This window comes from Hyla sarda, chromosome 2, assembly GCF_029499605.1.
Source record: "Hyla sarda isolate aHylSar1 chromosome 2, aHylSar1.hap1, whole genome shotgun sequence".
Classification (NCBI taxonomy): Eukaryota; Metazoa; Chordata; class Amphibia; order Anura; family Hylidae; genus Hyla; species Hyla sarda.
Genome location: NC_079190.1, coordinates 226,916,363 through 227,050,146, shown reverse-complemented (window position 1 = coordinate 227,050,146; position 133,784 = coordinate 226,916,363). Strand labels below are relative to the sequence as shown.

The 133,784-nt window shown below is 43.8% G+C and overlaps 2 protein-coding genes across 8 annotated transcripts; both read left to right on the top strand.

Moving 5' to 3' along the window:
• The first annotated feature begins 448 nt into the window (after nt 1-448).
• Nucleotides 449-28,279, top strand: CHCHD2 (coiled-coil-helix-coiled-coil-helix domain containing 2). The gene is made up of 4 exons (XM_056556514.1): nt 449-607; nt 13,586-13,832; nt 27,545-27,701; nt 28,027-28,279. Exons 1-4 carry the CDS (start codon nt 558-560, stop codon nt 28,032-28,034), a joined length of 462 nt encoding a protein of 153 aa, XP_056412489.1. The 5' UTR covers nt 449-557; the 3' UTR covers nt 28,035-28,279.
• Nucleotides 28,280-37,130: 8,851 nt separating this feature from the next.
• Nucleotides 37,131-113,189, top strand: PHKG1 (phosphorylase kinase catalytic subunit gamma 1). 7 transcript variants are annotated; one of them, XM_056556503.1, is made up of 11 exons: nt 60,257-60,581; nt 61,899-62,044; nt 90,284-90,382; nt 91,854-92,029; nt 92,970-93,024; nt 103,752-103,817; nt 109,221-109,384; nt 110,229-110,319; nt 110,459-110,612; nt 111,145-111,270; nt 111,519-113,189. In XM_056556503.1, the coding sequence occupies exons 3-11, from the start codon at nt 90,300-90,302 to the stop codon at nt 111,768-111,770; spliced, it is 1,167 nt and encodes a 388-aa protein (XP_056412478.1). In that variant the 5' UTR covers nt 60,257-60,581; nt 61,899-62,044; nt 90,284-90,299; the 3' UTR covers nt 111,771-113,189. The 7 variants fall into 7 exon arrangements, with proteins under 7 accessions (XP_056412480.1, XP_056412481.1, XP_056412479.1 ...); XM_056556505.1 differs by lacking the exons at nt 60,257-60,581; nt 61,899-62,044 and adding an exon at nt 37,131-37,230; XM_056556506.1 differs by lacking the exons at nt 60,257-60,581; nt 61,899-62,044 and adding an exon at nt 47,965-48,008.
• Nucleotides 113,190-133,784: the final 20,595 nt, after the last annotated feature.

The window sequence follows — 133,784 nt, the reverse complement described above, 5'->3', positions numbered from 1 at the left end:
TGATTTTTAGAAGGCGAGGAGGAAAAAACGAAAATACAAAATGAAAATTGGTCCGGTCCTTAAGGCCAAAATGGGCCTGGTCTTTAAGGGGTTAATTCATGATCTGTTATATATAACGGGTGGAGAACAGGCAGGATCAGGACAGTAGTGTGAAGGTAGCATGGCACTGGCATGTGCTTTTGTCCTGCCAAAGACATCACTAATAGTCATGTTGTGCCCCCATTCTTCTCAGTATATTCTTCCCAATACCATGTTGGAATATACTGTGGCACAGAAATGTCTGTCATTGTGTAATGTATGGTGTCACACGTACACGTCACGGCTGGTATCTAGGTCACACGTCTTTGCTGCGTCACGCTTTGACCTTCACATCAGAAACAGATTCGTTCTAGAACCTTGTACTCCACTTAATGGGCGGAGTCTCTCGCACGTTACGCAATGAGGCGGCGTGTCTACGCTTTACGTCGGAGGTGATATAAGCGCCCGGCAAGCTTCTTGACGCAATCACATTGAAAGAACTGCAGTGAAGGACGTGAGGAGAACCAGCGGTCGTAGTCATGCCCAGAGGGAGTCGCAGCCGAACTTCTCGGATGGCACCGCCAGCCAGGTACAGTGTGCTGCGGGAGCTGTGGGCAGCAGGGCTCGGCCCCTCGGAGCTGTATGTTAGTTCCAGGGCCGCCATGTCTGTCAGAGCCGGCTTCTCTGTGTGTCACGTGTGCCGGTCTTTCCGACATCGCTTGCTTTATTATGTGTTTACTCTGTAGTACGTGTATGTGCAGGGAGCAGACTGACACTGGTATACAAGAGCCCCACACCACGTGATGGGCAGTAAACATTCACGGCATATAGATCAGTGACTGAGCATAACACAAGTGGATGCTTTACCTTCCTAGATACTGCCCCTTCTCCCCTCTGGGACCCCCACTTGTATCATAGAGCAGTGGTCTCCAACCTGCGGACCTCCAGATGTTGCAAAACTGTTGCCAACGGCTGTCCGGGCCTGCTGGGAGTTGTAGTTTTGCAACATCTGGAGGTCCTCATGTTGGAGACCACTGTCATAGATGGTTCCCCTTCCGCACTTTAGGTAAACAGCTTAATGTGCCTGCGCAGGTTATGCAACTCCCATTAGGTAAGGACATAGGTGGGTCTACCCACAGGAGACTGGTGTGGGACCCCTTTATTCCAGTTGGGGGATGGATTATATTTCTGGTTGATTTCACACATTCTATAAAAAATGATCTCCATGTGATCTTACAGCAGGGTCCACCCATTACTCATACATCACTTTCTGTTGCAGATTCTATATGCAGAATTTCTTACATGAAAACTCCGCAATATAAAAATTGTCCCCCATACTGCCAGCAGTAAAAAAAAATAAAGATGTACATACTAGGGATCGACCGATTATCGGTTTGGCCGATAATCACGATTTTGGGCATTATCGGTATCTGCAATTACCTTGCCGATAATGCACCGCCCGCACCGCAACCAAATATCTCTCTCTCCTGTGGCCGGTGATTGGCTGAGCGCAGTAGGACTCATCTGACCACCAGGAAGAGGATCGTGGCGGAGACCGAAGCCGGTTACCGGAGGCCCCGGGGGAGCAGAGGAAGGTATGTCCATCTTTATTTTTTTTACTGCCGGCAGTATGGGGGACATTTTTTATATTCTGGAGTTCTCCTTTAATAGTCTTTATTGCAATTTGAATTTCCACATTGAAATCTGCAACAAAAATCTGTATGTAAAACCCTGTACACTTGTGATGTAAAAAGACTGAGGCCCAGGTTTCCCTGACATCCCAATGCTCTGGAATATGTGCAGCAACGCTTGTCTCCTGTCATCTGGATGTTTACCGTTTCCACCATGGACCATGAGGAATAAAGGGACGAACATAAGAAAGTTAACCCCTTAGGGTCCTAGCCCATTTTCATCTTAAGGACTGAGCCCTTTTTTTGCAATTCTGACCACTGTCACTTCAAGCATTAATAACTCTGGGATACTTTTACCTTTTATTCTGATTCCGAGATTGTTCTTTCATGACATTGTGGTGTCCCGGTACCGTATTGCATACCGTACCTTGATTAGGGGTCCCCAAAGTCAGAGTTCCTAGTAACTGTGGGGTTCCGCTTCTTTAGTCATCCCCTAGTCACCACTCATATAGTTAATATATTGCTAAAATAAATGTAAATACTGTATAGAAAGTGTATACTTACCTTGCATAGCGTCGCAGGGCCTGCGGGTCATGTGACTGTGGTTTAGTCTCTATGGTAGGTAAAAGGACCTTTGGAGGTTCTGGTTCATGTGATACCCACAATGCCCTGTAAAGCTGATTGACAGATGGTCTGGACCAATCCTAAAACGGCCAGCCCCTGCCTATATAAGGGAGCTGCAGCCAATAGACGCTCTTCTTGTTCCTGCGCTGCAAAGCAAGCAGCATCTCTTTGCTCTTGGGTTGCTGACACTTCGTGAGGAAAGACCTCCACAACTTACAACTGCTACTAGGCCACAGCCTGCCTGCCTCTGCCTAAAACGAAACATTGAGTTCTTACAAACTTCCCCGCTACTTCTAGCAAGACCCTGGACCTAAACAACCCTAAATCCAGCGGATCTGCGCATACTAAATCCTACTAATCTAAAGAACTTACTAAAGTCCCAACCATACGTCAATCTCAGCTGAACTGTACATAGACTTTGTTATAAAGACTGTTCCTGTATTTGCATGTTACAGAAAATCTTCAGTAAAGTTTACGCAAGTTTTCAGCAAAGCTCTGGTTGTGGACAATATTTTATTCTGCATCTTCCTATCGCTCTTGGGAAGGGTGGCGATAGGCCAAGCCATACAGCATTTAACCCTCACCCTGGCGTCACGACTGACAAGAGTTAATTATAACCATGATATACCTCACAGCAACACCCCAACTGCCATACACCCCCCCCCCCAAGCACCACAACATATTCTAACATAGTGGTAAATTTTTGTCGTTACTTGCATCTTTTCTTTGTAAAAAAAAATCCCAAAAATGTCATACATTTAGCAATTTTTTATTTATTTTGAAACTCTGCTTGTAAGGAAAATAGACATTCCAAATAAATGACATATTGATTCACATATACAATAGGTCTACTTTGTTGGCATCAGAAAGTTTACATGTTGTTACTTTAAGACATTAGAGGGCTTCAAAGTAGGGATCGAACAATATTGATTTATTTTTTTTGGGCCGATACTGATAATCTGTGACCTTTCAGGCCGATACCCGATAACTTATACCGATATTCCGGTATAAGTTATCGGCTATAGGGTGTATATCGGTGTATAGGGGTGAAGGGGAGATTTGGAACAGACGGGTGTTCCCTAAATGTATTTTCCAAGAATGGATGAAGTGTAGTATTGGCAGAATGAAGATTGCAATTATAGGACTGATGTGCCAATTATATTCCCAGAATGATGACCTAGACTATAGCCAAAAGTAAAAATTATGCCTGCCCCAAACCCTATGCTTTGAATCATCATTCTGGGAATGTGATGTGTGTGGCCATCCCTATTGTTACCTCAAATGTGCAGTCAGGTCAGGTGGGGAGAGAGCGCTGCACATTTGAGGCAACTGTTGGGGGGGGGGGGGGGGTGGTTTTAAATTTGGAAGACCATGTAGTCTGGACTGGTACATTGGAGTTGAATTCTGGGGAATTAAAATCAGGGAAAAGGATTAACCTGTTAAGGACCCATGACGAACCGGTACGTGATGAGTCCGCTCCCGTTCTATAACGCGGGTCAGGCCCGGCCTCTAACAACGGCCGGGACCCGTGGCTAATAGCGTGAGGCACTGATCGCGGTGCAGCGCGCTATTAACCCTTTAGTTGCTGCGTTCAAAGTTGAATGTCGCGTCTAAAATTAAAGTAAACTAATGCCGGTTAGCTCAGGGAGCTGTTCGGGATCACTGCGATGAAATCGCGGCATTCCCAAACAGCTTAGAGGACAGCCGGAGGGTCCCTACCTGCCTCAATGCTGTCCGATCGCCGAATGACTGCTCAGTGCCTGAGATCCAGGCATGAGCAGTCAAGCGGCAGAATCATTGATCAGTTGTTTCCTATGAGAAACCAGTGATAAATGTAAAAGATCAATGTGTGCAGTGTTATAGGTCCCTATGGGAGCTATAACACTGCAAAAAAAAAGTAAAAAAAAAGTGAATAAAGATCATTTAACCCCTTCCCTAATAAAAGTTTGAATCATCCCCCTTTTCCCATAAAAAAAAAAAAAAAACTGTGTAAATAAAAATAAACATGTGGTATCGTGTGCGGGAATGTCCGAATTATAAAAATATATCGTTAACCCCTTCATGACCCAGCCCATTTTCACCTTCATGACCTGGGCATTTTTTGAAAATCTGACCACTGTCACTTTAAACATTAATAACTTTGGAATGCTTTTACTTATCATTCTGATTCCGAGATTGTTTTTTCGTGACATATTCTACTTTATTTTATCGGTAAAATTTCACTGATATTTGTATCCTTTCTTGGTAAAAAATCTAAAAATTTCATGAAAATTTTTAAAATTTAGCATTTTTCTAACTTTGAAAGTCTCTGCTTGAAAGGAAAATGGATATTCCAAATAAATTACATATTGATTCACATATACAATATGTCTACTTTGTGTTTGCATTAAAAAATTGACAAGTTTTTACTTTTGGAAGACATCAGAGGGCTTCAAAGTTCCGCAGCAATTTTCCAATTTTTCTCAAGATTTTCAAAATCTTAATTTTTCAGGGCCCAGTTCAGGTTGGAAGTGGATTTTAAGGATCTTCATATTAGAAATACCCCATAAATGACCCCATTATAAAAACTGCACCCCCCAAAGTATTCAAAATGACATTCAGTAAGTGTTTTAACCCTTTAGGTGTTTCACAGGAATAGCAGCAAAGTGAAGGAGAAAATTCTAAATCTTCATTTTTTACACTCGCATTTTCTTGTAGACCCAATTTTTTCATTTTTACAAGGGGTAAAAGGAGAGAAATCACCCTAAAATTTGTAACCCAATTTCTCTCGAGTAAGGAAATACCTCATATGCGTATGTAAAGTGTTCGGCGGGCGCAGTAGAGGGCTCAGAAGGGAAGGAGCGACAATGGGATTTTGGAGAGTGAGTTTTTCTGAAAGGGTTTTTGGGGGGGCATGTCACATTTAGGAAGCCCCTATGGTGCCAGAACAGTGGACCCCCCCACATGTGACCCCATTTTGGAAACTATACCCCTCATGGAATGTAATAAGGGGTGCAGTGAGCATTTACACCCCACTGGCGTTTGACAGATATTTGAAACGGTGGACTGTGCAAATCAAAAATTTTATTTTTCATTTTCACAGACCACTGTTCCAAAAATCTGTCATACACCAGTGGGGTGTAAATGCTCACTGCACCCCTTATTACATTCCGTGAGGGGTGTAGTTTCCAAAATGGGGTCACATATGGATATTTATTGTTTTGCGTTTGTCAGAACTGCTGTAACAATCAGCCACCCCTGTGCAAATCGCCTCAAATGTACATGGTGCACTCTCCCTTCTGGGCCTTGTTGTGCGCCCTCAGAGCACTTTGCACCCACAAATGGGGTATCTCCGTACTCAGGAGAAATTGCGTTACAAATTTAGAGGGTCTTTTTTCCCTTTTACCTCTTGTGAAAATGAAAAGTATAGGGCAACACCAGCATGTCAGTGTAAAAAATTTATTTTTTTACACTAACATGCTGGTGTAGACCCCAACTTCACCTTTTCATAAGGGGTTAAAGAAGAAAAAGCCCCCCAAAATTTGTAAGGCAATTTCTCCCGAGTACGGCGATACCCCATATGTGTCCCAAAACTGTTGCCCTGAAATACGACAGGGCTCCAAAGTGAGAGAGCGCCATGCGCATTTGAGGCCTGAATTAGGGATTTGCATAGGGGTGGACATAGGGGTATTCTACGCCAGTGATTCCCAAACAGGGTGCCTCCAGCTGTTGCAAAACTCCCAGCATGCCTGGACAGTCAATGGCTGTCCGGCAATACTGGGAGTTATTATTTTGCAACAGCTGGAGGCTCCGTTTTGGAAACAGTAGCGTACCAGACGTTTTTCATTTTTTGGGGGGAGGGGGGCTGTGTAGGGGTATGTGTATATGTAGTGTTTTTTACTTTTTATTTTAGGTTAGTGTCAGTGTAGTGTAGTGTTTTTAGGGTACAGTCACATGGGCAGAGGTTCACAGCAAGTTTGCCGCTGGAAGTTTGAGCTGCAGCGCAAAATTTGCGCCATCTCAAACTTGCAGCACTCACTGTAAACCTCCGCCCATGTGAGTGTACCCTGTACATTCACATTGGGGGGAGGGGGCAAACATCCAGCTGTTGCAAACTCCGAGCATGCCCTTTGGCTGTCCGTGCATGCTGGGAGTTGTAGTTTTGCAACAGCTGGAGGAACACTGGTTTGGAAACACTAAGTTAAGTAATAAACTTTCAAGTGTTTTGCAACCAAACTTAGTGTTTCCAAACCAGTGTGCCTCCAGCTGTTGCAAAACTACAACTCCCAGCATGCATGGTCTGTCAGTGCATGCTGGGAGTTATAGTTTTGCAACAATTGCAACAGCTGGAGGCACTGAGGTAGGAAACGGACAATGTTTCCCAACTAGTGTGCCTCCAGATGTTGCAAAACTACAACTCCCAGCATGCCCAGACTGCCAAGGCATGCTGGAAGTTGTAGTTCGGCAATATCTGAAGGATCAGATGTTGCTGAACTACAACTTCCAGCATGCCTGGGCAGTCTGGGCATGCTGGGAGTTGTAGTTTTGCAACATCTGGAGGTCCACAGTTTGGAGACCACTGTATAATGGTCTCCAATCTGTGCTCTTCCAGATGTTAGAGAACTACAACTCCCAGCATGCCTGGACAGACTGAGCATGCTGAGATTTGTAGTTTTGCAACATCTGGAAGAGCACAGATTGGAGACCATTATACAGTGGTCTCCAAACTGTGGACCTCCAGATGTTGCAAAACTACAACTCCCAGCATGCCCAGAAAGCCAAAGGCTGTCTGGGCATGCTGGGAGTTGCAGTTTTGAAACTCTCAGAGGCAGCAGTGAGATCGCTTTACGGCGATCTCACTGCTGCCAATGAAGATGCTGCACTGCTGCCGGAAACTCACCTCCGGGACGCAGCGCCGCCGGGACCGCATGGAGGACGTCGGGACCGCACGGAGGACGCCGGGACCGCTCGGGACACCGCTCCGACGGGTAAGTGACGCCGGGGGACGGGACAGGGACACTTAGCAGAGCGGTGTGTGTCCCGATCCCCGTGATCGGGACTCACACACCGCGCTGCTAAGTATTTTCATAGCGAAACGCTGCTATCAGCTAGTCAGATTTGACCAGCTGATAGCAGCGATCGCTGGGGGGGGTGGGGGACGAAACCCCCCGTGGTCGCACGGTAAGATGGCTGGCTATCAGTGATAGCCACCATCTTTCCGGGCGCTGCGGGATGCCGCGAGTAGCGGCAGTAATATCCATGACGTACCTGTATGTCATGGGTCGGGAACACCTTGCCACCCATGACGTACAGGTATGTCATAGGTCGGGAAGGGGTTAATATGGCGGTCAATGGCGTACGTGCAAAAAAATTCCAAAATAGCGTATTTTTGGTCACTTTTTATATCATGAAAAAAATGAATAAAAGTCCGATCAATTCAAAAATAGTACCGCTAAAAACTTCAGATCACGACACAAAAAATGAGCCCTCATACCGCCCCATACGCGGAAAAATAAAAAAGTTATAGGGATCAGAAGATGACAATTTTAAACGTATACATTTTCCTGCATGTAGTTATGATTTTTTTCCACAAGTATGACTAAATCAAACCTATATAAGTAGGGTATCATTTTAATCATATAGACCTACAGAATAAAGATAAGGTGTCATTGTTTCCGAAAAATGTACTACGTAGAAACGGAAGCCCCCAAAAGTTACAAAATGGCGTTTTTTTTTTCCAATTTTGTCTCACAATGATTATTTTTTCCGTTTCGCCGTCGATTTTTGGGTAAAATGACTGACGTCATTACAAAGTAGAATTGGTGGCGCAAAAAAATAAGCCATCATATGGATTTTTAGGTGCAAAATTGAGAGTTATGATTTTTTAAAGGTAAGGAGGAAAAAGCAAAAATGCAGAAATGGAAAACCCCCCGGGTCCTTAAAGGGGTATTCCGCCCCAAAGGATAGGGGATAAGATGTTAGATCACCGCGTTCCCGCTGCTGGGGACCCCGGGGATCCCCGCTGCAGCACCCCGCCATCATTACTGCACAGAGCGAGTTCGCTCTGTGCGTAATGACGGGCGATACAGGGGCCGGAGCAGCGTGACGTCATGGCTCCGCCCCTCATGACATCACGGCCCGTCCCCTTAATGCAAGTCTATGGCAGGGGGCGTGACGACCGCCACGCCCCCTTCCCATAGACTTGTATTGACGGGGGCGGGCCGTGACGTCACGAGACGCGGAGCCGTGATGCTCCGGCCCCTGTATTGCCCGTCATTACGAGCAGAGCGATCTCGCTCTGTGCAATAATGATAGCGGGGTGCTGCAGCAGCGATCCCCGGGGTCCCCAGCAGCGGGACCCCGGTGATCTGACATCTTATCCCCTATCCTTTGGATAGGGGATAAGATGTCTAGGGGCGGAATACCCCTTTAAGGGGTTAAAATGTAGTACTCCTTGGAAGTGTGATACTCCCTGAAGCAATCCTTAATGCAGAGGCCCGGATGATCGGGGCAAGTGTTGTCAAATTGAGTGGTGGTGTCCTTCCGTATCCCCCTCTTGCGACACACTCTGCATTTTTTCTGGGATCGTCCTATATTTCCAGTGTGGGGGACCTCACCTGGAAAGTTTTGGCCGGGGACGATCCGGGGAACCAAAGTTCCAGAGGTGCTCTGACCTGCTCCTTGTCGGTCACCAAAGATGAGGGTCTTTAGAACTTCCTCTTGGAACTTCAGGAATGTCTGTGTTGCCAGCGTACTGGGACAGTACAAAAGTTATACATGGCAACCTGTACCATGTAGACCACAACTTTTTTGTACCATGCCTGTGTTTTGCGCATTACATTACATGGCTTGAGGACTTGATCAGAAAGATCAACTCCCCCCATATACAAATTGTAATCCAGAATACAATCGGGCTTAACCCCTTAACGACCACGGACGTAACAGACTTCCCGCAATTACCTTGCCGATAATGCAGCAAACCCACCGCCGCTGCCCCACTGCCTCCCCCATCCCCGGTTTTATAATTACCTGTTCCCGGGGTCCGCACTACTTGTGGCTCCTGCGCTGTCCTGCGTTACGCTGTGCTATGACGAGCGACGTCACCGTCAGGGCGCACAGTTACAACTCAGGACGGGAGCCAGAAGAAGCGCATGCCCCGGCAACAGGTTATTATATATGGGGCAGCGGCAGTGGTTAAACTAAGGATGGGTGGGGGGAGAGAAGCGGGCGGTGGCAGTCTCTGGGAAGGGGGGGGCAGCGGCGGTGGTAGCGCGGACCCCGGGCCCGGGGAACAGGTAATTATAAAACCGGGGATGGGGGAGGCAATGGGGCAGCGGCAGTGGTTAAACTCAGGACCGGCAGGGGGAGAGAAGCGGGTGGCGGCAGTCTCTGGCTCTGAAAAAGCCACTGCAGTTTATTGATTTAAAGCGCCCACTTTAAATCATTGATCTGCAGTGGCTTCTGTAGGGCTGGGGAGGGGGGAAGAGTGGTGAAATAGCCGATAACTTATACCGGAATATCAGTATAAGTTATTGTCTATCGGCCGGAAAGTCCACAGCGTATCGGTATCATCCCTAAAAAATCAATATCAGTCGATCGCCGGTAATGGGCGACATCCGCGATCGTGCGGATGTCCGCCATTAACCCCTCAGATGCCATGATCAATACAGATCGCGGCAGTGCGGTACTTTGGATGATCGGATCGCCCACAGCGCTGCCGCGGCGATCCGATCATCCAGCATGGCGGCCGGAGGTCCCCTCACCTGGCTCCGGCCATCTCCTGGGGTCTTCTGCTCTGGTCTGAGATCGAGCAGACCAGAGCAGAAGATCACCGATAATACTGAGCAATGCTGTGTCCTATACATAGCACTGAACAGTATTAGCAATCAAAGGATTGCTATGAATAGTCCCCTATGGGGACATAAAAAGGTGTAAAAAAGTTGAAAAATGTGAAAATAAAAAGTGAAAAATCCCCTCCCCCAATAAAAATGAAAATGGTCAGTTTTTCCCATTTTAGCCCCAAAAAGCATAATTTTTTTTTAAAATAAACATATTTGGTCCCAAGGTACCTTGCACAGACAGGGGTGCTGCCGTTCCCATGAATTGTGGACAGCATAAGCACATCCCGCTAGGGCTGGGCGGTATACCGATTCATACCGAATACCGAAATTTGCTGCGCTGTCCCCATCGGGGTAAATACTCACATATCACCTGCAAGCCCTGCCCTCCTCGTTCTCCTGTTTATTGCGGGCCGCTGGAAATCTATATTGTACGCTGTATCCCTATGCTCGGGCTGCAAAAGATAAACTTTAACTCGCCTCCCGTTGGTCCGGTACCGGCCTCACCTGCTTCCTGGGGACTGAAACATCGGACAGCTGTCAGCCTATCACCGGCCGCAGTGATGTTCCGCCTCGGCCGGTGATAGGTTGAGCGCACTGTCATGTAAGAAGCCGGCTGGCCCGGGCATAGGGATACAGCGTACAGTATAGTGTTAACTCCGGCGGCCAGCAACAAACACGCCGACAAGGAGGGCAGCGCTTGCTGATAAAAACATTTAGGGGGTTGGGGAATACAGTTATATACCGTGGAACCGCCATAATAGGGCTGGGCGGTATGACCAAAAATGCATATTACTGTATTTTTGTAAGTTGTGACTGTTCCACGGTCCCATGGGGACTATTAAAGTGTAAAAAATAAAAGTAAAAAAAATGTGAAAAATCCCCTCTCCCAAAATGTGAATTGTCTGTTTTTTCCCATTTTACCCCCGAAAAGTGTAAAAAATAAATCAATAAATAAATAATTATTTTATATATTTGGTATCGCTGTGTGCGCATATATCCGAACTATTAAAATATATTTATTATCCCGTACGATGAACGGCCAAAAAAGTCCAAAATTGCTGCTTTTTTATAACCTTTTATTCCAAATAAAATTGATAAAAAAATAAATTAAAAGTTTTATATATGCAAATGTGGTGTAAAAAAGTACAGATCATGGTGCAAAAAATGAGCCCTCATACCGCCGCTTATACTGAAAAATGAAAAAGTTATAGGGCAGCTGTAAGCTGTATAATAGAAAAGTATGTAATCATGGGTATCATTTTAATTGTATTGACCCACAGAATAAAGAAAACATGTCTATTTTACTGTAAAGTGTACTGAATGAAAATGAAACCTTCCAAAATTAGCAAACTTGCGGTTTTCTTATCAATTTCCCCAAACAAATAGTATTTTTTTTGGTTGCGCCATACATTTTATGGTAAAATGAGTGATGTCATTACAAAGGACAACTGGTCGCGCAAAAAACAAGCCCTCATACTAGTCTGTGGAAATTGAGTCCTTAAGGCCCAAAATTGCTGAGTCCTTAATTGATTAACATTATATTTTGAAATTTTGGACATTTATGCACGCGGTGATACCAAATAAGGTGCTCTTTAACCCCTTAAAGAGCACCTGTCATTAATAAAAACTTTTAATATGTTGTTCCTAATCATTAATGAAGACATATTGTAATATATCCATTAAAAAATATTATTTATAGCTTTAGTTTTTTCATTTTATACTTTTGGCCACTAGACGTCACTCTTCTATGCCTGGTCTGCAGGCAGCATCCTATGCTTTGCATAGTAAATGTACAGCTCTTAGGACTAAATGCTGAAGGGCACTGGTCCTTCCACAGGAAGTTCAGTGCCTGTCAATCATGCATGAGCAGCACTGTGAGCTAGAAGCCTGCGCGTGCCTCTCAGAGCCCAGTCACCTCCCCCGTCCCTCGTCACCTGTTATCTTATACATTGTATCCTCTCACTGCACTCCCTGCTCTGTGTTCCCGTGTCATCTTAGGCCTCTTTCACACTATGAAATTTTTCCGTTTAGGAACTTCCGTCAGAAGTTCCATCACTATATCGGGGAAAAGCGGCCGAGACTAAATCGCATTGCAGCCTATGGGGTTTTGTAACTGCCCGTTTGCACCCGTATATGCCCGTAATTCATTACGGACGTTATACAGTGACGGGACATCGTGGCGAAAAAATTACTGCATGCAGTAACTTTTGAGGGCTTCTGATTCTACGCAGTGCACTTTTCTGTAAAACTACATGCACCAAAATTAGTATTGGCATTAGTTTAAATTGTCATGTTCTATGACTTTTTTATTTTATTTTTCCATATACGGGGATGTATGAGGACTAATTTTTTTGTGCCGTGATCTGAAGTTTTTATTGGTACCATGTTTGTTCTAATTAAACTTTTTTATCGCTTTTTATAAAAAAAAAAAATTAAGGGTATACAAAGTGACCAAAAATATGCAATTTTGGACTTTGGTATTTTTTTTACCTAAAAAAGCTATTGACCGTGTGGTTTAATTAGTTATACTTTTATAGTTCTGACATTTACGCACATACCACTTATGTTTATTTTTAGTATGTTTTTTTATATTGAATTTGGGAAAAGGGGGGGTGACTCAAACTTTTAATATGGAATGGGTTAATGGGTGTTTTTTTTTTTTTTTTTTTTCAACTTTATTTTTTTATTATTTTTTTACACTTTTAGTCCCCCTAGGGGACTTCTAGGAGGAAGCATTAAATTCCTCATACAGATCAATGGAATTCCATAGAATTCCATTGAGCTGTGTGCTCAGTGCTTGATTGATAAAGCCTGGTTCAGCCAGGTTCTATCAATCTCAGATCCGCAGCAGACGGGGGATCAGAGGTAACCCCTCCGGCTACCTCTACAGTGGATAGGAAATAATCCATTCTTACCTAGCCCCGGTCCCTCACAGCTCCCCTGTTTGCTGTAATAGATAGGATGGAAATGTTCATCCCATCCACAGCAATTGTTTCAAATAAACAAGTGTTCGGTAACCTACACGTGAAAGGGTTTATCACCAAACCCTCCTAAACTAGTCAATGGCAGACTTCTAGGGGCCGTCCCATATTTCTCTCTCCTGGATTTTAAAAGATGAATCTACTTAGGTATGTTGTGATTTAATAATAAAGTGTTTTTTTAAGGTGAAATTCAGAGAAACCAAATCAGGAGAAAGCTAAACTCTGATCAAATACACAAGTGTGATTGAGGCCATACTAGACTTTTAGTCAGGGATGTGGGACCTGTTATGTCTGTGGCAGCATTTCTATAAAAAGTTAATATTGAACATAAGATTTAGTAGCTTTGCTTGAAAGGAAACCCAAGAGCATATAATGCTAGTGCAGTAGCCATTTCGGATGTTTTATACTTTATACAGCGTGTGTTAGATGATGCAATGAGGTTGCAGCACCAAGTAGTAGGTACTACACCTGCTATACCTAGTTTTATCTATTATTTCTGTTTTTCCTTTAGCCGTCCACCTATGATGAGACCTGCTCCGCCTCCTGCGGCCCGCCCGCCTGTCCCAGCAGCACCTGCTCCTTCTGCTCTTGGTCCAGCAGCAGCCCCTAGACAACCAGGTCTGATGGCACAGATGGCAACCACAGCAGCTGGTGTAGCAGTTGGTTCTGCAGTCGGGCACACCTTAGGACATGCCATCACTGGAGGCTTTGGTGGTGGAAGCAGTTCTGAGCCTGCAAGAGCAGACATCACTTACCAGGTAAAACTTTGGGGCTTTGGATGGTATGGGTTAGGCTGTGATCACGTGTCTTGGTGGTTCCATTAGGAGCCTACATCGTGGATTCCTTTAAAAATGCTGAGCAATATATAGTGCTGTTTAGTCCGTTAAAGGGTTACTGTCATCATAAAAATAAAAAATGACATGTCCACACGTCTGCCTCACTCCCAAGATCTCTGGCTATTGGTAGTTATCAGCCAGGAAAGCAAGTGGCAGCACGTTGCTCACAAGCAGATCCAACTTTTCTCATGTGCGGATCTGCTGGCCGGGGAGCAGCAGGTCTCCGGAGTCACACCTGGTGCAATCAAAAGACTTGTGTGGGAAACATGTCAAGTTTTTTCTAATGACATTAACCCTTTAAACTCAGTGGTGTCTGTCTGTCTTAGGGTGCATTCACACCATGTTTTTGCTATAAAGTTCCCGTATACGGTTTCAAGTTCAAGCCGTATCTGCGTACGATTCCATACAGTTTGCATCATACGGTTTTTGACTTTGCACAGTTTTTTTTTTCTTGGAAAGTGAAACTTTATTCAAAATGGAGTGAAAAGTTAAAAACGTATACTTTTTTTTCTTAATAAAACAGATGCAACCGTAGACAGGTTGAAATGTATACACACGTTTTGATACAGTTTAGTCAGGTTTTGAGGAATCTGTTTTTCATCAAAACCTGACACGGGAACTGTATTGCAAAAAAGTGGTGTGCATGCACCCGTATGGAGAGGATTGAATCCTGCTGTTATTGTTTTTCTGCTCTTAGCAATGCAAACAACACAGATGCGAACATGGCCTCAAATTAATTTGGATTTTGGAAATGTATTTTATTTAACCACTTAAGGACCAAGGGCAGACAGGACTGGGATGACTACTGATGCCTGATATCGATCAGCAGGCATCCCGTGCCAATGCCCAGGGGGGTCCTGGGACACCAATAGGAAATCGGTGGCGGGGGGTTAGCGACCGACACTGTACTGATCGCCGAAGGACATGCTGGGAGATGTAGTTATGCAGCAGTTGGAGGTACGCAACTACAACTCCAAGCGTGGTGAGACAGCTGTTTGCTGTCTGGGCATGCTGGGATTTGTAGTTTTGCAACATCTGAAGGGCCACAGTTTGGAGAGCACTGTGCAGTGGTCTCTAAACTGTGGCCCTTCAGATCTTGCAAAACTACAACTCCCAGCATGCCCAAACAGCAAACTGCTGTCTCGGTATGCTGGGAGTTGTAGTTGCGTACCTCCAACTGCTGCATAACTACATCTCCCAGCATGTCCTTCGCCGATCAGTACATGCTGGGTTGTAGTTTTGCAACAGCCGGATGCACACTGGTTGGAAAATACTGCGTTAGGTAACAGAACCTTACTGAAGGTCTTCCAACCAGTGTGCCTCCAGCTGTTGCAAAAGATGAGTGTACAGGGTACATTCACACGGGCGGGTTTACAGTGAATTTCCTGCTTCAAGTTTGATCTGTGGCAAATTTTCTGCCGCAGCGAAAAACTCGTAGCAGGAGACTCGCCGTAAACCCCCTCCAGTGCGAATGTACCCTAAAAACACTACACTGCACATACATAATAAAGGGTAAAACACTACATATACACCCCTTACACTGTCTCCCCCTCCCCTGTTTGCTGTTTGGGCATGCTGGGAGTTGTAGTTTTGCAAGATCTGAAGTACCACAGTTTAGAGACCACTGCACAGTGATCTCCAAACTGTGGCCCTCCAGATGTTGCAAAACAACAACTCCCAGCATTTTTTTTGGGACAGCCACTGACTGTCCAGGCATGCTGGGAGTTTAGCAACAGTTGGAGGCTCCCTGTTTGGGAATCACTGTCATAGAATACCTCTATGTCCACCCCTATGCAACCCCTAATTTAGTCCTCAAATGCGCATGGTGCTCTCTCACTTCGGAGCCCTGTCGTTTTTCAAGGAAACAGTTTAGGGCCACATATGGGGTATTTCCGTACTCGGGAGCAATAGCACTACAATTTTTGGGGGGCTTTTTCTCCTTTTACCCCTTATGAAAAGGAAAAGTTGGGGTCTACACCAGCCTGTTAGTGTAAAAAAATTAAAAAAAATTACACTAACATGCTGGTGTTGCCCCATACTTTTTATTTTCACAAGAGGTAAAAGGAAAAAAGCCCCAAAATTTGTAATGGAATTTCTCCTGAGTACATAAATACCCCATATGTGGGCGTGAAATTCTCTGCAGACGCACAACAAGGCTCAGGAGTGAGAGCGCACCATGTACATTTGAGGCCTAAATTGGTGATTTGCACAGGGGTGGCTGATTTTTACAGCGGTTCTGACAAAAAATAAATACCTACGTGTGACCCCATTTTGGAAATTACACCCGTCACGGAATGTAACAAGGGGTATAGTGCGCCTTAACACCCCACAGGTGTTTGACAAATTTTTGATAAAGTTGGATGGGAAAAGGAAAAAAAAAAGTTTTCACTAAAATGCTGGTGTTACCCTAAATTTTTCATTTTCACAAGGGAAAAGTAAGAACATACCCCATATGTGGATGTAAAGTGCTCTGCGGGCGAACTACAATGCTCAGAAGAGAATAAGCGCCACTGGGCTTTTGGAGAGAGAATTTGTCTGGAATTGAAGGCCACGTGTGTTTACAAATCACCCATAGTGCCAGAACAATGGCCCCCACCAACATGTGACCCCATTTTGGAAACTACACCCCTCACGTAATGTAATAAGGGGTACAGTGAGCATTTACGCCCCACAGGTGTCTGACAGTATTTTGGAACAGTGGTCCGTGAAAATGAAAAATGTAATTTGCACAGCCCACTGTTCCAAAGATCTGTCAAACACCAGTGGGGTGTAAATGCTCACTGCACCCCTAATTACATTCTACGAGGGGTGTAATTTCCAGCATGGGGTCACGTGGGGGGGTCAACTGTTATGGCACCACGGGAGGCTTCGTAAACCCACATGGCCCCTGACTTCCATTCCAAAGAAATTCTCTCTCCAAAAGCTCATTGTCGCTCCTTCTCTTCTGAGCATTGTAGTTTGCCCGCAGAGCACTTTACATCCATATTTGCATATTGCAGTTTCTCCTATTATACCTTGTAGAAATGTAAAATTTGGGGAAAAAATAGCAATTTAGTGAAAAAAAAATAATTTCATTTACACATGCGACTTTAAGATCCCTGTGGGATCTTAAAGGAGTACTCTGCCCCTAGACATCTTATCCCCTATCCAAAGGATAGGGGATACCCCCGGGATCTCTGCTGCAGCACCCTTCTGTTATTACTGCACAGAGAAAACGCGCTCTGTGCGTAATGAGGGGCAATACAGGGGCCGGAGCATTGTGATGTCATGGCTCCGCCCCTCGTGATGTCACGGACCGCCCCTTCAATACAGGTCTATGGGAGGGGGCATGGCGGTCTTCACGTCCCCTCCCATAGACTTGCATTAAGGGAGCGGGCCGTGACATCACAAGGGGCAGAGCCGTGACATCCGATGCTCCAGCCCCTGTATTGCTTGTCATTACACACAGAGCGAGTTTGCTCTGTGCAGTAATGACAGAGGGGTGCTGCAGCCGAGAACCCGGGGGTCCCCAGCAGCGGGGGTCCCCATGATCAGACGTCTTATCCCCTATGCTTTGGATAGAGGATAAGATGTCTAGGGGTGGAGTACCCTTTTAAGGCTCACTGTACAACTTGTTACGTTGGTTTTTGCTGTTCTGACACCATAGAGGCTTACTAAATGCAATATGCCCCCCCAAAAAACATTTCAGCAAAATTTGCTTTCCAAAAGCCAAATGTGACTCCTTCTCTTCTGAGAATTGTAGTTCGCCCGCAGAGCATTTTACATCCTAACATGGGATATTTCCATACTCAGAAGAGATGGGGTTACAAATTTTGGAGGGCATTTTCTCCCATTACCCATTGTAAAAATGGTAAATTTGGGGGGGAAAATGCACATTTTTTTTTTTTCATTTACACATCAGACTAATGATGGGGTGTTAAAGGGGTTCTCCACTGCCCGGCCTTCCGGAGCTCCGCTCGCAGCGTCCGGAAGTTTATTATTCCGAACACTGTGTGCAGGCTTCCGCGTTCGAGGCCGCCCCCTTGTGACGTCACGCCCGCCCCCTTGTGACGTCACGCCCGCCCCCTTGTGACGTCACGCCCGCCCCCTTGTGACGTCACGCCCGCCCCCTTGTGACGTCACGCCCGCCCCCTTGAGACGTCACGCCCGCCCCCTTGAGACGTCACGCCCGCCCCCTTGAGACGTCACGCCCGCCCCCTTGAGACGTCACGCCCGCCCCCTTGAGACGTCACGCCCGCCCCCTTGAGACGTCACGCCCGCCCCCTTGAGACGTCACGCCCGCCCCCTTGAGACGTCACGCCCGCCCCCTTGAGACGTCACGCCCGCCCCCTTGAGACGTCACGCCCGCCCCCTTGAGACGTCACGCCCGCCCCCTTGAGACGTCACGCCCGCCCCCTTGAGACGTCACGCCCGCCCCCTTGAGACGTCACGCCCGCCCCCTTGAGACGTCACGCCCGCCCCCTTGAGACGTCACGCCCGCCCCCTTGAGACGTCACGCCCGCCCCCTTGAGACGTCACGCCCGCCCCCTTGAGACGTCACGCCCGCCCCCTTGAGACGTCACGCCCGCCCCCTTGAGACGCCACGCCCGCCCCCTTGAGACGCCACGCCCGCCCCCTTGAGACGCCACGCCCGCCCCCTTGAGACGCCACGCCCGCCCCCTTGAGACGCCACGCCCGCCCCCTTGAGACGCCACGCCCGCCCCCTTGAGACGCCACGCCCGCCCCCTTGAGACGCCACGCCCGCCCCCTTGAGACGCCACGCCCGCCCCCTTGAGACGCCACGCCCGCCCCCTTGAGACGCCACGCCCGCCCCCTTGTGACGCCACGCCCGCCCCCCCGGAGTAATAAACTGCCGGACGCTGCGAGCGGAGCTCCGGAAGGCAGGGCAGTGGAGAACCCCTTTAAGGCTCACTGTACCCCTTGTTACATGGCTTGAGGTGTGTAGTTTCCAATATAGTATGCCATGTATTTTATTTATTTATTTTTTTGCTGTTCTGGCACCATAAGGGCTTCCCAAATGCGACATGCCCCCCAAAAACCATTTCAGCAAAATTCACTCTCCAAAATCCCATTGTCACTCTCTCCCTTCTGAGCCCTCTAGTGCACCCACAGAGCACTTCACATACACATGAGGTATTTCCTTACTCGAGAGAAATGGGGTTACAAATTTGGGGGGCGCTTTCTCATGAAGATTTTGAATTTTCTCCTTCACTTTGCTGCTATTCCTGTGAAACACCTAAGGGGTTAACACACTGAATGTCATTTTGAATACTTTGAGGGGTCATTTTGAATACTTTGAGGGGTGTCAACGGCTGTCCGGGCATGCTGAGAGTTGTAGTTTTGCAACATCTGGAGGTCGGCAGGTTGAAGACACTGGTATAGTTTCAGCGCCGGCGGCCGCAACAAACATGAGGATGAGGAGGGCAGCACATGCGGGTGACATCAGTATTACCCCGATGGGGACAGCGCTGGGCTGATTAATTGGAGGGCAGAACAGCGCTCACGGGTTCCTTTTGATTAGTTCCCCGATGTGGGGACAACGCAGCGCTGGGCTCATTCATTCATTCCCGAGGGGGAGGGGCCCAACCGGTATTGCGGTATGGGTTAAAATTAATATCATGCAGCACAAAAATGTCGATATTCGGTATGATCCGGTATACCGCCCAGCCCTAATTTCTAATATGAACTCCCTTCAAAACTGAACTGGTCCCTAAAAAATTTTAGAAAATTTTGTGAAAAATTGGAAAATTGCTGCTGAACTTTGAAGTCCTCTGATGTCTTCTAAAAGTAAAAACATGGAAATATAAAGTAGACATATTGTATATGTGAATCAATAGATAATTTATTTGGAATGTCTATTTTCCTTATAAGAGAGCTTCAAAATAAATAAAAAAAATGCAAAATTTTAGATTTTTTTCATAAAATTTTGGAATTTTTCACCAAGAAAGGATGCAAGTATTGACGAAAATTTACCACTAACATAAAATAGAAGGCCACGAAAAAACAATATCGGAATCAGAGTGAAAAGTAAAAGCATCCCAGAGTTATTAATGCTTAAAGTGAAAGTGGTCAGATGTTCAAAAAATGCTCTGGTCCTTAAGGTGAAAATGGGCTGTGTCCTTAACCACTTAACCCCTTAAGGACACATGACGTTCTCATACGTCTCCATTTCCGAGTCCTTAAGGACACATGACGTATGAGAACGTCATGTGTTTTACCGGCCCCCCGCAACCATATGGAGCGGAGCCGGTGCCCGATGCCTGCTGAAATCGTTCAGCAGGCATCGGGGCATAACGCCCAGGGGGGTCATTATGACCCCCCATGTCGGCGATGGCCGCAGATCGCTGAAGGCACACTGCGGCGATGGCCGCACACTGAGTTAAGTAGCAAACCAGTGTGTCTCCAGCTGTTGCATAACTACAATCCCCAGCATCCCCAGCAGAAGTAGTATGCCTCCAGCTGTTGCATAACTACAACACCCAGCATGCCCTTCCGCTGTCCGTACATGCTGGGGGTTGTAGCTTTTGCAACAGCTGAAGGCACACTGGTTGCAAAACACTGAGTTTGTTACCAAACTCGGTGTTTCACAACCAGTGTGCCTCCAGCTGTTGCAAAACTACAACTCCCAGCATGCACTGATAGACCGTACATGCTGGGAGTTGTAGTTTTGCAACAGCTGGATGTTCCCCCCCCCCCCCCAATGTGAACGTACAGGGTACACTCACATGGGCGGAGGATTACAGTAAGTATCCGGCTGCAAGTTTGAGGTGCGGCAAAATTTCTGCCGCAGCTCAAACTGCCAGCGAGAAACTACTGTGAACCCCCCGCCCGTGCGACTGTACCCTAAAAACACTACACTACACTACCACAAAATAAAATAAAAAGTAAAAAACACTACATATACACATACCCCTACACAGCCCCCCTCCCCAATAAAAATGAAAAACGTCTGGTACGCCACTGTTTCTAAAACGGAGCCTCTAGCGGTTGCAAAACTACAACTCCCAGCATGCACTGAGACCGTACATGCTGGGAGTTGTAGTTTTGCAACAGCTGGATTTCCCCCCTCCCCCAATGTGAACGTACAGGGTACACTCACATGGGCGGAGGATTACAGTAAGTATCCGGCTGCAAGTTTGAGCTGCGTCAAATTTTCTGCCGTAGCTCAAACTGCCAGCGAGAAACTACTGTGAACCCCCGCCCGTGCGACTGTACCCTAAAAACACTACACTACACTAACACACTATAAAATAAAAAGTAAAAAACACTACATATACACATACCCCTATACAACCCCCCTCCCCTCCCCAATAAAAATGAAAAACGTCTGGTACGCCACTGTTTCCAAAACGGAGCCTCCAGCTGTTGCAAAATAACTACTCCCAGTATTGCCAGATAGCCGTTGACTGTCCAGGCATTCTGGGAGTTTTACAACAGCTGGAGGCACCCTGTTTGGGAATCACTGGCGTAGAATACCCCTATGTCCACCCCTATGCAAGTCCCTAATTTAGGCCTCAAATGCGCATGGCGCTCTCACTTTGGAGCCCTGTCGTATTTCAAGGCAACAGTTTAGGGTCACATATGGGGTATCGCCGTACTCGGGAGAAATTGGGCTTCAAATTTTGGGGGGTATTTTCTGCTATTACCCTTTTAAAAAATGTAAAATTTTTGGGAAAACAAGCATTTTAGGTAAAAAAAATATATATTTTTTTACATATGCAAAAGTCGTGAAACACCTGTAGGGTATTAAGGTTCAAATTACCCCTTGTTACGTTCCCCGAGGGGTCTAGTTTCCAAAATGGTATGCCATGTGTTTTTTTTTTTTTGCTGTCCTGGCACCATAGGGGCTTCCTAAATGCGGCATGCCCTCAGAGCAAAATTCGCTTTCAAAAAGCCAAATGTGACTCCTTCTCTTCTGAGACCTGTAGTGCGCCAGTAGAGCACTTTTCACCCCCATATGGGGTGTTTTCTGAATCGGGAGAAATTGGGCTTCAAATTTTGGGGGGTATTTTCTGCTATTACCATTTTTAAAATTGTAAAAATTTTGGGAAACCAAGCATTTTAGGTAAAAAATTTTTTTTTTTTTTTTACATATGCAAAAGTCGTGAAACACCTGTAGGGCATTAAGGTTCACGTTACCCCTTGTTACGTTCCCCGAGGGGTCTAGTTTCCAAAATGGTATGCCATGTGTTTTTTTTTTGCTGTTCTGGCACCATAGGGGCTTCCTAAATGCGGCATGCCCCCAGAGCAAAATTTGCTTTCAAAAAGCCAAATGTGACTCCTTCTCTTCTGAGACCTGTAGTGCGCCAGCAGAGCACTTTTCACCCCCATGCGAGGTGTTTTCTGTATCGGGAGAAATTGGCTTCAAATTTTGGGGGGTATTTTCTGCTATTACCCTTTTTAAAAATGTAAAATTTTTGGGAAACCAAGCATTTTAGGTAAAAAAAATATATTTTTTTTTTACATATGCAAAAGTCGTGAATCACCTGTAGGGTATTAAGGTTCACTTTACCCCTTGTTACGTTCCCTGAGGGGTCTAGTTTCCAAAATGGTATGCCATGTGTTTTTTTTTGCTGTCCTGACACCATAGGGGCTTCCTAAATGCGGCATGCCCCCCTAAAACCATTTGTCGCTCCTTCCCTTCCGAGCCCTCTACTGCGCCCGCCGAACAATTAACATATACATATGAGGTATGTGCTTACTCGAGAGAAATTGGGTTTCAAATACAAGTAAAAATTTTCTCCTTTTTATCCCTTGCAAAAATTCAAAAATTGGGTCTACAAGAACATGTGAGTGTAAAAAATGAAGATTTTGAATTTTCTCCTTCACTTTGCTGCTATTCCTGTGAAACACCTAAAGGGTTAATACACTTACTGAATGTTTTTTTGAATACTTTAGGGGGTGTAGTTTTTATAATGGGGTCTTTTATGGGGTATTTCTAATATGAAGACCCTTCAAATCCACTTCAAAACTGAACTGGTCCCTGAAAAATAGTGAGTTTGAAAATTTTGTGAAAAATTTCAAAATTGCTACTGAACTTTGAAGCCCTCTGGTGTCTTCCAAAAGTAAAAACTCATAAATTTTATGATGCAAACATAAAGTAGACATATTGTATATGTGAACCCCAAAAAAATATAATTTGAATATCCATTTTCCTTACAAGCAGAGAGCTTCAAAGTTAGAAAAATGCAAAATTTTCATTTTTTTCATCAAATTTGGGGATTTTTCACTAAGAAAGGATGCAATTTACCATAAAATTTTACCACTAAATTAAAGTAGAATATGTCACGAAAAAACAATCTCGGAATCAGAATGATAACTAAAAGCATTCCAGAGTTATTAATGTTTAAAGTGACAGTGGTCAGAATTGCAAAAAACGCTCCGGTCCTTAAGGTATAAAATGGCCTGGTCCTTAAGGGGTTAAGGACCAACCCCTTACGTTTTTCAGTTTTTGCATTTTCGTTTTTTTCCTCCTTACCTTTCAAAAATCATAACCCTTTCAATTTTCCACCTAAAAATCTATATTATGGCTTATTTTTTGCGCCACCAATTCTACTTTGCAGTGACATTAGTCATTTACCCAAAAATCCATGGAGAAACAGGAAAAAAACTCATTGTGTGACAAAATTGAAGAAAAAATGCAATTTTGTAACTATTTGGGGGGCTTCCGTTTCTACGCAGCGCACTTTTCGGTAAAAATTACACCTTATCTTCTGTAGGTCCATATGGTTTAAATGATACCCTACTTATATATGGTTTGATTTTATCGTACTTCTGGAAAAAAAATCCTAACTACATGCACAAAAATATACGTTTAAAAATGTAATCGTCTGACCCCTATAACTTTATTTTTCCAGTTACGGGGCGATTTGAGGGCTCATTTTTTGCGCTGTGATCTGAAGTTTTTATTGGTACCATTTTTGTTTTGAACAGACTTTTTGATCGCTTTTTTTTTTTTATGGTCTAAAAGTGGCCAAAAATACACAATTTTGGACTTTGGATTTTTTTTACATGTACGCCATTGACCGTGCGGTTTAATTAACAATATGTTTTTATGGTTCGGACATTTAGACATGCGGCGATACCACATTTATTTTTATTTACACTTTTTTTTTTATGGGAAAAGGGGGCCGATTCAAACTTTTATTAGGGAAGGGATTAACCTCTTAAGGACGCAGGGCGTACCTGTATGCTCTGCACCCAGTCCTGGTGTTTGAAACGGGGTCACGCCATGACCCCGCGTCACACCAGGTTGGTCCCGCCTGCTATTCATAGCTGGGACCCTGGGCTAATAGCGTGTGGCACTGATCGTTGCGCCGCACGCTATTAACCCTTCAGACGCGGCGATCAAAGCTGAAAATGAAAGTAAACGCTACTCAGCAGCTCAGTCGGGCTGATCGGGACATCGCGATAAAATCACAATGTCCCGATCAGCTAGGACACGAGCGGAGGTCCCCTTACCTTGCTCCATCGTGTCTGATCTGGGTTTGATTGCTCCAAGCCTGCGCTACAGGCTTGAGCAATCGAGCCCCTATCTCGCTGATATATGCAAAGCTATGGCTTTGCAGGGATCAGTATAAGAGATCAGTGTGTGCAGTGTTATAGGTCCCTATGGGAGCAATAACACTGCAAAAAAAAGTGGGAAAAAAAGTTAACAAAAGGTCATTTAACCCCTTCCCTAATAAAAATTTGAATAATCCCCCTTTTCCCATAAAAAAAAAAAATGAAAATAAACATGTGGTATTGTCGCATGCGTAAATGTCTGAACTATAAAAATATATTGTTAATTAAACTGCACGGTCAATGGCGTATGCGCAAAAAAATTCTAAAGTCCAAAATTGCGTATTTTTGGTCACTTTTTATATCATGAAAAAATTTGATCAATGCAAAAATGGTAAACTTCAGAACACGGAGCAAAAAATTAGCCCTCATACCGGCCCGTACACAGAAAAATATAAAAAAGTTATAGGGGTCAGAAGATGACTATTTTAAACGTATACATTTTCCTGCATGTAGTTATGATTTTTTTTCAGAAGTACGACAAAATCAAACCTATATAAGTAGGGTATCATTTTAAGCGTATGGACCTACAGAATAAAGAGAAGGTGTTGTTATTTTTACCGAAAAATGCCCTGTGTAGAAACGGAAGCCCCCAATAGTTACAAAATTACATTTTTTCTTCAATTTTGTTGCACAATTAAGTTTTTTTTTCCGTTTCGCCGTGGATTGTTTGGTAAAATGACTGTCACTGCAAAGTAGAATTGGTGGCGCAAAAAATAAGCCATCATATGGAATTTTATGTGCAACATTGAAAGTGTTATGATTTTTACAAGGTGATGAGGAAAAAATGAAGATGCAAAAAAATAGAAAAATGCTGAGTCCTTAATACTGATGAAAATATAATGCTACTGCTCTCAGATTAAAGGGATACTCCAGGGAAGTTAAGAAAAATGCCCCAAAGCCACAACAATACCTGTTCTGTGTCCCCTGCAGTTATTTATGTGGTTTTGGCAGCTCCTTTGGCCACTGATGTCTCCTAAATAAGTTTTCCTTGTTTGCAGCACAGACTACAACTCCCAGAAGTCAGTGCAGTTCTGTGTAATTGCTGCCAGCCAAATGCTTCCACTATCTGTGTGCATGTTCACGCTGCAGCTCACACTGTACAGGTCTTTTCTTTCAGATTATCCTTCCCCCCCCAGCAATAAATCATGCTGTGCTCTGAATAGCAGAAGTCAGTGATTAGATTTTCAGCAGAAAAAACAGCAGCTATGTGCTCAGTTGTGACTAAGAATCTTCACTGCTTTTCTCTCACAGCTCACACAGGGAGGGGTGACTGTACAGCCAGAGCTCTAGACCAAACAGAAATCAGACAGAAATCACGTGGTGTCTTCAAGGGAGGGGGCTAGGCTTCACTGAGGAAACTCTGACAAGAGGGCAGAGCACAGTATGTTTTTTTTTTTTTTTAAAGTTCTTAACCCCTTAACGACGCAGGACGTATATTTACGTCCTGCGCCGGCTCCCGCGATATGAAGCGGTGTCGCGCTGCGAGCCCGCATCGCGTGGGTCCCGGCGCTCATCAACGGCCGGGACCCGCGGCTAATACCACACATCGGCGATCGCGGCAATGTGCGGTATTAACTCTTTAGAAGTGTTAACCCTTCTAAAGTGAAAGTATCCCGGCTAGTCAGTAGGGCTGTTCGGGACTGCCGCGGTGAAATCGCGGTGTCCCGAACAGCTTACAGGACACCGGGAGGGCCCTTACCTGCCTCCTCGGTGTCCGATCAACAAATGACTGCTCCGTGCCTGAGATCCAGGCAGGAGCAGTCAAGCGCCGATAACACTGATCACAGGCGTGTGAATACATGCCAGTGATCTGTGCAAGAGATCAGTGTGTGCAGTGTTATAGGTCCCTATGGGACCTATAACACTGCAAAAAAAAGTGTTAATAAAGGTCATTTAACCCCTTCCCTAATAAGTTTGAATCACCCCCCTTTTCCCATAAAAAAGTAAGAGTGTAAATAAAAATAAACATATGTGGTATCGCCACGTGCGTAAATGTCCGAACTATAAAAATATATTGTTAATTAAACCGCACGGTCAATGGCGTACACGTAAAAAAATTCAAAAATCCAAAAAAGCGTATTTTGGTCACTTTTTATACCATTAAAAAATGAATAAAAAGTGATCAAAAAGTCCGATCAAAACAAAAATCATACCAATAAAAACTTCAGATCACGGCGCAAAAAATGAGTCCTCATACCACCCTGTACGTGGAAAAATAAAAAAGTTATAGGGGTCAGAAGATGACATTTTTAAACGTATAAATTTTCCTGCATGTAGTTATGATTTTTTCCACAAGTGCGACAAAATCAAACCTATATAAGTAGGGTATCCTTTTAATCATATGGACCTACAGAATAATCAGGTGTCCTTTTTACCGAAATATGCACTGCGTAGAAACGGAAGCCCCCAAAAGTTACAAAATTGGCGTTTTTTCTTCGAATTTGTCGCACAATGATCTTTTTTTCCGTTTCGCCGTGATTTTTTGGGTAAAACGACTGTCACTGCAAAGTAGAATTGGTGACGCAAAAAAGCCATAATATGGATTTTTTAGGTGGAAAATTGAAAGGGTTATGATTTTTAAAAGGTAAGGAGGAAAAAACGAAAGTGCAAAAACTGAAAAACCCTGAGTCCTTAAGGGGTTAAATGGGTACTCCGGCGCTAAGACATCTTATCCCCTATCCAAAGGATAGGGGATAAGATACCTGATCGCTGGGGACCCCCGTGATCTTCCACGCCGCACCCTGTTAGAATCAGCCCCCGGAGCATGCTCGCTCCGGGTCTGATTACTGGCGATCACGGGGGGGGGGGGGCGGAGCTGTGACGTCACTATGCTCCGTCCCCGTGATCGCCAGTAATCAGACCAGGAGTGAGCACACTCCGGGGGCTGATTCTAACAGGGTGCGGCGTGGAAGATCATGGGGTTCCCCAGCGGCGGGACCCCCGCGATCAGGCATCTTATCCCCTATCCTTTGCATAGGGGATAGATGTCTTAGCGCCGGAGTACCCTTTGTCATTGCCTTGCACATTCACTTCTGTCTTATTTCTAACTATATGTTTTTGTTTTCTCTTAGGAACCTGCCGCTCCCCAGCCTGCATACCAGCAGCAGTCTCAGTACACACCATGCCAGTATGAACTTAAACAGTTCTTGGAGTGCGCTCAGAACCAGGGTGACCTGAAGCTGTGTGAGGGGTTCTCAGAGGTGCTCAAACAATGCCGCTTTGCAAATGGTAAGAAATGTGCAGAACTGAATGCTATATTAGTTCTATAAATGTTCATAAAGTGTTACTCTTATGGGTTGTAAGAGCTCATGCTATACAGCTTCAGTTAACCAGATAAAATAGCCATTTGAGGGGATCTTTGTGATGAGTCTTATCTATGAGCTGATCTCATCCTACATACTCTTCTGCAAAACACTATCTGGGATCCCGAAGGACTAAGAACTGGGAGCTCTTAGCACTTGTTACCTTAACACCTACATAACCGTGGTATGGAATAAAGAGATTTTCTGCTTTGATGTGTCTATATTTACAGTTTTTTTTCCCTTTATTGTAGGTTTATAATGAAGAATGTAACTCTTGAATACAATTTGCTGGGTCTGAAGACTTACAGAGACAACGAAGACACAACACGCCTAGTGGAGTTATTTCTAAGCAAGTGTTATGTATGGAAGTTTCTGCAATTGATAGGAAGATATGAAACATATAAAGAAAGATTGGTTTTAGAGAAATATCTCTGGTTGGATTTATCTTTGTCCGTGCTGTTGTGTTGTTTTTTTTTCTATTTAAATAAATCCATTCCAAGTCTGGATTGCCATGTCTTCCTTCTTTTTGTGGTAGGTTACAAAAAAGTTAATTTAGAAAGTGAATAAAGTATGCTTTAAATGGAACACAGCAGAGCTCGTATCCAATAATACACTAAAATGAGGGGAGGATTGCATCAGAACACCATTCTGCATAGAGGTATTTTACATATTGTGGGATTTAGTAATGACTTCCCACAAAATTCAAATGGCAAGAAAAAAAAACTACCCTTTGTAGCAGGCAAAAAATTCTTGCTTCTAGTTTTTATTGCAATATTGTCACCAGTATACAGTAAAAGGGATACTGGACCCCCTATAATGTAATCCTCGCATTAATGTCGGACACAATCTCTATTGAGGAAATGCATAAATCATAAAATTTTACTTTTAATCATCCAGTTAAAAAAGTCCTTGGACCGAATACACAAAATATTATTAAATTACGTGCTGATCAAACTCAAGGTGAAGTGTGAACACAAATTGAGTATGGGTACAGATATGTGTGGGGATAGGCCTATCCCCACACATATCTGTACCCATACTCAATTTGTGTTCACACTTCACCTTGAGTTTGATCAGCACGTAATTTAATATTATTTTGTGTATTCGGTCCAAGGACTTTAACTGGATGATTAAAAGTAAAATTTCATGATTTATGCATTTCCTCAATAGAGATTGTGTCCTAGATTTTATTGCAGTTACATTATGCCCATTAACAAAGTTGATCGTTGCGTCTGAAGTGAAAGCTTCCCGGCAGTTCAGTTGGGCTGATCGGGACCATCGCGGTAAAATCGCGATGTCCTGATAAGCTAGAACGCAACAGGAGGGTGCCTTACATTCCTCCTGTCCATCCGGCGATTGATTGCTCCAAGGCTGAAAGCCAGGCTTGAGCAATCGACTGCCGATAACAATAATCAAAGCAATGTAATGGCATTGATGAGTATATTGAATCAATGTACTGCATGTTATAGTCCCCTATGGGGGTTATAACATTGCAAAATAATGTGAAAAAAAAGATTTCCCATTTAAAAAAAAAAAGTGTAAATAAAAATAAACGTGGTATCGCCGTGTACGTAAACGTCCAAACAATAAAAAAAAATAATTGATAAAACCGCACAGTCAATGGCGTACGGGCAAGAAAATTCCAAAGTCCAAAATAGCGTATTTTTGGTCACTTTTTAGATCATGAAAAAATTTATAAAACATGATCAAGAAGTCCAATCAATACAGATGGAACGGCTAAAAACTTCAGATCACTGCACAAAAAACGAGCCCTCATATTAGCCCTTACGTGGAAAAATAAAAACGTTATAGGGGTAAGAAAATGACAATTTTAAACATATAAATTTTCCTGCATGTAGTTATGATTTTTTCCAGAAGGACGACAAAATCAAACCTATATAAGTAGGGTATCATTTTAATCTTATGGACCTACAGAATAAAGTGTTATTTTTACCGGAAAATGTTGTACTCTGTAGAAACTGAAGCCCCCAACATTTACAAAATGTAATTTTTTCTTCAATTTGTCACACAATGATTTTTTTTTTTTTGTTTCGCCGTAGATTTTTGGGTAAAATGACTAATGCAATTAAAAAGTAGAATTAGTGGTGCAAAAAATATGCCATCATATGGATTTAAGGTGCAAAATTGAAAGCGCTACGATTTTTAAAAGGTAAGGAGGAAAAAATGAGTCCAAAAACGGAAAAACGCACGGTCCTTAAGGGGTTAAAGTAATTGGATTAAAAAGATCAGGTGTGCTGAGGTTTTGTAAGCAGTTGGCACCATTTTTAAACATTTTTAATCAAATATATGTTTACATACATATAACATGTTTACAATAATGTTTAACCCCTTAAGGACCAAGCCCATTTTGACCTTGAGGACCAGGCCAATTTTATTTTAGCATTTTCGTTTTTTCCTCCTCGCCTTCTTCGTGACTTTTATATTTTCATCCACTATCTAGTATGAGAGCTTGTTTTTTGCGCGATCAGTTGTCCTTTGTAATGACATCACTCATTATACCATTAAATGTATGGCGCAACCAAAAAAAATCTTTGTGTGGGGAAATTAAAAAGCAATTTTGCTAACTTTGGAGGGTTTCGTTTTCATGCCGTACAATTTACGGTAAAAAAGATGTGTTCTTTATTCTGTGGGTCAACATGATTAGAATGATACCCATGATTACATACTTTTCTATTATTGTTGCGCTTATCAAAAAATCCCAAACTTTTTAACCAAATTAGTACGTTTAAAATCCCTCTATTTTGGCAACCTATAACTTATTTTTTCATTTTTCCGTATAAGCGGCAGTATGAGGGCTCATTTTTGGCGCTGTGATCTGTACATTTTATTGATATCACATTTGTGTATATAAAAATTTGTAGAAATTTTTTTTTATAATTTTTTTTAAATAAAAAGTGACAAAAAAAAGCAGCAATATTGGCTTTTTTTTTTTTTTTTTACACGTTCACCGTACGGGATCATTATATTTTAATAGTTCAGACGTTTATGAACGTAGTGATACCAAATATATTTATATTTTTGTATACTTTTTGGGGGGTTAAATGGGGGAAAAAGGGACATTTTACATTTTTATTGGGGGAGGGGATTTTTATTTTTTTTTATTTATTTTTGTACACTTTAGTTCCCCCATAAGGAGACTATTTATAGCAATCAGTTGTCGCAGACATTGTCGCACAGGCATGTTCCTAAATTTAGTTAGCAAAACCCGATAAAAATTGTCAAGTTCGGATTAGTGAATAAGGGTCAGTATGTCTTATAATATGATACAAGATGCTTGATGCTGTTCATTGCTAATTTTAAAAGAAAAATCTAGGTTGGTGGTCTTATCTAGAGATGAGCGAACTTACAGTAAATTCGATTCGTCACGAACTTCTCGGCTCGGCAGTTGATGGCTTTTCCTGCATGAATTAGTTCAGCTTTCAGGTGCTCCGGTGGGCTGGAAAAGGTGGATACAGTCCTAGGAGAGAGTCTCCTAGGACTGTATCCACCTTTTCCAGCCCACGGGAGCTCCTGTAAGCTGAACTAATTTACGCAGGATAAGTCATCAATTGCTGAGCCGAGAAGTTTGTGACGAATCGAATTTACTGTAAATTCGCTCATCTCTAATGATGTTACAACCAAACTTTAGCTAAACTTTAGTTCAGGTCACCTTAGAGAGCATCTATAGATTGATCTGACAGGCAGCTTGTTTAATGGAATGAGTTCTCAATGGAATCAGGCATTTGATTTTATCATAAACATAAATACAGGCTACAAAAGAGAAATGATCCAAAGTTTCTCATTAAAAAGAACTGTAAATACAGTCATGGACATAACTGTTGGCACCCTGAAATTTTTCAAGAAAATGAATTATTTCTCACAGAAAAGGATTGCAGTAACACATGTTTTGCTATACACATGTTTATTCCCTTTGTGTGTATTGGCGAAAAAGGAGGGATTCTGAAGAGCGCTACTGGGTGGGAATGTTGAATGAATATCAAAGAATGCCAGCGGTAACACAGGACTGATGTCTAATCAAATGATCGTTAAAATGATACAGGACAATGCGTTTCAGCGCGCACTCGCGCCTTCCTCAGGTCCACAAAATTTACTAGGGAACACAAACAAATGCAGTAATTAGTATATAAAATATGGTGAAAAATACAGGGGAGCATTACATACTTAAAACATAAATATCCATATGTTGCCCGACATGGGCATGTTAAGGGTGTTTAAAAATGTAAAATTATAAAATTTAATAAAATGTACACTGGAGAAAATGGAAATCTATATATGCAGGGTGGTGGAGTGTCGCACCACTATAAATATATATATAATGGCAGTGACACAGTTCAGGTATGTGGCAGTTAATACTGATCCAAAATTTTGAGTCCAACTATTTGCAGGCGAATCCACATGGATTAAAAACATATTGCATAAAGTGAAGAGTGGCTATGACAAAGTTCTGTAGTAAGGCAGTACGCAATAGTCAATAATTATAAATCCAATTGTAGGCTCTGACATGAACACCCATAGAACATCCATCAGAAAACATTAAGACATAATTATAGCAGGCTGGTTGACTGACACCCATAAAACATCCCTCAAAAAAACACTAAAAGACATCCAAAGTGAAAAAGGGGGGTGGCCTGTAAGAGTATTTCCCAGTTGTACTGGGGCCAGAGGTACCGGTGATTTTGAAGGAGACTGGAAGGACCTTACTTACCAGTCTGTGCTTCCTGTGTGCCGGCATGGGTTAGGGCGCTGTTATATGCGCTAGCGCCGCTGCTTCTCACCTGCGATGCTGGCATCACTTCCGGACTTGAGTGCAGGGAATCCTCCTCATGGATCCAGTCCTGAAGAACCTCATTCCCCAACGACCTGGATTAACATTTCGAAGAGGACAGACGGTCAACAATATTCTTGCCCCCAGTTGCCTAAGAAAAGAAAGGCCAAAAAAAAAAATCCATCTCCAACCGAGGATCCTACAAATGTGGCAGCAAGGGTTGTCTATGCTGCCAAACATACAACATGGAAGAAAATCGTTCACATCAAAAAACATCACCATAACCTTCAAAATTAAAACACGAATGGACTGTGGGTCATCACACGTAATCTATCTGATTGACTGTTCCTGTGGCACCCACTAAATCGGAAGTACCCTGAGAAAACTGCTTAACGGCCATAGACACAACTGCCATATTGGTCATTTGAAACAGAGCGTCTCAAGACATGTAACAGAAGATCACAACAGAGATTTTTCTTGCTTGAAGATAACCCCATTGAGCACATGTCAGAAGATCTAGACAATAGACACGTAGCCCTCAACAAAAGGGAAGTGTACTGGATTTACAAGGTGAAATGTCTCGTTCCTGATGGGCTAAATGAATGAATAGAATTATGAACCATGTACACCCATTCCGCTCTGGAGATCATCACCTTCCCCTTTTTTCCACCACATGAGGTCATTTGAGCAGTGACTTTTTCCACGCCTTCATCCCATTTCTCAGCTCCCCTCTCCTTTTTCATATTTTCCTTCCCCTGTACCGTTCCACTCGGCATCATTTTTTTTTTTTTTTTACACATCCATGGAAGTCAATCCTGCTATATCACATTTTCACACATCCAACCGTCCCTTCATATGGTTTATTATTATTACAATCCTTTTCCAAACAGCCTGTTCTAGTCCATCTCATCTTCACTTTCTCTGGATTCATTTTTCATTTTCACATTTATTTTCATTTTAACTTTTATTTTAATTTTAATTTCAATCCAATATCCTTTTTATCTTTATTTGTTTTTAGATTTATTTTTATGTTCATTTTCATGATTTTATTTTTCCTTTTTGTTTTATTCCACATTCCATCCTCCCTTCCATCACCTCTCCCTCTTTTCCATCACAGAGTTTCATTTATCCATCCCGTTTTTCATATGATTTACTATCATATTTTTAACATCTATACAGCTTATTTCATCCCATCCCACCTCCACTCCCTCTCCCCTTTCTCTTTACATGCCATGCCCCCACATAAGATCAAGCCTTTGAGCTAGCCCACTCAGCACACTCTCTATGGGGGAGATTTATCAAAACCCGTGCAAAGGAAAAGTTGCACATAGCAACCAATCATATTGCTTCTTTCATTTTGCAGAGGCCTTGTTTAAAATGAAAGAAGCAAGCTGATTGGTTGCTATGGGCAACTCGGCAACTTTTCCTCTGGACAGGTTTTGATAAATCTCCCCCTATATGCCTATTAATTTACTTTCACTTCAATCAAGTTTTTTTTTCCAACTCTTTATTCTATAAATTAGTAGATACAATTGTATAAAAAGACATACTGCAAGTTCTTATGTAAATTCCCCTCCCCACCCTCCCATCTCCTCCACAGGCATCACAAACCTTGTAGTGGGAAGCGGGGGTGTCTGGCCACAATTTCTTTCCAATCCTCTAATAATGTGCACTAAACAGTGTAAACCATCCATTCTCTACACATACTACAAATAATCCCAAACCCCACCTAAAATTTAAGGAGGCCCGTCCTCCAGCTTCCCAAAACCTATTACAAAATTCCAAAACAAAAAAAAAATAAAAAGATAAAACTTTAAGCATATTATATAAAAACTAACTCTTTCTTTCCTATTCTCTCCCTCCCCTTCCTCTTCCCCTTTCTTCTTCCTTTCTTTACCTGTCTCCCGAATCCTCTCCTCCTTCCTCCTGCTTATTATTTTACCTCGTTCCTGATATATGACTCAAATTTACATATATTAAATATATATAATAAATACTACGGACAAACACTGAAGCGTGTTCCCATACCATCAAAAGGAACATTGCATGTAGTAAATCATACATCTTAACAAATGGCACTGGACGCAGTAAATTATCAACAGTTTTACTGATTCAAATTGCGGCATTTGCATGAACGTTTTTTTCTTGGCTCAAATATCTAAAACCAAGTGTGAACAGTGATCAAAAAGACTGTGGCGTTAATAGAAGAATATAATGTTGGGGCGCTCATCTGTATGAAATAATGTGGAGAGGTGAGCACCAAGAAAGATACCAACATATGGCGGTGGCAATACATTTTTAGTTTTTTTCACGTGGTGTGATTTTTTCAAGTTTTTTCATATTTTAATGGATACAATAAATATTAATATTTTAAAGGTTCCCTATTTTTTCTATTTTTGATATTTTTGATATTTCCATATATTCCTGTACCACTCTATACTGCTAGGAATTTTTGGTGATTTCCAGTTCCTTACAATCATTAGTCTAGCATAGAAAAGCATTCTCATACACATTTTCTTTTTCTCCCCACAGTTTCCCATAATAGCCCCCCAATATAGCTGCCCTGGGTGAGAAGTCCATTAGAACCCCCGTTTCTCTATTAATCAGCTCATAGACTTCTTTCCAGAATTTGAATAATTCCGGGCAACTCCATAGCATATGGAACTGTCCAGCCCCGCCTTGTTTACAGCGGCAGCAATTGCTGTTATTTCTTAATCCTATTTTTTCTAAGAATAAGGGGGTATAATAAAGTCTGTGCACTAAATTAAATTGCACCAATTTATGATTTAAATTGGTTATACCCTGACTAGAGATGAGCGAACTTACAGTAAATTCGATTCGTCACAAACTTCTCGGCTCGGCAGTTGATGTCTTATCCTGCGTAAATTAGTTTAGCCTTCAGGTGCTCCGGTGGGCTGGAAAAGGTGGATACATTCATAGGAAAGAGTCTCCTAGGACTGTATCGCCTTTTCCAGCCCACCGGAGCACCGGAAAGCTGAACTAATTTATGCAGGAAAAGTCATCAACTGCCGAGCTGAGAAGTTCGTGACGAATCAAATTTACTGTAAGTTTGCTCATCTCTAACCCTGACCAATATTTTTTAGCAGTAATTCCCACTCTGTCTTATTAATATAGCCTATCTCCTCCTGCCATTGCTTATATGATCTATGGACCTTGAGTCCCTTATTTGTACTCATTAATAATTTCTATATTTTGGATATATGGTTTTTCTTTATATTATTAGTTAGTATCATTTCGAGTAGAGTGGGGTGAGAAGAGCAAATCTCTCCAACATAAGATCAAGCCTTTGAGCTAGCCCACTCAGCACACTCTCTATGGGGGAGATTTATCAAAACTTGTGCAAAGGAAAAGTTGCCCATAGCAACCAATCAGATCGCTTCTTTCATTTTGCAGAGGCCTTGTTTAAAATAAAAGAAGAGATCTGATTGGTTGCTATGGGCAACTCAGCAACGTTTCCTCTGGATAGGTTTTGATAAATCTCCCCCTAGATGCCTAATAATTTACTTTCACTTCAATCAAGTTAAATACCATCACAACCTGATCATGATAACCTTCAGCGCATTATGACAAGTGCTACCAGTGCCGGCACGAGCCCGCCGCTCCTTGCTGATCACCCTCATGCACAAGCCCGTAAGTGATGCCAGCGCCGTGCCGCATGTGAGAAGTAGCGGCGCTAGCGCATAGAACAGTGCCCTAACTTCAAGGGACCCATTCCGGCACACAGGAAGCACATCAGGACTACAGACCGGTAAGTAAGGTCCTTCCAGTCTCCCTCAAAATCACAGGTACCTCTGGCCACAGTACTACTTTGGATGTCTTTTAATGTTTTTTGAGGGATGTTTTATGGGTGTCTGTCAATCAGCCTGCTATAATTAATGTATTTTAATGTTTTCTGATGGATGTTCTATGGGTGTTCATGTCAGAGCCTACAATTGGATTTATAATTATTGACTATTGTGAACTGCCTTACTACAGAACTTTGTCATAGCCACTCTTCACTTGCAATATATGTTTTTCATCCATGTGGATGCGCCTGCAAATAGTTGGATTAAAAATTTTGGATCAGTATGAACTGCCACATACCTGAACTGTGTCACTGCCATTATAACTATATATAGTGGTGCGACACTCCACCACCTTGCGTATATATATATATATATATATATATATATATATATATTTATTTCCTCCAGTGTATATCTTATTACATTTTATAATTTAAAATTTTTAAACACCCTTTCTGTTTTATGAATGTAATGCCCCCCTGTATTTATCACCATATTTTATATACTATTTACTGCATTTGTTTGTGTTCCCTAGTAAATTTTGTGGACCTGAGGAAGGCACGAGTGCATGCCGAAACGCGTTGTCCTGTATCATTTTAACATTTGAATAAACATCAGTCCTGTGTTACCGCTGGCATTCTTTGATATTCATTCAACATTCCCACCCAGTAGCGCTCTTCAGAATCCCTCCTTTTTTTTTTTTTTTTTTTTTTTTTTTTTTTTTTTGCCTTTTTCGCCATTTACGTACGTACCACTCGGGACTATGGACAAAAAGGGACCAGAGCAGCAAACTGGCAACAACTTTTCCTGCACACCCTCAAAGCCCATGAGATTATGTTTGCCTCACTGTATACCTACAGAAGGTCAGTACAACTATTTACAGTTTGTATCCATTTCCATGGCTACTAAATACTACACAATACAGCGCCCTGCATTTTTCTCCAATCTCCCTTTTCTATTTGTGTGTATTGGAACTAAACCAAAAAAAAGGAGGAAAAAAAGCAAACTAGACATTTTGTCCCACCAAACTCCAAAAATTGGCTGGACAAAATTATTGGCACCCTTAACTTAATATTTGGTTGCACACCCTTTGGAAAAAATAACTGAAATCAGTTGCTTCCTATAACCATCAATAAGCTTCTTACACCTCTCAGCCGGAATGTTGGACCACTCTTCCTTTGCAAACTCCTCCAGGTCTCTCTTATTGGAAGGCGCCTTTTCCCAACAGCAATTTTAAGATATCTCCACAGGTGTTCAATAGGATTTAGATCTGGACTCATTGCTGGCCACTTCAGAACTCTCCAGCACTTTTTTGCAATCTATTTCTGGATGCTTTTTGAAATATGTTTGGGGTCATTGTCCTGCTGGAAGACCCAAGATCTCAGACACAAACTCAGCTTTCTGACACTGGGCTGTACAGTGCGACCCAAAATCCGTTGGTAATCCCCAGATTTCAAGATGCCTTGCACACATTCAAGGCACCCAGTGCCAGAGGCAGAAAACCATCATTGAACCTCCACCATATTTCACTGTAGGTACCGTGTTCTTTTCTTTGTAGGCCTCATTACGTTTTTGGTAAACAGTAGAATGATGTGCTTTACCAAAAAGCTCTATGTTGGTCTCATCTGTCCTCAAGACATTTTCCCAGAAGTATTTTGGCTTACTCAAGTTCTTTTTGGCAAAATGTAGTCTTGCTTTTTTTTATGTCTCTGTGTCAGCAGTGGGGTCCTCCTGGGTCTCCTGCCATAGCGTTTCATTTCATTTAAATGTTGACGGATAGTTCGCGCTGACACGGATGCTCCCTGAGCCTGCAGGACAGCTTGAATATCTTTGGAACTTGTTTGGGGCTGCTTATCCACCATTCGGACTATCCTGTGTTGAAACCTTTCATCAATTTTTCTCTTCTGTCCACGCCCAGGTAGATTAGCTACAGTGCCATGGGTTGCAAACTTCTTGATAATGTTGCGCACTGTGGACAAAGGCAAATCTAGATATCTGGAGATGGACTTGTAACCTTGAGATTGTTGATATTTTTCCACAATTTTGCTCCTCAGACAGTTCTCTTGTTGTCCATGCTTAGTGTGGCACACACAGACACACAATGCAAAAACTAAGTGAACTTCTCTCCTTTTTACCTGCTTTCAGGTGTGATTTTTATATTGCCCACACCTGTTACTGGCCCCAGGTGAGTTTAAAGGAGCATCACATGCTTGAAACACTCTTATTTTTCTACAATTTTGAACGGGTGCCAATAATTTTTTCTAGACCATTTTTGGAGTGTGGTGTGACATTATGTCCAGTTTGCTTTTTTTTCTCCCTTTTTTTGGTTTAGTTCCAATAAACACAAAGGGAATAAACATGCGTATAGTAAAACATGTGTTACTGCAATCCTTTTCTGTGAGAAATACTTCATTTTCTAGAAAAAATTCAGGGGTGCCAACATTTATGGCCATGACTGTATGTTAGGTGCATTTAAATGGGCACTGTCAGATACAATAACTTTTGAGATGTTATAAAGCATGCAAAAACAATGTTATGCAATTGTTTTCATTAGAATATTTTCTGTATTTCATACTGAAAAAGCCAGTCAAAAAAGTGGCCACTAGGGGTCCCCTGCCTCCTGGGACAAATACCAGTCCTGCAGTGTCCAGTGGTCATCGACATGTCATGAACCCCATAGGTGATTGACAGGGCTGCAGGCAGGGTCCAGAGCTGCTGTGCTTGCTCCCGACCTTCTGAGAGTCAGAGCAGAGTGAGGCAGGGAGAGGAGTCATCACAAGGAGGAGAAGAGAGGAAGACGTCCCATGCCTCTGCACTAAAAGAAACCTCACTGAGCAATGATGGCAAGTAAATAAAAGGTAATTCTGAGAGAGAAATATAGGTCGTAGACACATAAAAATTTGATGTAAATTATCAGGATGAGGTACTGAGCAACATAACCATTTTTTAGTTTTTTTTTGGGGGGGGGGGGATTGGGATCTGACAGGTACGTTTTAATAAATCTAATGGGTGCATGACCCTTATTGCAGGCTTCAATTATTATTATATTTTTTTAATGCAGCATGTGAATGAAATTCTAATTCTATGATGTGCTCAAATAAAATACAAAAATAATGAGTAATAATACACTGCCTTGTTTTAATGTTGGGGTATACAACAATGAACCATGGCTGGATATGACTGTTCGGGTTTTGTGGGACTTTATTCACAGCAGTCGGACCTCCTGCGATCTGCCACTAATCTCCTGTCCTGTGGATAGGGGATACATTTTTTTTATACTGTACTACTCCTTCAAATAACGGTCATCGGAAGTGTTCTCCGATGTTTGTAATTACTGGCAGATGTAAGTTGCAGATAGCAGTTGGTACCTGCCAGGTATGATGCAGGCCTGACTCCTGAGCGCGCTTCATACTCTCTCACCTGACCCACAACCTAAATGTATGCTGTGGGGGGGGGGGGGGGGGGGGGGGGTCAAGAAGGAGTTAAAAGCTGACTCCTGACTCTGGACAATCCCTACTTATAAGGAAGATCTTTTGACAATAAGAAGATCAGTAAGGCTGGGTTCACACTTGCAGAATTTCTGCTGTAGATTGATCTGGCGGCGCTAGGACCGAGCAGACTGCATTGTTGCCCCTATAGACTGCAATGCATTTCTGGGTGGATGTTTTGGGAGATCTGCTCAGAAATGCATTGCCATCTATGGGGACGGCAATGTAGTCTGCACTGGCCTAGTGCCGCTGGCCAGCGCATTATGCCTAGAAATTCCACAGTGTGAACCTAGCCTAAATGTCCTGCTGAAGGGTGTGTTCACACAGTAATTAAATGTGCGAAATGTCTGGGTGGAAAACATGAGTGCACATTTGATTAATCCGGTGGGCACTAAGACCGCTCGGAAATGCGCCGGCTCATAGACAGCAATGCATTTCCAAGCAGAATCTGCAGAAAGAATAGACAAGTCTGTTTCTGCAGAAGCAGGAATCAGGAGTTTTTTTTTTATGGCAGAAACATCTGCCGTGTGAACAGTGCAGCAGAATCCCATTGAAATCAATAGGACTCTGCTGCTGCATTATGTTCGTGTGGAATATTCTGGCGGAATGCTGCACAGACTTTCCGCCATGTGAACATACCCTAAGAACATACTCCTGGCACTCCGCAGGGACCCCCACAAAGTAAACAACCATTATTTAATGCCCATACAAGTCAATGGATTATTTGTGTAATACAGGACATGTCCCCCTAAAGTCAGCAATGATCCTTGTAACCACTTTCCATTCTAAATGTAGAAGGTCCTGAACAGACCTCCAGTGTACAATTTCCTAATATTAAATATAAATATGGCTTTTCTTAACCAAATAAAGGGATTTTAAAGAGATTGTCAGTTTAGCATTATACAGTCATGGCAAGACGTTTTGGGACTGCTTACACACTATACTTTTGCTCCGTTAAAAAAGAGCTGTTATAAACTTCCGTTAGAAAACCCTTAACCCGACAAAGATGAGCAGCAGAGAATAGACATGTCCTGGCGGTGCGCTGATTGCACTAGGAGCAGGGCAGCAGCAGGGACATGTCGGCTTCATTCATTCACCGCCGCCGATTCCCGACATGTCCCGCTGCTGCCCTGCTCCAAGATGATGAGAAGCAGTCAGCGGGAGGGGAAATAAGGATAAGCACACTGGGGCCAATGAATTATCATAAACACACTGGGGCCAATTAATTATTATAAATATGCTTGGGGGGCATACATTTGGGGGTCAAATTAGTAGTTTACAAACCCAGTCAGGAGCCCTGAATGGATTCTCGGTGCTGGCCATTAAGGGCTCCCGGCGGTGAATTTAAAAGTGAAAGTAAAAATACACTGTACATCACAGGGGAGCAGAGCATGACGCCTACACCCCTGTTTAATAACTTCTGATCGCATCGGGTCTCGGAAATGAGACCCAGTGCGATCAATCCCTCAGCCCCTGTACTACATCCCCCTTCATGGAACAGAGTCTGGGAGTAGTAGTACAAACACTCATGTAGCCTCCCCAGCAGACTTCCACAACCGGGGAACTACTACTCCCATCATGGAAATAAGTCATTTCTATGATGGGAGTAGTAGTATTCCCGGCTGTGGGAGTCTGTAGGCAGAGGCGTTAAAACGGCTGTTCATGAGGGATGTTATAACGGGTCTTAATGGATGAATATGCCCGTTATTTTGATGGATATTATTCAGCCGTTAGCACCCGTTATTCCATCCGTTATTATACATCCATTTTTTTTATTATACAATACAGAAAACGGATGTTTAATAACGGAAGAATAATCTATAGTGTGAAGCAGCCTAAACTGTTCTTGTTTTAGAGGAGAAATAATATGACCAGTAGGTGGCAGCATTACACAATGAATCTGACTCCTCCTTTTATGGAGAACAAGAGAATAGGAAAAAGGAACCCAAATACCAATGATAAATTTGCCCTAACCTTTTCTAGTTTGCACATTTATTTCTCCTATTTACTATTAGGCTAGAGCTGCACAGTGACATTTGTCACATTATTTGATTACAATGGCAGTTTGGCTGTAAAAAAAATTTGGAATGTAGCACAATTCAGTTTTAGAATAAAAAATATATATAAAAAAATAATAAATAAATAAATAAAACCTTCATCTTAATTTTACATTTTGCCTGTGGATTTTTTGGGTCAGTTTGTAAAGTCTTGGAAATGTATCAGCTATATTGTGCCCTGCACAAGTGGATTAGGCTTCACATGTATTCATAGCTCATCTTTTATTTGTGCTGGAGAATGAGACCATAATGCTATGGGAAACTGTTACTCAGAATAAAGAATTCTCTCTGCTAATTTTGCACAATAAAAGAACTATTTGGTGGTAACCGCACGTTATTTATACAGGGTGGCCCATTTATATGGATACACCTTAATAAAATGGGAATGGTTGGTGATATTAACTTCCTGTTTGTGACACATTAGTATATGTGAGGGGGGAAACTTTTCAAGGTGGGTGGTGACCATGGTGGCCATTTTGAAGTCGGCCATTTTGAATCCAACTTTTGTTTTTTCAATAGGAAGAGGGTCATGTGACACATCAAACTTATTGGGAATTTCACAAGAACAACAATGATGTGCTTGGTTTTAACATAACTTTATTCTTTCGTGAGTTATTTACAAGTTTCTGACCACTTATTAAATGTGTTCAATGTGCTGCCCATTGTGTTGGATTGTCAATGCAACCCTCTTCTCCAACTCTTCACACACTGATAGCAACACCACAGGAGAAATGCTAGCACAGGCTTCCAGTATCCGTAGTTTCAGGTGCTGCACATCTCGTATCTTCACAGCATAGACAATTGCCTTCAGATCAACCCAAAGATAAAAAAAAGTCTAGGGGGGTCAGATCGGGAGACCTTGGGGGGGCCATTCAACTGGCCCACGATGACCAATCCACTTTCCAGGAAACTGTTCATCTAGGAATGCTCGGACCTGACACCCATAATGTGGTGGTGCACCATCTTGCTGGAAAAACTCAGGGAACGTGCCAGGTCTGAGCATTCCTAGATGAACAGTTTCCAGGAAAGTGGATTGGTCATCGTGGGCCAGTTGAATGGCCCCCCAAGGTCTCCCGATCTGACTCCCTTAGACTTTTATCTTTGGGGTCATCTGAAGGCAATTGTCTATGCTGTGAAGATACGAGATGTGCAGCACCTGAAACTTACGGATACTGGAAGCCTGCGCTAGCATTTCTCCTGCGGTGTTGCTATCAGTGTGTGAAGAGTGGGAGAAGAGGGTTGCATTGACAATCCAACACAATGGGCAGCACATTGAACACATTTTATAAGTAGTCTGAAACTTGTAAATAACTCATGAAAGAATAAAGTCACGTTAAAACCAAGCACATCATTGTTTTTTTTGTGAAATTCACAATAAGTTTGATGTGTCACATGACCCTCTTCCTATTGAAAAAACTAAAGTTAGATTCAAAATGGCCGACTTCAAAATTTCCGCCATGGTCACCACCCATCTTGAAAAGTTTCCCCCATCACATATACTAATGTGCCACAAACAGAAAGTTAATATCACCAACCATTCCCATTTTATTAAGGTGTATCCATATAAATGGCCCACCCTGTATTCCCAACACATATCATTATTATGTGGCAAAAAAAAAAATCCTACTGTATCTCGTCACTTAATAATATGTGGGGGTCTCGCTGGGCTGTTGGGCTAGCACAATGTCCCATTCACTGTAACCTGTCTGTGCTGTGAACTACAGTGCAGATCTCTTTTAAGAAAATAGATGTATGGAAATATGATTGATGGGGTTCCACACACACTGACCATAAAGAGACAATATATCCTAACCATATGCCTTTATTTTATAAAATGAGGGAAACCTCTTGAGGCTGGGCTCACACACGTGTTTTACCACAAATTGCTACGTTTATAACAACTGAAAGGTTAAAAACAATGTTTTATATTTAAAAACCCTATGGCAGTTCTTAGTAAAATGAATGTGGTACAGATCCTGTTAGCTGTCTGGGAATTAAAAAAAAAATGCATATATGGATGGGGGCCCTATAAGAATAAAAAAAATTAAAGGGGTATTCCAGGCCAAAACTTTTTTTTATATATCAACTGGCTCCGGAAAGTTAAACAGATTTGTAAATTACTTCTATTAAAAAATCTTAATCCTTCCAATAGTTATTAGCTTCTGAAGTTGAGTTGCTGTTTTCTGTCTAACTGCTCTCTGATGACTCACATCCCGGGAGCTGTGCAGTTCCTATGGGGATATTCTCCCATCATGCACAGCTCCCGGGACGTGACATCATCATTGAGCAGTTAGACAGAAAACTTCAGAAGCTAATAACTATTGGAAGGATTAAGATTTTTTAAGTAATTTACAAATCTGTTTAACTTTCCGGAGCCAGTTGATATATATAAAAAAAGATTTTGCCCGGAATACCCCTTTAAGTCATACTTACCCAAACCCCCCCCCCCCCCCCTTTCCCATCAGCTACCAGTCTGACACTCCTAATCCCCACTTTACATAGCTGTGTAACATACAGTATGATACTTTTGTGCTTTATTGTTCAGGATACAGAGTAGTTTATACCTGGTGGATACATTTATAATCTGCTGCTGGGAGCATTATCTGACTATGGACGTTTGCTTACTCACACATGACATTACAATATCTGCTGTTTGATTTGAGTAAAATGTATCACTATTCACAATAAACACTTCAACGTAGAGAAAAGTAATGGAGCACTCACCACAATAGATGGGTTCCAACTGCTTTAATTCCATCAGAACAACACTCAATATTACTTATTATTATTATCTCCTCCATGACAATCCCCTATGTGGATATGATGCTTTATATCCCACATATAGGATTGTCATGGAGGAGATAGTAATAGTGCTTGCTTTGCAAGAATAGAAAGCATATGAATTCCAGAGAGGGAAGGTAACCATCACATTCAGCTATTGCGCGCTGAAGCACACTGGACAGGACAGAGAATGCCAAAGGTCCGTTAGGCCTAAATGATAGCAACAAGCTGAATGCATTCCTCTAAATGTTTTTAGTTAGCCAGATCTAGGTATAGTGTGAAATGTAATTGTGATATGTACACTGGTGAGTGTTTACAAGTGTGGTGTCCTGGTATCGGATTGCATCCGTTACCTTGTGGTGAGGTCCCCAAAGTCAGAGTCCCTAGGTACCAGTGGGGTCCTCATCAATAGTTAGCCCCTTGTCACCCCTTTAATAGTTAAAGTTATTCAAATTCAGTGTGTAAATATGTATATAATGTATGCTTACCTTGCTGTTGTGTCGCAGGACCTGCGGGTCACGTGATGCGTTCCAAAACTCTATGGTTTTCTGATTCAAGGACCTTTGGAGGAAGTCAGGTGATCGCCCACCATGCATTGTAACGGTGAGTGACAGCTGACACGAACCAATCCAAAACAGCCCTGCCCCTGCCCATATAAGGGAGCGGCGGCCATTAATTTTTTTTCTTTCCTCGTGGGCTGCTGATGGAGGAGGATCTGCGCAGCTGTCATCAGCAGTGACTAGGCCCAAGCCATCTTTACAAAACTGTGAGTTATGTCAATCCGTGTTAACTCAGCAAGATCACCGGACCTAAATAGACCCCTAAATCCGGACGGATCTCTGCATCAATCCTAATAATCTTTGGATAAGTCAATGGTCCTCAGCATCTGTCAATCACTGCCGTGCTGTATAGAGACTATAGCTGTTGCTGTTAATTGGATGTACCACAAATACCTCAGTAAAGTTTATGCAAGTTCAAGTTCATCTCTATTGTGGACCTTCATTAATTTAAGCACGCACCTATCGTTTCTGGGAAGGGTGGCGATAAGCCGAAGATTTACCTCAGCGTATTAACCCCCACCCTGGCATCACGAGTGACAAGGGTTAAATTAACCCCTCATATACCGAAGCAACACCCCAACTACACTACACCCCAAGGCAGTTACCACACACGTTTCTATGGTTACACCCCTTGAACTTTTAAAATAGAGTACACCTGCTAACAGGAATACGTCACTAGGGACCCGAAGAAATGCCTCCTAGCACGAAACGCTCCTGTTAGACTCTGCCTTGCAATACCCTTTCACATGAAGGGGGAGATTCATCAAAACCTGTGCAGAGGATAAGTTGCCCATAGCTACCAATCAGATTGCTTCTTTTATTTTGCAGAGGCCTTTTTAAAAATTAAAGAAGCGATCTGATGGTTGCTATGGGCAACTGGTCAACTTTTCCTTTGCACAGGTTTTGATGAATCTCCCCCAAAGCACTGGCTTCACACAACTGTGCCCTCCAAGTCTGATGTAATTCTTCAGGTTAAAAGATATCTATTTGTTGACCTGACAGATCTCAGTTTAGGGTTTGAAGTTGATATACAATTGGCGTGATTGTATGAATGGCCCTTGCTCTCTGATTTGCACCGTGCTAATGTGTAATAAGCCATATGTGTTGCTTAAAGGGGTACTCCGGTGGAAAACTTTTTTTTTTTTTAAATCAACTGGTGCCAGAAAGCTAAACAGATTTGTAAATTACTTCTATTAAAAAATCTTAATCCTTCCAGTACTTATTAGCTGCTGAATACTACAGATGAAATTCTTTTCTTTTTGGAACACAGAGCTCTCCGCTGACATCACGAGCACAGTGCTCTCTGCTGACATCTCTGTCCATTTTAAGAACTATCCAGAGTAGGAGAAAATTCCCATAGAAAACATATGCTGCTTTTGGACAGTTCCTAAAATGGACAGAGATGTCAGCAGAGAGCACTGTGCTCGTGATGTCAGCAGAGAGCTCTGTGTTCCAAAAAGAAAAGAATCTCCTCTGTAGTATTCAGCAGCTAATAAGTACTGGAAGGATTAAGATTTTTTAATAGAAGTAAATTACAAATCTGTTTAACTTTCTGGCACCGGTTGATTTAAAAAAAATAAAATAAAATAAAAAGGTTTTCCACCGGAGTACCCCTTTAATGCTAGGGGACTGTCTTGACTTTCATGTTGCCTTGTTTGTTAGTTTTTTGAAAACTCCAAAAGACATATGTTAAAAAATAAAAAATAAACCTATACTCCTCTCCTCTAATCCCTTATAGCCGTTGCACCACTGCTTCAGGTCCTGTACTTCTTATCTATTTCCTGGCTGCTGATGACATGCTGCCCCCGCAGTCATCAGCAACCAATAATTGAGAGGACTGGGGGCCTGGAGCCTCGGTTTAATGGGGCTTTGGGGGGATCCGGACAGTTCAGTTTAGTATAGGCTTTTTTTTTTTTATTGCTCCCCCATATCACACATACATTTTTTAATCTCTGGATAATCTTTTTAAGATAAAGAACATCAAGTTAATATGAGATAAGAAATAAGATTAGAGATAAACGGAGATTTAAAATAAAACCTTTTGAGGGTGTATTCACACACACAGGATCCTGCATTTGCTGCTTCAGATTTCAATGTAAACTAAATGACTGAACACAGCTTTAAATCTGCAGCATCAAAAATGTGTAGGATATTGTATGTGTGAATACACCCTTAACATGAATAAAGAAGAAAAACAAGTAAGTACATCATTCATGAGTATATTGAGTGACAGACTGGTAAAGGAGAGGGGGCAGGGCTGGACTGGCCTATTAGGATACCGGGAAAAGACCAGGTTTACGGTAATGACTACAACAGTATCTGGGGATATGAAGGTATTCCAGGGGTCTGGGGATATAAGTGTATTTAGGGATATAATTAGGGGTCTGTGGATATGAATTTATTTGGGGATCTGGGAATATGAATTTATTTAGGGGTCTGGGGATATGATTTTTTTTCAGGGTCTGAGTTATGAATTTATTTGTGTTGCTATAGAGACTGGGATGTCTGCAGAAGAAATGTTTTAGCAGCAAACTCTGAAGTCGTCATGGAGGTCTGGGCCAGATGGCAAAAGAAAAGCTGAACAATTGTGAGAAGATGCCATTTGTGAGTGATTGGATTGTAGCGGTGCTGTCACCTTTACTGACCTGTCTTTTTTTTTTTTTTTTATCAATTCTTTATTTTAAGGAGTTTTCAAAGGAACGGGAACAAAGAACATACAAAGTAACCAGCACACAAGTCACACAGGACTTATCAGGCAAGTGAGACACCAGAACGGCAATAAACAGTACGGTGACCGTCGGTGCAGCGAGTGCAGCAAGGGACGGTCATGGCATCAATACTCAGTACTGAAATTAAAGTCAACCGGTAACTCTCGGTTGTATACATAGTAGTTATCCATGCAGACTTTGGTGGCTCATTAAGAGGGGAACGTAACTGAAAACAACAAAATAAGTCCAGTCCCCGCCTTTCCCCAGTAGTAGGGTACCAGCGGGGCTTATGTCTACTCAAGAAAATTGAGTAAAAAGAACAGGGTAAACAACAGAGAAAGTGGGAGAAGAAGAGGACAGAAAGACAGGACACAAAAAGAGGAGGCAGGTGATAGCATCAAGTAAGGTGGGGAAAGAACTAGAGGGAATGAGGGTATAAGTAAGAGAGTGGGGGAGTAATGAGGGGGGGGGGGCGAGGGGGAAAAAGGAGAAGGGGAATGCAAAGAACTTCAAGAGGGGGGCATAGGTAAGGAAAGTGAAGAGGAGAGGGGGGGGGGGAGAGAGATCCGGCTTCCCGTTAGGGTAGGGAAGGAAGAGTGGTAGGGGGATGGGGGGGGGGAAGAAGGGAAGGGAAACCCTATGAACTCTCAGATCATGGCGGGAGTGGAGGAGGGAGGGGGGCTCAGGTCGACCAGATCTTTAGGTAAGTGTCATGAGAGCCTCCGCTCCAGCTCGCCAGCTCCTCCATTCTGCACAACTCACGTACCTTCTGCTGCCACTGAGCTAGTGTAGGAGTCGACGTCTGCAGCCAATGTAAAGGAATAAAGGAATAAGAGCCTTCGCTACAGAGAGCAAATGGGCAACCAAGGATTTCCTATGGAGGGTACAGTCAGCGTTAGACAAGCCCAGTAGTACCATAACAGGGGTCAATCGAATAGGTTTCCCCATCACATTCGAGATGCCTCCCTCCAGTACTGTGTAATGCAGGACCACCAGATATGGAGGAATGAGCCAACTGCACCCTGGCACCGCCAACACAAATTAGTCGTGGCCAAGCCCCTATGATAAAGTAGTTCAGGGGTTCGATACCATCGAGAGAGAAGCTTGTAGTGACCCTGCTGCAGTTTGACGCATATAGAAAAACTGTGGGAATGCTGCAACACTTCCGCTCTTTCTTCTGTAGTCATGGATATATTTAGCTCTTTTTCCCAGGAAAGCAGAAACAGCGGGGGCAGAAGCTCATTTTCCTTGGATAAGGAAGTGCGGATAGAGCGTAAAGTAAGGCGAGAGGAGGGAGCGACAAGTGCCAACCTTTCAAGCCATTGGAGGTCGGGAACAAGAACACACACCCCCTTTACTGACCTGTCTTGTACAGTAAATAATTCCTATATTTGCTTATGGTTTCCTGACTACTTCAAACTAGCACACAGCAATATTGTTGATTGTCCAAAACGTCTCAAGTATTGATTGAATACTAAAATGCTGAGTTTATATTCTAGAGATATACCATAAACTAATATAATCAAAGCAACAGTTTTGTTCTATATTTTATATTACTTGTTCTATAAACTTGTTTGTGAGCTCCAAACACCTCCGAAAGAACCTTCTTCAACATATTTGACAATAGAAATGACCCGTCACCAATCGAGGAAACTCGACTCAATTAGGGAGCCTATTAGATAGCTAAACTATCGTGCAGGCAGGGCCGCATGAACCATCACATGCCCTATTATACAGGGAAATGTTCAGACAACAAAAAATGGTTTATAAACCTGCTTAAAGGAGAACTATCACACAGGATAGGGGTAAAGTGTACGATCGTGGTGGGTACTACCACTGGGACTCCTGCACGTTACCCCTGGTCTCCCCTGAAATAAGGCACGTCGGCCCCCGTGCAAGGTGGTGGCTAACACACCCCCACCGTGTATCTCTATGGGAGAGCGGCTCCGTATCGGATGTCGCTTTGTGTGGGGGTCGACATGCTTCATTCCTGGTAAGAACCGGGATCCCAGTGGTCAAAAAAAACATCCCAGCACGCATGCCCCCCCCCCCCCAACCCCCCTTTGCGCGATCTAATACTTACATTTTTCTGTATGATGCTCAAGCTGCTGCTTTTAAGGCTAGCAGGATATTGTCATGTGTCAAAAGAGGCATGGACTCGCAGAACAGAGACATAATACTACCGCTTTATAAAGGATTGGTATTGTCTTTCCTGGAATATGCTGTTCACCAATTCATAAAAGGGACGTTGTGGATCTGAAAAGGGTACAGAGACGTGTAACCAAACTAATAAGGGGCATGCAACAGCTTAGTTATGAAGAAAGATTTAAGGAATTACATTTGTTTAGTCTTATGAAGAATAGTTTAACCCCACCAGGACCAAGGGCGTACAGGTACGCCCTCGCTTCCTGGGACTTTAGGACCAAGGGCATACCTGTACACCCTCTGCGTTTCCATTCGCCACCGGTAACAGGGCAGTGAACGTAACGGGATGTCTGCTGAAATCGTTCAGCAGACATCCTGTGCCAACGTCTGGGGGGGGGGGGCCCAGACCGGCGATTTGTGGCAATTCCAGGTCATACGGGTCTTCGGTGACCTGGAAAATAAGGGTGATCAGTGCTGTCAGAGACCGCAACTATCATCCTGAAGGGATAGGCGTGAGGTGGCAGGGGTGCCACTCCTCCTACCCCCGCTATTGGTTAGTCAGAAGCAACCGACCAATAGCAAATCAGGGGCAGGGGGGGGGGGTTAAAGTTTGGTTCCCCCGCTCTGCGCACCCATGGTAATCCAGGCAGAGCGGGGGAACTGTGCTGTGATTGGCGGCAATGGAGGACAGCGGCGGAGACTTACCGATCGGCGGCAGGCGGTGATCTTGCTGGTGACTTGAGCCAGGAGGTGAGTAGTTCCTTGGCAACATCTAGAGTGGCACAGTTTGGAGACCATTATACAATGGTCTCTAAATTGTAGCCCTCCAGATCTTGAAAAACTACAGCTCCCAGCATGCCCAGACAGCCGTTTGCTGTCTGGGCATGCTGGGATTTGTAGTTTTTCAACATCTGGAGGGCTACAGTTTGGAGATCACTGTGTGGTGGTCTCTAAACTGTGCTCCTCCAAATCTTGCATAACTACAACTCCCAGCATGCAGGAACAGCAAACGGCTGTCTGCGCATGCTGGGAGTTGTAGTTGCATGCCTCCAGCTGTTGCATAACCTCACTCCGTGAGGTGTGTAGTGTCCAAAATGGGGTCACATGTGTGTGGGGGAGGGGGGGTCCACTATCCTGGCACTATGAGGGCTTTGTAAACACACAAGGCCCCTGACTTCCATTTCAACCAAATTCTCTCCCCAAAAGTTCAATGGCGCTCCTTCTCTGTGCATTGTAGTTTACTTGCAGAGCACTTTACATCACTTATGGGGTTTTTCCATACTCAGAAGAAATGGTGTTACAAATTTTGGGGTGGCTTTTTCTCCTATTGTCCCCTTGTGAAAATGGAAAATTTGGGGTAACTCCAGCATTTTAGTGAAAAAAAATTAATCAAAAATTAAGCAAAAATTTGTCAAACACCTGTGGGGTGTTAAGGCTCACTGTATACCTTGTTACGTTCCTTGAGGGGTTTAGTTTACCAAATAGTTGCCATGTGTTTTTTTTTTTTGCTGTTCTGGCACCATGGGGGCTTCCTAAATGCGACATGCCCCCCCAAAACCATGTAAGCAAATTTCGCTCTTCAAAATCCCATTGTAGCTACTTCCCTTCTGAGCTCTGTAGTGCACCCACAGAGCACTTTACATCCACACATGAGGTATTTCCTTATTCGAGAGCAAAGGGGTTAACATTTTTGGGGGACATTTTCTCCTATCACCCCTTGTGAAAATGAAAAATTTGGGGTAACACCAGCATTTTTGTGAATAAAATCACATTTTTCATTTTCACATCCCACTTTAATGAAAGTTTGTCAAGCACCTGTGGGGTGTTAAAGGACATCTGCAGCATTACAAACACTTATCCCCTATCCTCAAGATAGGGGATAAGTGTTTGATCGCGGGGGGTACGAACGCTGGGGCCCCCGGCGATCTCCTGTACGGGGCCGCAGCTCACCTGTGCAGGGGGCGTGCCAGCCGCAGCATGACGTTGCGGCGGGCACGCCTCCTCCATACATCTCTATGGGAGAGGCGGGGAGGCAGCGTTCTTGCCTCCCCATCTCCCCCATAGAACTGTATGGGGATGGGGAGGAGACGGGGCGTCACCGTCGACCTCTAGGTCGACGCTACGTCACCATGAGCGCGGTCGGACCCCCTGCGATCAAACACTTATAATATATGATAAGTGTAATGCCGCTGCAGTTGTCCTTTAACCCCTTAAGGCCCAAGGACGTACCAGTACGTCCTGAGCCCTCTCCCTTACTATAATGCAGGGGCCAAAATATCAGTGTGTGCAGTGTTATAGCCCCCTATGGGAGCTATGACATTGCAAAAAAAAAAGTAAAAAAAAAACTGAATAATGATCATTTAACCCCTCCCCTAATAAAAGTTTGAATTACCCCCCCCCCCCCTTTTCCCATTTAGAAAAAAAACTGTGTAAATAAAAATGAACATATGTGGTATCACAGTGTGTGGAAATGTCCAAATTACAAAAATATATCATTAATTAGACCGCATGATCAATAGCGTACGCGCAAAAAAAATTCCAAAGTCCAAAATAGTGTATTTTTGGTCACTTTTTACATCATGAAAAAATTTATAAAAAGCGATCAAAAAGTCAGATCAATAAAAAAATGGTACTGCTAAAAACTTCAGATCACGGCGCAAACAATGAGCTTTCATACCGCCCCGTCCGCCAAAAAATAAAAAAGTTATAAGGGTAAGATTTTTTCCAGAAGTATGAGAAAATCAAACTTATATAAGTAGGGTATCATTTTAATCTTATGGACCTATAGAATAAGGATAAGGTGTCATTTTTACCAAAAAAATGTACTGCATGGAAACGGAAGCCCCCAAAATTTACAAAATGGTGTTTTTTCTTCAATTTTGTCGCACAATGATTTTTTTTTTCCCGTTTCGTCTTAGATTTTTGGGTAAAATGACTGAAGTCATTACAAAGTAGAATTGGTGGTGCAAAAATAAGCCCTCATATGGATTTTTAGGTGCAAAATTGAAAGAGTTATGATTTTTTTAAGGTAAGGAGGAAAAAATGAAAGTGCAAAAACGGAAAAAACCCTGGTCCTTAAGGGGTTAAGGCTCACTGTACCCCTTATGTTCCTTGAGGGGTGTAGTTTCCCAAATAGTATGCCATGTGTATTTTTTTTTTTTTTTTTTGCTGTTCTGGCACCATGGGGGCTTCCTAAATGCGACATGCCCCCCAAAACCATTTCAGCAAAATTTACTCTCCAAAATCCCATTGTTGCTCCTTCCCTTCTGAGCCCTCTAGTGCACCCACAAAGCACTTTACATACACATATGAGGTATTTCCTTACTCGAGAGAAATTGGGTTACAAATTTTGGGGGTCTTTTTCTCCTTTTACCCCTTGTAAAAATGAAAAAAAAATGGGTCTACAAGAACATGTTAGTGTAAAACACCTAAAGGGTTAACAAACTTTCTGAATGTCATTTTGAATACTTTGAGGTGCAGTTTTCATAATTGGGTCCATTATGGGGTATTTCTAATTTTAAGACCCTCAAATTCACTTCAAAACTAAACTAAAAATTTCGATTTTGAAATTTTAGTGAAAAATTTGAAAATTGCTGCTAAACTTAGAAGCCCTCTGATGTCTTCCAAAAGTAAAAACATGTCAACTTTATGATGCAAATATAAAGTAGACATATTGTATGTGTGAATCAATATATAATTTATTTGGAATGTCTATTTTCCTTACAAGCAGAGAACTTCAAAGTAAAAAAAAATGCAATGAAATTTTTATGAAATTTCATGAAATTTTGGAATTTTTCACCAAGAAATGATGCAAGTGCCTACAAAATGTCACAAAAAAACAATCTCAGAATCAGAATGAAAGGTAAAAGCATCCCAGAGTTATTAATGCTAAAAGTGACAGTGGTCAGATGTGCAAAAAATGGCCGTGTCCTACAGTGAAAATTGGCTGGGTCGTTAAGGATATAATCAACATGTATAAGTATATAAATGGCCCATACAAAAAATATGGGGAAAAGCTGTTCCAGGTAAAAAAAAAAACCTCCTCAAAAGTCAAGGGGGGCACTCCCTCTGTCTGAAGAAAAAAAGGTTTAGCCTTCTTTACCACAAGAACTTTGAAGGTATAGAACAGTCTACCTCAGGAACTGGTCATAGCGAAACCAGTTGAGGACTTCAAAACAGGCTTAGATACATTTCTAGAACAAAATAACATTAATGCTCATCCATAAATATAGAATCCCTTCCCCTCCATTCATCCATACCCGTTCCCTTCACCTCCTTGGTTGAACTTGATGGACATGTGTTTTTCAACAGTACTCACTATGAGGGAGATTTATCAAAACCTGTCCAGAGGCAAAATTGACCAGTTGCCCATAGCAACCAATCAGATCGCTGCTTTCATTTTTCAGAGGCCCTTTGTGAAATGAAAGAAGCGATTTGATTGGTTTCTATGGGCAACTGGTCAACTTTGCCTCTGGACAGGTTTTGATAAATCTCCCCCTATATAACTATGTAAGAAATAGGCTCTTGCAGGCTCATTACACCAGAGTATTTTCAGTCTCTGGACAGAGAGGGAATCAGCGCCACTTAAGCAAATTGGCAGGGCATTCAATGGCCCTACCCACTTTATGTCTTTGACAACAAATTGATGTTTAGACATAAATAGGGGAAGCCATCAAGCTGTTTAAATCGTTTTTTTTGTTTTTAATCAAAAATTGTCTGAAAAAAAGTCTCAGTCACTTCCCCTGCATCTTTTGTGCGACTTTTGCTATAGATCATATCCAGGGGGGTACAGGCAGTACCCATGTAAGGGGCCCAGGCACCCAGGAGGCCCGGGGCCCACGACCAGTATCAATCGCTGTCATCGCCTGCTGGCAGGATGTGTGAATAACCTGAACATCCCTGTGTCCCAAAAGATCCTTTCAGGACACAGGGATGTCCGGGTTACTCTTCCATGGGCCACGGTCACTTTAAATTCACAAAGGCTGCAGGGAGGCAGTGTGCGCAGTCACATCACTAACGTGTCATGCATCCAGTCTGGAGGAGCGGAACAAAAGCAGGAGGTCGTGCGGGCCGGCAAGTTTCCAGCACCTGGGCAGCTTTGGAGCTCTGATCACTGCTTCTACAGCTCGGGCCTGCTGCTATCCTGACCCAGACCAGAGTAGCAGTGATCAGAGCCCTGGAGCAATGCAGTACACAGACATAGTCCCTCCTGCCATATACTGGCTGGAGGCAGTATGTCTGTGAAGGGCCTACAGCTATATATGGGGGGTCTACAAATATATATGGGGGAGGGGATTCTAGAAATGTTTATTGGGGCATGGAGGGGATTCTAGAAATATTTATGGGAGCATAGAGGGGGGAGTCTAGAAATGTATATGGGGGCACAGAGGGGGAAGTCTAGAAATGGTATATGGGGGCACAAAGGGGGGGTTTACAAATATAAATGGGGGCACGGGGGGATGCTAGAAATGTTTTTTTTGGGGGCACAGAGGTGACGTTTAGCAATGTATATAGGGGCACAGGGGGGTCTAGAAATGTATATTGGGGCACAAAGGGGAGGAGTCTAGAAATGGTATATGGGGGCATAGAGGGGGGTCTAGAAATGTTTATTGGGGCACAAAGGGGGAAGTCAAGGAATATATATGGGCACAGGGGGTCTACAAATATGTATGGGGCACAAGGGGGTCTACAAATATGGGGGCACAGATGGGGGGTTTGCAAATCTATAAGGGGGCACAGACGGGGGTTTATAAATCCGTATGGGGGCACAGAGGGGGTTTTTTTAAATCTGTATGGGAGCACAAAGGGGGGGTCTAGAAATCTATATGGGGGCACAGAGGGGCCTACAACTATATGAGGACACAAAGCAGGTGCTATTGTTGTGTGGGCCATACACATGGGGAGTTTGTAAAGTGGTGTGCATTGTGCTGCAGAAAGGGGCCTAAAATCTTTGTCTGGCTGCTCTGACAGGTTCTGTGGAGTCACGGCAAAGAGAAGTCTTCACAATGGCCCAGGTCAGAGAGGGAGAAAAAGATATAATGAACAACTTCGATCAGAGAAAATGTTGCCTGTAAGTCCCTAATGTAACTATAATCACTTATACTGCTCTGCAGAGCGCTTGCTGGTATTAAACTGTGTGAGAGAAAAAATAGAGTGACTTTCCCCTAGCAACCAATCACAGCTCAGCTAACGAGCTCCGGTAAAGTGAAACCTGATTGGTTGTTGTAGGAATATCTCTTTTTTTTCTCTCTCACACAGTTTAATAAATCTGTGAAAAAGAAAATGGAAGGGGTCCAGCTCCTGGGTAGAGGTATCCAATAAAACTTAACCTTTAATGGCAACTAATTTAAAACATGGAAAGTCGCCACAAGGTGACGAGTGACATGTCACTAAAAACAAAGGGGGGGTGAAACGCCGACGCGTTTCGAGCAGTTGCTCTTAGTCATGGCGTTGGTACCTAGTCACACGGGGGTTTAAATACCCACTGGCATATGGTCGGGTCCCACCGTGGAAAAAACTCCCCGCCTCCGTCAAACAAGATGTGACGTGGCATAGGGAAGGTAGTCAAAGAAAAAGGAGGGTGCGGCCAGGTAAGAACTAACTAAGTGGAAAAAGATGGCCGATTAACCCATGAGTGACCTGTATGTCATGTCAGTCTAGGTGTGGTAACATACAATGTATGCGAACAATGCAGTGTAATAGTGCAGCGGCCGTTTTATTAACTGTGACAGCGAATATGTTGTATACTGTGCAACATGTGTTGCATGCAGAATGCAATACATTGGGTGCACGGGACGAAAACTAAAAAGAAGGATTTATGAACATCTTGCCATTCGTCCTAATTTTTCCTCCAGATCAATGTCTGGTTTGACCAGGCATTTAGTGGAGCACCATGAAGGGAAAAGTAACACTATTTCCATCCAGGGAATTGAAAAAGTACCCCCCCCCCAAACGGGGGGGTGATTGGTTACATGCCCTTCACACAAGAGAGGCTTTTTGGATTTTAAGGATGGAAACACGTGCTCCTATGGGTCTTAACTATAGAAATGACCTCATGTATTTTTACTAAATTAGTACATTTTTTTCATTCAGCCTTATATGGTTTTTTCTGTATATCATTTAACTGTGGCTATGGTAGAACTTACTTACCCTCTGAGTTTTATTTTATTTCATGTTGCGATTCCTGTCCCCTATTATAATATGTGCTTACCCACAGGTTCCCATGTGTCTGTACACTAAAAAAAATATTCATGAATTTATCATGTCTCTTAGACAGTCTTAGCATATGTTTTTTTTTTTTTTTTTATATATATTTTCTGTCTATTAGTGGTCTTGTGCGCATCGTATTTAAGCACTTAACTCGCTTAATCGTTAAACATGTTTATCACAATGTTACATTTTGCTATGGGCTAAACTCCCATGTATATTATTATATTTATAAGCGAGTTTGAACATTTAGGTGGTAATTCACAATATGCGCTTTTACCTATTATTACATTCCATATGCTGACTATTATATGACAGTCTAACTACCCGGGTATATCCCACGAGCGGCCGCTGCACTATTACACTGCATTGTTCGCATACATTGTATGTTACCACACCTAGACTGACATGACATACAGGTCACTCATGGGTTAATCGGCCATCTTTTTCCACTTAGTTAGTTCTTACCTGGCCGCACCCTCCTTTTTCTTTGACTACCTTCCCTATGCCACGTCACATCCTGTTTGACGGAGGCGGGGAGTTTTTTCCACGGTGGGACCCGACCATATGCCAGTGGGTATTTAAACCCCCGTGTGACTAGGTACCAACGCCATGACTAAGAGCAACTGCTCGAAACGCGTCGGCGTTTCACCCCCCCTTTGTTTTTAGTGACATGTCACTCGTCACCTTGTGGCGACTTTCCATGTTTTAAATTAGTTGCCATTAAAGGTTAAGTTTTATTGGATACCTCTACCCAGGAGCTGGACCCCTTCCATTTTCTTTTTCTCAGTTTCACGGGGAGTGGCGGCTCCCTGTCTCCGTGCTCCGGGACTATTGCCTGATGCTTGACACATATGGACTTTGGTGAGCTGATCTACTCCTTTTGTTTCTTTAATAAATCTGTACCAGTATGTGGGAATATTGGCCAATTTTAGGGCGGTTTCACTATAACCAGAATATGGTATATTAGATTATCTCATTAGAAGAAAAAAATTATTGGAGTAAGCTCTGGGGGCGGACTTGGCGGTGGGCCACAGGGGGCTCAGCCCTTGAGCTGTGTAAGGGGCCTCGAAATTTCTGATGGCAGCCCTGATCATATCTGAAAGTGAACTACCATATGCAGTCCTTTAGTTTTATGCAGTGGGGACTGTTTCATTATCTGCGACTTTTCTCTGAAAGTCTCAAAAAAGTCTTTAAAAAGTCGCAACACCGTGATTTACACGCAAACTCACACCATGTCACTTCAGCCCTGGAAAACAGTCTAAACGAGTAGCATGGGTGTACGAGCCAGTTACTTCATCAAGGGGTGTGCGACCTTTGGTGAATTTGGAGCAGGAAGGTATATTCTTAGGCAAAGGTGGTTTATTCAACCAGCTCTCCTGGTCTTTTTCAAGCTTGAAAAAGACTTGAAAAAGACCAGGAGAGCTGGTTGAAACTTTGTTCTGGACACTCTGTTTGATGGAATAAACCACCTTTGATTTTTCACCCATTGGATGTGTGCTGTGGATATTCTCTTTTTATTTTAAATGGATCCCTGACCCGGGTCTGGACCTGCGAGCACCATAATACATTTAATATTTTTTTGGATGTGCTGTTTTCCTACAACTTATATTCTTAGGCAACTATGTAACTTTTCACATCTATGATAGCACATATACTAGTAAAATATTGATGAATCCCCCTCAAAATCCTTTAGGCAGTTGGCCTACTCTAATGTACGATTCTTCGAACTGCTGCACTGAGGCTATTATGGGAGTGTCCAGGGAAAATGGGGAATTACTCCTTACCGGAAATTGGAGTAGATGGATTACTGCTTGTGGACCACAACAGTAACCTTTCTTTCCCTCCCCTGAGTTTGTTTGTCCATGTATATTATGTTTATTAGCAAAACATTGTAATATCATCTTGTATGGTGGGGAGGGGCTTTTTAATATATCCCTAGAGGCCTTACTTCACTTATACTATCATGGAGGACTTCCAGGAAGTTTGTTGACTGCTATGGTGCAATTCCTTATTTGAAGCCATTCTCTACTGGTTTCTAAAGAGGTGTTGTGTAGTGAACCTATAATGTGTCCTAATAGGCTTATGTCATTCTATATGGAAATGTGTTTTTTCCTGCAAGCCCAGCAGAATTCTCTGGAGTGTTGGATAGCAGTCTATTGTGCACATCCCATTTGCAGTCTAAAGTTTCCTATAGGGAACCTAAGCAACCAAGAGGCATTTGTCCCTTCCCGTGTTAGGCTGGGTTCACACTACGTTTTGTCCCATACGGGAGCGCATACGGCAGGGGGGAGCTAAAAGCTTGCGCTCCCGTATGTCACCGTATGCGCTCCCGTATGTCATTCATTTCAATGAGCCGACCGGAGTGAAACGTTTGGTCCGGTCGGCTCATTTTTGCGCCGTATGCGCTTTTACAACCGGACCTAAAACTGTCTCCCGTATGGGACAAAACGTAGTGTGAACCCACCCTTACTCTGCTCTGCTTTTTAGTTTACTCTTGCCTCTGACTAAAATATTTTTGTTAATAATGCATTAGGGAACTATTAAATATGCAACTCCCTATTATAGAAGTCTATTGCCCAGATTATAGTTACTCTTTTATTACAGTAATTATAGTATTTTATGTTACATAACCTGAAAAGGTGTTTCATTCTGTTTCTTCTTGATATCATTGAACCAACAAGTACATTTGATTCTCTGTGCAGCCTTTGTGGTGGGGTTAGCACACAATAGATGGATTACTGCTTGTGTGCTCATACTTTTCTGGTGGCACTCCCTACTTATTTACTTTTCGCCTGGCATTCAGGCCATCTTATGTTTCACTGCTGGCAATATTCTTACGTTTTAATGTGCGTTTCTTGGTAAGTAGCAGGGATTCCCTTCATTTACAGCCTGAAAATTCTGCAATGCAGCAGCTATGATAGAGACTGTAAAAAAACCTGAAGGGTACAGTATGTACCATGGATTGTTTACTAGTGGGGATTGCCATTCACTTTAGCCTAGGTCACACATGTTACTCTGACTACATGACAGGCACATAGGCCGTTCAGCAGCAGCACATGCTGAGGCTTGGGAGTGCTGGGCTGATTCCAGGATGAATAGCAATGTATTTTTGGCAGGCCACTTGCTTAGATCTGCAGTGTACAGAACACAAGCTCAGACTATCATCATCTCTGACAGCGTAGGTGCGTGCTGAAGCCTGGCTGTTTGCTGTTATTGTACATGGGAACATTCTCAGGGGAGTACCGGAGGGCCCCACCTCAGTAACGGTAAGAAGAGATTTATATATCCATATATATATGAATAGAATGTAAGCCTGTAATCTGTGTCCCTATGAATCTGTCCTTCTTCTCTATTTCTCCCATTAGAAACTCTTATCTGTTTTAGTTATCTCCATTATTTTAGTTTATCGTCGCTAAGTGCTTCATGGGTTAATAACCTCCATTTAAAGGTGTCTTACAATTTTTTTTCATTGTAAACTACATTTGCTACACTTATATTAATTTGATTGTTCTATTTTTGTATTTATTGTTTAGACTAGTACTAGAACTGCGACGTAGTGAACAGCAATTCCTCTAGCAACCATAACACAGAGATAGAAAGTTATATAACAAGTTGATTTATTTTTCAATGTGTTACATTCGAGTGTTGTCTGTAATAGTACAAATGCAGGTGGCAATATTGTGGCTTCATACAACCTCCATGTTTTAGAGCTCTAATACTGCACCTATAGCACTCTACAGTCTCTCTTTAAAGCGTACCTGTTAGATCCCACAAAAAAAACAAAACTGTTATATGTTACTCAGTACCTCATCCTGATCATGTACATATCATTTTTATGTCTATATAATTTTTATGTCTCTATCACGCATATTTCACTTAAGAATAGCATATTACAGCTGCTCAATGTCTTTTTCATCTTGTTAAAGGGAGGGGGCGTGTCCCTCTCTTGCCTGTACTGTGATGACTCCTCCCCTTCCCTCACTTTGCTGACTCACTGCTTTCAGGAGCCTCGCAGCCCTGCTCTGTAACCCTTTCCTCTCTGGATTTATGCTGTGCACACACACACAAACACACATACACACAATGATTATTGAGGATTGCCTGTACTCTACCACCAAAGACAATGGCCCTGATTTACTATTGTGAACCAGACATGTTTTGTCAGGTTGTCCGCCAGATATTCTGTGCCAGAATTGAAAAAAAACCTGACCAACTCTCTATTTTACTGAAAAAAACAAACAAAAAAAGGACATGGCCATTGGGAAAAGGGGGCGTGTCCCCAATATTTTTGAAAAATCCCAACATATTTACTAAGGTTTCCACAGAAAATGTGGTGGATTTGAGCTGAGGAAAACCCTACAGATCAGAGCATGTGTAAAAAAAAAAAAAAAAAGCAAAATGTAGGGAAAAGTGCAAAATCCAGGGAAATCTTAGTAAATACCATGGAAAAATATCTGTTGGGGAAAAGAAAACTCACGAAGAAAACTATACTCCACTCTTAATAAATCAGGGCCAATATGGTGAGTGTATAACTTAGATCTTCCTATGTCATTCATGCTTAGGCAGTCCTTTGTCATCCTTAGGTAGTCCTGTAATGCTGGGAAAACTCTGAGTTACAGCAGTGTTGCTGAAAGCTGTGTTCCTCCTGCAGCCTTGTCAATCAGTCATCTCCTGTCCATGACCCTTGGACACACTTATGCTGCTGTGGGACTCATCAGGGTCCCAGGAGGTATCAGGACCCCTAGTGGTGGGATTTTCAAAGACAGGTTTCTTTAATAAAATGTGAAATTTTTTTAAAGAAGTATATTAGATAAACTATTGTTTTGCCAAGATGTACAACGTATAAAAAGTTTTTATATCTGACATGTTTTTATATTTATATGTAAAACTTCAATTTAAAATGGTATTGAAATGGGGCACGCCACAATTTTTTGTATACATACAAAATCAGACGAAAAACAGTAAGACAGTTTCATATAAAATAGCTTAGGAAGTGGTTATGGCGCTGTATGGCTATGGCTGAGGTAACGCTCATATTGTGCAGTTTTGATGTTTCATGATATTTTATTCAATTCTGTACCTGGTTTTTTTATAGTCCCACATATATATTTTTTATGATGCTTTCTATTATTTTATTTTATTCTGTGCCTGTAGTTTTAGATTTTATATTGTACTTAACAGCATCATTTTATTTCATTTCACATACAGTCATGGCACCCCTGACATTTTTTCTAGAAAATGAAGTATTTTTCACAGAAAAGGATTGCAGTAACATGTTTGCTATACACATGTTTATTCCCTTTGTGTGTATTGGAACTAAACCAAAAAAGGGAGGAAAAAAAGCTAATTGGACATAATATCACACCAAACTCCAAAAATTGGCTGGACAAAATTATTGGCACCCTTTCAAAATTGTGGAAAAATAAGATTGGTTCAAGCATGTGATGCTCCTTTAAACTCACCTGGGGCAAGTAACAGGTGTGGGCAATATAAAAATCACACCTGAAAGCAGATAAAATGGAGAGAAGTTCACTTAGTCTTTGCATTGTGCGTCTGTGTGTGCCACACTAAGCATGGACAACAGAAAAAGGAGAAGAGAACTGTCTGAGGACATGAGAACCAAAATTGTGGAAAAATATCAACAATCTCAAGGTTACAAGTCCATCTCCAGAGATCTAGATTTGCCTTTGTCCACAGTGCACAATATTATCAAGAAGTTTGCAACCCATGACAGTGTAGCTAATCTCCCTGGGCATGGACGGAAGCGAAAAATTTATGAAAGGTGTCAACGCAGCATAGTCTGGATGGTGGATAAGCAGCCCCAAACAAGTTCCAAAGATATTCAAGCTGTCCTGCAGGCTCAAGGAGCATCAGTGTCAGCAGGAACTATCCGTTAACATTTAAATGAAATGAAACGCTATGGCAGAAGACCCAGGAGGACCCCACTGCTGACACAGAGACATAAAAAAGCAAGACCACATTTTGCCAAAACAAACTTGAGTAAGCCAAAATCTTTTGGGGAAAACGTCTTGTGGACAGATGAGACCAAGATAGAGCTTTTTGGTAAAGCACATCATTCTACTGTTTACCAAAAATTTAATGAGGCCTACAAAGAAAAGAACACAGTACCTATAGTGAAATATGGTGGAGGTTCAATGATGTTTTGTGGTTGTTTTGCTGCCTCTGGCACTGGGTGCCTTGAATGTGTGCAAGGCATCATGACATCTGAGGATTATCAACAGATTTTGGGTCGCACTGTACAGCCCAGTGTCAGAAAGCTGAGTTTGCGTCCGAGATCTTGGGTCTTCCAGCAGGACAATGACGCCAAACCTATGTCAAAAAGCACCCAGAAATGGATGGCAACAAAGCGCTGGAGAGTTCTGAAGTGGCCAGCAATGAGTCCAGATCTAAATCACATTTAACACCTGTGGAGAGATCTTAAAATTTCTGTTGGGAAAAGGAGCCCTTCCAATAAGAGAGACCTGGAGCAGTTTGCAAAGGAAGAGTGGTCCAACATTCCGGCTGAGAGGTGTAAGAAGCTTATTGATGGTTATAGGAAGCGACTGATTTCACTTATTTTTTCCAAAGGGTGTATAACCAAAATTAAGTTAAGGGTGGCAATAATTTTGTCCAGCCCATTTTTGGAGTTTGATGTGACATTATGTCCAATTTGCTTTTTTTCGTCCCTTTTTTGGTTTAGTTCCAATACAAAACAAAGAGAATAAACATGTGTATAGCAAAACATGTGTTACTGCAATCCTTTTCTGTGAGAAATACTTCATTTTCTTCAAAAATTTCAGGGGTGCCAACATTTAGGGCCATGACTGTATGTAGTGCCGCATATAATGAATTTAGCATTTCTCTTATCTACATATTCCAGTTACAAACATGTGATAACACATAATAATATGGTAAATGTAATAATATGGTAAATCTTTCTTTATATCTAGATGAATGTAATAGCTTCTAAACAGTCAAAGAATGAATAAATAGGTCGGTGCTCACCTGGGGGAGTTGTGGAGAAGTCACACCTCCTATAGCCAGGGAAATGGTCCCACTCAGGGAAATTGCAATTCTAAAGTTCAGGTCACCTCAACAGCGAGTAACATAAACATATAATGCTAGGTACAGTCAAATCCAGTGACATAAGACATTAAAAAAAGATTCCCTTCAAGCTGCGCTTAAGACAAAGTGGACCCGATAAACGGACGTGAAAATAAAAAAGTATAGATGCTAATTGCATTTTCACATCCCTTTACTATGTCTTAGGCGCAGCTTGAGGGGAACACTTTTTTGTTTGCCCTATACAAATATAGTAGACAGTTGTCTAAAGGCTATGGACACCTTTGCACAGAATCATTATTGTTGATTTGTTTCCAGAATGCAAAATGAAGCAACTTTTTAAATAACCTTCCTTAGAAATATATATCATGTACCTACTACTCAGAGAAAAATAGATAAAGGTAACACACAGTTTTTTTAGTCTCTCAGAGTTAAAGTTCGGAGCAGGGATGGGGAGTTACACACCAGCTCAGATAGTGGAGATAGGAATCTTGGAGGACAGCTAAGGCCTCTTTCATACTGCTTGCACTGTCTTTTTTCCCTGCTATATCCCGTCAAAAAACAAGGGTGCCTGACGGCCCCCATAATAGTTCATTTCATTTAAAGCCGAGCCGTGATAGATTGCATTTATAGGGTTTAATGTGAATTCATGTCCTAACCTGGGGATAAAACCTATATTTAAAGGTGTATTCCCCTGGAAGAAAACATTTTTTTTAATCAACTGGTGCCAGAAAGTTAAACAGATTTGTAAATTATGAATTCGAGTAGAATACAGACATAGCGCACATCTACAATCTTGCATAATGATCTGATTGCTTCTCAGCATAATATCAAAAACTAACAGGTTGTTAGTATACATTTTTGATCAAAAAGTACAAGCCCACTCGCCACGTCAAGGCCACCTATTCAGAGTGGGTCCCTAACGTCCCTAGCATAAAATGGCGCAGCACCAGGCGGCGACCACCACCGCCGCGACACAGGTGCCCACGGGGGGGGGAGCGACCCACTGGCAGAGCGGCCCCAATGCCTCTCAAACCAGTCTATAGGCCGCGCCCGCCCGCAGACACAGCACCACGGCAGCAACGGACGCCGCCCCGCACCACACCAGTGTGAACAAGGTGTAATGGCTCACTTACCCTGCTCTCCCAGTCAGACTGGGAGGCTGCTAGTAGTGAAATGGCCCTATTGTGGTTAATTACCACCTATATAGGTTTTGGCTGTGGGGGGTGGGGAAGAGTGCAGCACATGTTCAAAAAAACAAAAAAAAGGGGGAAGAAAGAAATCACAATATGAATTCGAGTAGAATACAGACATAGCGCACATCTACAATCTTGCATAATGATCTGATTGCTTCTCAGCATAATATCAAAAACTAACAGGTTGTTAGTATACATTTTTGATCAAAAAGTACAAGCCCACTCGCCACGTCAAGGCCACCTATTCAGAGTGGGTCCCTAACGTCCCTAGCATAAAATGGCGCAGCACCAGGCGGCGACCACCACCGCCGCGACACAGGTGCCCACGGGGGGGGGAGCGACCCACTGGCAGAGCAGCCCCAATGCCTCTCAAACCAGTCTATAGGCCGCGCCCGCCCGCAGACACAGCACCACGGCAGCAACGGACGCCGCCCCGCACCACACCAGTGTGAACAAGGTGTAATGGCTCACTTACCCTGCTCTCCCAGTCAGACTGGGAGGCTGCTAGTAGTGAAATGGCCCTATTGTGGTTAATTACCACCTATATAGGTTTTGGCTGTGGGGGGTGGGGAAGAGTGCAGCACATGTTCAAAAAAACAAAAAAAAGGGGGAAGAAAGAAATCACAATATGAATTCGAGTAGAATACAGACATAGCGCACATCTACAATCTTGCATAATGATCTGATTGCTTCTCAGCATAATATCAAAAACTAACAGGTTGTTAGTATACATTTTTGATCAAAAAGTACAAGCCCACTCGCCACGTCAAGGCCACCTATTCAGAGTGGGTCCCTAACGTCCCTAGCATAAAATGGCGCAGCACCAGGCGGCGACCACCACCGCCGCGACACAGGTGCCCACGGGGGGGGGAGCGACCCACTGGCAGAGCGGCCCCAATGCCTCTCAAACCAGTCTATAGGCCGCGCCTGCCCGCAGACACAGCACCACGGCAGCAACGGACGCCGCCCCGCACCACACCAGTGTGAACAAGGTGTAATGGCTCACTTACCCTGCTCTCCCAGTCAGACTGGGAGGCTGCTAGTAGTGAAATGGCCCTATTGTGGTTAATTACCACCTATATAGGTTTTGGCTGTGGGGGGTGGGGAAGAGTGCAGCACATGTTCAAAAAAACAAAAAAAAGGGGGAAGAAAGAAATCACAATATGAATTCGAGTAGAATACAGACATAGCGCACATCTACAATCTTGCATAATGATCTGATTGCTTCTCAGCATAATATCAAAAACTAACAGGTTGTTAGTATACATTTTTGATCAAAAAGTACAAGCCCACTCGCCACGTCAAGGCCACCTATTCAGAGTGGGTCCCTAACGTCCCTAGCATAAAATGGCGCAGCACCAGGCGGCGACCACCACCGCCGCGACACAGGTGCCCACGGGGGGGGGAGCGACCCACTGGCAGAGCGGCCCCAATGCCTCTCAAACCAGTCTATAGGCCGCGCCTGCCCGCAGACACAGCACCACGGCAGCAACGGACGCCGCCCCGCACCACACCAGTGTGAACAAGGTGTAATGGCTCACTTACCCTGCTCTCCCAGTCAGACTGGGAGGCTGCTAGTAGTGAAATGGCCCTATTGTGGTTAATTACCACCTATATAGGTTTTGGCTGTGGGGGGTGGGGAAGAGTGCAGCACATGTTCAAAAAAACAAAAAAAAGGGGGAAGAAAGAAATCACAATATGAATTCGAGTAGAATACAGACATAGCGCACATCTACAATCTTGCATAATGATCTGATTGCTTCTCAGCATAATATCAAAAACTAACAGGTTGTTAGTATACATTTTTGATCAAAAAGTACAAGCCCACTCGCCACGTCAAGGCCACCTATTCAGAGTGGGTCCCTAACGTCCCTAGCATAAAATGGCGCAGCACCAGGCGGCGACCACCACCGCCGCGACACAGGTGCCCACGGGGGGGGGAGCGACCCACTGGCAGAGCGGCCCCAATGCCTCTCAAACCAGTCTATAGGCCGCGCCCGCCCGCAGACACAGCACCACGGCAGCAACGGACGCCGCCCCGCACCACACCAGTGTGAACAAGGCTGCTAGTAGTGAAATGGCCCTATTGTGGTTAATTACCACCTATATAGGTTTTGGCTGTGGGGGGTGGGGAAGAGTGCAGCACATGTTCAAAAAAACAAAAAAAAAGGGGGAAGAAAGAAATCACAATTATGCTGAGAAGCAATCAGATCATTATGCAAGATTGTAGATGTGCGCTATGTCTGTATTCTACTCGAATTCATATTGTGATTTCTTTCTTCCCCCTTTTTTTTTGTTTTTTTGAACATGTGCTGCACTCTTCCCCACCCCCCACAGCCAAAACCTATATAGGTGGTAATTAACCACAATAGGGCCATTTCACTACTAGCAGCCTCCCAGTCTGACTGGGAGAGCAGGGTAAGTGAGCCATTACACCTTGTTCACACTGGTGTGGTGCGGGGCGGCGTCCGTTGCTGCCGTGGTGCTGTGTCTGCGGGCGGGCGCGGCCTATAGACTGGTTTGAGAGGCATTGGGGCCGCTCTGCCAGTGGGTCGCTCCCCCCCCCGTGGGCACCTGTGTCGCGGCGGTGGTGGTCGCCGCCTGGTGCTGCGCCATTTTATGCTAGGGACGTTAGGGACCCACTCTGAATAGGTGGCCTTGACGTGGCGAGTGGGCTTGTACTTTTTGATCAAAAATGTATACTAACAACCTGTTAGTTTTTGATATTATGCTGAGAAGCAATCAGATCATTATGCAAGATTGTAGATGTGCGCTATGTCTGTATTCTACTCGAATTCAGATTTGTAAATTACTTCTATTAAAAAACCTGCTGTATGCTCCACAGGAAGTTCTTTTCTTTTTGAATTTTCTTTCTGTCTGACCACAGTGCTCTCTGCTGACACCTCTGTCCATTTTACGAACTGTCTGGAGCAGGATAGGTTTGCTATGGGTATTTGCTCCTACTCTAGACAGTTCCTAAAATGGACAGAGGTGTCAGCAGAGAGCACTGTGGTCAGACAGAAAGGAAATTCGAAAAGAAAAGAACTTTCTCTGGAACATACAACAGTACTGGAAGGGTTAAGATTTTTAGATAGAAGTAATTTACAAATCTGTTTAAAGCGTACCCGTCAGATCCAAAAAAATAAAAATAATTTATGTATCACTCAGTACCTAATCCTGACCATATATGTCTAATTTATATGTGTCTAGCACCTTTATTTGTTTTTTATTACACTTTTAATTTAGCTCACTAGTCTGAATTCCTCTCAAAGGGAGGGGGCGTGGCCTCACTGTGCAGGTCTCCGCCCCTCCCTCGGTAATGCTGTCTGCTCACATCTCCCCTAGCATTAGTAAAACTACAACTCCCAGCTTGTCCTCACTGACAGTAGCGGGACACAAGCTGACAGTGGGAGGATTTTTCCTACAGCTGTGAGCCCTGTGCTCACAGCTGTCAATCAAGGAAGTGTGTCCATGACATAGGTGATGACGCATGGACACAGCAGGACTAGTATGTGTCCAAGCAGGCAGGGGGGCAGTTGTTTGACTGGCTTTTTTAGAATGAAATACTGAAAATTTTCTAATGAAAGCAATTGCAAAACCTATTGGTTATACATGCTTTACAACATATCAAAAGTTTTTGTATCTGACAGTGCCCATTTAACTTTCTGGCACCAGTTGATTAAAAAAAAAAATGTTTTCCAGTGGAGTACTCCTTTAAAGGTTATGGATTCCTTTGAATGCATGTTTTATTCTTGCTTTGTACGTATTATGATACAAAACAACTGTTACGCCGAGCGCTCCGGGTCCCCGCTCCTCCCCGGAGCGCTCGCTACACTTCCCTCACTGCAGCGCCCCGGTCGGTTCCACGGACCCGGGGCGCTGCGTTACCACCTCCGGCCGGGATGCGATTCGCGATGCGGGTAGCGCCCGCTCGCGATGCGCACCCCGGCTCCCGTACCTTACTCGCTCCCCGTCAGTTCTGTCCCGGCGCGCGCGGCCCCGCTCCCTAGGGCGCGCGCGCGCCGGGTCTTTGCGATTTAAAGGGCCACTGCACCGCTGATTGGTGCAGTGGTTCCAATTAGTGTTTACACCTGTGCACTTCCCTATATCACCTCACTTCCCCTTCACTCCCTCGCCGGATCTTGTTGCCCTAGTGCCAGTGAAAGCGTTCCTTGTGTGTTCCTTGCCTGTGATTCCAGACCTTCTGCCGTTGCCCCTGACTACGAACCTTGCTGCCTGCCCCGACCTTCTGCTACGTCCGACCTTGCTTCTGTCTACTCCCTTGTACCGCGCCTATCTTCAGCAGCCAGAGAGGTTGAGCCGTTGCTAGGGGATACGACCTGGTCACTACCGCCGCAGCAAGACCATCCCGCTTTGCGGCGGGCTCTGGTGAAAACCAGTAGTGACTTAGAACCGATCCTCTAGCACGGTCCACGCCAATCCCTCTCTGGCACAGAGGATCCACTACCTGCCAGCCGGCATCGTGACAGTAGATCCGGCCATGGATCCCGCTGAAGTTCCTCTGCCAGTTGTCGCTGACCTCACCACGGTGGTCGCCCAGCAGTCACAACAGATTGCGCAACAAGGCCAACAGCTGTCTCAACTGACTGTTATGCTACAACAGTTACTACCACAGCTCCAGCAATCATCTCCTCCGCCAGCTCCTGTACCTCCTCCGCAGCGAGTGGCCGCTTCTGGAATACGACTATCCTTGCCGGATAAATTTGATGGGGACTCTAAGTTTTGCCGTGGCTTTCTTTCCCAATGTTCATTACACTTGGAGATGATGTCGGACCAGTTCCCCACTGAAAGGTCTAAGGTGGCTTTCGTAGTCAGCCTGCTGTCTGGAAAAGCCCTGGCTTGGGCCACACCGCTCTGGGACCGCAATGACCCCGTCACTGCCTCTGTACACTCCTTCTTCTCGGAAATTCGAAGTGTCTTTGAGGAACCTGCCCGAGCCTCTTCTGCTGAGACTGCCCTGTTGAACCTGGTCCAGGGTAATTCTTCCGTTGGCGAGTATGCCGTACAGTTCCGTACCCTTGCTTCAGAATTATCCTGGAATAATGAGGCACTCTGCGCGACCTTTAAAAAAGGCCTATCCAGCAACATTAAAGATGTTCTGGCCGCACGAGAAATCCCTGCTAACCTACATGAACTCATCCATCTTGCCACTCGCATTGACATGCGTTTTTCCGAACGGCGTCAGGAGCTCCGCCAGGATATGGACTCTGTTCGCACGAGGCGTTTCTTCTCCCCGGCTCCTCTCTCCTCTGGTCCCCTGCAATCTGTTCCTGTGCCTCCCGCCGTGGAGGCTATGCAGGTCGACCGGTCTCGCCTGACACCCCAAGAGAGGACACGACGCCGCATGGAGAATCTCTGCCTGTACTGTGCTAGTACCGAACACTTCCTGAAGGATTGTCCTATCCGTCCTCCCCGCCTGGAAAGACGTCCGCTGACTCCGCACAAAGGTGAGACAGTCCTTGATGTCTACTCTGCTTCTCCACGTCTTACTGTGCCTGTGCGGATGTCTGCCTCTGCCTTCTCCTTCTCTGCTGTGGCCTTCTTGGACTCTGGATCTGCAGGAAATTTCATCTTAGCCTCTCTCGTCAACAAGTTCAACATCCCGGTGACCAGTCTCGCCAGACCCCTCTACATCAATTGTGTAAACAATGAAAGATTGGACTGTACTATACGTTTCCGCACGGAGCCCCTTCTAATGTGCATCGGATCTCATCACGAGAGGATTGAACTGTTGGTCCTCCCCAATTGCACTTCTGAAATCCTTCTTGGACTTCCCTGGCTTCAACTCCATTCCCCAATCCTGGATTGGTCCACTGGGGAGATCAAGAGTTGGGGGCCCTCTTGTTCCAAGGACTGCTTAAAACCGGTTCCCAGTAAACCTTGCCGTGTCCCTGTGCTTCCTCATGTAACCGGTCTCCCTAAGGCCTATATGGACTTTGCGGACGTTTTTTGCAAAAAACAAGCTGAGACTCTACCTCCTCACAGGCCTTATGATTGTCCCATTGACCTCCTCCCGGGCACTACTCCACCCCGGGGCAGAATCTATCCTCTGTCCGTCCCAGAGACTCTTGCCATGTCTGAATACGTCCAAGAAAATTTAAAAAAGGGCTTTATCCGTAAATCCTCCTCTCCTGCCGGAGCCGGATTTTTCTTTGTGTCCAAAAAAGATGGCTCTCTACGTCCTTGCATTGACTACCGCGGTCTTAATAAAATCACGGTTAAGAACCGCTACCCCCTACCCCTCATCTCTGAACTCTTTGATCGTCTCCAAGGTGCCCATATTTTTACCAAACTGGACTTAAGAGGTGCTTATAATCTCATCCGCATCAGAGAGGGGGATGAATGGAAAACGGCATTTAACACCAGAGATGGACACTTTGAGTATCTGGTCATGCCCTTTGGTCTATGCAACGCCCCTGCCGTCTTCCAAGACTTTGTTAATGAAATTTTTCGTGATCTACTATACTCCTGTGTTGTTGTATATCTGGACGATATCCTGATTTTTTCTGCCAATCTAGAAGAACACCGCCAGCATGTCCGTATGGTTCTTCAGAGACTTCGTGATAATCAACTCTATGCCAAAATAGAGAAATGTCTGTTTGAATGCCAATCTCTTCCTTTTCTAGGATACTTGGTCTCTGGCCAGGGACTACAAATGGACCCAGATAAACTCTCTGCCGTCTTAGATTGGCCACGCCCCTCCGGACTCCGTGCCATCCAACGTTTTTTGGGGTTCGCCAATTATTACAGGCAATTTATTCCACATTTTTCTACCATTGTGGCTCCTATTGTGGCTTTAACAAAAAAAAATGCCGATCCCAAGTCCTGGCCTCCTCAAGCGGAAGACGCCTTTAAACGACTCAAGTCTGCCTTTTCTTCGGCTCCCGTGCTCTCCAGACCTGACCCATCTAAACCCTTCCTATTGGAGGTTGATGCCTCCTCAGTGGGAGCTGGAGCTGTCCTTCTACAAAAAAACTCTTCCGGGCATGCTGTTACTTGTGGTTTTTTTTCCAGGACCTTCTCTCCGGCGGAGAGGAACTACTCCATCGGGGATCGAGAGCTTCTAGCCATTAAATTAGCACTTGAGGAATGGAGGCATCTGCTGGAGGGATCAAGATTTCCAGTTATTATTTACACCGATCACAAGAACCTCTCCTACCTCCAGTCTGCCCAACGGCTGAATCCTCGTCAGGCCAGGTGGTCTCTGTTCTTTGCCCGATTTAATTTTGAAATTCACTTTCGGCCTGCTGATAAAAACATTAGGGCCGATGCTCTCTCTCGTTCCTCAGATGCCTCTGAAATTGAATTCTCTCCTCAACACATCATTCCTCCTGACTGCCTGATTTCCACTTCTCCAGCCTCCATCAGGCAAACTCCTCCAGGAAAGACCTTTGTTTCTCCACGCCAACGCCTTGGGATCCTCAAATGGGGTCACTCCTCCCATCTCGCAGGTCATGCGGGCATCAAGAAATCTGTGCAACTCATCTCTCGCTTCTATTGGTGGCCGACTCTAGAGACTGATGTGGTGGACTTTGTGCGAGCCTGCACTATCTGTGCCCGGGATAAGACTCCTCGCCAGAAGCCCGCTGGTTTTCTTCATCCTCTACCTGTCCCCGAACAACCTTGGTCTCTGATTGGTATGGATTTTATTACTGACTTACCCCCATCCCATGGCAACACTGTTATTTGGGTGGTCGTTGATCGATTCTCCAAAATGGCACATTTCATCCCTCTTCCTGGCCTTCCTTCAGCGCCTCAGTTGGCTAAACAATTTTTTGTACACATTTTTCGTCTTCACGGGTTGCCTACACAGATCGTCTCGGATAGAGGCGTCCAATTTGTGTCTAAATTCTGGAGGGCTCTCTGTAAACAACTCAAGATTAAATTAAATTTTTCTTCTGCATACCATCCTCAATCCAATGGACAAGTAGAGAGAATTAACCAGATCTTGGGTGACTATTTACGACATTTTGTTTCCTCCCGCCAGGATGACTGGGCAGATCTTCTACCTTGGGCCGAATTCTCGTATAATTTCAGAATCTCTGAATCTTCCTCCAAATCTCCGTTTTTCGTGGTGTACGGCCGTCACCCTCTTCCCCCCCTCCCTACCCCCTTGCCCTCTGGTCTGCCCGCTGTGGATGAAATTTCTCGTGATCTTTCCACCATATGGAAAGAGACCCAAAATTCTCTCTTACAGGCTTCTTCTCGCATGAAGAGATTCGCAGATAAGAAAAGAAGAGCTCCTCCCATTTTTTCCCCTGGAGACAAGGTATGGCTCTCCGCTAAATATGTCCGTTTCCGTGTCCCGAGCTATAAGTTGGGACCACGCTATCTTGGTCCTTTTAAAGTTTTGTGTCAAATTAATCCTGTCTCTTACAAACTTCTTCTTCCTCCTTCTCTTCGTATCCCTAATGCCTTTCACGTCTCTCTTCTTAAACCTCTCATCCTCAACCGTTTTTCTCCTAAATCTGTTCCTCCCACTCCTGTTTCCGGCTCCTCGGACATCTTCTCTGTCAAAGAGATTTTGGCCTCTAAAAAGGTCAGGGGAAGAACTTTTTTTTTAGTGGATTGGGAGGGTTGTGGTCCAGAAGAGAGGTCCTGGGAACCTGAGGACAATATCCTGGACAAAAGTCTGATCCTCAGGTTCTCAGGCCCCAAGAAGAGGGGGAGACCCAAGGGGGGGGGTACTGTTACGCCGAGCGCTCCGGGTCCCCGCTCCTCCCCGGAGCGCTCGCTACACTTCCCTCACTGCAGCGCCCCGGTCGGTTCCACGGACCCGGGGCGCTGCGTTACCACCTCCGGCCGGGATGCGATTCGCGATGCGGGTAGCGCCCGCTCGCGATGCGCACCCCGGCTCCCGTACCTTACTCGCTCCCCGTCAGTTCTGTCCCGGCGCGCGCGGCCCCGCTCCCTAGGGCGCGCGCGCGCCGGGTCTTTGCGATTTAAAGGGCCACTGCACCGCTGATTGGTGCAGTGGTTCCAATTAGTGTTTACACCTGTGCACTTCCCTATATCACCTCACTTCCCCTTCACTCCCTCGCCGGATCTTGTTGCCCTAGTGCCAGTGAAAGCGTTCCTTGTGTGTTCCTTGCCTGTGATTCCAGACCTTCTGCCGTTGCCCCTGACTACGAACCTTGCTGCCTGCCCCGACCTTCTGCTACGTCCGACCTTGCTTCTGTCTACTCCCTTGTACCGCGCCTATCTTCAGCAGCCAGAGAGGTTGAGCCGTTGCTAGGGGATACGACCTGGTCACTACCGCCGCAGCAAGACCATCCCGCTTTGCGGCGGGCTCTGGTGAAAACCAGTAGTGACTTAGAACCGATCCTCTAGCACGGTCCACGCCAATCCCTCTCTGGCACAGAGGATCCACTACCTGCCAGCCGGCATCGTGACAACAACACTATGTCCTTTGGTCTTTATTAAAATGTTTGTTTCATTTCTATTCTACAGCCTTCTTCTGTGTCCCACTGTCTCAAGTTTGTTTTCTCTTCTCCCTGAGGGAACTTCTAAGCTGATGAATTACTACTTCAAAGTTTACCTTAAATCTGGTAATAAATACGTTTAGAAGTTCAGGAGAAGAGAGAAACGGAGACTGAGAAGTTGTAGAAGAGAAACTAAAGTGGGAATGTTTAAAAGAAAATTGGGTTAGTTTCTCATAAATCCAAACAAGCACACTAAGTATTTAATAGGTGAATTAACATACAAATCCCGCTGGCATTAGGGACCTGGTAGAATTGAGCCCTCAGTGGGGACAAATAGCATATTCCCATTATGCTTGCAAGGAACTGGACATGCAAGACAAAATTATGAGAAAATCTGGTAGTTCAGATGACCAGAGATTATGGCCATTTTCTTCTGACTATCTCATTTTATTTCTTCTGTTTAGTTTTCAGTATGTGTTTGCTTTCCAGTATTGGGTAAGAAAGGGATCCCAGCACTCACCAGATGATGCAATAAGTTCAGATTTATTTGTAGAAATACATCTTAAAGTACAGGACATGTTTGGGCAGTGTATGCCTTCCTCTGCTGCCGGACAGCAGAGGAAGGCATACACTGCCGAAACGCGCCCAGATTTATTTGTGGAAATACATCTTAAAGTACAGGACGCGTTTCGGCAGTGTATGCCTTCCTCTGCTGTCAGGCAACAGAGGAAGGCATACACTGCCGAAACGCGTCCTGTACTTTAAAATGTATTTCCACAAATAAATCTGAACTTATTGCATCATCTGGTGAGTGCTGGAATCCCTTTCTTACCCTATTGACTATCTCATCCACGAGCACCACCTCTACGACGAAGTACCGACTAACTATCCATACTACTGCTTTCCAGTATTGGCCTTCCGTTTACTAGCTATGGTTTCAGTTTTGCCATACTAGAATGTTCTTTCCCTAGTCTTTCCCTTTGCATTTGTAAGTCTAGCAGAAAAGCTTTTGTATGCTGATACAGCAATATATGGTACATTTTCCTACCATCTTGAATTATTTATGTCATGAAGGAAAGGCTGTTGTGATTTTGTACCCAATATACAATTTATTTTGGTCTATAATGGAACTCCAGTCCATGAGGCACGATTTAAAACATTTTTTTTATTTTAATTTGCTTAACAGGGGTATATCTAGAATTCACAGGGTCCTATATCAAGGTTAAAAGGGTACTCTGCCCCTAGACATCTTATCCTCATCCAAAGGACAGGGATAAGATGTTTGATCACAGGGGTCCCGTCGCTGGGGTCCCCCGTGATCTCGGCTGCGGCACACCAGACATCCGGTGCATAAAGCGGACTTTGCTCCGTGCTGGATAACTGACAATGCGGGGTGGAGGTTTGTGACGTCACGGTCACGCCCTGCTTGTGCTGTCATGGACAGGCCCCCTCAATACAAGTCTATGGAAGGGGGCATGATGGCCGTTACACCTCCTCCCATAGACTTGCATTGAGGGGCCGTGGCGGCATGAGTGGGGCGTGGCCGTGATGGCACGAGCCTCCGGCACTGCACCCGATGCTCTAAACGAACGCCGTGTGCAGCAGGGAGATCGTGGGGGGTCCTTTGGATAGGGGATGAGATATCTAGGGGCAGAGTACCCCATCACCTATTGTTAGGAAACTGAATCAACAGTTTTATAGTAATTATTAAAACTCCCTTTTCATGATAATAAAATCATTTCGGAATCGACTTCATGAGGTGTGCCATTCCCCCATTATGTCATGTGACTGTATTTTTCATTTCTTTCTATTATTCCCTGCAAAAAGTAACATGTTCTTGCACGTATATGGGCTCCCTTAACTTTTTTTTTTTTTTTTAAATGAACTGGTGCCAGAAAATTAAACAGATTTGTAAATTACTTCTATTATAAAATCTTAATCCTTTCAGTACTTTTTAGCTACGTTTGCTACAGAGAAAAATCTTTATTTTTTTTTAATTTATTTTTTGTGTTGTCCACAGTGCTCTCTGCTGACACCTGATGCCCGTATCAGGAACTGTCCAAAGCAGGAGAAAATCCCCATAGCAAACCTATACTGCTCTGGACAGTTCCTGACATGGACAGAGGTGTCAGCAGAGAGCACATCCTGTAGTCCAGAGGAGTTCTGTGTGAGAAGCTGTCGGGTGTGTCTCTTTTGAGCTCCAGACATCCAGAGAAGCAGCATTTTACATCAAGGCTTTCCCAGGGGTGTGGCAGGCTCCCTGGGAGAACTTTCCTGCATGGAGCCTCAGGCCTCCATTCCCCGTTCTTCAAGGCTGGCGGGGGGTGGAGAGAAAACTGCTACAGCCATTGTTCCAGCCGGAGGCAGAAGATCCAGCAGAGTCTGCAGCAATGCAAGCTCTGCTCATCAAGCAACAGGTGCCAGCCAGAGATCTGGTGGTGGAAGGAAAACAAGGAGGAAGAGTTTGGAGATGTGGGCTGAAAGAGGCCCCAAAGAATCAAGTGAGACCTACTGCTCCCGCATGGCCGCACGCTTTGCGGAATACGACCGCTGCAGTAAAGAGCTCAGGCTTGCAAGAGAAGATCTGCGTGGGACTCAGAGTCTGGCAAACTCTGGGTCCAGGAGAAGCAAGCCTGAGTTGAAGAAAAGGATCACAGCCCTGAAAGCCCAGATTGCCAAGCTGGAGGAGAGGAAGGCAGAGATCCTGGAGGGCAGCGGTCTTCTAAGAGAGAAGCTGGCAAATGATGAAAGGTTTGCCGCCATGAAATCCCCAGGTAAGGTGGAGGTTGAGGTGAATGATGGGGAGAGTAGTGGCGGTGAAGATAGTGAGGATGGCAGTGAAGGAGTTAAGGAGAAGGTAGAGGAAGGAGCGCATGTGGTGGAGGATGCTGTGTCTGTTCCTATGCCCTGTGACACCCAGGACAGCTACATAGAGCCGGCCCAAGTGGCGCTCCCTGTGACTGACAGTGAGGAGGACGATGTGGAGAGTGAGGCTGGGGGTTTATTGAGGGCAATTGTCATGCAGGAATCCCCAGTCCACCTCCAGAATTTCACCTTCGGTGAAGATCAGTGCGAGGATGGAAAAGTCAGGCGTAAAGCAAAGAAGCAGAAGACCCAACAATCTGTGCAGTACATGTTCGTACCTTTCCAGCAGTCTGGGTCAGCTGCAAAGCTGGTTCAGGCTGCTGAGCCCCCCAAACAGCAAGACGCCGTTCCTGTGGTGGAGCGGGGCCAGCAAGGGGGGTATAGAATGGCGTCTGAAATGGCTATGGACGCAATAGATGTGAAGCCCACCTGTCCTGCCGGTAGGGAAGGGCAGGATGGGCTCATGTTGGGCAACTCTGGCGCTGCTGGGACGCCCCAGGGTGGTGGGGGGCATGTCCAAATGCCAGAGAAGAACTATGCTGCCGTGTGCTTGGGGGGCGGTTCCCCGAGTGCTGTGGGCACTACCGACGCTGCTGGGTACTCTCCTGTGAGGGGGGGGAGTGTCCGGGCGTCGGAAGCAGAGAAAGGTCGGTCCGTGTGCTCGGGGGGCGGTCCCCCGAGTACTGTGGTTTCTGCGGGCGCTGCGGGGCACTCCTCTGTGAGGGGGGAGAGTGTCCGGGCGTCAGTGTCATCAGCAGAGCCTGAGCGGTCGGGCAAGCCTAGTGGTGGCATTGTGGGAGGAGCTGGGGTGCGCCCGGTGGGGCAGCCCCAGACTCAGGTGGTAACATCGCCTATGAAGGAGGAGCCATCAGCGTTGACCCCAGCGGCAGCTAAGCCAGCAAGAAAACCTGTATTAAAACCGGCGGTACTACAAGTCCCAGCCAGCCCAGGATATGTTAGGCAGGAAGTGAGTGCAGGTTGTGAGAATGATGGGGGTGGTAGTGTTGTGATTGGGAGGAGTGCCAGTGGAGTGAATGATGGTGGGAGTAGTGGTGGTGTGAATGCAACATCTGGTATGGATGATGGGAGTTGTGGTGTGAATGGTGCTCCTGGGTCTGGGTCTGGTCCGGCTGCCCCCCCGGCAGTGACTGCTCCTAGGAGCTATGCCAGTGTTGCTGCCGGGGATTCGGTGGGGTCCCCATCTCCGTCCGGCCCCGGGGGTTACTTGCAACAGCGCCTCCTGGAGGCTCTGCGTAGGGGCGACAGGTCGATCCAGGTAGAGGGAAGGGGTGAGGTCGACCTGTCTTTCTGGATAGAGAGGCACGGTTTGGGGGCTTTCCGAGAGCAGAATGGGGAGGTGGTCTGGTCCCTCCCGACACCCGGGCAGGACAATAACCGTAGGAATGTGGTCCGTCTGATTTGGAGGGGCGAGGATGCGTGCCCGCCTCGCGCTAAAGTGGTTGAGCTCCTCCTCCAGATGGAATTCAGGGCGAGTGACATCTTTGCCCTGATCCACCCCTACGGTTCGTCTGAGTTTGACGTCAGTTTTGTTCGGCCGGAGGGTCTCGAACTCTTCTGGTCAAACTACGAAGTGGCGAAGAACGAGCCCTGCTGGCGGGATTTTGCTGTAAAGGCGATTTCCCGTCAGAACTCAGTCAAGAAAGTGACAGTTTTGACCCGTAATGAGTCACTTTCTTGTTATGACATCATGACCTGGCTCGGTCGATATGGGGATGTGACGGACATGCCCAAGAAAAATTTGGATGAGCACGGGATCTGGTCCGGGGCCTGGACGTTTTCCGTCAAACTCAAACGTTCAGGTAGTACAGTTGCCCACATTCCGTCAGCCGCCTTCCTTGGACGTGACAGGATCCAGGTCTTCTACCAGGGGCAGCCTAAGGTCTGTCACAGGTGCGGCAGCCCCACCCATTTTAGCGCAGCCTGTACTGTACAGGTCTGTGCTTTGTGTGGTGGGGTGGGTCATCTGGCCGCATCCTGTAGGCAGATAAGGTGCCACCTGTGTGGTGTCCTCGGGCACCCTTTCAGCCGTTGTCCGAGTGCTTTCGCCCGTGCTGCGACTGCTCCGGCTGGGGAGAGCTGTGAAGTTGCCTCGGCTGGGGAGGGTACGAGCAGGGATGGGGGCACAACAGGGCTAGTGACGAGGATAAAGGGCCCCGCCAAACTAAGGCGGGAGGAAACTCGTAGGAGGAGTAGGGAACTGGAGAGTGCCCAGGTGACTGGGGTAGCTCCGGCCCCTGGTCCTGAAGCTGGCCCTGTAACCACTGAAGCTCTGGGGGAGAATGTGCTGAATGAGGAGATCAGGAGGCTGCGCAGAGAGGAAGGCAATATGGCCGACCCTTCCGATTCCTCCCACTATGAAAGTGTGGATGAGGAGAGTGGGGAGAGGCCAAAAAAGAAAGACAAGGGCAAAAGGAAAGGGAGAAAGAAGAGGTCGGAGCCCTCTGTTAAGCCTTGTACTACGGGCCAGGTCCAAAACGGAAGCCTGACTGCCCCCCCTCTGATTGACCTGTCAAACCGGTACCTCGTCCTCGATACCATCTCCTCCCCCTCCTTGGAGGGGGAAGGTGAGGGCGGGGTGCCTAGGGTAAGAGAGCCTCTGGGGGGAACTGGGCCCTGTCCTGCAGAGGCACCTTCCTCGGAGGGCAGGGCTAGACTGGGGCCGGACGGAGACGGGGACCCCATGGACCAATCAGAGTCTAAGAGTCCTGCCCTTTCCTCTTCTTCAGGGGATGAGGGGGCAAAAAAGAAGGGGAAGCAGAAGTAAAGGTGTGGCCGTCTAACTCAATCACCAATGATGGCGGCACTCACCCCATTGACGCTGGCATCTATTAACTGTGCCAGTATAAAGTCGGATACGGCTAGATTCGCAGCCTTCGATTTTCTCGGCCGTGTTGAAGCCGACATTTTCCTTTTACAGGAGACCAGGTTGTCAGATCTAGCCTCTCTGGTGAAAGCCAGAAGAGAGTGGAGGCGCGGGCCCTCCCACTGGTCTCTTGCGGCTGAGCCATATAGTGGGGTGGCGGTCCTTTTTACCGCTCCGGTTGAATGCAGACGGGTTATTGAGTTAGAAATGGGGAGGTGCCTGATCTTAGATGTCCTCATGAAGGGACAAGAGCTCCGGCTCATAAACATCTATGCCCCACAAACAAAGCTGGGCCGTAAAAATCTCTTTATGAGGATTAAGCCCTTCCTTTTTACTAGCCGGCTGGTGATCTTTGGAGGGGACTTCAATAATGTCACAAGGTCCCAAGATAGGAGAGGCTCCAACGGTCCGCTGGATTGCGATAGTGTGGCCCTTAATAATATAGTTAGGGAAGCTCGCCTAGAGGATGCCCACATCCGGAGCCCCTCAGGCCACGCGGGTTTCACCTATCATCAAGGTAGTCGCAGGTCTAGGATAGACAGGTTTTATTTAAAGGAGGAAGCCGTCTCTTCCGCAGTGTCCGTGGTTGAGGTGGAGTTCTCTGATCACTGTATGATTTTGTTTTCCCTGAATGTTTCAGAGACCCCCCGGATGGGTAAAGGTTATTGGAAGCTGAATTCGTCCCTCCTGGAGGAAGCGGAGATAAGACAGTCCTTTGAGGATTTTCTTCAGAGTCAGGTACCTTTACTGGGCCTTTGTAGTAATAAGTCAGAGTGGTGGGAGATATTCAAGAAGCGGGTTGCGGGGTTCTTCCGCCAGCTCTCGAGCCTCAGGTCCCTGAATAGGTATCGCCTGTATCAGGGTCTGAGGAGGAAACTCGAGTTTCTTGTCTCGACTGGAGGTAGTCGTGATGATATCTCCAGAGTGAAGTCCTTGCTGATGAGGTGTCAGTACGATAGGCACGCATCTTTGGTTTTTGAGAGGGATTACGGGAAGTACCGCTCGCCCGACCCTTACAAGAACTGCAAGATGTCAGTGAGTAGTAAAGTAGTCTCAGGACTGGTTGATAGTACAGGATCTCTGAATCGGTCCAGATCAGGGATCCTGGAGGTCGTCAGATCCTTCTACTCACACCTCTTGGGGAGGAAGGATCTAGATCGAGACAGGATGTCGGTTTTCCTGGCTGAAACCATTCCTGAGCCAAGGGTAGACCCCTCTCTTGATGTTTTGGCAGAAGATATCAGGGAAGAGGAAGTGAGACTGGCGATCGAGGGGCTCGCCCCCAAGAAGTCGCCAGGTCCAGATGGCTTAACATCCGAGTGGTATAAGACCTTTAAGGAGTCTTTAGCTCCCCTCTTGACCAAGGTATTCAATGAGTGTCTCTCCTCGGACACTCTGCCAAAGTCAATGAGGAGGTCAGCCCTGATTCTTCTCTCAAAAGGTAAAGATCCTAGCCGTGTTGAGAATTGGAGGCCCATAGCTCTTCTCAATACGGACAGGAAGCTTCTGGCCAAGATACTGTTTAATCGGCTGGTGAAGTTTGCACCCCGGCTCCTTTCGGGGGCTCAGCACTGCTCTGTTCCAGGCCGAAGCACCTTAAGTGCTGTCCTCAGTGTCAGGGAGGCAGTGGAGCGGAGTAGTGCGGGTCTCTGGAAGGGGTACTTGCTGTCCTTGGATCAGGCCAAAGCATTTGATCGGGTGAACCACGAGTACCTCTGGTCCGTCCTCCTGAGATATGGCTTACCGAGTACTTTTGTGAATTGGCTTAAGATCTTGTATGCCGGGGCAGAGAGTTTCCCACTGGTGAACGGGTGGTCTGGCCGCTCTTTTGAGGTGGGGTCCGGAGTCCGTCAGGGTTGTCCTTTGAGCCCGCTTTTATACGTGTTCTCGATTGATCCCTTCGTCCGGAGAGTAGATCGTGGGCCGTTGGCGGGAGTCGGGATGAGTCTGGTGGAGCTGGATGTCACCCAGAGAGTGGTGGCGTACGCTGATGATGTCACTATTTTCATCTCCTCTAGGGAGGAGGTCGATGTGGTGATGTCAGAGGTGGAGCGCTACTCGGAGGCATCCGGGTCCAAGATCAACCGAGAAAAGTGTGAAAGTCTCTGGCTGGGAGGGGGGGATCCCACATTTGATCTCCCGGACACCCTCCCAGGGCCCCAAGACTCAGCAAAAATTCTGGGCATCACATTCGGCCAGGATGATTATCCCACCAAAAACTGGGACGGTAAGCTCCATGATGCCACTCAGAGGGTGAACCAGTGGAAGGGTTGGTCTATGACTCTCAGAGAAAGGGTACACCTGATCAAATCATACCTGCTCCCCTTGTTTATCTATCTGGGCAGTGTATGTATCTTGCCAGAGGCTTACTACACTAGGGTCTACAGCCTGTTTTTCCAACTGTTATGGGGGAACAGGTTGAACCTAGTCAAGAGGGAGGTTACGTACCGTACGAGGAGACTAGGGGGTTTATCTATGGTAAACCCTGTGGTGTTCTTAACAAACACCTTCTTGAAAGCTAACATCTCGAACCTCTGGAAAGAGAGGGCTTCTCCGTGTGTACTCTCCTGCAGGGAATGGTTTCGGCCTTTCTTCCAGGAATGGGAGAGAGGAGGGCAAGTGAAGGACCTCCGTACACCCCATGGATATCTTCCGGCTTACGCTACCCCGACTCTGAAGGCGTTACGTCGGTGGGGTCTGGGAGTGTGGGAGATCAGGACCCAGTCAAGGCAGTTCCTTGACAAACGGGTTCTGTTGACCCACTTCCAGAAGCCTCTGGCGCTCAGGGACTGCCCAGGTCGGGATCTGAGGGTGGGGTTGTATCTTTTAAACTTGAAAAGGATCCCCCAGAAGTTTTGGGACTTGGCCTGGCGCTGCTTTCAGGGGAAGCTAGGTGTAAGGGACAACCTGAAGTACAGGAACTCTGATGACCGGGGGTGTCCCCGAGAAGAGTGTGTGGACACGCTGGAAAGCATGGACCACTTCCTGCTTCATTGTCCCTTTAACGTAGGGGTCTACAACCGGGTGGGCGCTTCCATTGGCTGGAGTCAGCTTGCCGGCCTTACCTATCCGGAGTGGGCTTATGGGGCATTCAGGACCCTCAGTGGCCGAGATCGGGGCACTTTATTTTTAGTTAGCTTAGTGGTTAAGTATCACACGTGGAATGCACGGTGTTTAGTGTCAACCCAGCAGAAAGTCCTCTCCGAGGTGGAGGTCTGTAGGAACATCACCGGTGACCTCGGGAAGATCAGGTCTTTGGAGTATGGCAGTCTTGGCACCAGTAGGGCTTCTCTCCTATGGAGAGGGTTTTCTTTTGATGTGCCCTAGGTACTAGACCTTTTTGGTAGAGTACCTTTATTTTGGTTAAGGAAAGGCATACAGGGATAGAGATAGAGTGATAGTAGGGTCAGTTTGATGAAGGGATAGAATTAGGGAGAATAGTAGGGGGAGTTAGGGAAAGAGTTTAAATTTCTTCAGTGTATCAGATCTGCCATCCTTCTCCCTGGTGGTGGGCTGTTGCATGTGCACCATAGCTTTTTGTTTTGTTTTCAGCTGATATGGTATGAAGGGCTTACAGGCACTGAACTTGGGCCTAAATTGGGTTGTGGTCTTGTATGTAAGGTTGTATTTAGTTGGTTGGTTGGAGTGCTAGGTGGGGAGGGGGCATTTGTGGGTGTTTTTTTTTTTTTTTTTTTTTTTTTTTTTTTCCCTTCCTTAAGGGATCTGACATGGGTCAGTTAAGGACTGGACTTAAGAACTGTACGAACGGTTATGGACTGGCCCATGTACAGGAGGGGTGGTGTGGGAGAGGGCACAGTTTTAGTGTAGGATTTATTTTTGGGTTTTTGTAGGTATTTTTGTGAGGCACATTTATTATATTTGTATGTATACTGTGCTATGTATATTGTTTTATATTATTGTTTTATTTTATTTATTTGTTGGTATATTGTGTCATGTATTTTGTTTTATATTGTTGCATTAGCCATAAGAAAAGGGCAGTCGGACCAGTTGTAGTTATGTAGTATTATTATTGTATATAGGTGTTTTTTTTGTCTGTGTATATATAACTTTTATTTAAAAAGCAGAGGTGTGCATTTAATAATATTTTTTTTTTTTTTTTTTTTTTTTTTTTTAATAAGCCAAGTTGTGCTGTTGTTATTTTCATTCTCAATATATGTGTGTGTGTGTCTTTCTTAGTTTTGGAGATTATGCGTGTGTTATGTTTTCTGTTGCTTTATTTATTTATTTATTTTCCCAAGTATGGATGATTTTGAGTTATAGCCAGGTGGTGCTGAATTTTATGTTGGTTTATTTATTTCATTTAATTAGCCAAGTTGAGCAAATAATATATATATATATATATATATATATATATATATTTTTTTTTTTTTTTTTGTTATGTGTGTGAGTGAGTGTGAATTTCATAGTTTGCTTAGGTGTATAGGTATAGTATAGTTGTAGTTTGGTATATTTTGGAATTTATTAAAGCTGGGCTGGCTGGTTAGGCAGGGTTTTATTTTATTTTACATTTCTGTTGTAGCTAGTTAAGCTTGTTTTGTGTTCTTGTTTTTTGGAATTGTTTTGTATTTTTATAATAAAAAAGAGTGTCAGCAGAGAGCACTGTGGACAACACAAAAAAGAAATTTAAAAAGTAAAGAATTTCCTCTGTAGCATACAGCTGTTAATAAGTACTGAAAGGATTAAGATTTTTTTAATAGAAGTAATTTACAAATCTCTTTAACTTTCTGGCACCAGTTAATTTAAAAAAAAAAAAGTTTTCCACTGGAGTACCCCTTTAATCTCTGGGCCCTATAACAACTGCTACGACTATACAGTAACCCCCCGATATGCGATGGCCCCAACATATGATCAAATCGACATATGATGGCCTCTCAGAGGCCATCACATGTCGATGTCAGCATCGACATATGATGCTTTTATATGTCGGGGCCATCGCATTAACTGCTATACGACAGCGCAAAATGCTTAAAGGGGTACTCCGGTGCTAAGACACTATACCCTATCCAAAGGATAGGGGATAAGATGCCTGACCACGGGGGTGATCTTCCACGCCGCACCCTGTTAGCATCAGCTCCAGGAGCATGCTCGCTCCGGGTCTGATTACTAGCGATCACAGGGACGGAGCATAGTGACGTCACGGCTCTGCCCCCGTGTGACGTCACGCTCCGCCCCCTCAATGCAAGCCTACGGAGGGGGCGTCACACCCCCTCCATAGGCTTACATTGAGGGGGCAGAGCCATGACGTCACACGGGGCGGAGCCGTGACGGTCACTATGCTCCGTCCCTGTGATCGCTAGTAATCAGACCCTGAGCGAGCGCGCTCCGGGAGCAGATGCTAATGGGGTGCGGTGTGGAAGATCACGGGGGTCCCCAGTGGCGGGACCCCCGCGGTCAGGCATCTTATCCCCTATCCTTTGGATAGGGGATAAGGTGTCTTAGCACCGGAGTACCCCTTTAAGCTGCTGTCGGATAGCAGTTTAAGCATCCCGGACAGGTTCACTTACCTATCCCCGCTGCTCCGGGTCCACTTTGCGATCCTCCAGCGTTTTCTGCATCTTCTCCGGGATCCAGGCCTCGTTCCCCGGCGTCGTTATTACGTCGCTGCACACGCCGTCCCGGCGCCGCAACATAATAACGTCACCAGTAAGCAAGGCCCGGACACCGGAGAAGATGCAGAAAAAGCTGGAGGATCCCGAAGAAGACGCCGGAGCAGCGGGACAGCATCGGGAGCCCCTGGGACAGCATTGGGAGCGCTGAGGACGCGGTCCGGAGCGGCGGGGACAGGTGAGTATAACTCCCTATACTTTACATTGCATGAATCCCTCAACATACGATGGATTCGACAAACGATGGGTCGTTTGGAACGAATTACCATCGTATGTTGAGGGACCACTGTACTTATGCCCATGATCACATGATTGAGTAACTGTTTTTGCATGACACAATATTTTATCCACTCTAATATTTCATCTAGAAGAATCACGTCAGGTAACAAGACTAGAGATGAGCGAACTTAAATTAGTTCAGCTTTCAAGTGCTCCGGTGGGCTGGAAAAGGTGGATACAGCCCTAGGAGACTCTCTCCTAGGACTGTATCCACCTTTTCCAGCCCACCGGTGCACCTGAAAGCTGAACTCATTTATGCAGGCTAAAGTCAGCAACCGCCGAGCCGAGAAGTTTGTGACGAATCGAATTACTGTAAGTTCACTCATCTCTAAACAAGATGTCACTGTGGATATCCTGTACATCACTACATAAAGAACACCCGAGATTGTTAAAGAGAATAGGACTCATTGTCATTGTGTGTGTTGGATAGGAATTTTCTATATAATTAGAAAGGTAGAATTGTTAGCATATTTCCATTTTAACGAAAGATATCTTGCAGTACTTTTATTGCTGCTCTTTGACTTGACACAACAATTTGATGTGTGGTTTATATAGACATCATGAAATGTAAGAAAAAGAAGCTGTAAGTCTCTTGCTGCATAACCCCCCCCCCCCCCCCCCTCCATAAATGATGTAACATCCTTCTAGGAAACTACTTATGTAACATTTGAAACGGAGCTGCAGAACCATCCAGCCTAGTCATCAAGAACTGAATATAGAAAACTGACTTTAGTAAAGGCTGTGGGACTTTTAAGCATATATACATACAGTCGGTCACCATACAAGGCAATTGTGCCTGGTTACTAGGATTGGTTTGTGAGGACAACAATGCTGTTGTGTAGAAGAGAGAAGAGGATATATGAAAATACTGACTTGTAACTCAGACGTCAGGACATATTAAAGACGTGGTACGCAGTTATCTTATTATGCTTTTCTTTGTAATTGCAACTTTTTTGCATTTTTGGTGGACCTACTTTTCAAAGGTGTACTCCGGCCCCAAGATATCTTATCCCCTATCCAAAGGATAGGGGATAAGATGTATGATTGTTGGGGACCCCCGCAATCTAGCATGCAGCACCCACCTGTAAGCACTACAGGAAGCGCTGGAGCCGACCACGGGGACGGAGTATCGTAATGTCACGCCCTGTCCCCTCAATGCAAGTCTATGGGAGGGGGCGTGATGACCGCCACGCCCCCTCCCATAGACTTGCATTGAGGGGGCGGGGCGTGACGGCACACAGGTCGGAGTCGTGACATCACAATACTCCGTCCCCGTGGTCAGGAGGCATAACACTGAGAGCCTCCAGCGCTTCCTGCAGTGCTTACCGGTGGGTGCTGCATGCTAGATTGCAGGGGTCCCCAGCAGCGGGACCCCCGTTATCAGACATCTTATCCCTTATCCTTTGGATAGGGGATAAGATGTCTTGGGGCCAGAGTACCCCTTTAAGAAGTAGGTCCACCATAAATGCAAAAAGAGCATTGCGGTGATGATCAGACTGGTAATATCTTAGCTGATGCATGTTGAACAGTCTTCCACTGTGCTTATTATTTTCCATAACACTAAAATATGTTTTGCATTAATTATTTATCTGATTGTTTCTATTAAAGAGAAAAGATCTTACTGCATGGGAATATTATTTCCTATAAAATTTTCCCTTTAAGATGTAATTATATTGTATTGTACTTGCCACCATATAAGCATTAACTTTTAAGGTGACCAATACAATACAATACTATAATAGAAAAATTGCATTTCTTTATTCTATATGCCCGGGCTGCGAGAATAAAAATATTGAACTTTAACTTACCTCCCGCTACTCCCCCCGATGCAGCTGTAATCGGTCTCACTTCCTCCGGCCCAGTCTTTTTCTGGCTTTTGGTGCCTGACACATCACACTGCTAATTGCCAGATGCAGTTAAGTTCCTCCTTGGCCAATGATAGACAGATTGGCAGTGTCATGTAATGGGCCTGGGCATCACTGCCACTTAGCCTATCAATGGCCGAGGTGGGACATTGCTGTGGCCCGAAATTAGCTGAGCCATAGTGTGACGTGTCGGGCACCAAAAGTCTGAAGAAGACCAGGGCTGGAAGACAGGAGACGGATTTCAGCAGCAGCGGGGGAAATGGTGGAAAGTGAGTTAAATGTTATTATTTTTATTCTGGGAACCTGGTCATATAGGATAAAGACAATTGTGGTGTTCCTTTTATGTGTATGGGTCCCCATAGCCAGAGTCCCTAGGACGTAGGAGTCCATGTTGTATAGTCTACCCCTTGTCACCTCTATTCCATCTAGTAAACCAGTAACTTATGGAAGGTTTATGTAAATATAGTTATATAAATGTAAATGAATAGTTAATTACCTGCGCGTAGCGTATCAGGACCTGCGGGTCACATGACTGCTTGAGGACCTGTGGAGGTCCCTATGACGTATGCAATCCCATCATTCTGTGTACGAGTGAATGACAGGTATTCGGACCAATCAGATTCACCCCGCCCCTGCCCATATAAGGGAGCGGCGGCCATTATTCTCTCTCTTGTTCCTGCGCAGCCAAGCAGTAAGCATCCCTTTTGTTCCTGGGCTGTCAACCGAGAAGGACCTACGCAGCTATTCTCGCAGTGAGTTAGGCCTGAGCCTTGCGGCGATGGCTGATCAATACTAAATCGAGAGTGTATCAATCCCCAGACACTCTGCAGCATCACCGGACCTAATCTAACCCCTAAATCCGGACGGATCGTCAATATCTACCCTAAATTCAGAGACTTTATAAATACCTCAAGGTCCGCAACAACTGTCAGTCACTGAGCAATATAAGGACTGTTATATTAGACTGTTACTGTGCCTTGGATGTACCGTAAGCACTTAAGTAAAGTTGTTCAAGTTCAAGTTAAATCTCCTTGTAGACCTTCAGTCATTTCATGCACTTATCATTACTGGGAAGGGCGGCGATAGGCCGGAGAATTACCTCAGCATGCTAGCCATCAGCCTGGCGTCACGAACTATAGGGTTAACATTAACCCCTCATATACCGATACAACATCCCCACTACTATACACCCCCAAGGGCTACCACACAATGTTCACCAGAGACATATGTATGGTCTAATGCATACATAGTACATGTGAGAGAACTATAACAATTTAAATCCCAACTTTCTATTTTTTGTGCTTGTCGTATTGCAAGCACTTACATTGACATATCATCACTGGCCTCATCAGTCTCTTCCAGCATGTACAGCACGTGGCCGCTGAGGCCAGTTATTGGCTCAGTGTGATTGAACACTCATGGTTTTAGATTGGGATGTCCAAATAGCTATTATAAGTTTAATAGTCAAATGTCTACATAGTTTTGGCTATACAGTGTATATGTGTGTGGACAGTCATGTAGATGATGAATTAGACCCAAACAATGTCCATTACTGATCAGAGCAGGAAGTGTTATCATAAGATCACCTATACCATTAACTCAGCGTGAAAGTACAGTGTATAGAAGAGTAATGTTTATATGTTGAATTTACATTGAAGGGCCATTTATAAATGCCATTAGGTAAGTCTCCTTTAACTACTGCCAATTCTTCGTAGATGTCTTTCTAAAATAGCCTATTGATTTGCAGGAAATAATAAAGAACAATGACTCGTGAAGATGAGTTACCTGACTGGCAAAATTCTCAAGAGTTTTATGAGAAATATGAACCTAAAGAGATCCTGGGAAGGTAAAACACTTATCTAAAGAACAAAGATATACATATACACTTAGATATACATATACACTTAGATATACATATACACTTAGATATACATATACACAGATACAATCAACCACAATAAAACCACTGAAAGCTAAAGTGAGCAACATTGATTATTATGTTAGAACAACACTTGTCAAGAGTGCGATATATTAGAGAGCAAGTACGTAGTCAGCTCTTAAAGGGGTACTCCACTGCTCAGCGTTTGGAACAAACTGTTCCAAACACTGGAGCTGGCGGCTGGAGCTCGTGACATCATAGCCCCGCCCCCTCATGATGTCACATCCCGTCCCCTCAATGCAAGTCTATAGAAGGGGGCGTGATAGCCATCACGCCCCCTCCCATAGACTTGCATTGAGGGGTGGGACGTGACATCATGAGGGGGCGGGGCTATGATGTCACAAGCTCCAGCTGCCAGCTCCAGCGTTCGGAACTGTTTGTTCCAAACGCTGAGCAGTGGTGTACCCCTTTAAAGCTGATGTGTTGGAAGCAGGAAATGTGCAACTGCAAGGATCTAAGGGCCTTGATAAGAACAAAGTTTTGATGGCTTGACAACTGGGTCAAGGCATCTTTAAAACAGGTCTTGTTGTGTGTTACCAGCATGAAGTGGTTAGCACCTTGCAAAAATTATCTGCACCCAAGGATTATTAATATGGACTGCAAAGACTAGCCCCTCTTGTCCAATCCCACAAAGGAGCTAGATATAATAGAAAGATGTCAGAACACATAGTCCATTGCAGCTTTGGGCTGCACAGCCAGAGAACCTTTAGAATGCCTATGCTGACCCCAGTCCACCACCGTAACACCCATGATAAATCAGGTGAATTGTGTGTGCCATGTACACGAGGAATAGATGGTTCTGCTGGAAATCCTTAAAGGGTAGCTCCCACCATCCTATTTTTTTTTTTTTTTTTGCTAGCCCGTCCCCCCCCCCCCCCCCCCCGCTACGGCACTAGCCCAATCTCCGGTGCGGCACCCCAGTCATCCGGTGCACGGACCGTACTCCATGCCACATGTGCCTGGCTTGCAACCGTGGTATTTAAGAGGGAAGAGGCTTTTCTGTCCGCCCATTGATGCCCTGCAACGCAATTGAGGCCCCAAGCCTGTCCTAGGTATATGCCCATAATATGCACTAAGATCAACAAATTAGCAGAAACCTGGGAAATGCTCAGTTTCCCAACGACACCATCACATGAGAAGACTTACATGGCACTCGCTGAAATCAGTTGGCTGCCCAAGTAATGTACAGAAATACTTTTTGCAGTATAGCTAATATACAAGACACCGACCCGTCCATCCAGACAATTATTTAAAGCTGTGGCTATTGTATTGTCTAAAATCTCCAGTGGTTTCAGAATACCTGTGGTTCAAACTTAACATTAAATATAAATCTATAGAAATGTTTTGTTGTTGTTGAGACTTTCTGTATTTCCTATAGAGGAGTTAGCAGTGTGGTACGTCGATGTATCTTCAAGCCCACCAGGGAGGACTTTGCTGTCAAGATTATTGATATCACTGGGGAACATTTGACACAAGAGGAAGTGAAGGAGCTCCGAGAAGCTACCATCAAAGAGATCGACATATTGCAGAAGGTCTCAGGACATCCGAATGTCAGTGAGTAGTAACTTTTCCACCCATAATGTGGAAATATTGCCACGAAAAAACATGTGTTCATAAAAGCTACTGTAGTGATCAAGATTTCTAAAAAATCCACAGCTGACAAGCAAACTGCAGAAAAACTTAAGTGTCAGCCTATTGTGTCTTCTCTAGTGGACAGTGTAAAAGGTTGTATAGTGAAGATTAATTAAATAACTATATTAACAATAATTAATTTTCTGATTATACTTTATAATTTTGGCTGCCTGCAGCTTTTTTTTTTTAAAAACTGTCTTATACAGCACCCATTGAACTCAGTCTCCTAATCTTCCACTAGTAGTGACTGCGGGCTGCAAGATTACTGTTTAACGGTGCGTTCACATGTTCGTATTTTTGTTGCAGATCTGCTGCAGATTTGCTTCTGCAGATTTTGCTGCCCATTAAAGTCAATGGGCATCAAAATCTGCAGCAGCAAGATCTGCAGCAAAGATACGCACATGTGAACGCACCCTAAAAGGGTATTCTGACTTTATACATCTTATACCCTATCCAAAGGATAGGGGATAAGATGTATGATCGCAGGGGACCCCCGCAATCTCGGTGCAGCCCCCGGCTGGGGGTCCCCAGCGCCGACACCCCTGCGATCATACATCTTATCCCCTATCCAAAGCATAGGGGATAAGATGTATGATCGTAAGGGTCCTGCCGCGGGGGACCCCCACACTCTTGGTGCAGCCCCCGGCTAGGGGTCCCCAGCGGTGAGACCCCTGCGATCATATAAGATGTATAAAGCCAGAATACCTCTTTAATGCTATGACTAGTAAAGGGGATTTGAATATCTTTACTCCTATAAATTTAATTAAATAATGATATTAATCAGCAAAACAATAAACACACATTATTATAAACCAGAAATGAATATACTTAATAATGCATCATTCTCTATTTATTCATACAGTCCAGCTGAAAGACAGTTATGAGTCAAACACATTCTTCTTTCTTATCTTTGACCTGTAAGTATACTTACTGTAGGTTTGTTTGTTTCAATGTTCGTTAGTATTGCAATTGAAATGCTTATCAAACATTATTCCTACAACATTATTATATCTTTCACAATTTTCCAGAGGGCTATTATACATGCTAAATCCAAAAGTGTACAAAAATGAGCAAAATAATAGGGAAATTTGTGTTCTATGATGCCTAACTGACATGTTCCGAAACACTAGTAGTGGTGGTGCATTCATATTGTTATGGGCATCCGGCTAGATTTAGATACAGTAGTCAAGAGAGGACTTCCAAAGGATGAATGGGTTTGGATGGTGCTTACCAGGACCAGAAGAGGCAGGTTAAAAAGGCAGGTTTATTCAGGTAGCTAAAATGCAACGCGTTTCGCCTCGCGAAACGCGTTGCATTTTAGCTACCTGAATAAACCTGCCTGTTTTAACCTGACTCTTTTGGTCCTGGCAAGCATCGTCCAAACTCATTCATCCTTTGGAAGACCTCTCTTGAATACAGTTCTTGCGATTGGGAAGGCTGCCGATTGGGCATTGTTACCTACTCACGCTGACCACTGTTGTGTGTGAGGTTACACAACCACCCATGGTAAGGGTCTCTAGTTATTCTACTAGCTTGCCTAAAGGTGGTTTTAGACTATGGAGCGCTCTCCTTTCTATCCTAGATTTAGATACAGGACACCGATCAGGACATGGGTTAGGCAGGAGAGTCTGCAAGCTAGAACGCAGGTGTCTCCTACGACTTAGGAAAGGGCTCATCGCAATGTCCCAAGTATATTAGCGGTAGCTACTGATCGTACAGAAAGAAGAGTTTGTCAAAGGAAATGTTCATCCTTTAGTTACAAAGTCTTCACACAGTACAGTCAAACTACAATTTATCGCTCCAATTATTGCAAAAATCCAGCAAAAATAGTGTCATTGAACGCCCCAAAAATGAATTACTATGCTGATAAGTATTGTTAGGTACAACAATACATATATATTATATTATGGCCCACACTGTATAAGGTTATAAGATATTGTAACATATTAGTCTCTCACTCCCACGCCCCCTCCCATAGACTTGCATTGAGGGGGTGTGGCGTTACATCACGATGGGCGTGGCCATGACGTCATGAACACCGCCGCCCGCACCCAGCGTTCTAAACGAACACCAGGTGCTGAACAGAGATCGCGGGGTCCCAGCTGCGGGATCTCTGCGTTGGGATAAGATGTCTAGGGGTAGAGTACCCTTTAAAAAGACACCCAATGTATTCTTATCTTTCCAATAAATTTATAGTTGGGAGGATGTTCAAATAGGCCCCAAGATGTCTGAGGGTCCACCATGGTAAATTACTTAAAGGGGTACTCCACTGCTCAGCGTTTGGAACAAACCGTTCTGAACGCTGGAGCTGGCGCCGGGAGCTCGTGACATCATAGCCCCGACCCCTCATTGCAAGTCTATGGGAGAGGAATGGACAGAGATGTCAGCAGAGAGAACTGTGCTCGTGATGTTAGCAGAGAACACTGTGTTCCAAAAAGAAAATAATTTCCTCTGTAGTATTCAGCAGCTAATAAGTACTGGAAGGATTAATATTTTTTTAATAGAAGTAATTTACAAATCTGTTTCACTTTCTGGCACCAGTTGATCCACTGGTTTTCCACTGGAGTACCCCTTTAATTATTACCTCTGTATTGAGGCTGTAGCCTTAGGATATTGTGAGACTTCATTCTACCTGCAGAAGAATCTATCTAATCTATCAAAGCATTAAATTACTGCTTATAGATATTGATAGAGATATTCACCAAGCTAAGTGTTATAAGCAAATTTCACACACAGGAAACTTGCTTCAGGTTCTTCCTCGTAAAATATAGTCCAGTGGGGTCACATGTCTCTGCTATTTATCAGTCTTACCAAAGTCATGTGTAGAAAATAGTCCAGAATGGGGGGGGGAAGTATATCAAACTTCTTGTTTATATCTTTATATGGATTTGCCCATTCTTGGAGTCATGTGATTTGTAGTTGGTTAGTTGGTATTTAGCATTCCATATTGATATGTCTATACAGTGATCCCTCAACTTACAATGGTCTCAACATACAATAGTTTCAACATACAATGGTCTTTTCTGGACCATCGTAAGTTGAAACCAGACTCAACATACAATGTACAGACAGTCCAGATCTGTGAAACATGTCAATGGCTGGAAGATCTGACCAATCAGAATGGGCAATTTACTGGTAAAACACCTGTATTACTGAAGCGTATGCACTGAGAGTGTCTAGTAGCGCCCCCTACAGGGAGGTATTACATGTTCAGTACTCTTTACATGTACCATGGTTAGCTGCTCCTTTGGACACCAGGTGAGGGCGACTCCATTGCTTTTTTAGGACATTGTGTGTACTGTACAGGACCCTGAAGAAGCTCCTGTCCTCTACATAGACCAGTGTTTCCCAAGCAGGGTGCCCCCAGCTGTTACAAAACTACAACTCCCAGCATGCCCGCACAGCCTTTGGCTGACATAGACAGTGATTACAGCTCCCAGCAGATCTTTCTTACTTTTATATGTAAGGATTTGCTTTATCTATATTAGTTATCTACTTCTTTTTCTTTAATCCTCACTTTTTCCTATTTTTGGATGACATTTTGGTGCCTTTAGAACCAATTACCAGGTTTCCATAGAGTTCTGGTCTCAACATACAATGGTTTCAACATACAATGGTCGTCCCAGAACCAATTAATATTGTAACTTGAGGGACCGCTGTAACTAGATATTGCCCATCTTAATATCATGAGGTTTCCTCTGGACAGAGTGATATGTAATGTTGTTCTTGTATGATATTCTAACCTAGTAGCTTTTGTTGTATCGTAACGTAGTTGCTCACTACTCACATGTATTGTCAATTAACAAGCTTGTAATGTTTACTAACATATCTAATTGATATTCATTTGCATATATCATTGTGTTTGTTACTCATTTATGTTTATAATCTTATAACCAATAAATCGGCATACTTTATAATATATGTGTATTATTGTATATTGCAAAACTACATCCTTAAGCGTTAATGTCATCCCCTCATAAAAAGAACTTGTTAATATCTGAGGAAATAGTCGGACTCAGATGTGAATTGTATTGATTAGGTTTATCTACAATTGACCAGATCATAATTTTGATATTTTTTTGATAATTTTCATAATTATCCATTTTTAATCTATATATATAAAACTCTATGTGTGTGTATGTATGTGTGTATGTATGTGTGTGTGTGTGTATGTGTGTGTGTGTGTGTGTGTGTGTGTATGTATGTGTATGTGTATGTGTATGTATGTGTGTATGTATGTATGTGTGTGTGTATGTGTATGTATGTGTGTATGTATGTATGTGTGTGTGTGTGTGTGTGTGTGTGTATGTATGTGTATGTGTATGTGTATGTATGTGTGTATGTATGTATGTGTGTGTGTATGTGTATGTATGTGTGTATGTATGTATGTGTGTGTGTATGTGTGTATGTATGTGTATGTGTATGTATGTATGTGTGTGTGTATGTGTGTATGTGTGTATGATCCAGCATCACGTCCAAACGGCTAACGATATTAACATGAAGCTTGGCACACATGTTACTTATATGTCAACAACAAACAAAGGATCGGTGATTTAACCCTTACTCACCCCCATTTGCCAGGGGCGGGGTTTATGTTTAAAGTCCCATACAAGTCAATGGGAAATATATGTTACTGCATAACTTCCAAACGGCTTGAGATATTTTGATAATACTTGGTCACATGTTACTTATATGTCCACTTAAAATATACTATAGTTAATTTAACCCTTAACCACCCCCATTTGTGAGGGTCGGGTTTTTGTTTAACCCCTTAAGGACCGGGGTTTTTTCCGTTTTTGCATTTTCGTTTTTTGCTCCTTGCCTTTAAAAAATCATAACTCTTTCAATTTTGCACCTAAAAATCCATATGATGGCTTATTTTTTGCGCCACCAATTCTACTTTGCAATGACGTCAGTCATTTTGCCCAAAAATCTACGGTGAAATGGAAAAAAAATCATTGTGCGACAAAATTGAAAAAAAAAACGCCATTTTGTAACTTTTGGGGGCTTCCGTTTCTACGTAGTACATTTTTTGGTAAAAATTACACCTTATCATTATTCTATAGGTCCATACGATAAAAATGATACCCTACTTATATAGGTTTGATTTTGTCGGACTTCTGGAAAAAATCATAACTACATGCAGGAAAATTAATACGTTTAAAATTGTCATCTTCTGACCCCTATAACTTTTTTATTTTTCCATGTATGGGGCGGTATGAGGGCTCATTTTTTGCGCCGTGATCTGAAGTTTTTAACGGTACCATTTTTGCATTGATAGGACTTATTGATCTTAAATGATAAAAAAAAGTGACCAAAAATGCACTATTTTGGACTTTGGAATTTTTTTGCGCGCACGCCATTGACCGAGCGGTTTAATTAATGATATATTTTTATAATTCGGACATTTCTGCACGCGGTGATACCATATATGTTTATTTTTATTTACACTGTGTTTTTTTTTTTATTGGAAAAGGGGGGTGATTCAAACTTTTAATAGGGGAGGAGTTAAATGATCTTTATTCACTTTTTTTTTTCATTTTTTTTTTGCAGTGTTAAAGCTCCCATAGGGACCTATAACACTGCACACACTAATCTTCATCATTGATAACTGGTTTCTCATAAGAAACCAGTGATCACCGATTCTGCCGCATGACTGCTCATGCCTGGATCTCAGGCACTGAGCAGTCATTCGGCGATCGGACAGCGAGGAGGCAGGTAGGGGCCCTCCCGCTGTCCTGTCAGCTGTTCGAGATGCTGCGATTAGCCGCGGCTATCCCGAACAGCCCGACTGAGCTAGCCGGCAACTTTCACTTTCACTTTTAGCCGCGCGGCTCAGCTCTGAGCGCGCGGCTAAAGGGTTAATAGCGCGTGGCGCTGCGCGCTATTAGAGGCGGGTCCCAGCTTCACTATGACGCCAGGCCCGCCGTGATATGACGCGGGGTTACTCTGTAACCCCGCGTTATATCGGGAGAGCAGGACCAAGGACGTACCGGTACGTCCTTGGTCCTTAAGGGGTTAAAGTACCTTACTCCACAAGCTCCGCGCTGCATCTCCTGATGAATGTGTCACACCCCATCTCACAAAGATACGCCCACATTTTAAGCCCCATCCCTTTTATTATCTACCCTTTTGTGCATCGGTCTGGCTTGCAAATCACTTTCCAGCTTACAGTATCTTCATCACAAATCAGTCCCACTTGAGGACAACATATGAGGATGGGACATAAGGACAGAATATTAGGTTGGGATTGGGATATGATGACAGGATATGAGGTCGGGATAGGAGGCCGAGATAGGAGGATGGGAAATGAGGTCAAGATAGGAGGTTGGGATATGAGGATGGGATATGAGGATGGGATATGAGGTTGAGATATGAGGACGGAATATGAGGACGGGATAGGAGGTTGGGATAGGAGGTCGATATATGAGGATGGGATATGAGGTTGAGATATGAGGACGGAATATGAGGACGGGATAGGAGGTTGGGATAGGAGGTCGATATATGAGGATGGGATATGAGGTTGAGATATGAGGACGGAATATGAGGACGGGATAGGAGGTTGGGACAGGAGGCCGATATATGAGGATGGGATATGAGGTTGAGATATGAGGACGGAATATGAGGACGGGATAGGAGGTTGGGATAGGAGGTCGATATATGAGGATGGGATATGAGGTTGGGATGTGAGTTTGGGATATGAGGACAGCACATGAGGATGGGATATGAGGTCGAGATAGGTGGACGGCATGGGAGGACAGCATAGGAGGTTGGGATATGAGGTCGGGATAGGAAGTTGGGATATGAGGTCAGGATATGAGGCCGGGATATAAAGTTGAGATATGAGGACGGGATATGGGCATGGGATATGGGGTTGGGATATGACAACAATATATGAGGACGGGATATGAAGTCAAATGCTTCCTCCTTTGTTGATTTTCCTCCCCAACAAAGATTAGGAAGGAAAAACCGGGCAACGCCTGGTACTCAGCTAGTAATAAATATTTTTATGACCATAATTCATAACTGAATTATTACTGTACGACAATGAATAGTGTAATAATTTTGATTGAGAATTATTTTTGGCCCCCCACCCCAACACTTCGACCCATTTAAACCAGTTTCACATCTTGGATGGGAATTCTAATCCGTTGCGGGCTTAAGGATGGCTGGGCCAGGGGCATATGCCCCTTTTGCCCCATGTTAAAGATGGCCCTGGTGACATTGTAAATAATACTGTGGTTTTTATTGTTGGGACACTTTGCCTGTTATTCCTGTAGGGTATAGGGGCCACTAATACTTATGAGCACTGTCATAGAAGAAACTGTGTTAGTGCCCACATTACTGTGACAAACGCTTCCCATGTGGAATTAAGGATAGGGGTCACTAATTAAGTGGTGACAGTGTATTTAATTGCTAAAACTTGACAATGACCGAACATATTATGGACAGTCAAATAAGTTTTCAGTATGATAGATGTTTGCAATGCACACAATCAACTGCGCACAATGTTAAAAGTTATATACAGTAGTTATTGCCCTTCAATATACAACATGTAATTAATTACAACAAGGTCCTTTAGAATAATTTTTTAAGTGGCTACAGAGTCATACTCCTAGTAGACCAACTGTACAAAGACTTGTGCCATATGTATTAGTCCATTGTATCCCTTCCTTCCCCTCTATGCAGTGACTAGGTGACTGAATGGCTGCTACATATACATATATACACAGCAGCCTGTAATAAGCTGCCCCTAGGGTGGGGGTTCATGCTTCTTATATAAATACAGTGGTCATCTGACAGCGATTGTAGCTATAAGAAGTATAGAGCTGTAGCTTCAATCTGCTGCCTTTGCTTAGGGCAATATTTTAGGGTTACAGATTTGCTTTAAAGAGGACCTGTCATTACTTTCATGCAGGTTAAATGACGAGTCATTGGTTCAAACAGCATAAATGTGATGATAGGGGTTTTCCTATTAGTCTGCCTTGCTATTAAACTGTTTTATGTCTGCTAGAAGACCTATATTGTAGTAATCTTGGCACATGTGGGTGAACACGTCCCATCTGTGAATCCACACCTATACGTTTTCCCTTTTTAGCATTACCTTTTCTGGACCACCGTAACTTGAAACCAGACTCAACATACAATGCTATGGGCAGTCCGGATCTGTGAAACGTGTCAATGGCCGGAATAACCGACCAATCAAAATGGGCATTCACTGGCAAAACCCCTGTATTACTGAAGTGTATGCACTGACTGGTATCTGGTAGCGCCCCCTACAGTACAGGGAGGTATTACATATTCTGTACTCTTTACCTGTACCAGGGTTACCTGCTCCTTTGGACACCAGGTGAGGGCGACTCCATTACTTTTTTTACTTACAGGACCCTGAAGAAGCTCCTGTCCTCTACATAGACCAGTGTTTTCCAAGCAGGGTGGCCCCAGCAGTTGCAAAACTACAACTCCCAGCATGCCCGGACAGCCTTTGGCTGTCCGGGCATGCTGGGAGTTGTAGTTTTGCAACAGCTGGAGGCTCCATGCTTGGGAAACACTGCCATAGACAGTGATTACAGCTCCCAGCAGATCTTTATTACTTTTATATGTCAGGATTTGCTTTATCAATATTAGTTTTCTACTTATTTTTCTTTAATTCTCACTTTTTCCTATTTTTGGATGACATTTTGGTGCCTTTAGAACCAATTACCAGGTTTCCATAGAGTTCTGGTCTCAACATACAATGGTCGTCCCAAGTGAATATTGTAACTTGAGGGACCACTGTACATAAAAATAGCATAGTCATCAGCCATGTGGGAGGCCTAGCCAATTCCCGTACATCTCTTTCTAGGAACTCAGGGAATCCTGGACTTTACACATCAATGGTTGCATGATGTTTATGAATGTCATTCTAATGGGCTTAGAATATTTTTCCAATGCCAAATGTTCTGTGTGATTCCCTGAAGCGTGCTATGCATTGTTGAGTACATTATCTGCCATCTTGTCCGTATAACAGCTGCCCCTAGAGAACTCAGACATCAGCTATCACAAGCTCAGATGTCCCTGTACCCTTTACTGTGACCAGTTAGAATTACTCTCCATGTTATTTTTACCTTTTGCTCGGCCTGCAAGGGTACAAGTGAGACCTTCCTATAACTGCTCCAGGCACATTTAGATGGCCTGACATTTTAGATGGCCTGACAAATAACAGTCTGGCCGGACACAAGTCATTTCATTAAGACTGTTTTAGTTCTCATCTGATGAAAGGTCACATGACCTGAAACGCGTCATGTTGCTTATCCAGGAGGAGGTTTTATCGTTTGTATTTTGAGACGCCATGTCGAAGTTTTATATGGATTACAAATAAAGGTGAAGTTTATCATACTCCTGCACTTTTCCTCCTGTTTTAGTGCTCGTTTATATGAATTCAGAAATGTCATCAGATTCTCAATCTAATCCGAAACACATTGCATACTAATGAAACAGAAGTAAAGGGAGTTTAGAAGTAACAATGTTGCTATTGGGTGGTGTATGGTATAAAGGGGTACTTCGGTGGAAAACTATTTTTTTCTAATCAACTGATGCCAGAAAGTTAAACAGATTTGTAAATTACTTCTATTAAAAAATAATCTTAATCCTTCCAGTACTTATCAGCTGCTGTATACTACAGAGGTCGGTTGTATAGCTCTTTGCTGTCTGACCACAGTGCTCTTTGCTGACACCTCTGTCCGTGTCAGGAACTGATGGGCTGCATACATAATAGGGACAGACATACATGGTAAGAAAGCTCATGTGTACAGCTTACTTTATGGAAGGTGCTTGTACATTAAACTCTATAAACTAAGCTAGAATGCAGCTGATCCATACAAAAAATTTTACAAAATATGGATGAGTGCTTGTGTACTATATCTACATTGTATAAAACAGAGATGTCAGGATCTAACTTGATAATTATTGTCATTTATAAACCTATTTAATATTCACCATCTGTTTAAATAAACAATGTAGACGCCCATTAAGTTAAATTTGGTGCCAAGATCTTTAGGCCCCGTTCACACTATGGAATTGCCGCAGAATTTCCGGGCGGAACTCCGCGGTGTGAACTTTAACATTAGTGTGGACGGGTCTCCGCGAGACCTGTTCACACTGCGGAATTTCAGCGGCGGACATTTCCGCCGCTGAAAGTGTTACGCGCAAAGAAAAAACATGTTCATTCTTTGCGCGGATTCTGCGAGCAGACCATAGCCGTCAATGGTGACGGCTCAGTTCCCCGCGGCCCTAGCGCCGAAGCACCACTGGCGGCCGCCGCCAGGCGGAATCTCCGCTCGCGGAATTCAGCCGCAAGAATTCCGTAGTGTGAACGGGGCCTTATGGTGCTTCATCATAATACTACCCCATTCTATTGCCATAATCCAGAACTTACCAAATGTACTGTATGTTACTGGCTGACATTGTTAGATAGCTTAAATGGGCACTGTCACCAACTTAATTTTTTGATATGTTGTAGTACTTATGTACTACAACATATCTCTAATATACTTTTATTATTTTTTTTTTCATTAAAAAGGTTTAATTTACATTTAAAAACCAGCCACTGAAAAAGGACTGATTTTGGAGTGGCAATCAGTCCTTTTTCAGTTAGGCTGCACTCGCTCCCTGCCTGTCAATCAGACAGGCGGGAACGAGCGCATTGGCTCCCCGGCCACTGGCTGGGAGTCCACTCCTCCCGCACATCACCGCCGCCGCTGTCCCTGCATGCCCGCTGCTGGACTCTGCAGTAACTGCAAGTGTAATGAGGGAACGGGGTATGCGGGGCGGGGGGGGGGAGGAGGGAACGGGCTAGCAAAAAAAAAAAAAAAACAAGGATGGTGGGAGCTACCCTTTAAATAAAAACAAGTTGGGGTGCAGCCCACTGTACCTTCCTATAGCTGAGATTACTGTAGAGTTCCAATATCCAAGGAAAAAAGTGATCTGTTCACTCACAAGTGAACAGATCGCAAGGGCCCTAAGACTTTTTTTTTTAAATATTTATATACGGCTGGGTTCACACTACGATTTGAACTACGGTTCCCGTATACGGCTGGGAGGAGGGGTGGGGGGGGCTTAATTGCGGCGCCCGCACTCAGCTATATTCGGGAACCGTAGGCACATGGCAGAATTTCTGTTGCACAACATTCTGCCATGGAAATTCAAAATTCCAGACCCCGCAGAAAGAATAAACACAATCATTCTTACAGTAGAATCTTCTCTATGGAGATGGAGCATTTCCGAGAGGTCCTTGCACCAACAGATTGAGTTGTCGCCAGCCTTACACAGAATGTCCGTCCAGAATTTTTTCGGGCGGATAATTTGTTGTGTGAATGAGCCCTAACAGTGTTGGCAATTTGAAATATTAATTTCAGCTGACACATTTCCTTAAACAGGAGACATTTACGTTTCACAGTATCCCTGTTTATACCGTAGTTGTGTCATATTGTCCAACATGTTGCATAGTTGTTTGTGACCATAACACATCTATTGAATTCTAATATGATGCTACTGAAAAGCAAAGTAGCAAAAAATCTATCTAAAATCTAGTAATAAAATCATATTGTTGTATAAGGTGGAAACAATTAATATGATAATTGTAAACAGTATATATCTCTTACAGGATGAAAAGAGGGGAATTGTTTGATTATCTGACAGAACAAGTCACTCTAAGTGAGAAGGAGACAAGGTAATGTCCTGACCTCTTGGCTTAAAGAAACTGAATTAAAAATGTAAAAGTATAAGATGCATCTGTTTTATGTATGGGTTACATGCTGATTTTGATGTGGATTTGGATGCAGATTTTTCACAGACTTTTTGTGGATTTTAACCTTTGTAATGGGTGAAATCTGCTGGACGTGTGGCAAATTGCCATTAAAAACTGCATATAACACATACTGTACAGACTTAGAAAAAAGACTGCTGAGGTCAAAATATTCCACTTGTAAATCCATCCACATATTGGGCCTCATTTACTAAGAGTGTCGGGTTTTTACTAGTGGGAAAAGTTGTTTCAGACTTGCAGGATTCCTCTCTATTCACTATTGGGAACATTTTCTGACCAGCTTTTTCTAGGTGGATATTTCCAGCCATTTACCCACAGGATTTTCTGTGAATTCCATAGTAAATTGGTCGGGTTGTGAAACCACGCCCCTTTTCGGGCCGACCACGCCCCCTTTGCGGCAGACCACGCTCCATTTTCGGCTTTTCACAGTGCAATGTCGGGTTTGTCAGATTTTCCAGCCGCACACTGGCGCAGACATGTCTCAGACACTCTGCGCCAAAATAACCAGACAAAAACTAGTCGGTTTCAGCTTAGTAAATGGGGCCCATAGTATTTAAACAATACACAAAATAGTGAAGCCAGGGTCCCCAGCCAACTTGGTGAACACCATAATAAAAAAATAAAAAAACGCCTGCTAGGAGGACCTGAATTCACATTGCTTTGCTACATATATTCATTCCTAGATGCTAGGGTGGGTGAGGAGCCCTAAATATGCAAATATATACAATAAAATCCTGGGCTGAAGCCCGGAGTCAATAACACCCCTCTATTACAATACCACTCATTAAGTATAACTTTTATTAACTCAGTTAAAATATATACCCTGAAAAACTTAAGATAGTACTGTGATAGGAGCAGTGCATTAGTAAATATCTCGTAGGGGATTAACCCTGTAATAAATTGTGGAATGAAACCGGTGCTGCAGTTCACCTAATAACCTTCTAACACAGCTTGAACATTAAAATATGTATGTCACGCCATCGCTCAACATGTTTTAACATTAAAACGGCATTGTCAAGAGGACACAATGGCAATGGCGGCTTCACCCAGTCAGTGTGGGTATTTATAAGTGATGTCATTAGTGATCGACTAATGTAAACAACAAATGAAAATGTCATAAACAGAAAATCTATTAGCGTATCTGTATCAGAAAAACTTCTGGGTTAACAATATTTACACACCTAATTGCGTTATATTGCAGTGGCGCACAAGCGCAAACAAGGAACAGCCAGACTTAGACATGCGCCTATACTTAGTGCCTGTAGCACTTCTATCCATATTGCACATGACATAACACTTAAATTCTCCAGAACTACTCACCACTGATGTGCATGTACCAATACTTAGTTTATCTATTGCGCTAGATGATAAAAACAAATATTGCTATTGACAGGGTCAATATTTTAATGTTTAAACTGTGTTGGGAGGTTACTAGGTGAACTGCAGCACCGGTTTTATTGCACAATTTATTACAGGGTTAATACCCTACCAGATATTTACTAATACACTACTCCTATCACAGTACTATCTTAAAGGGGTAGTCCAGTGGTGAAAAACTTATCCCCTATCCTAAGGATAGGGGATAAGTTTGAGATCGCGGGGGGTCCGACCGCTGGGGCCCCCTGCGATCTCTCTGTACGGGGCCCCGGCTCTCCGCCGAGATAGCGGGTGTCGACCCCCGCACGAGGCGGCGGCCGACACGCCCCCTCAATACATCTCTATGGCAGAGCCGGAGATTGCCGAAGGCAGCGCTTCGGCTCTGCCATAGAGTTGTATTGAGGGGGCGTGTCGGCCGCCGCCTCGTGCGGAGGTCGACACGCCCCCTTCCAGCGGGCTGTCGGGGCTCCGTACAGGAGATCGCGGGGGGCCCCAGGGGTCGGACCCCCCGCGATCTGCAACTTATCCCCTATCCTTAGGATAGGGGATAAGTTGCTCACCACTGAATCACCACTGGACTACTCCTTTAAGCTTTTCAGGGTATGTATTTAATAAAAGTTACAGTATATTTTAGGGGTGGTATTGTAATAAATGGGTGTTAGTGACTTTGGCCCAGTAGTTTATTGTACTTATTCTCAGGATTGGCTGAGACCACACACACACACACCCCTCAGCTCTGAACTTTTACTGAACTCTACAGTGTGCTCAGTTCTGCCCAGTAGCTGCAAAAAGGAGCACAAATATCAAGCACAATGTTTAGCATAATATTTAGCACTATACACTGAAGGTATCATGACTCTATAGTAATGTTTTCTAATCAGGGTGCCTCCAGCTGTTACAAAACTACAACTCCGAGCCTATGGCTGTCCAGGCTTGCTGGGAGTTTTAGTTTTATAATAGCTGGAAGCACCATGGTTGGGAAACCCTGCTGTACAGTCTGGCTCAGAGGGAATGGAAGCTAAAATATTCAGCACTATACACTCTATACGCTGAGCTCTCACCTGCATTTCCTGACTTTTGTCTCTGCCAGGCTGCTGCAGGAGACAATCTGCTAGCAGTACTGCAGGCAGAGCCAAAAGGAGGACCCCTGGTGGCCAAACTTTTAGGGGTTAATTTAACACATAAAGTTACTGTGGTGGCAGGGTGTGTGGTGCAGGGCAGATGTTGTTACCCTAGGGGCAGATGACATTAACCACTTGTATTTGTGACGCCAGGGTGCGGTTTAGCCTATAACCCCCCTGAAGGTATACTGCTGGATCCTGGGCTAGGCATGGGGGCAATAAAGACTCTGATGCCAAGTTACGGACAACTGTAGCTTTACTGAGGGTAGACAGTTGGTAAAGTCTATACAGTTCAGCCAGGGCCCAAGGAGGTGACCAGTGACACAGAGACCTTAAAGGGGTATTCCGGGCAAAAACATTTTATCCCCTATCCAAAGGATAGGGGATAAGATGTCTGATGGCGGGGGGCTGGCTGCTGAGACCCCCACGATCTCCCTGCAGCACCCGGCCGTCACACCCCCTCCCATAGACATGAATGGAGGGGGCATGGCGTGACATCACATCCCCAGTCCTGGAAACCTGGAGGTTTCCAAAACTGGTGATTCAGCACCCGCATAGAATGCGGGTGCTGCAGGGAGATCGCAGGGGGTCTCAGCAGCAGGCCCCCTGCGATCAGATATCTTATCCCCTATGCTTTGGATAGGGGATAAAATGTTTTTGCCCGGAAAAAATCCCTTTAAGGGCTTGGTGGGATTTGTAGTGGGACTGGACAATTGAATGCAGACCACGATGGCTTGACAGATGACAGGGACTGACTTGGCTTGACTCATAAAGCTGTGACCTTAGCTTACTTGACTTGATGGTGGCTGCGGGACTTGACTTTGAGGACTCCAACACTCTGGACACACACACTAGGCACGACTGCACTGGACCTCAGCTTAGCAGAAGAGCAGAGCTCAAAGAGAGAGAAGCTAGCTCCCCCTATGGCTTATATGGGGGAGACTAGCAGGGAGCCCATAGGTTACTCTTGGGATCACCTGGTCACTGGTACCTCCTGGGTAACAATCACATGACATATCACATGGTATAACTCTCAAAGCCACATTACATTTTATAGCACTTTACATGGTAAAACATATTTACAATGGTAAAACAAGAGCAGGGGGCCTTGGGGACACTAAGGGAGGCTGCCTGACAGGACAGCAGGAGCACAGGGTTCCCGCACTGGGCCACCGCATTACAAAATTTTAATAAAAAGTATATTAGAAAAGTATTTCAAATATGCTAATCTATAATATATTAAATTGCATTGAAGGTGACAGGTACCATTTAAAATTGAATGTACTGTTTTTTGTTTTTGTGGAAATTTGTTCCATTTACTTCATGTAGGTGGATTCAGTATAACAACATTACACCCACATATGGTGAAACAATTACTATTAAAGTAGATCTCCAGTGAAAATTAACTTATCCGCTATCCACAGGTTAGGGGATAAGCAGCTGACCGTTGTAGGTCCGACCGCTGGGAACCCTCAAGATCCATTTATTTGTATGGGAGTGCCGAAAAGACTCGAGTACAGCACTCAGACATAATCGGCGCTCCCATAGAAATCAATGGAGCGTGTGGTGTCTACCAGTAGATGACACGCGCTCCTAGCATAGAGAGCTGGGTCCCGTCTCGGAGATCTATTTTAATCATTTTATATTGGTGTATGCTGTTGTCAGTAGTGTTGATCTGGTCATGCCGCCTATATACTTATACCACTGGGACCCCCCATGATCTCCTGCCTGGCACCCCGCTCTCCTCTTGCACGGAGCAGTATCCCCTCCCTGCATGGAGACTGTCGACCCCGCACAAAGCGGTGGGGAACAAGCCCCCTCCATGTATATATATAGGAAAGCTGGAGGTACATAAATGCTGTATCTCCGGCACTCCCATAGAGAAGCATGGAGGGGGCGTGTTAGCCACAGTTTCGTGCGGGGGGTCGACACAGCTCCATTCATGGGAAGATCGCAGGGTGTCTCAGCAGTCGGACCCCCTCCGCGATCAGACACTTATCCCCTATCCTTTGGATAGGGCATAAGTTGTTTAGCGCCACAGTACTCCTTTAATAAAGTTGCTGATATTTAGCATTACTTTTTTTTAGACTTTTTTTTTTAAGTGTTTGTTTTAGATTTCTAACAGTACAGAATAAAAGAATGTGGTTGTCAGGAAGATACTGGGAGTATGGCACATTTCCTCCTGTAGTTGGATTCAGACGGACTCCAAAATTATAATTACATATATCTAATCCTCTGAATTAAAGGAGTCAGCCCTTTAAAGCGGTACTCCCGTGGAAAACTTTTTTTTTTTTTTTTTATCAACTGGGGCCAGAAAGTTAAACAGATTTGTAAATTACTTCTATTAAAAAATCTTAATCCTTCCAGTACTTTTTAGGGGCTGTATACTACAGAGGAAATGTTTTTCTTTTTGTATTCCTCTTATGTCACGACCAGAGTGCTCTCTGCTGACCTCTTCTGTCCAGAGCAGCATATGTTTGCTATGGGGATTTTCTCCTGCTCTGGACAGTTCCTAAAATGGACAGCAGAGGTCAGCAGAGAGCACCGTGGTCGTGACATAAGAGAAATCCAAAAAGAAAAACATTTTCTCTGTAGTATACAGCCCCTAAAAAGTACTGGAAGGATTAAGATTTTTTAATAGAAGTAATTTACAAATCTGTTTAACTTTCTGGCACCAGTTGATCTAAAAAAAAAACGTTTTCCACAGGAGTACCCCTTTAAATCAATATGCATGTGATACATGTCAATAAAATCTCAAGTCATGGAGACAGATCAGAAACATATGATCATTTAACATTATTTCCGTCAGGAAGATAATGCGAGCCCTTCTTGAAGTTGTTGCATACCTGCATTCCCTAAACATTGTTCATAGAGACCTAAAACCAGAAAACATTCTGCTGGATGATGACATGAACATCAAGCTGACAGATTTTGGATTCTCTTGTCAGATTCCTGAAGGAAAGAAACTAAAAGGTAGGACCCTCTATGACTGGTCCTTTAATTCTATTCAGTGGTGCAACACAACACCCGATGTAATAGAGATGAGCAGCTTTATTACAGGATGACACCAAATGTTTGTAGCAGATGTATGCATCCAGTTGTATATACATCTGCTTTACCTAAGAGGTTGTGATTTATATACAAGGGATATTCCAGTCTTTGATACCAAGATATAAAGTTATAATACAATGTAATATGCTTCTTTTACCTCTGTGCACCGCTTTGTCCCGTTTTCATGCATGGGACCTACACCCAGAAGTGCTGTAGGAACAAGTCTTTTTATGTTACTTTAGTTGATGTTTCCCAACATTCCATGTGACCAGAGACAATATGTCATAAGTCTCATGGTCTTCAGGGGGCGTGGCTATGCTGCAATGAGTGGATAGCATTATTTCAGTAAATCCCTTCCACCTACCCACTGCAGCATAGCCACACCCCCTGGAGACCAGGTGACCTATGAATTATTGTCTCTGGCCTAGGAAAGGTCAGAGACAACAGTAAAATAAAAAGACTTGCACTACAGCACTTCTGGTTGTGGGTCCTGTGCATGAAAACAGGACAAAGCGGCACACAGACATAATAGAAGCATATTACAGAGTATTATTACTTGGCATTATGGACTTAAAGGTTAAAGAAAATAAATTCTGGAATACCTTTTTAACATTGTGAATATTGCAGGAAAGCCAACAGTCAGAGAGTAAATGAGACTAGTGATAGTCATCACTTTATGTAGTAGAAAAAAAAACCTTTAATAAAGAACTTGATACTTCTACTTAGTTATTTATAAATCTGCACATTATTCTCTCTTTCTGCAAAGAAATATGTGGTACTCCAGGATACTTGGCCCCTGAAATTCTTCAGTGCTCCATGGATGAGTACCATCCAGGCTATGGTAAAGAAGTGGACATGTAAGGAAATATATATAGCATTATACTGTATCATAACTGAAAAATAAAGAATGTTTTTGTTAGTCATTATGCAATTTTCTATATAGTATTTGGCAACTGCAGTATAACACATGAAACTGTCAGAATTTGTCACCTGCAGGTGGAGCAGCGGAGTGATCATGTATACCCTATTGGCAGGATCGCCCCCATTTTGGCACAGGAAACAGATGTTGATGTTACGAATGATAATGAATGGAGACTATCAGTTTGGTTCCCCAGAGTGGGATGACCGATCAGACACAGTTAAAGACCTGGTATACCATAATCCTTATATTTAAAATGTCTTTTGTAGATTTTAGCTAAAAAGGGGTTTCCAGGTTACTATAATTGACGGTCTATCCTCTGGATGGGCCATTGATCATCGATCCCGAGGGTCCAGATGCAGTAAACTTCATTTATGGTGTAGAGATGGCCTTTTTTTTAAATATATCACTCAGTACCTAATCCTGACCATGTACATTAATAATTTGTATGTGTCTAGCACCTTTATTTATTTCTTTATTACACTTTTAATTTAGCTCACTAGTCTGAATTCCTCTCAATAGGGGGGGGGGGTGAATGGGACAGCGGAATCCAATTGAAGTGAATTGGCAATTGATTTCTGCAGAATTTACTGCAGAATTTTCATGCGGAATTACACATAGAAACTCTGCCGTGTGAACATACCCTAATGTGGTATTCTGATAAGCTCATGAAGGCAAATTGACAATGACTCTATAGAAGATGTTGTAAATAAGTATATAATAAAATTGCTATTACAAGGAAAGTACATTTTTTTTTATTTAGATTGCTAGACTACTAGTAGTGAACCCTGAAAGACGTCTCACAGCAGAAGAGGCACTAGCACATCCCTTTTTCCAACAGTATGTGGTAGAAGAAGTGCGCCATTTCAGTCCATACAGAAGGTTTAAGGTAAATCTGCAATTTGAGAGGGCAATGTAAAGAAAAAAAACATGGGCCATAGTGAAATTCTGCAATATGCAGATATAAAACTGTTCCTAAGAATTCTGCCTGCCTACGAGCCACCAATACCCAGACCTATGATAAATATGCCATGTACCACTCATAGTACAATTCCAGATGGTAATATTATTAGTGGGTAATACAAATCTAAAATAATTGTCTTAATTATATTAATGAATAAAATCACCCATTTACAGGTGCTCTGCTTAACAGTTTTGGCCTCTGTTCGTATTTACCACTACTACCGTAAAGTGAAGCCGGTTACCAAGGAGATTGTTGCACGGGACCCATATGCAATTAAGCCTATTAGGAAGATGATCGATGCCTGTGCATTCAGGATTTATGGACATTGGGTGAAGAAGGGGGAACAACAGAACAGAGCTGCCCTCTTTGAAAACACAGCAAAGGCCATTCTACTGTCCCTGGCTGCAGAATCCAGTATATCCTAAAGTGTTTATGAGGATACAAGCATGCTTGGCCACTTCAAGGATGCACAGAGTGATCGCAACTGCAATACAAATATTTGTGTGTATGTAAATATATTTATTCAATATTTATGCTATATAAAAATGAAAAAATGTTGTTATCTGATTTTTAAGAAGTTTCCATTTTAAATGTACACAGATTGATTTCCTATTTGCTATTGGGATGCACTGTAAGTTAATTTGTCAGATTTGTTATTATCCTTTTGGAGAATGTAATGTGAATCTGTCAGTACAATAAGAGACCTTGGTTAAATGCAAAATATTACAAGTAGAGGGCTGAATGGTTATTAATAACCCTTTACAAATGTTTAAAGGGGTACTCTGGTGGAATTATAATTATTTTTTTTTTAAATCAACAAGTGCCAGAAAGTTAAACAGATTTGCAAAATTACTTCTATTTAAAAATCTTTATCCTTCCAGTACTTATCAGCTGCTGTATGCTCTACAGGAAGTTCTTTTCTGTCTGACCACAGTGCTCTCTTCTGACATCTCTGTCCATGTCAGGAACTGTCCAGAGCAGGAGAGGTTTGCTATTGGTATTTGCTTCTACTCTGGATAGTTCCTGGCATGGACAGAGGTGTCATCAGAGAGCACTGTGGCCAGACAGAAAAGAAATTAAAAAAGAAAAGAACTTCCTCTGTAGTATACAGCAGCTGATATATACTTGAAGGATTAAGATTTTTAAATAGAAGTAATTTACAAATCTCGTAACAAAGAAAAATGTCCGGCAACTCACCGTCTCGGCGCTAACTGCTAGCAGGCTTGGATTCCGTCCATGGGGCAGAGGTAAGTGTGGGAAGCTCAGGAATCCAAGCCTGCTAGCAGTTAGCGCCGAGACGGTGAGTTGCCGGACATTTTTCTTTGTTACAATTATTGTTTCTCCTGCACATTTCAATCCTGGCACCACCGCAGCGCATGGTATATACTTTTACGAACATGGACTACCACTATAGTCTTTATAACCTCGGACCCAATGTATAAACGGTGTTTTATTATTGCAAGAGATATTTTTTTTGAACCGTTAGGTGCCACCCGCATTATGTTTTTCTATTTTATTATAATTTACAAATCTGTTTAACTTTCTGGCTCTATTTGATTTAAAAAAAAAAAATGTTTTCCACCGGAGTACCCCTTTAAGTTTAGTGTATTCATGAGAACAGGAATGCCCGTGTCTCCCCACCTCCGCACTTTTGAGCAATGGCTGCCTCCATACTTTCTATACAGCTGCTGTCACTAAAATGTGAGAAGGACTGGAGGAGGCATCAGCAGGGTTCTCTTAATAAATAGAATTTGTTATTAGACAAATGACATATGCTTTGTGCCATTTGTAATACTTTTACACATCAATTTATAAACTAGGGCGGAATATTATGCTGACCCATCCACTTGCTCAATACCTTTTATTGATTATTAATAAGTGATTTTCTAATCTGAATAAACACAGATCTGGTCATACATTGGCCCTAATAAAAATTTTTTAGGAACATAAGGAGACGAGATGAGCGAACTTACAGTAAATTCGATTCGTCACAAACTTCTCGGCTCAGCAGTTGATGACTTTTCCTGCATAAATTAGTTCAGATTTCAGGTGCTCCCGTGGGCTGGAAAAGGTGGATACAGTCCTAGGAGACTCTTTCCTAGGACTGTATCCACCTTTTCCAGCCCACTGGAGCCCCGGAAAGCTGAACTAATTTATGCAGGAAAAGTCAGCAACCGCCGAGCCGAGAAGTTCGTGACGAATCGAATTTACTGTAAGTTCGCTCATCTCTAATAAGGAGCAAAGAAAACTATACATTTTTTAAGCTCAGTTCCATACCACTTTGGCTTTATGTCTATAAACTTATTGATAGTAATGTTACTTGTATTAAAAACATAATGATAAAATGTTAATAAAAACATAATACTTTGTATTTTGTGTCTGATGAGGTTAAACGTCCTGAAAACGTCAAATTCAAATCTATGGAATTAGACAATAAACTGTCTTTTCTAAAAGAGAGACAGAGACAGAGAGAGAGAGAGAGAGAGAGAGAGAGAGAGAGAGAGAGAGAGAGAGAGAGGAGCAGGACACTGTCTGTGTGCAGTGTATGAAAGGACATAACAGCCTGTCTCCACCCACTAGTTCCGGCAACTGCAAAGTTATGTTGTGGAAAGAAATACTGCTACTCCTTATATACACAAATGGCAGCTAATCCTGCAAAGTTTCTTTTTATAAGGTTAGAGACGAGATATGGACATTTCTCAATCCCATATGTTCAGAGTTTTCCTCTTTAGTAGAGGTATGGTCATGAGTAGCTAGGCTTTAAACTGGGCCCCAAAAAATTACCATGGTCTAGGCTGAGTGGCTTGTTGGCCTCCTTGGGCCCCTACCCCCAAGGGCACATACCAACTAATAGCCCCCTTCCAGTTTCCACCTTAGGAATGAGTGCTTTGAAAAACTGCTTCAAATAACTTCCTGTTAAATCTGTTTTATCTCTTGCTATGATAGCTGGGAACAGTCTCTGCATGAACTGTGAATGTTCCTTTTAACCAGCTTCACACTGACACAGCACTACAGTAAATCCTGTTGTCTTGTTTACCAGCCAAACTGTGGCACTTGATGAGTCATAAATGGTTATACAGCTCAGAAATAGATCCTAACATCCATCTGGCCTGCCATGTTCTTCAACTCCCAGGCACAGTTCACAGAAGGTGTCAGTCTTTAGTTACAAAGCCACGATTCTCCTAAGTAAGTCCTGTCTCTTGGAAATATCTGCATGAGTTAAATTGAAAAACAAACAAACAAAATATGTCTAAATAAGAGCTCAGATACTTTTGCTTGTAACAGAAAAATCTGATAATTCATATAAAGCAACAGAATATTAAAACTATTTTGCGAGGTCCTAAGCAGGTTCCTCTACTATAGGTCATATCTGCAATGTACCAGCATTATGAGAATACCAGAAAAACAACATTTCTTTTTAGGTTTAACCTTTCAAGGGAACAACCTTGTTTTGACCAATTGTACTTTGTAGTAACATCATTCATTTTACCACAAATGTAACGAAGGTAGTGGATCTGCTGTACCTGCGTGAAAGATGACTAACACTCACGGAGGTAGTGGATCCGCTGTACCTGCGTGGAAGATGACGTGGGCCGTACCAGGGAGCGGAGTCTAACGTGCCGCTGGTTTTCACCAGAGCCCGCCACAAAGCGGGATGGACTTACTGCGGAAGGTGGCACCCAGGTCGCTACCCCTGGTACGACTCGTCCACACAGGCTGCTGAGATGAAACTTAGCACAGGAAGGATGAGGCAACTCGTAATCAGGACAAGCAGAAGGTCAGGGCTGGTGGCACAGAGGCGTGGTAATGAAACTTAACAAGAGGTCAACAGGCAGACGGCACAGAAGCAAGGTCAGGTCACGGAGCGGAAGGACAGAACACAGGCTGGGCTAAACACAGAAATGTTTTCTCTTGGGCACAGGGCACACAAAGATCCGGCAAGAGGTAGAGGGAGGTGCACATACTAATAGAGAAGGGACAGGTGCAAAACTAATTAAGGGCACACTGGCCCTTGAAATCTCAGAGCTCCGGCACGCACGTGCCCTAGGAGACGGGGACGCGCATGCCGGCAGTGTGAGAACATGGAGGAGGAGACAGAAGGAGGTGGTGTGTGACAGCCCCAGATTTGCATGCAGGCCCGTCCCGCGATGCGAATACCGCCCCCCCCCCCGGAGGACAGAGTGAAAATAGCGCTCATGGCCAGTGTGACCGGCCGGAGCGCACACTGTAACAGTACCCCCCTTACGTCTTCCCCTCTTTTTAGGTCTCAAAAATTTTTGGACCAAGTCGTGCTCCAAAATATTCTTTTTTGGCTCCCAGGACCTTTCCTCAGGACCGGAGCCCTTCCAGTCTACTAGAAATTTTTTTTTCCCATTACGGTTTTAGTCGCCAAAATTTCCTTGACTTCAAAAATATCCGAGGAACCAGAGACTGGAGAGGAGACAATGTGTTTTTGTTAAAACCGATTAAAGACAACTGGTTTGAGGAGGGAGACATGAAAAGAATTCGGGATACATAAGGAGGCAGGCAGACAGAGCTTATAAAACACAGGATTGATTCTGTGCGTTTAAGGTGCGGCCACCAGTAATTCCGAGAGATAAGTTGAATGGACTTCCGTACTCCAGAATAACCAGCCAGCAAAAAAGAATGTCCCCAAGACTCTACGTCTCAGTTGAATAGGCACAAAAGATTTCCCGGGTGGGAATTGCTGAAGATTGGCAGGAGGTGCAGAAATCATATGCCTTGGAGTGGAGTCCAATCCTACCACATCGGAGAACCTAGAAAGAGCATCAGCTCTGATGTCTTTATTCGCAGGGCAGAAATGAACAAAGGAATTAAACCTGGAAAAGAAAAGAGACCATCTAGCCTGCCGAGGGTTTAGACGTAGATATAGGAGATTCTTATGGTCTGAATAGATGCTAAGCGGATGAGAAGAACCTTCTAATAAATGTCGCCACTCTTCTAAGGAAAGCTTAATAGCAAGGAGTTCCCAATCTCCAATAGAGTAGTTCCTCTCTGCAGACAAGAAAGTCTTGGAGAAGAAGCCACAGGTTACAATTTTGCCCTTTTTCTGAGGTTTTCTGAGTTAAAACGGCTTCCGCTCCCACGGATGAAGTGTCTACCTCCAAAGAGAAGGGTTTCTCCAGATCTGATCTTGAGAGGACGGGTGCAGAGGCAAATGCAGACTTTAATTGAGAGAAGGCCTCTTTGGCCTCAGGAGGCCCAGACTTGGGGGTTACAGTTCTTTTTAGTAAGAAACACAATCGGAGCAACCAAGGAAGAAAAATGTGGGATGAACTGATGATAATAATTGGCAAACCCAAGAAAGCGTTGAATAGCCCGTAGACCAGTAGGACGAGGTCAATTCAACACAGCAGTCAGTTTGTCAGGATCCATCTAAAGACCTTGATGGGAAAAGGTGTAACCCAGGAACGGCAGAATAGATCTCTCAAATAGGCATTTATCAAGTTTGGCGTAAAGATGATTCTCAGGCATGGTCCCAGGCTGTAAGTCTATAGGACAGTCGTAGGGACGATGTGGTGGAAGAGTCTTGGCCTGCTTTTCGCAGAATACGTCTGAATAATCTTGATATGGAAGAGGTAGGCCTGGCATAGAAGAAGGTGAAGAGACAGACTTAGGCTGGGTAGACACAAGGCAGTGATTTTGGCAAAAAGTTCCCCAGCGGGTGACCTCACCAGATTTCCAGTCGAGATGTGGAGTGTGACGTTGAAGCCAAGGAAGACAGAGAAGAAGCTCTGAAGTACAATGAGGAAGCACATCTTTTCCTTATGTAACACACCCAATTGCATAATGAGAGGTTCATTGCAGAATAGCACCGTACAGTTCAGATTTTCTCCATTGACAGAAGAAATGTACAAAGGCTTAGGAAGCTGAGATACTGGGAGACGATGTTTATGGACCAGGGAGGTTTCAATAAAATCTCCAGCGGAAATAGAGTCCAAAAAGGCAGAAATGGAGGGAGATGTCTTGGCAGGAGTATAAACTAGAACCGGCATGGTCAAACGAGGAGAGGTAGTATTCACACCCAGGGACGCCTCTCCCACATGTGCTAGGTGCAAGCGTTTCCCAGACGCTGAGGACATATAGAACAGTCTTTGTGAAAGTGCTCCGACTAGCACAATATAGGCACAAATTCTCATTGCGGCGACGGGATCTTTCCAGCTGCGTTAAGCGAGACCAATCCACCTGCATTGTATCTTCGGCAGGAGGCAAAGAAGACTGTAAAGGTGGACATTGGAACATGGGTGCCAGACAAGGAAATCGATTTCGGGCAGGTTCTCAAAATGCACATCAATTCGAGTGGCCAAATGGATAAGCTCACTGAAGGTAGACGGAGGATCACAAGCAGCGAGAGCATCCTTGATGGCTAACAATTGGTTCAACTATTGAGCTTGACATGGCAAATGTTGTGACTGTTGAGCCACGACAGTGGAAAGGTCCGAGACATCAGGCAGAGGCACCCCAGCGGGATCCATGGCCGGATCTTACTGTAACACTCACGGAGGTAGTGGATCTGCTGTACCTGTGTGGAAGATGACGTGGGCCATACCAGGGAGCGGAGTCTAAGGTGCCACTGGTTTTCGCCAGAGCCCGCCGCAAGGTTGCTACCCCTGGTACGACTCATCCACACAGGCTGCTGAGATGAAACGTAGCACAGGAAAGATGAGGCAACTCGTAGTCAGGACAAGCAGAAGGTCAGGGCTGGTGGCACAGATGCGTGGTCAGGAAACGTCAACAGGCAGGCGGCACCGAAGCAAGGTCAGGTCACGGAGCGGAAGGTCAGAACACAGGCTAGGCTAAACACAGAAACATTTTCTCTCGGGCACAGGGCACACAAAGATCTGGCAAGAGTTAGAGGGAGGTGCACATATTAATAGAGAAGGGACAGGTGCAAAACTAATTAAGGGCGCAAATATATACCATGTGGAGAAAAGAAATGAAGTCACACTCACCCGAACAAATCTTCAGCATGATGAAAACTTTTATTCCAACATAAATACTGCAGATAACAGGAATACAATTCCGTAGCGGGGAGCGAGGGCCGGCAAGGCTATCAAATGTGGGGCATACCACTGATAGGCTACTAGTTTCGTGTCACTATGGACGCTTCTTCCGGCCAAGGTACCTGTGGTATGCCCCGCGTCTGAGAGCCTTGCCGGCCCTCGCTCCCCGCTATGGAATTGTATTCCTGTTATCTGCAGTATTTATGTTGGAGTAAAAGTTTTCATCACGCTGAAGATTTGTTCGGGTGAGTGCAACTTCATTTCTTTTCTCCACATGGTATATATTTGATGCCTTATATGCTTTAGAAGTCTGCACCCAAGAACACAGCCAGCTGCAATTTTACACCATAGCTATCAGGAGCTATTTTCTGGGATTACGTGTTCGCAAAGCAGTGCCTGGTTCACTTTCTACTACTCTTGTTACATTGAACTAATTAAGGGCACACAGGCCCTTTAAATCTCATAGCTCCGGCGTGCGTGCGCCCTAGGAGGTGGGGACGTGCACGCCGGCAGTGTGAGAACACGAAGGAGACAGAAGAAGGAGGAGGTGAGTGACGACCTGAGATTTGCATGCGGGTTTGTCCTGCGATGCAAATCCTGGGCCCGCCCGAGGACAGAGGGAGACAGCGCTCACGGCCAGTGTGACCAGCCGAAGTGCTCGCCGTAACAACAAAATCTACAGCAAGGCAAAACAAAAAATATTTGTGGGGCAAAATTGAAAAGAACAAATAAAAATACCTACCGTTCTACGCAGTGCACTTTATACTTAAAATGTTATCTTTATTCTCTAGGTTGATAGAATTACAACAATTTATTTGCCAATTTATATAGGTTTTGTTTTATTTACTACTAGAAATTATAAATTTTTATGAGAAAATGTGTATGCTTAAAACAGTCCTCGCCTGTTTTTTCTGTTTGTTTACTAAATTGACACCATTCTCCGTGCGGTTTTATTAACATGATATTTTAAGAGTTTGGACATTTATGTGAACAGCCATACGAAATATATAAATTTTTTTTTACATTATTTTATTTGAGAAAGGGGAAAAGGGGTGATTAAAATCTTTGTTTGGGTAGAGGCTTATTCACAGTTATATTTTTTGTATTTTCACTTTTTTGTATTCACCATAGGGGACTACTACATGCAATCTTTTGATTGCATACACTATTCACTGCTATGTCATGGGCATAGCATTGATCAGTGTTATTTGTGCTCCACTTATACAGGCTGCTGAGGCTGCCTGTAATCCTAGAGTGCTGAACAGATGGCATGGAGGCAAGTAGGGACCTTCTGGCCATCATCCCAGCTGACCAGGAACCCCTCATTGCAATTTCAATGTGTTTTATACACTTTTTAGACATTTTTGCAAAAACAACAAGAGCTTGTGGCTTCACTTTTTGGAGCACATTGTTGGCATACAGCTAAGCCAACTCATAGATTGGGGCAAACTTAGAGTTGCCAGTCTCCATTCAGACTGAAGGAAGCAACAATTATAGCTGAACACATTCCTAAATAACTAAACCTTAGAGGAACAGATGCAAAAGATTCCTTCAGAGTCTCTGAAAAGATTTGTCCTTTGTCGGATATGTCCTTTGCTAAAAAGGTCAAATACATGGTTACATCTATAAATTCTACTTACAATATATCACCTATAATCAAGGGTTTAATAAAATGTATTTTATAAAATGTTTATGTTCACAACCAGAATGGGTTTACTACTATCCATTTCCTGATATTTAGTTATGATATTTAGTTTAGTCCTTTTTATTTTCCCACTAACAAAGCCTTATGAAGGCTTTTTTTGCTGGACCATTTAGATTAAAATAATAATAATAATAATAATACCCTTTTATTAAAAAAATAATATTTAGCACATTTGCATTGCCGTATAAACTTTATTTGTGAGTGCTTGGAGTTTCTCTGGGTGAGCTGTAGTTTATTGGTGATAATTTTGGGGTATATGCAAATTTTTTATTGCAATTTTTATTTTTTAAGAGTATGAAGTAAAAAAACAGCAATTCAAGCATTGGTATTTTTTATGGGGATCAAAAGTTTCTTTTTTAATGACTGTATTTATTGAAAGATAAAGTCATAAATACAGATTGACAAGAACCACACAGTGATCACACAGGTGATTTTTCACAGAAGTCCAAAATTACACTGCTTTTTAATTTACAGTGGGGCAAAAAAGTATTTAGTCGGCCACCAATTGTGCAAGTTCTCCCACTTAAAAAGAGGAGAGGCCTGTAATTTTCATCATAGGTATACTTCAACTATGAGAGACATAATGAGAAAAAAAATCCATAAAATCACATTATCTGATTTTTAAAGAATTTATTTGCAAATTATGGTGGAAAATAAGTATTTGGTTAATAAAAGTTCATCTCAATACTTTGTTATATACCCTTTGTTTGCAATGACAGAGGTCAAACATTTTCTGTAAGTCTTCACAAGGTTTTCAAACACTGTTGCTGGTATTTTGGCCCATTCCTTCATACAGATCTCCTCTAGAGCAGTGATGTTTTGGGGCTGTTGCTGGGCAACACGGACTTTCAACTCCCTCCATAAGTTTTCTATTGGGTTGAGATCTGGAGACTCCAGGACCTTGAAATGCTTCTTACAAAGCCATTCCTTCATTGCCCAGGCAGTGTGTTTGGGGTCATTGTCATGCTGAAAGACCCAGCCATGTTTTATCTTCAATGCCCTTGCTGATGGAAGGAGGTTTTCACTCAAAATCTCACTTTACTTTGCGTGGATCAGTCATCCTGGTCCCTTAGCATAAAAACAGCCCAAAAGCATGATGTTTCCACCCCCATGCTTCACAGTAGGTATGGTGTTCTTTGGATGCAACTCAGCATTCTTTATCCTCCAAAAACAATGAGTTGAGTTTAAAAAAAAATGTTCTTCTTTGGTTTCATCTGACCATATGACATTCTCCCAATAATCTTCTGGATCATCCAAATGCTCTCTAGCAAACTTCAGACGCACTCTGGTACTGAATGATTTGAGACCCTGGCGGCGTAGTGTGTTACTGATGGTAGCCTTTGTTACTTTGGCCCCAGCTCTCTGCAGGTCATTAACTAGGTCCCCCTGTGTGGTTCTGGGATTTTTGCTTACCGTTCTTGTGAACATTTTGACACCACTGGGTAAGATCTTGCGTGGAGCCCCAGATCAAGGGAGATTATCAGTGGTCTTGTATGTCCTCCATTTTCTAATAATTGCTCCCACAGTTGACTTCTTCACACCAAGCTGCTTGCCTATTGCACATTCAGTCTTCCCAGCTTGGTGCAGGTCTACAATTTTGTTTCTGGTGTCCTTCGACAGCTCTTTGGTCTTGACAATAGTGGAGTTTGGAGTGTGACAGTTTGAGGTTGTGGACAGGTGTCTTTTATACTGATAACAAGTTCAAAAAGGTGCCATTAATACAAGTAATGAGTGGAGGACAGAGGAAGAAGTTACAGGTCTGTGAGAGCCAGAAATCTTGCTTGTTTGTAGGTGACAAAATACTTATTTTCCACCATAATTTGCAAATAAATTCTTTAAAAATCAGACAATGTGATTTTATGGATTTGTTTTCTCATTATGTCTCTCATAGTTGAGGTATACTACCTGATGATGATGATGATGAAAATCACAGGCCTCTCCTATAAGTGGGAGAACTTGCACAATTGGTGGCTGACTAAATACTTTTTTGCCCCACTGTATAAACAAACACCCCCCTCCCTCCCCTGCTGTGTCCGGCCAACCCAGAAATGTGATCCAGTCCTAAGAATCATTAAAATTCAAAACACATAAATCAGCAGGCACCCCGGCACATTGCCCAGGGGGGGGTCCTGAGACCTCCCCCATGTCGGCGATCGGAAAAAGTCCCATGTCAATTCAGACATGCGTTTTTCTACAATTCCGGGCTGATCGGGTCTCTGGTTACCTGGCCTACCGGAAAATAGGGATGATCGGAGTTGTCAGCGACAGCCCCGATCAGCCTAAGGGATAGGAGTGAGGTCGCAGAGCTGCGATCTCCTCCTATCTCCTGCCATTAGTCAGAACTGAGTTCTGACCAATGGCAGCGCAGGACAGGGGGTTGCAATGGAAACCCCCCGTTCTGCCCACCCCTGGATGTCGGGCAGAATGGGGGGGAGAAGATGGAGGCCTTTACCTGAGGACCAGATGCGTGGGGCCCGGCGATCATCGCAGACATCCAGCGAAGATCACGGCTCAGGTAGGGAATCGACAGTGGGGGGGAGAAATGAAAGTGAAAGTAATTTGATCTTTACTGTGGCAACCACTAGGAAGGCCAGACTGCAACTCCCAGCATGCCCAGACAGCCAAAGGCTGTCTGGGCATAATGGGAGTTGTAGTTTTGCAACATCTGGAGGGTCACAGTTTGGTGACCACTGTTACAGTGGTGCCCAAACGGTAGCCCTCCAGATGTTGCCAAACTACAACTCTCAGCATGCCTCAACTGCCCAGGCATGCTGGGAGTTGTTGTTCTGTAACATCTGTCCCTTCAGATTTAGCAATTTTCATGAATTTTTTGAAAATTGCTGCTCTACTTTGAAGCCCTCTAATTTTTTCAAAAAGTAAAAATATGTCCATTTTATGATGCCAACATAAAGTGTACATATTGTATTTGTGAATAAAAATAAAATTTATTGTTAATATCCAAGTAAAATTTATTGTGAATATCCAAGTAGAGAGCTTCAAAGTTAGAAAAATGCTACATTTTCATAAAATTTGGGGATTTTTCACCAAAAAAGGATGCAAGTAACGCCGAAAGTTTACCACCAAAATAAAGTAGAATATGTCACGAAAAAACGATCTCAGAATCAGAATATTCGGTAAAACCGTTTTTGCGTTATTAATTCGTAAAGCGACGGTGGTCAGAATTGCGAAAAAGGGCTCAGTCCTTAAGGTGAAAAAGGGCTGCGTCCTTAATGGGTTAATGATGCCACTGTGCCCCCAGAATTAGTGATGCCGCTGTGCCACCAGAATTAATTATGCCACTGTGCCCCCAGAATTAATTATGCCACTGTGCCCCCAGAATTAATGATGCTACTGTGCCCCCAGAATTAATGATGTCCCTATGCCCCCACATGAACTTTGCCACTGTGACTCTCCAGCTGTTGCAAACTACAACTCTCATCATGCACAGACAGAAGGTCATGATGGGAGTTGTAGTTCTAAAACAACTGGAGAGTCACATGTGGGGGAACACAAATTTTTACCTGAGAGCTTTGGCTCCCCGTCCCAGGTCCCGCTCTGCTCCGCTGCTCTGGTCTCTTTTAGTCAGGCCTGGCAAGAGCAGATGATGTAGACAGCGGTAATCGCGCTGCCTGCATCATAGAAGAAGTGCCGGGCAGGGAGCACAGTGCTCCCTTGCTCCGGGCCGTGGCTGTTCATTTGTATCGGTGTCTTAGAGACACCTATACAAATGAATGAGGCGAGATCTGGCGGGCGGTCTGGATGACTGGCGGCTGCGGTCTGGATCTGGACCGCGGTCTGCCAGTTGAATGCCCCTGCCCTAACCCATGACAAGCCAAATCCCTTAAAAACTAGACCCATATTGTTGGCACACCAGTAAGCTTAAAATAAAATTTGCCCGGCATTACCAAAGGTTGCCTACCCCTGTTCTAAAATATTAAAAAGTGCCCAATCTGTGGATAAAGAACCCTGAACCTGTAAGCATCATTAACATGAAGAGAAACTGTGTGCCAAACCTCCTGCATTTTGGAACAACCCCAGAGACAATGAAATATATCTGTAGAAGAATACAAACATTTGGGACAATTTTAATGACAAGTATGGGAAATTTTAGACTTTACAGCTGGGGAAATATATCATGGGATATCATGGGTGCCATAGCTTTGTAACTATCATAAGGCATTTTTTTTTTTATAATTGTTTAAGATAGCTGCTAGCAAATCCTTCACAGTATAAGGTAATTGGGAAGTCCATTTACCTTCAGCAGGAAATAAATCAGACTATTGAATAGTGGGTTTCAAAATCCTATAGGTAATACCTAAAAAATAAAAGGAAGTTTGAGCTCTAATGGACATAAAATTTAGAGGCTGCTCCCTTAGGTCATCTGGTATGTTGGCGTCGACATAATGCTTGATTTTAACAGGTAAAATTATCAATAAAAAGTGAGAACTTGGAGAACTTACATAGAAACAGAATAGAAAAGAATGTGTCGGCAGATAAGAACCATTTGGCCCATCTAGTCTGCCCAATAATCTGAATACTATCAATAGTCCCTGGCCCTATCTTATATGAAGGATAGCCTTATGCTTATCCCATGCATGTTTAAACTCCTTCACTGCAGCGACCACTTCTGCAGGAAGGCTATTCCATGCATCCACTACTCTCTCAGTAAAGTAATACTTCCTGATATTACTGCACAAACCTTTGCCCCTCTAATTTAAAACTATGTCCTCTTGTGGTAGTTTTTCTTCTTTTAAATATCCTCCTTTACCGTGTTGATTCCATTTATGTATTTAAAAGTCTCTATCATATCACCTCTGTCTCTTCTTTCTTCCAAGCTTATGTTAAGGTCCTTTAATCCTGGTAAGTTTTATCCTGCAATCCATGCACTAGTTTAGTAGCTCTTCTCTGAACTCTCTCTAGAGTATCTATATCCTTCGGGAGATACGGCCTCCAGTACTGTGCACAATACTCCAAGTGAGGCCTCACTAGTGTTCTGTACAGCGGCATGAGCACTTCTCTCTCTCTACTGCTTATACCTCTCCCTAAACATCCAAGCATTCTGCTAGCGTTTCCTGCTGCTCTATTACATTGTCTTCCTACCTTTAAGTCTTCTGAAATAATTACTCCTAAATCCTTTTCCTCAGATACTGAGGTCAGGACTGTGTCAAATATTCTATATTCTGCCCAAGGGTTTTTACACCCCAGGTGCATTATCTTGCACTTATCCACATTAAATTTCAGTTGCCAGAGTTCTGACCATTCTTCTAGTTTGCCTAAATCCTTTTCCATTTGGCGTATCCCTCCAGGAACATCAACCCTGTTACATATCTTTGTGTTATCAGCAAAAAGACACACCTTACCATCAAGACCTTATGCAATATCACTAATGAAGATATTAAACAAAATTGGTCCCAGTACAGATCCCTGAGGTACCCCACTGGTAACAAGACCTTGCTCTGAATATACTCCATTGACTACAACCTTCTGTTGTCTGTCCCTCAGCCACTGCCTAATCCATTCAACAATATGGGAGTCCAAGCTCAATGACTGTAGTTTATGGATAAGTCTTCTATGTGGGACAGTTTTAAAAGCCTTACTAAATCTAGATATGCGATGCCTACTGCCCCTCCACCATCTATTATTTTAGTCACCCAGTCAAAAAAATCAATAAGATTTGTTTGACATGATCTCCCTGAAGTAAACCCATGTTGTTTTTCATCTTGCAATCCATGGGATTTTAGATGTTCCACAATCCTATCCTTTAGTAGGGTTTCCATTCATTTCCCCACCACTGATGTCAGACTTACTGGCCTATAGTTGCTTGATTCCTCCCTACTACCTTTCTTGTGAATGGGCACGACATTTGCTGATTTCCAATCTTCCGGGATGACTCTGTTACCAGTGATTGGTTAAATAAATCTGTTATAGAAAAACTGTCAGCCAGTTCACCCACACTAAACTCAATACACTGGGTTATAGTGTGGGTGAACAGGAGTCTCTAAAGGGTTCACTTACTTTGTAAAGTTTTGATGCCAAGTTAGCGTCCTCTAAAGTGTCGTACTTCACCTCCTGCGTTGCACTCTGCAGGCGGGTCCCCGACACACTCTAAATCCAACAAATCGACACACTCTAAATCCAACCAATACTTTAAAAAATAAACAATCCAACAACGATTAAATACAAAAACTTTTGATATGTTGTACAGAATTGCAAAACAATAAGTTTTGTAATTGCTTTCATCAGAAAATTTTCACTAATTCATGCAGAAAAAGCCAGGAAAAAACTGTCCGCTAGGGGACCCCTTGTCTGCTTGGACACATACCAGTTCGGCTGTGTCCAGCTGTCATCACCTACGTCATGGACCCAGATGGTGATTGACAGGGCTGCATGTATGTTCAGCGCTGCTGTGCTCGCTCCCAGCCCTCACTCTACCTGTGGGAGCACATAGCCGGGAGTGAGCACAGGGTAAGTAAAGACCTGCACTGCCTGTGTGGTGAAAACTCCTCCTTCCCTCCAGATTCTGTCAACTATGAGAGACGCAGGAGTTTTCACCACCCTGGAGCTCCACATCAGAGCGCTGAGCGCTCGGGGGAAAACAGCTGATGTCGGCTGGTGCAGCTCCGGGGTTTGCGCTGCACATTATTCAGCCCTCTCTCCGCTGGCCACTGCTCATATTGCCGCCGCCACTCACATGTCCGTTCACCGCCCGCTGAGCTGCTCACATGTCTGCTCGCCGCTGCGTGTCAAATGCTTCCCATCTTCCCATAAGTCCCATCTCCTTAGTGCTGGTCTTGCTCATGTTACTCATCCTGTGTGGCACCGATATTATATATCAAGGGCTAGCAATACTACAACTCCCAGCATGCCCTGACTGTGGACATTTTGGGAGTTGTAGTTTTGCAAATGCTAGGGCAGATGTAACCATCTGTCTGCTCAAATCTCCCCTAGCATTAGCAAAACTACAACTCCCAGCATGCCCTGACAGTGAGGATATGCTGGCAGTTGTAGTTTTGCTAATGCTAGGGGAGATTTGAACTGACAGGACAGTATACTGAAGGAGGGGGCGGAGACATGCACAGTGAGACCACGCCCCCTCCCTTTGAGAGGATTTCAAACTAATGAGCTCCAATAAAAGTGTAATAAAAAATAGAGGTGCTAGACACAAACATTTGATGTACATGGTCAGGATTAGGTACTGAGTAATATATTAAAAAAAATAATAATAATAATTGTTGGATCCGACAGGAACGCTTTAAGGGAATTTCTGCCCCCTTTGACAAAATTACCCAGGGACAGGACTGGAAAGGGCAGGAAAAGTAAAATAAAACCTTGCTTACCTCTAGGTCATTTTACTAAGGGGATGGAAAACTCCTTTAATAACATTTGTTGAGTAACAGTAAGTACCAAAAGCGTTATACAATTTAAGATCTTATAACAGCATAAGCCAGGTGTAATAGGCCACAATAAATAATATAGTTCAAAATTAAACACTATAAAGTAAAGAAATAGAAGAGAAACCACAGGTCATATTGGCCCAGATTTATCAAGCTGTGAGAGAAAAAATAGAGGGATTTTCCCACATGAACCAATCACAGCTCAGCTTTCACTTTACCTCAACTAGTTACCTGAGCTGTGATTGGTTGCTGGGGGAAAATCACTCTATACTTTCTCTCACACAGTTTGATAAATCTGGGCGATTGAGAGCATCGATGAGTTGACGGTTACCCTCCACTATTCTTATATCAATCATTTAAATACTATAACTGCCAAAAACCCCAGTTCTTATATATTTAAGATGGATACATCATAGACCTTCCTCCCTATCCCCTCCACACACATATGTATGTTCCACATGTGTGTGGAGGGGATGTAATGTATATGTAATTCTCATCATCCTAAAGATTGCGCATATTAACACAATGGCCCTCATTTACTAAACCGAACCCGACATTTTATATCGGGTATTGCAGACAAAATTTAGGGCATGCCTGTGTGACAATGTCTGCGACATCGTGCATCTACGGAGAGTTTTAGGAAACCCTACTTAGGGGCATGGCTTCTCAAAAAATGGGTTTAACCCGACATTTTTACCAAAACCCCTCGGTTTTTTGTCCAAAACCCAACGAAAAAGCAGGGAAGAGTGGATTGTGAAAACCCGACAGGTAAAATGGTCAGGACTTTTCAAAGCATGGTTATTATGGCCAATATGCATAAATAAGGTTAACCCAAATTAAAAAGAGTCGTTTACTTAACCCGCCTGCCATCCTGACATACCTTCCTGAGTTAATAATATATATGGACAAAACTGTGCAACCAAGGGTGAAGAAACTTTCACTTAATGTGTATTTTAAATGCTGTTGTCTTTGATGGTTGCATTGTCTCATGGTAGTACTTTCTAACACTATCTGTGGTTTATTAAATAGGTATTGCACAACTGTTTTTATCCCGCATTTTTTTTCCCTTTCTGTTGAGTATAAAAAAATTTAAAAAACTTGTGTGCCAAAAAAAGGACACTGTGCCTCATCTTATTAAATAACACAGAAAAAAACAGAGGACAAAAAAAACCTGACAACCAAAAACCCTACCCTCTTAGTAAATAAGGGCCCTTGAATTTATAAATAAATTATGCATAGATGTGCTATTACAAACAGTTAAAACAGCAGAAGTTATCAATACTGTTTGCATAGTGCATTGGTGATATTACCTCCTCCATGTTGTACTAGGAAACCTGCCATCACTATTGCAATCATTTTTGTTCTGATCGTTTTTCAGCACTTTTATACATAAACATAATTTCTCCACCGCTGCAGTCACATGTCACAGTTAAGTTTCAACCTTTTTTTTTTATTAAAATTTTTTTTTTTTTTGGTGTTTTGCCCCAAAAAACGCCAAAACGGCCCCCATGGCGTTTTTTCATTAAAAAAACGCTGCGGCCAGATGTTAGCTGTAAATCAATGAAAAAATGCAAAATTATTTTTATACTTTGCGTTTTTCAGTTTGGCGTTTTTTTAAATCCCTTTGGCGTTTTTTCACTCTTTTTTGGCGTTTTTCAGCTCCTTGGCGGTTTTGCAAAGTTGCAGCATGTTGAGCCTATGGCATTTTTCCCCCTGAAATCGTGGAGTTTTTCTCCCATAGAAGTCTATGGGAGTAAAAAAAACGCCAAGAAACACGCCATGTGGGTTTTAACTTTGGCGTTTTTTGCAGGCGTTTTTTATTCTTTTTTGGACTTTAGTGATCCAAAAAAGTGATGGAGATATCTTTTTTAATAAAATTTCATAGGTTACCATTAAAAAAGAATAATAAAAAAGATACAGTAGTGATGGAAAAAATTGTATTTAATGAACTGTATCTTTTTTATAACAACATTTTTATTAATTTTTAAACAGGGATCAATTTGTGTGTGCAGGCAGGGCACTAAAATGTAGCCGACATAATAAAATGTAGTGTGTGTGTGTTTTTCACTTATTTTTTTTTACATTTTTAGGTGGTACTACTACTCCCAGCATGGAACACACACTGTTCCCTGATGGGAGTAGTAGTACCTGTACTAATTGACCGATTGCCCCAGGTCCGTTGCAATCCTCCTGTATTATGTATAGATGCGGGCGGCCGCTCTTCGATGGTCCCCTGCACTGCTGTATATATACCCCTATTCATATTTCCCGCAGAGAGCTGTGATTGACCAGATGCTTCCAGCCAATCACAGCTCTCTGCAGGAAATATGAATACGTGTATATATATGGCAGTGCAAGGGACCATAGAAGAACGGTTGGCCGCATCTATACATTATAAAGGAGGATCACCGCGGGTGTCAAGAGTGACATCCACTGTGATCTTTCCTTAACTGCAGGTACTACTGTACCCAACATGGAGCACACTCTGCTCCATGCTGGGAGCTGTAGTAGCTGCATTAATAGAAAGATTGCAACAGGTGTCAGAAGTTACACTCGCTGCGATCTGTCTATTAATGCAGGTACTACAGCTCCCAGCATGGAGCAGAGTGCGCTCCATGTTGGGAGTAGTAGTACCTGCAGTTAAGGACAGATCACAGCGGGTGTCTAAAGTGTGTTTCACTTTTTTTCTCTTTTTATTTTTTTTAGGTAGTACTACTACTCCCAGCATGGAACAAACTGTTCCATGATGGGAGTAGTAGTACCTGCACTTATAGACATATCGCCCTGGGTATCACTCTTGACACCCGATACGATCTTCCATAATATAGCAGAGATGTGGAGCGGCTCTATACAGCGATTGCATCTCTGCTCTGTACTCTGGCCAGTGATGTGAATAGAAGAACATCACTCATTCATATTTTCCGCCCAGAGTGGGGATTGGCCGGATGGGTGCAGCCAATCACAGCTCTCAGCGGGAAATATGATAGAGTGATGTTCTATTCAAAAATCAAATAAATAAAGAAGTGATAAAGGGAGGCACATAACAAAACCACGTGTGCAGGTATAAGGGTGGAAGTAGCGTGAACAAACAAAATTAAGGTCCACGTCTCAAAGGTAAAAAACAATGCAGTCCAACCAATATAATAAACTGTAGTCCAGTAGTGGTGCCGGGATCCAAGGAACAGAAACAAATATGCAATAAACAAGAGAAAAGATCCAGCAACTCACCGCCGATATGACCGAACAAGTGGAGGCACAACGAGGAAGCAGGTGGATGTAACGGGAGGCTCAGAGGCGACTAACCGGTTTGTTTCGTACAGGTGTACTTCATCTGGCCATGAGAGGCCGGATGAAGTACACCTGTACGAAACAAACCGGTTAGTCGCCTCTGAGCCTCCCGTTACATCCACCTGTCCACCTGCTTCCTCGTTGTTCCTCCACTTGTTCGGTCATATCGGCGGTGATGTTCTATTCACATCACTGGCCGGAGTATAGTGCAGAAATGCGAGCGCTGTACAGAGCCGCTCCGCATCTCTGCTATATTATGGACGATCGCATCGGGTGTCAGGAGTGATACCCAGGGCGATATGTCTATAAGTACAGGTACTACTACTCCCATCATGGAACAGTCTGTTCCATGCTGGGAGTAGTAGTACTATCTAAAAAAAAAAAAATGAGAAAAAAAGTGAAACACACACCCCCCTTATTAAAAATGTATTCAAATTTTGTTATAAAAAATAAAAATGTTGTTAAATAAATTTTTTCTCATCCATACTGTATCCTTTTTTTTATTTATTTTTTTGGTACGTACCCAACACATTTTGAAAAAAAAAAAAAAAACGCCAAAGGGGCCAAAAATGCAATTTCCACTCGCCAAACGTCAGACGCAGGAAATTGCACTGGCGTTTTTTTCACACAAAAAACAAGTGGAAGCTAATACAGCAAATGAAAAGTAGCCTCTAATAAGCACCTGTAGATACTGATGTAGATATATCGTATTTATCGGCGTATAACACGCACTTTTTAGGCAAAATTTTTTAGCCTAAAGTCTGTGTGCGTGTTATACGCCGATACACCCCCAGGAAAGGCAGGGGAGAGAGGCCGGCGCTGCCCACTTCTCTCCCCCTGCCTTTCCTGGGGTCTAGAGCGCTGCTGTCGGCCCCTTTCACCCCCTGGTTATCGGCGCCGCTGCCCGTTCTGTCCCCCTGACTATCGGTGCCGGCGCCGATAGCCAGGGAGAGAGTAGCGGCGCCGACAGCCAGGGGGAGAGAAGGGGCAGCGGCACCCATTGCCAGCGCCGCTGCCCCGTTGCCTCCCCCCATCCCCGGTGGCATAATTACCTGAGTCCGATCCGCGCTGCTCCAGGCCTCCGTCGTGCGTCCCCGGCGTCATTGCTATGCGCTGAACGGCGCGGCGCATGACGCCAGAGCGCCGCGCCGTGCATAGCAACGACGCTGGGGACGCACGACGGAGGCCTGGAGCAGCGCGGACCCGACTCAGGTAATTATGCCACCGGGGATGGGGGGAGGCAACGGGGCAGCGGCGCCGGCAATGGGTGCCGCTGCCCCTTCTCTCACCCTGGCTGTCGGCGCCGCTTCTCTCCCCCTGGCTATCGGCACCGGCACCGATAGTCAGGGGGACAGAGCGGGCAGCGGCGCCGATAACCAGGGGATGAAAAGGGCCGACAGCAGCGCTCTAGACCCCAGGAAAGGCAGGGGGAGAGAAGCGGGCTCTCTCCCCCTGCCTTTCCTGGGGGTATATCGGGGTATACACGCGCACACACGCACCCTCATTTTATCATGGATATTTGGGTAAAAAACTTTTTTTACCCAAATATCCTTGGTAAAATGAGGGTGCGTGTTATAGGCCGGTGCGTGGTATACCCCGATAAATACGGTAATTCATGAGCTCCTGACTGCACAGTTATATAAATAGGTTTATAAAATCTGTAGTTTATTACATGTAAACGCTGAACCAGCTAATACACCCTGACCTGAATGCTCATCTAATGTAGGCTACACCTTCATGTATTCCATAGACCAAGATGTGATGTAGGAAAAATAAATCCAAACAGTAAATTTCCCAAAGCTTTATACATCACATTACATTGACCAGGTGTAGCTGAGGATGACTTTTATTGTGGTCTAGAAGTGTCAACCTCTTCCATGTCTCTAATCACAGTGGAAGTGCCTCCGTTTCCTTTTCCAAAAACCTATTTTAACTCTAGCTGGACAACAGTTGTCTCTAATCTGTGGTTCATTATCTATTGGAAAACTACAGATCCCAGCTTGCCTGTGTTGCTAGCAGTGCAATAGCTTGAAAGTCATTGGCTGGAGACCACTGCTGCAGATGGATTAAAATGATCAGGCCAGGACCAAATTTTAATTTTCCTTCAGACGTGTCTGAAGGAAAATAAATGTGATAACAAGAAATTAAAGGGGTACTCTGGTGTAAAAATTTTCTTTTAAAATGAACTGGTACCAGAAAGTTAAACAGATTAGTAAATTACTTCTATTAAAAAAAAATCTTTACCCTTCCAGTACTTTTTAGCAGCTGTATGCTACAGAGGAAATTCTTTATTTTTGGAATTTCTTTTTTTGTCTTGTCCACAGTGCTCTCTGCTGACACCTGATGCCCGTATCAGGAACTGTCCAGAGCAGGAGAAAATCCCCATTGCAAACCTAGGCTGCTCTGGACAGTTCCTGACACGGACAGAGGTGTCAGCAGAGAGCACTGTGGACAAGACAAAAAAAAAATCAAAGACTTTCCTCTGTAGCATACAGCCGCTAAAAAGTACTGGAAGGGTAAAGATTTTTTCATATAAGTCATTTACAAATCTGTTTAACTTTCTGGCACAAGTTAATTTAAAAAAATATATGTTTTCCACCGGAGTACCCCTTTAACTACTTTATCCACCTATTTGGGTTTCATTTGGGTTATTGGAAAGTAAGAAAAATGGCAGCCTCAAGACTGCGTTCAAACTGCGTTCCATAAGGAACATATAAATTACAATGAGTCTTTAAAGGGGTACCCCGGTGGAAAACTTTTTTTTTTTTTTCTTTAAAGAACTGGTGCCAGAAAGATTTGTAAATTACTTCTATTCAAATTTTTTTTATCTTTCCAGTACTTATAAAAAGACATAGTCGTGTTTTGTAAATTTGTCAGATTTATTGAACACGTTGAATGTTTCTTTACATCTGTAGAACAATATTGTGATAGAAAAAGCATGTGACAATGGAATAAATCAACTACCCATGGTTCTGTAGTACCAACTTCTTTATCTATCTACTTTCAGTATATACAGTGTTAAAGTGA

Bases quoted from the DNA above. Each gene is read 5' to 3' on its own strand.
- CHCHD2 (XM_056556514.1), top strand. From the start codon at position 558: ATGCCCAGAGGGAGTCGCAGCCGAACTTCTCGGATGGCACCGCCAGCC. The intron at 608-13,585 runs GTACAGTGTGCT...TTTTTCCTTTAG, and splicing joins CGGATGGCACCGCCAGCCAG to CCGTCCACCTATGATGAGAC. The intron at 13,833-27,544 runs GTAAAACTTTGG...GTTTTCTCTTAG, and splicing joins GAGCAGACATCACTTACCAG to GAACCTGCCGCTCCCCAGCC.
- PHKG1 (XM_056556505.1), top strand. From the start codon at position 90,300: ATGACTCGTGAAGATGAGTTACCTGACTGGCAAAATTCTCAAGAGTTT. The intron at 109,385-110,228 runs GTAGGACCCTCT...CTTTCTGCAAAG, and splicing joins TGAAGGAAAGAAACTAAAAG to AAATATGTGGTACTCCAGGA. The intron at 111,271-111,518 runs GTAAATCTGCAA...ACCCATTTACAG, and splicing joins GTCCATACAGAAGGTTTAAG to GTGCTCTGCTTAACAGTTTT.